The following is a 137283-nucleotide window of genomic DNA, read 5'->3' as shown; positions in this document are numbered from 1 at the left end:
ATCGGTTCCCAGAGCCGCCTAATGAGAATACAAGCGGACACAGAAGAACACATAGCAAATGGACACAGAGAGCAGACAATGGAGGGAGCAGGCAGAAATAAGTAAAAATTTAAAAATCTTAAAAAAAAATAAAAGCAAATCTGTTAGACACACCACCTTAATTTCACTTTTGGAGGAATTTTAGAAGAGCAATTCTCAATCATGGTATGACCTGGGAGTTTTTTAAAAAATTCCAGTGCTGGGGCCGCACTCCCAGGGCCCCTGGTGTCGTTCGTCTGAGACGGGACGCAGGCCTAGAACCCCTGGTTTGGGAATAGTTTTCCTAGCCAGCAACTTAACCCAGGAGGTAGGTTAGTTATAACCGTCAAGTCCTAGAGAGTGGATTCGTTACCATGAGGTTGGTAAGCTAGTTCGATTTCCCAGGACAAACATACTTTTAAGGGAACAAACCCAACATCCTATAACAAACATTCTGACAAATGAAGTTTCCTGCAACAAGCATAAACAAGCTTGAGGTTACAAGTTACCGGTCATGGACAAAACCACAGCATCTTTGATTGCTCTGTCCTTAGCAAACAACGCTGGCCAGGGAGGAGGAGGCACAGGGTTCAAACCGGGTGCCACTGGCCCCAGGCCTTTCTTCATTCTGCTAACGGGCAAATAGCCTCCCCACGTCTTTATCTTTACACCAGAAAACACTGGCCAGCCAAGGCGTGGCCTTTTCAAAAGCCCGGTGACAACAGTCTTCCGAGCATCTCTAAATTTCTCATCAAGTCCAGCGGGCTTTGTGGCCATCGGGGGCCTTCTCCACCAACCCGCCCGGGGATCCATGGGGCCTGCCTGGGCCTGCCTCACGGGCGGCATGGCTAAGTTAAAGGCAGACGGTGTCCCAGGAACTGTGCCCCATGGACAGAGCTGCAGGCTGTGGTGCCTGCCCTGGAAAACACCTCCCAGAATGCATCTAGTTACATTTTCACAGATTCGTGGGCAGTGTGGCCCAGTGCCTGGCACAGGACAATGGAAGATGGCACAGGGCCTGCATCAACATGGAGGCCCATTGTAGCAGTTTGATATGGTTATGAATTCCAAAAATAGATACTGGATTATGTTTGTAATCTGTTCTGTACCTGGGCATGATTGAGTTATGACTGGGGCTTTGATTCGGCCGTGTCATTTGGGTATTGAGTCCCTGCCCCTTGGTGGGTGGGGACTCACAGATAAAAGGCATGGCAAAAGACAGAGTTGAGGGGTTTTGATGTTGGAGTTTGATGCTGAAGCCTTAAGCTGGAGCCCCGAGAAGTAAGCTCACAGAGGAAAGACAAGCCAGCCCCAGGAAGAGAGGAACCTGAGCCCAGGAAGAAGCAAGCCCTGGGAAGGAAGGAACCTTGAACCCAGAGAAAAGCAAGACCCTGGAAGGGAGGAACCCAGGAAGCCTGAACCCTCACAGCCATTGGCAGCCATCCTGCTCCAACACATGAAAATAGACTTTGGTGAGGGAAGTAACTTATGCTTTATGGCCTGGTATCTGTAAGCTCCTACCCCAAATAAATACCCTTTATAAAAACCAACCAATTTCTGGTATTTTGCATCAGGACCCCTTTGGCTGACTAATACACCCGTGGAAAAGGAGTCTCCAAGGATGAGCAGCAATGGGCTCCATTGGCTGATCAGCCCCACACAGCCAGCAGCAGGTGCCACCGAAAAGTGGAATGGACTTTGAAGGAGAAACTGAGCAGGTGAACTGGGCGGCCAGGCTTGGCACCCAGGGCCCGGCGCAGCACGTGCCTAAAGCCCGGGCTCTAACTGTGCCCACTGGAGGGTTCCGCCCATTTAAACAGACTTTAATTATGAGGTCAGGAGAAGGAAAGAGACCAAACCACCTAATTAACCCTTTTTTCTTCCCAGGCCTACTCCTGGGAAACCAGATGACTGGGATTAGTGAGTGGCAGTGAAGAGTCGGCAAAGACAGGGTATGTGGAGTGACTCTCACCTGGTGCTTGTTTTGCTGCTGGATTTGGGCTATTTTGGATGTTGAAGATAATGATCACGGTTATGCGATGACAATTCCTAGGGAGGGCCTGGAGTGCTCACGCATCAGGGGCTGAGAGATGTTCTGAGGTGGAACAAGGTGGATAAGGAAGAAACCTCTGGGCCACCCAGCAACGGGTCTGGACGGGTGGTGTGGCTAAGGCAAGGGGCGATCCGCTGGAAAAGGGCAAAGCGATTGCTGCAAGGACAGCTTCAGCAGACCACGGGCCTTGGATGGAGATCAAAGTGCCAGCTAGGGGGAAGGGGAGGCCTTCAACCTGAGAGGTGGAGGCAGGGACCACGAAGCTCTCGGCTCTTGTCCCCAGGGCACCTGGCTGCCACCACCATCCTCAACTTGACTGCTGATCAGTGAAGATTGAATCAGAAACCTCCAGCTACCAGCTCCAGGAGTGATGGCAGGGCAAGAGGAGCCTTCTGGACACTGGTTTGTCCTTTTAGCCTCATCCTGTTATTATTGGGTGAGTTTTGTACATATTTTCACAGACTGCGGGTTGTTCTAAACACACCGACGGGGTGGGAATGGCTGAAGGTACTGCCCTGGACTTCCTGCGGCCGGTCCAGGAGGGCCTGGGGTGCTGGTGCCTCTTGCTGTGCTGGATTCATCACATATTTCACTGGCCGGGCTCCAGTTGGGGAGCTGGTGGCTCTCACCAGATGAAACCTAAGATAAATGAGATGGATTTGGTCTACGCCCCCATCAGTACCATTAACTGGAGCATCTGCTTGGGTGGCCTGTGCTTCTGGACCCAGGAGAGGAAGGAGTTATAGGGCAACAGCCCGCCCAGACACCTGGGGACCCTACCTGAACCCAAGCCGGCCACGCGGGCCAAGGCACAAGCTCACCTGAGCCCTGGCCGGAAGCCTGATGACCCACCCTCCCAGAGCACGAGAGGATGGACGTCTGGAAGGAGGCTATGAGGCCAGCTCCCACTCACCCCCCTACCTCCCCTGGGAGCCTGTCATGGGGCAGTTTCCATGGCCTCTGGGTGGTGAGGGCCTTTCTGTCCTGCCCTCTTCAGAATAGAACTGTGGACTATAAAGCCACGTCCCTGCCTTCTAGAATTGGCTCGGTGGTTAAGGGACATGCTGTAACTCACTTTGCAGCCCTTAACCCCTTTCGTTTCTGTGTCCTTCTTTTTGGTGTGTGGGGACCACAGGGAGCTGGCACCTCTGGCTGCTCCTTTCTGCATCTATGTAAATAATAAACTCTAAACCTGAAAGTGGCGCCCTGGGTCCTTACCAGTCAAATCAGTCAGGCCTGGGCCTGGGCCTTGCCTTGCCGTGAGTGTGTGCTTGGCAGCCGCCCAGGGTTTCACCTCTCATTTTAATCAAGGCTGTATTGGAGAATCTGGAGGTATAATTGTGGGTTGCCACCCAGCCCTAATGAGCCAGAAAGGGATGATTAGTTTATAGTGTTACAGCAAAGCCAGGAGTTCTGAACCATAGCAACTCAACAACCGGCACTCCAGAAAGGTGGATGGACAGTTTTATTACGTGCAGGCCCAGGGGAGAGTCAATCTCCAAATTTGGAGCCCTGTTTTTCAGTTTCCATAGGTTTATATAGGATTTCAGGTGGGATTAGCATAACTTTTGTTCATTGGCTAATGCGTTGCTAGGTGAAATTTTGCAAACGGGGGTTACAGAGGCAGAATGCAGCTGCAAGGTTGCGGGCTGATTTACAGAAGCGGGGTGGGAGGTGAAGTCACTCGTTTGATATCTTCCTACTAGGCCATGTTTTCACAGGTTGATTTACAGAAACAGGCACAGGAGTTATTTGTTTGATGTTGTCCTGCAAGGCCGTACTCTCACAGGCTGATCCACAGAAGTGATGGCAGGAGTGACTTGTTAGATATTTTGCATGGTTATATGTTTTATTCCTCAACAATAGCTCCTCAATAAATATCGGCCCTTGACTTATAAAATTAAGACCCAGGGAACACACTGGAAGGCTTCCATTTAAATGGCCAACATGGGGAAGTGGATGTGGCTCGAGCGACTGGGTTCCCGTCTACCATGTAGGAGGCCCAGGGTTCAATTCCCCAGGCCTCCTGGTGAAGGCAAGCCGGCTGGCACAGAGTGCTGGTGCAGCAAGATGACACAACAAAAAGAGACACAGAGAAGAAACAAGAGACAGCAGACCAGGGAGCTGAAGCGGGACAAGAGATTGGGCATCTCTCTCCCACTCTGGAAGGTCCCAGGATCAGTTCCTGGTGCTGCCTAAAGAGAAGACAAGCAGACACAGAAGAACGCACCGCGAATGGGTACAGAAAGCAGACAGCGAGCACAAAAAAAACCAAACAAACCAATGGCGGGGCCGGGGGCCGGGGAGGAAGAAATAAATAAATAAATCTAAAGTAAATAAATGGCCCACATGAGAGGTTTTGTCCTTGGAGGAATAGTCATGTCCCAGCGACACCCCTTTCCTGATGCAGAGGTGTAATCCGACCGAGGCTCTGGAAGAACGAGGCAGGAGGGAGTATTTAAGAGATCAAGAGAACGTGGGTGGAGAGGCCTCTGTGGAGCGGCAGGAAGGGGGCAGGATGGGGTCCCGGGAGTTGCTCCACACCCCCGGGGCTCCGGGAGCTCCCAAACCCCCCAGCCCACGGCTCAGCTCTTCCCTGGGGCCTGTGGCAGCTCCCCGCAGAGCCGCGCTGCCGGGACCCCAGAGCATGGCTGCCAGCAGGCAGCTGGACCCACGTGTCCTGGGTCACAGGCGGTCTCAGGGATGGGGACCTGCCGACGGTCTTCACCCCGCGGGACAAGGTCGAGACGCCCGAGCCGTGCCGAGAGTCTCCTCCTCCTCCTCTTCCGGCCTGGACCCGGATGCCTGCCTTGGTGGGTGGATGTAAGAGCCGAGTGCTGTCGCCTCCCCAGTGGCACCTGAGGCGAGGCAAATAGAGCTAAGTGGTGACTCGTTGAAAGATTTTTCTCAATTCTCAATTTTACTGTCTTTTTTCTTTTTCAGGAGTCTCTGCGGATTGAACCCAGGACCTTGTACATGGTAAGCAGTGCTCAACCACTGAGCTACACCTGCTCCCCAATTCTCGATTTTAATTGAGCTACAACCTACATATATTCAGTGCTCAAAAAATTAAGTGTATGGCTTGATAAATTTTTGCATGTATATACACCCAAATATTCAGACCAAGATTGTTTCTGGCACCTCAGAAGCTCCCTGTACCCCTCCCAATGATTACTGGCCCCCAAAGAGAAGCACAATTCTAACCTCTATTGCCATCGATTGATTTTGTCAAATTTTGAATTTCAGATAAACGCAATAATATAGTGTGTGTTCTTTAGTATCTCGGGTTTTTTTTTTTTCTTCACTAAACTTAAGAGTTTTGGGATGACTCCCAAATGTGGATGTGTGTCCTGGGAGTTGGTCTTTTTTGGTGCTGTGGAGTATTCCATTGTATGAATACACCATCATCTTCTTATCCATGCTATCGTTGGAAGACATTTGCACTGCTTCCAGAACACTCGTGCACATGTCTTCTGGGAAACAAAGGCCTTCTTTCTTTCTTTTTTTCAAAGATTTATTTTTAAAATTAATTTCTCTCTCCTCCTCTCGCCCCCAGTTGTCTGTTTTCTGTGTCCATTCGCTGCGTGTTCTTCTGTGTCCACTGCTATTCTTGTCAGCGGCACCAGGAATCCGTGTTTCTTTTTGTTGCGTCATCTTGTGTCAGCTCTCGTGTGTGTGGCACCATTCCTGAGCAGGCTGGACTCTCTTTCACGCTGGGCGGCTCTCCTTACAGGGCGCACTCCTTGTGCGTGGGGCTCCCCTACGCGGGGGACACCCCTGCGTGGCAGGGCACTCCTTGCGCGCATCAGCACTGCGCATGGGCCAGCTCCACACAGGTCAAGGAGGCCCGGGGCTTGAACCACGGACCTCCCATGTGGTAGGCGGACGCCCTATCTGTTGGGCCAAGTCCGCTTCCCCAAAGGCCTTATGTCTGCTGGGCGTACACCCAGGGCTGGTCTTGCTGGGTCGTAGCGCGGCCCTGGCTTCTGCCCACCACCTCTCTAAAGGGGCTGTATCGATTTACACTCCTTTCAGCAACACGCCAGAGAAGCTCTGCATTCTCCTCCACATTTGGTCCAAAGCATTTTGTTTTACTTTCTTGTATCGATTTGCAAAACTGCCAGAAAATCAACATGACATCCGTGTTCTCATTACCCAAAATTTCTCAAACTCCTAAATAAAAGGAGGACAAAAAGAAGAAAAAATGGAGGCACTTCAAGCGAACCAGGGATAGGTTTATGTTGATGATTCATCTTTCAGTTTAGAGGTTCCCTAAGGCAGGGAGTGTCTGTTTTATAAAATATTGGGGATAATGTAATTTCTTCACAGTAACTTTACTAAGGCGGCATACGCCCTTTCAAGTAAACGGGCCAGTGCTCACGACGGCAGCCTTAGCTGAAGCTTCCTTCTCCTCTATTCCCACTCAGCTTTGGCCCCTTCTCCTCTTCATATTTGCTGAGTGCTTCTCTCGGCAGCTTCCGTATGTGGCCTGAAGGTCTTGGCCGAGGCAAGAAAGGCATAAAACACAGGGGGAAAATCATAAACATCTGAGTCTCCACTCAGAAGACAATTTCATTGCACAGGTTGTCAAAAATTCCGGTTGGGTTGCCAGCAATTTGATGGGTGAGAAATGGCATCTTCATGACTTACATTTGCATCTTTGGCTCACCTGAAGTTGAGGTTTCCTTTGTCACTCTGTGCTTTGCTCACTTGCTTCCTCCCAGTACAAGGAGGGTGGGGGCAGTTCTTACTCGTTGGTGAGAGGTTAAGCCTGAGTCATATTGGTCACGAGTACTCCATTCCATGTGGTTGCCTGCTTTTTATTTTTGCTTGCAAGGTTTTTTTGGCCTGACTGCAGTTTAACATTTGTAGGCAGTTTAAAGGCAGCTTTCTCCATGGGTTCTTGTTTGTGATTGCCTTCTAGAAGTCCTGGAAAATCACCAGTGGCTATCTTGGGGTTGTGGGAGTATGGGTAGGTTTTTTTCTCCTCTGAACTTTCCTGTGTATTCCCACGTTTTGTGGGCTGGAGAGCAAGCTGTGGTTCCACCAGCCTGCTCTGGGAAGGCGTGTAGGAGGTGACAAGGTGACTCAGTTTTCTACTGAAGCCACAACCACCAACAGACCTGCACGCTGTCGGCTCAGTGCCACCTGTCAGCGCCTGCTGATACCTGTTGACGGCTCCATCTCCTCCCCTCCAACAGGAACTGACTGTGGACACCAGTCACGGGGTCCCGCGGCCCAGTCCATGTACTTGACCGCAGCCAGGGGGGCTGCTGCCTCGGGCATCCTCCCCCGCCGGGGAGGGAAGGAGATCCCCAGAGGTCTTCAGAAGCTTCTGAACGGGTCGGGGCTCATGCCATCCATGCCTCCCAGGGGCTCAGAACTCCGCCAGAAGTCGCTGCCCCCATTTCCTTCTCCCTTCCCAGCCAGGCTGAGCCTCCTCCTGAAACGGAGGGGGAGCGGCACAGGCGCGTCCTTCGACACGTGGATGGTGATGACGCCTGGTCCGTGGCGACTTTTCTGCCGCCCCCACGACAGCCCCCTACAGTGCTGCCGCCACAATTTTCTCCCCACGGAAGCAGGAACGTCACTGCTGTCGATGGCAGCGTTGAGCACCTGCTGAGTGTCAGGTTCTCAGGTAAGCCTCCCAATAACCCCGTGGAGTTGTTGCCCATTTCCAGATAGGGACATGACGCTTAGCACCCGCAGTTACAGGAAGCTGATGGCATTGGGGACATCTGACGGATGTCCTTGGAAGCGACAGTGATTTTCCTGCGAGGAGGAAGTTCTGTGTTTGATGCCTCTAGAAAGATAATCCTGGTTAAAGCTGAGATGTTGGGAGCCTGCTGGGACCCAGAGGCAGATGTGCCCGGGAAGGCCAGTCCGGGGCACCATGACTTCTGCTTCTGCCTCTCCCCAGTTTTGCCGGCCTATAAGATGAGTCTGCCTGCCATGGCAGAAGGAGCTTTTGAGTGGGCGTCAGTGGAATGGCTTCTGGCCTCTGTGCTGCTGACCATCTGGGAAACCTTAGACAATGCCCTTGGCCTCCCTGGAGTGTGTCTGGAAAAAAAACTTTTTTTTCTTCTTTAGAGAAGGTGTGGGTTTACAGAACCATCATGCATAAAATACAGGATTCTCACATAAAACCTTTTATTAATAACGTGCACTGGTGTGGAATATTTTTTGCAATTGATGAAGGCACATTTTATGTCTGCAGAATTAGGGTGCTCCCCAGCAAGCCCAGCTGCCCCCGTGGTCCCTGCTTTCCTGAGGTCACTTGTCTGCGCTTCAGGAACCCTCTGCCTCCTGCCCATGGCGACCCTCAGCCTTGGCTCCGGGAAGAGGGGCGGGGAGAGCAGGGGCCTCAGGAAGGAGGTGGCCGCAGGACCCCAGACCACTCCCGCCCCTTCCTGCCCGGAGACGGAAGGAGGGGCTAACTCATTATTTCCACAGGGCCCCCGGAGCCCTGCAGCCTGGCCACCTGGATCCTTGTCGCCAGGAGCACCTCGGCGTGTCTGGGTGGAGCCCCAGGCTTGCGCAGCCATCCTCCAAGAGAGCCCGGGAGGGAGCGCGGCAGCCCCGAGCGCGGACACCCCCTCTTCCCGGCCCCCCCAGGCCCCCCTCACCTGCTTCCTCCTGAGGTGCCTTCCTTGCAGGCTTTCCTGCTTCTTTCTGCCCTCGCCCCCTTTTGTCACTCTCAAAACAAAAGACAGAGTGATCCTGTTAAAATAGCGGACAGGAGATGGTGGAGTAAGACCAGCCAGGGCTCCGCCGCCCCGGAGCTTTGAATACCCAGCAAGAACTGGCAGAAACATGTTTGGTAAAGCTCCAGACAACAGTGAAGGACGGAGCTCAGAAGTTGAGGGTCTGCTTCCCATGTGCAAGGTCCCTGGTTCAATCCCCAGTGCCTCCTAAAAATAGATAGGTAGAGAGACAGACAGACAGACAGATAGATAGTTGATAGATGGTATTTAATAGGTAGACAGACAGATAGACTGATGATAGATGACAGTGGCAGCCTCTCGTGGCGCGCTGGCAGGCCCCTCCCCACCCCACACTGACCTGGCACAGAGCCGGCGGGCTTCCAGTGTGGGTCCGGTCCTGGTCCCGGAGGGCGCAGAGTGGCGCTCGTGCACGTGCGAGCATGCGTGTCTGGTCCAGGCCGCCTGGTGGCACCTGTCACAAAGTCGCCACCCCAGAGCCCGCCCTGTGTGGAGGCAGCCGCCCACTGAGCTCAGTCAAGTCGAGAAGGGTCAAGTCGAGGCTGCTGGGGCGAGGGCTGGGCGGTAGGACAGGCAGCGCTGTACCCAGGACCGGAAGGAGACTATTTCTGGGGACATTTGTAGCCATGGAAATGGAGGAATTCCCAGGGCCACCCGTGCTAGCCCAGGGAAAGACACACACGCAGAAAGCTCGAGAGCGGCCCCTGTGCTTTGGCCGGGAACTCCTTGGTGAACTCACCTCTGAATTCATCTCTGAAGGAGAGCACTCACACAGGTCAATCTGCAAAGACTGGGAGAGGCATTTTCTTTTTTTTTCTTTAAAAAAAGTTTTTTTTTAATTTCCTCCTGGCATTCAAGGGAAGTTCTGTCATAACACTAGCAGGACCCAAGCTTAAGGAACAGACGCCTCAGAGTCTAAATTCCAGCAAGAACCCTCCAAAATATCAAAATGCCTGGGTTTCAACATAAGATCACAAAACATACCAAGAAACAGGAAGCAATGGCCCAGACAAAGAAGCAGATGAAAGCATTGGAAACCATCAGTGGGGAGGGCCAGACCTGGGACAGACCAAACAAAGATATTTTAAAAATGGTCCTAAATATGCTCAAAAATCTGAAAGAAGACATGGACAAAGAACAAAAGGAAATCAGGAAAATAACAGATGAACACAAAAGGAATATCGAGAGAGAGATGGAAAGGAACCAAACAGAGATGAAGGCTGCAGTAGCAGAAGTTAAAAAGTCCCCATCACCATTCCAGGTCCTCAGGAGGGAGGAATAAAACATGGATTAGAGTGGACTTACTGGTATTCTACCATAGAACTATTATGACTAGTAATGGAAGAAATTAGATCATTGATGTGGAGACAGTGGCCACAGGAGTTGCTGAGGGCAGGGAGAAGGAAGAAGAGATGTGATGTGGGGGCATTTTTGGGACTTGGAGTTGTCCTAAATGATACTGCAGGGACAGATGCAGGACATAATATATCCTGCCAAAACCCACTGAATGGACTGGGGAGAGTGTCAACTACAATGTAAACTACAATCCATGCAGTGCAGCAGTGCTCCAAAATGTGTTCTCCAAACGCAATGAATGTGCCACAGTGATGAAGGAGATTGTTGATGTGGGAGGAGTGGGGATGGCGGGGTTGAGGGGGTATATGGGACCCTCTTATTTTTTTAATGTAATAATTATTTGTGATCTATCTTTTTTAAAAAAGACAATTAAAAAATAATTTTAGGGAAGTGGACTTGGCCCAGTGGTCAGGGCGTCCGTCTACCACATGGGAGGTCTGCAGTTCAAACCCCGGGCCTCCTTGACCCGTGTGCAGCTGGCCCATGCGCAGTGCCGATGCGTGCACGGAGTGCCCTGCCATGCAGGGTGTCCCCCGCGTAGGGGAGCCCCACGCGCAAGGAGTGCGCCCCTTAAGGAGAGCCGCCCAGCGCGAAAGAAAGCGCAGCCTGCCCAGGAATGGCGCCGCCCACACGGAGAGCTGACACAAGATGACACAACACAGATTTCCGTGCCACTGACAACAGAAGCAGATAAAGAAGAAGACGCAGCAAATAGACACAGAGAACAGGCAACCGGGGCGGGGGGGGGCGGGGAGAGAGAGAGAAATAAATAAATAAATAAATAAATCTTTTAAAAAATAATAATAATTTTAAAAATGCAAAAAGAAAAAAAAGTCCCCAACAGCAGATTGGAGCAGGTAGAAGAAATGAAAGAGTGAATCTGAAGATAAGACAATTGAAATCATCCAGTGTGAGGAGCAGAAAGAAGGAAGAAAAGTGAGCAGAGCCTGAGGGCCCTGTGGGACAGCCTCGTGTGTCCCAATATACGCATTGCGGGAGTCCCAGAGGAGGAGAGGGAGGGGCAGAGAGAACATTTAAGGAAATAATGGCTGAACACTTCGCAAACGTAACAAAAGACACGAATGAACGCGCCCAAGCCACTGGCCACGCTGCCCGCTCGGCAGCCCACAGACCCGAGACCAGGCCTCCCCCCAGCAGAAAGCTTGCAACTCTCTGCAGGCTCAGATGACGGTTAGCATTTGTTTTAGCATGAATTATTTTTAAATAAGGTCTGTCCACTGTGTTTTAGACATAATGCTATGGCACACTCAGACTACAGTACAAGGTCAACGTAAGTGTTATATGCACTGGGAAACCAAAACCACCGTGTGACCCGCTGTACTGGACACTGGCTTTTCTGCGGTGGTCTGGGACAGAAGCCACCATGTCTCCGAGGTGTGCCTGTGACTCGGTGCCAGCCCGTGGGAGGACGAACGGTGAGGCCCTTCCCTCCGGCGTCTCCACTGCGGTCTCCTCCTGCCGGGTGGTGAGCTCCCACGAGCAGGAGCCCCATTGCCCCTGGATCTCTCCGGCACCTGCCGCATCACCCTGGGATGGAGAGCGGGGCTCACTCTCGTTGTTCTGTATTTGTGCTAGAACAGCAGACGCTGCTCCAGAGCGACCCTGCGCCTCCCGCCTGACACCTGCTCCCGAAGTGTCGTTCCGAAGGGCCGCAGCTCAAGACAGAGATTCAGGCAACGGATTGCAGCTAAGCCACCCAACGAGAAGGGGCACGCTCTGGGCCTGAGAGTGATCTGGTTATAGGATAGGATCGTGTCCCATCTCGGCCAAAAAGACTGGACGGAGAGGCTCCTGCCAACGGAAGGGAAAACGAACTGCCTCCTCTGTGTCTGGACTAGAACACTGGCTCTTCCTCTCTCGTGGGCTCTCCGCGGGCTTTTCCTTCTGCAGGCTGGCTTTGGGTCTGCAGGGATTTGGGCTCAGCATCTACAGGGTGCAAGGGCTTTGCCTGCCAAGTCACCGTCATCTCCCTGCCGACGGAGGGCCAGGCGAACCTGTATTCAAGTCATTTTCTAACCGTGATCTTGAACGCGCGGGTATGCCCTTACTGAGGAAGCGAGATGCCCTATTTAGTAGTCACAACATGCCAGCACTTTACAGACACTGATGCATTTCCTCCTCACAACATTATCCACGAGATAATTTTACAGCTGATGCACAGAGAGACTGAGGGACTTACCTAAGGTCACACAGTGACAAAATGCTAACAGGGTTTAAAACCGTTTGATGGGAAACGGACTTTGGCCCAGTGGTTAGGGCGTCCGTCTACCATATGGGAGGTCCGCGGTTCAAACCCCGGGCCTCCTTGACCCGTGTGGAGCTGGCCATGCGCAGTGCTGATGCGCGCAAGGAGTGCCTTGCCACGCAAGGGTGTCCCCCGCGTGGGGGAGCCCCACGCGCAAGGAGTGCGCCCGTGAGGAAAGCCGCCCAGCGTGAAAAGAAAGAGCAGCCTGCCCAGGAATGGCGCCGCCCACACTTCCCGTGCCGCTGACGACAACAGAAGCGGACAAAGAAACAAGATGCAGCAAATAGACACCAAGAACAGACAACCAGGGGAGGGGGGGAATTAAATAAATAAATAAATCTTTAAAAAAAAAAAAAAAACCGTTTGATGACTTCATGAAGGTTTCTGTTACATCCATCTCTGCCGTTGTCTGTAAGTTTGAGATCATTTTTAAAAAATAGTAAAAGATTGTGTGCAAGCGTAGTCATTCCTCTGCCTGGCTTGCAGTGAGCATTCAGTAAAGGCTAATTATTATCATCATGTGTTAAGAAGATTTAAATTCTGCCTTCTGAAATCTGGTAGGAGGGAGATATATTGATTTGGGATGATTCTAGGAATCAAAGGAGTCTGGGATACTGCAGGCGGGAGGCACCGGATACCTGTCACGCCTGCCGTGCTACTGCTGAGGACCCTGAGCATGTGGTCTAATCACCTGTAAGAAATGGAGGTTAGTTTAGTTTTCACATAAAGGAAGAAAATATTAATTAATGTAACCTGGCAGCCTACCGCCTCCGTCTCCCACTCCCGGGTTAAGCAGGAACAAAGGAATCCAACTTAAGCCAGTCCTATAGGCAGTAAAAAAAGATGCCCAAGGAAGAGCTCAGTCAATACCAATTCAGCACTAAATTCCATTCCTTATTTGGCAAAGGAGAGCAGGTAAAAACTAAAATGGTTAGAATGTGATGGGGGAAGCGGTTAATCAAAAACTTTTGTGCGGGAAAGTTAGATCTTCTCGGATAGGCTGTAACCTCTGAAGTATCCAATCTATGGGAAATAGAGGAAGGGCTTGCGTGCTAGGCTTAGGGTATAAATCGTGTCATTTTCCTTTGTTCGGGGCGCCAGCCACGTTTTCTGGTTGTGTGCCCCTTCTTGCAAGATTGAGAATAAATTCTTTTCTTCTCCACAATCGGGTGAGCCTTATTTTCTTCCGGAAGAAGATTTCTTTCTTACACACTCGGAACAGGACAGGTGCACAGTCCAATCCTCTCTCCCTCCCTCCTTCCTTCCTCTTAAAGTGTCCACCTTGCTTTTCCGTGATTCTGAGCTCTTTCTTGAGAGCCTGCCTGCCCTGGGCCGGGTGCCAGGACGCAGCAGGGGAGATGCAGACAGGCGCTGGCCGGAGAAGGTGATCACACCACTGCGTTCACTGCAGCTGTGATCAGTGCCTCTGAGACGAGGAGGCAGGGAGCCCGGGTGTGTACAGCAGGGGGGCTCAGCCCAGGGCAGCGGTCGGGAAGGCCGTCCTGCAGAAGTAGGAACTGAGAGCTGAAGATGGAGAAGAGCTAAGCAGGTGAAGAGTGGGGGGCAGGCGCTCTGAGGAGGGGCAGCGGCCTGTGCAAAGGCCCTGAGGCAGGGACGAGCGACTGCATTGACAGGAGATTGGCACTGACACTTAAGGAACTGCCCGTTCTCCACCCCCTCCCCCACTTCCTTCTCGAAGGCCTGAGTGGCTTCCAGCTGATAATCCCCTGGCTGGCGGGGGATTCGTGCCTCTACCTACACGCAATGGAGCTCTTCCCAAGTGAAGGCAGGTAGGGTCATGGCCAGAGCCTCAGGACCGAGCGGGCAGCCTCTGTGCCTCGGAGCTCGGAGTCGGGCCACCAGGGCAAACCAGGCTCCCTCAGGAGACGGCTTCGGGAAGGTCCCATGTCGAAGGAGCAGGTTCATGCCACTGTTTTGTTATGATTTTGATAGGACCATACTTCTCTGGAGCCCCAGCTCTTAGCATCGTGACTGGAGCACGGCAGGCACTCCATAAATACTTAACCAACAGGCTCATTTCTTTAGCTACAGAAAAATGTAGGGGCCCTGGATCTAGGCAGGTTGAGCTCCAATTTCATTCCACCCAGTAGCCGCTGTGTGCCCTGGAAATTTCTCAAACCTCTCTGAGCCTCCATTTCCTCCCCTGCAAATGGGGATGAGGTGGTGGTGATGAGAAATTAAGGAGCCAGGGGATGTCAAGTGCCTGGGAACAATGCAGCCTGCAGGCCCGTGGGGGCTGCTCCCCCATCTCTCATGCCCCTTCTAGGACCAGAAGCCACCCCTCTTCTCATGACACTCACTGAGGCCCAGGGGCACCCCCATCTCTGAAATGTTCACTCTTTGACCGCTATGGCTGAGCCTGTTTTTCTTTACTTCTCTCTGCCCCAGACAAAGAGTGCTCCTGGCTAGAGAAAAAGCGTCAGTGAAAAGGATCTCGTGAAAACTGGATTGGTCTCACGTCTCCCAGAAATGACAAAAGGAGAATGCAGGTGTGATGGCGTCGGAACCCACCTCTAGATTGCAAAGGCGCCAGCCTCCTTTCACAGCTTTCTCACGTTGAAGCGTGAAGGATCCTGTCAAGGCCATGCGGTGGCAGCTGCAGGCCTTAGGGCGAGCCTGCTGGGGAGACACAGCACCACCGTCAGAGGGCTCGGAAGGCTAACAGGTACTTCACTTATAAACCAACAGGGAAAAGACATTGGTTAGACTGTTGGGGGCATTCGAATACGTGGAATGAGTTTTAAATAATATTAAAGACTTGCTGTTAATTTTATGTTTGACAATGGCATTGGGTTATATAAACAATGTCTTCCTCTCTTTAAAAAAAAAATACTGAGTGCACAGAGTTAAGTGACAGGAGGTTGTGAAGCACAGTTTTTTTTTAAGAACTTTTTTTATTTATTTCTCTCCCCCTGCTCCCTCCCCCCCACCCCAGTTGTCTGTTCTCTGTGTCTGTTTGCTGAGTGTTCTTTGTCCAATTCTGTTGTTGTCAGTGGCACGGGAAACTGTGTCTTTTTTTGTTTGTTGCGTCATCTTGCTGCATCAGCTCTCCTTGTGTGCGGCGCCATTCCTGGGCAGGCTGCGCTTTCTTTCGCGCTGGGCGGCTCTCCTTACGGGGTGCACTCCTTGCGCGTGGGGCTCCCCTATGCGGGGGCACCCTTGTGTGGCACAGCACTTCTTGCGCTCATCAGCACTGCACATGGGCCAGCTCCACACGGGTCAAGGAGGCCCGGGGTTTGAACAGCGGACCTCCCATGTGGTAGGCAGATGCCCTATCCATTGGGCCAAGTCCGCCTCCCCTGAGTTCATTTTACTTCCTACTTTTTTTTTTTTAAGATTTATTTAATTTCTCCCCTCTCCCTCCATTGTCTGCTCTCTGTGTCCATTTGTCATGTGTTCTTCTGTGTCTGCTCGTATTCTCAACAGGCGGCTTTGGGAACTGATCCTGGAACCTTCTGGAGTGGGGGAGAGGCAATCATTCTCCTGCACCACCTCAGCTCCCTGGTCTGTTGTGCCTCCTATTGTCTCTCCTCTGTGTCTCTTTTTGTTGTATCATCTTGCTGAGTCGGCTCTCCACGTGGGCCAGCACTCCTGCATGGGGCAGCACTCCACGTGGGCTAGCTCACCACACGGGCCAGCTTGCCTTCACCAGGAGGCCCTGGGTATCGAACCCTGGAACTCCTGTATGGTAGACCGGAGCACAATTGCTTGAGCCCCCTCCATTTCCCTACTTTCTACTTTTGAACACTTGTTTGAAAATTTTTATAATGAAAGTTTTTGTTTTTTTTAAAGCCCTGTGGTTTTTTCCCATGATTAATCTAGAATGATGCCTTCTCTGCCAAATAATTGTCCCCGTGATGCCTCCCTGGGCCCTTGCCTCCTCTGCAGTGGCTGTCATCAGACCATGTGGCCTCTGCACCATGTCCCAGCTGCCCCAGCCCCTCTGCTGGCAGAGGGTCCAGCCAGCACCCCACAGGCAGCCTGGAGTCAGCTGCATCCACCCACCCAGATTGCTGGGCGGACGCTGAGGGCTGCAGTGGGCCGTGGAGGGAGCAGAGATTCTCAGTGGGAGTGGTGGACAGGCCACAGGTGTGTCTGGGATAGCGATGGCAACGGGCAGTTACACATGAACACTAGCAATCTCGCTCCCTGGGGTAGCCTGAAGCCTGCCCCCCACGTAGACATGTTCCAGTCCTAACCCCCTTTTGTAAAAGGGCCTTTGCAGGTGTTCTTAGGTAAGGCGAGGCCAACCTGAATGCAGGCGTGTCTTCACCCAATATGCTGAAGTCCTTCAAAGCAAAGGAAACTGGATGTGGAAATAGAAGCCAGAAATCAGAAGAAGCCAGGAAAGCAAGCAGATCGCCACGTGACAGACACGGAGCTGCAACTGACCTGCCCCAAGGACCACAGCAAGCCTGCAGGGAACACAACAGGCTCCAGAAGGCGGGGCCTGCCCAGACCTTGATTTTGAGCTTCCAGTCTCCCAAACCTTAAGACAATACGTTCCTGTTGTATAAGCCAACCAGTGTGTGCTATTTATCATAGTGGCTCTAGCAAACTAAGACACTCTCCTTGGTAGTTTTTGGTATAGCTTCTAAATTTAGTAGTTATTATTTTTATGTATAAGGATATAAACATATCTGGCAATGTGGACAGCATGGAAAACGGCCTCCTGAATTTCCTTGAAATCACAGCATCAGTCATGGTTTGTTATCACTGAGGTTCTCTGTCTTGTGTGGGCAAGTAAAATGTATATATTTTTCTAGTTAAGTTTTTCTAATATAGAAGGTAGGTTCTTGTGACTATAGTTACTACTATCTGACTTCAGAAGTTGTTTTTTTTTTAAGATTTATTTTATTTATTCCCCCCTCCGTTGTTTGTGCTCACTGTCTGCTCTCTATGTCCATTCGTTGTGTATTCTCTTGTGTTTGCTTGTCTTCTCGTTAGGAGGCACCAGGAACCAAACCTGGGACCTCTCATGTGGGAGAGAGGTGCTCAGTCACTTGAGCCACTGTGTCTTTCATTGTCTTTCCTCTTTCGTGTCTCCTTATTGCATCATCCTGTTGTGTCAGCTTGCCATGCCTGCCCATCCCGCCAGTTTGCTGTCTTGTTCCTCTTCTCCAGGGGGCACCAGGAACTGAACCCTGGACCTCCCATGTGGTAGGTGGGAGTGCAATCACTTGGCCACATCCACTTGCCAGAAGTTCTTAAACAGAACATAATTTCACTAAGGATCTCAATTGTGAGTTCACGATTTGCTTAATTTGTTTGGTCATTTATTGTTTGTGTATTTATTCATCAGCCTTAGATATTAAAAATTAGCCAGTATCTGCTTCTTATTTGGATTAATGAGTTATTATTTGTTTTCAGAAATAAAAATTCCTTTCTCTGGAAACAAATAATAATTGAACATAATTTAATTAAAATAGTACATTAAAGTGAACTGTAGGTCTTGATTACTTCAGAAAATCAAATCTTAAAATATTTTTACCAGGCCTATCCAGAGCAATTCATCAAGAAAAAGAAATTAAAGGCATCTAAATTGAAAAAGAAGAAGTGAAACTATCTTTATTTGTAGATCACATGGGTGTTTATATAAAAAATCCCATAGAACACACACACTTATACAAACCCTACAGAGCTAATAAAGGGATTCGGCAAAGTTGAAGGGTACTAGATCAAAAACAATAAAAAAATCACTTGTGCTTCTATACACCAGCAATAAACACTCTGAAAAGGAATTTATGAAATCTTGTAACATTTACAAGAGCACCTAAAAGAATAGAATATCTAGAAATACATTTAACCAAGGAGGTGAAAGACTTGTGCACTGAAGCCTCAAAACAATTCTGAAAGAAATTAAAGACCTAAATAAATGGAAAGATATCCTATGTTCATGGATTGGAAGACTTAATAATGTTAGCATGGCAATACTCCTCAAAACGATCTATAGGTTCAATGCAATCCTAAACAAAATTCCAAAGGTCTTTTTTCCAGAAATCAGAAAGTAGATCTCAAATTCATATGGAACTAAAAAAGGGTCCTGAATAGTCAAAACAATCTTGAAAAAAGAGAACAAAGTTGGGGGACTAAAATTCTCAATTTCAAAACTTACTTAAACAAAGTGGTATGGTACCAGCATAAGAATAGACATATAAACAAATGGAATAGAATTGAGAATCCAGAAGTAAACCCAGACATCAATGGCTAACTGATTTTTGACAAAGATGCTCAGACCATTCAATGGGGAAAGAATAGTCTTTTCAATAAATGGTGCTAGGATAACTGGACACCCACATGCAAAAGAATTAATTTTAACTCCTACTTCAAAGCATATGCAAAAAAATATATTATATGCAAAAATTAACTCAAGGATCGAAAACCTAAATGTAAGAGCTAAAATTATAAAACTCTTAGAAGAAAACATAGTGGTAAATCTTCATTACCTCATATTTGGCAATGGGTTCTTACATTTGACACCAAAAGCATGAACAACAAAAGGAAAATCAATAAATTGAACTTTATTAAAAAAACTAAAATTTTTGTGCATCAAAGAACATTATAAAAAATATGAGGAAGAGGAAGTGGCTTAACTGATAGAGTGTCCATCTACCATATGGAGGGTCAAGGATTCAATCCCCAGGGCCTCCTAACCTGTGAGGTAAGCTGTCCTACACACACTGCGGATGCACACAAGGAGTGCCGTGCCATGCAGGGGTGTCCCCGCATAGGGGTGCCCCATACGCAAGGAGTGCGCCCCGCAAGGAGAGCCGCCCCGCGTGAAAAAAGTGCAACCCACCCAGGAGTGATGCCGCACACATGGAGAGCTGACGCAGCAAGATGACACAACAAAAAAGAGACACAGTTTCCCAGTGCCGCTGGATAATGCAAGAGGACACAGAAGAACACACAGTGAATGGACACAGAGAGAAACGGGGCAGGGGGCGGGGGAGGAGAGAGAAATAAATAAAAATTAAATCTTAAAAAAAAAGGACTATGAAAAGACAATCTAAAGAATGGGAGAAAATACTTGCAAATCATATATCTGAGAATAATTAAATATCCAGAATATATAAAGAACTCTTACAACTCAACAGCTAAAAGACAAGCAACCCAATTTAAAAATGGACAAAAGGCGGCAGACTTGGCCCAGTGGTTAGGGCGTCCGTCTACCATATGGGAGGTCCGCGGTTCAAACCCCGGGCCTCCTTGACCCGTGTGGAGCTGGCCCACGTGCAGCACTGACGCGTGCAAAGAGTGCCTTGCCATGCAGGGGTGTCCCCACGTAGGGGAGCCCCACGCGCAAGAAGTGCACCCCATAAGGAGAGCCACCCAGTGTGAACGAAAGTGCAGCCTGCCCAGGAATGGTGCCGCACACCCGGAGAACTGTCACAACAAGATAACGCAACAAAAAGAAACACAGATTCCCATGCTGCTGACAACAACAGAAGCAGACAAAGAAGACACAGCAAATAGACACAGAAAACAGACAACGGGGGGGGGGGGCAGGAGAAATAAATAAATAATCTTTAAAAAAAAGAGAGAAAGAAAAAAAAAATGGACAAAGGACTTGAATAGACATTTCCCCCAAAAAAAGATATCAAATGGCCAACAAGCACATGGAAGGAAACTCAACATCATTAGTCATTAGGGAAGTGCAAATCAAAACCACAATGAGACACAACTTCATACCCACTAGGATGATTTTCATCAAGAACACAAAAAATAACAATTGTTGTGAATGTGGAGAAATAAGCCCTCATACTTTGCTGGTGGGAATGTAAAATAGTGTAGCCGCCAAGAAGAAAATCTGATGGTTCCTCAAAAAGTTCCTCAAAAATCTGGACTCAGATGGGATCTCCCTTCATAAGACTTTCATGCTAATGTGCTGGAGGTGCAGTTAATGTTGGGGTTTAAGATATATTTAGGGGATTTGAATCTCTGGACTGACAATGTGATAGCCAGATCCTGAGCCTCAACAGACTCCAGCACCTACAATCTGATTTATTGGACTTACCACACTCAGGTAAGATGGAGGTGAAGAAGGACAACCACCACACCATGGAGCCTAGAGTGATTACAACTGAAAATGGGAGGATTGCATCCAGCATCCAGGTGGAATCTGAGCCTCCTCTTGACATAAAGGTGCAATGGACACAACCAATCCAGTGTCCACATAGAAGAGGTGGCATTGGATTGGGAAAAGTGGACATAATGGACAAAGGGTATGGGGAAAGGCAGGAAGAGATGAGAGGTGGAGGCGTCTTCGGGACATGGAGCTGCCCTGGATGGTGCTTCAGAGGTAATCACCGGACATTGTAAATCCTCACAGGGCCTACATGATGGAATAGAGGAGAGTATGGGCCATGATGTGAACCAATGTATATGAGGTGCAGAGGTGCCCAAAGATGTACTTACCAAATCCAATGGATGTGTCATGATGATGGGAACGAGTGTTGTTGGGGGGGGGGAGAGGGGGGGTGGGGGGGTGGGGTTGAATGGGACCTCACATATATATTTTTAATGTAATATTATTACAAAGTCAATAAAAAATAAAAAAATTAAAAAAAATTAAAAAAAAAAAAAAAAAAAGTTCCTCAAAAAAGAATTTAAGAAGAAAATCTGATGGTTCCTCAAAAAGTTAAACATGCGATTACCATTTGACCCAGCAATTCTAATCCTAGAGAAAGGAAATCATATGTCCACGCAGACCTGTACATGAAGTTGGCAGCAGCACTATTTGAAAGAGCCAAGAGGTGCAAACAACCCAAAGTCTGTCAGTGGAGGAATGGATTAACAGATTGTGGTACATGCATATAATGGAATATTATTCTGCCCTAAAAAAGGAAGACGTTTCGATGCATGCTCTAACTTGGATGAACCTTGAAAACATTATGTTAAGTGAAGAAGTTAGGCACAAAAGGTCACATTGAATGATTCCTTAGGTTACCAGGAGGTGGGGGAGGGGGCAATGGGGAGTGATTACTTGCTTAGTCTAAGATGTTTTTATGGGTGATGAAAAAGTTTTGGGAAAAAAAAGGTTTTGAAGCTAGGTAGAGGTGGTAGTTGCACAACACTGTGAATACACCAAATACCACTGAATTGTACACTTTAAAGTGGTTAATTGCATGTTATCTGAATTTCACCTCACAACCACAACAAAAAAAGTGACAATAAATTCCCTTTTATTTGTTAAAAGAATCTTTCATACCTAAGAATGAGTAATATATATACATTATATGGTACATATTTCAGAATATTTGTTATTAAATTAATTTCAATCTATTTAGCTTATTGCATGCTTTAAATTTTTAAAAGATGTTTGTTTTAAATAAATTTTACGAATGTAGAGCACACTTTAAAAAGCATGTTGCAATTTTTATTTTCTTCAGTCATAAATGTCTCTGATCCCCTTAAGGAGATACGCAGATTTAAATTTTACAGATATTTATTTTCCTACCATAGTGGAAAACTGTTTAATTAAACTGGAAAATTTATCAAATTTCCAAGAAAAATATACAGTTTAAAAAAAAACAGCTTAAGTCACTAATGAAGCACTATAAGGAGAATTTGCCCAAATTTGGGTTTGTGTATCCTGATAATTCTCTCCCTTGGCCAAAATGTCATAAAATACCCGGAAAAGATAAAGGAACAAGATCAAGCAAAGGAGACTGGCCTTTGTTCCAAAAATTTACACAGGAAATATTTTTAAATTTTTAATATTTTTATTTTAATTCACCCCCTCCCCTTCACCCTGGAGAGGACTCCCTCGTCTGTCTGCTTGTCTTCTTCTTTAGGGACCAGGAACCAAACCCAGGACCCCCCACGTGGGAGGCAAGTGCCCAACCACTTAAGCCACTTCCGCTCCCTACTGGTCTCAGAGCCTGCTGGTTGTGGAGTCTGCTGGTTGCAACATCTGCTTGTTTTCTTTAGGAGGCACCGGGAACCGAACCTAGGACCTCCCATGTGGGAGGCGGGTGCCCAATTGCTTGGAGCCACATCCACTCCCCCACAGAAAAACATTTTAATTTTTAAAAATGTCTTCTGCATGACAGCTGTAAGAAGAAATGAAGTTGTAAAGCATACGACAACACAGATGAACCTGGCAGACATTATGTTGAGCAAAGCAAGCCAGACACAAAAGGACAAATCCTGTATGATTGTGTTACTATGAACCAAACATATTACGTAACATAATGTATGATTCAAAAAAAAATTGTGTGTGTATCCAGTACCTCTAATTGAGAAATATGTTTTTATTATTCAATTGTGTTTTCTTTTTAGTTTTTAATTGTTTTTATTTTCAATTATTAAATGTACAAAATAAAGTTTAAAAATTAAATTAAATTTTAAAAACGTCTGCGTGAGATCAAGCTCAAAAAAGCCAGTTACAGGGTTCTGCTTTAATAGTCAAAGTCCAAATAAATAAATACAAGTCACCCATTTTAGCAGTTAACAAATACAAATTGTGAAGACTATATTTGGGACCATGGAAGCAAAGGAAATATAAGAGATGGTACTTGTTAAAAATCGCTACTAGTAGATGCAGCGACCAGGCTCATTTTTAAAGTCTGTGCTGTAGACAACAGGGCTGGGCGGTTTAACCAATCAGCCTCTCCTGTTCTGAGTCTAGATTCTAGATGAGTCTGTCCTGTCCAATCCGGTTGCCCCTAGCCACAGGCAAGTTTAAGTTCATTAAATTTAAATACATTTTAAAATTCAGTTCCTCTGCTAGTGGAACGCTCTGGGTTCTTGGCTATGTCATGGAAAAGAATTTAAGGACACACCATAGGGTGGGCAAGGGATTAAAGAGTTTATTCAGAAACGAGAACAGAGTTAGGTGCACAACCCGAGACACGGGAGCGTGTGTGCTGCAGGGTGAGACGCGCACGCGGGACCCCAGGTCGAGCCTTTTTAGAGCTTCTCCCCCCTTTCCTAATGTGGGGAGGGGCCCCAGCTATTTGCCATTCTGCTTCGTTGCCCCACTTGTTAGCTCCCGGGGGCCAGTGGGGAGGCCGGTTTGCAGTTACCTGGGGCCTCCCCTTGACCTTGGGAAGAGTTCCAAGGGGGACCTCCTGGCCACAGCCTGGCGGGGTCTTTCCGGCTTTGTCCTTTGGCAGCAGCCTTCCCTCAGGGGGTTTCCGGGCGGGGTCCTGCTCTCTGCCCTCGGGCTTCCCCTGTACTAACCGCCTCCCCTTGAGGTCACTAGCCACGTCCCCTGCAGGGCTGGTAGCAGCCTTGGAACCTTCCATCAGAGAGCTGCTCTAGCTGCCTCCTCTCCAGCGTCTCTGGGAACAGGGATTTTACGATCAGATCGTGAAGAGACACTGGGATTAAGTCTCCTTCATTTGGAAGAGGAGCCCCTCTCCTCATGGGCCCTAATTTCTTTTTGCACATGGGGAATATGAATTCCAGGTGATTTCCTTCCACTTCTTGCCAGAAGTTGCAAAAGCATTTCCGTGCAAGAACAGATGACTGCAAAACAGCAAGCACGAGCTGGAAGAAAGCTTCCCTGGGCTCTTCAGGGCGGCCTTTCGTCAGACTCCGAAGCCCACCCACCCCCATCCCTCTTTAGCACACACCCGCTCAAGGGCAACCCAAGGTCAATTGTCAGATAATCGTAGTCCATACCTGTCCCTACCTGGGGCGGGAGCCCCACCCAGAAGGTGGTCCCCAGCCAGGACTGTTCCTAGCATGACCCCCCACCCCAGGCAGGCCGCGGTCTCAGCAGGACACAGTGGCGATGGGATGGCAACGATAGAAACCCACTCTGCAGAGGCCCAGGCCCGAGGAGGGCACCAGCTGGAGGGGTCCTGGCCCACTGCTGGCTGGGAGCGAGGGGACCCTCTGGCATGAGCTCAGCCAAAATGCCTGCAGCCGCGTGGCGCCTCGAGCTCGGTTTGGTTTAATGCTCTTCTGTTGTCGTCTTGAAATTCGTTGTTGAGCCAGCGCCTGCCCTTTCATTTCGCACTGGGGCCCTCAAATAATGCAGCCGTCCTAACCGGGAAGGGTCATTCCTTTCCCATCTGATGCACCAGGAATCCGAAGTGCTGAGGGTGGGTGATTCGCCCAAGGTCACACAGGGCTCAAGGTCACAAAGGGCTCTAAGTCGCCTTGAGTGGACAGAGTGCGAATCCGCACCCAAATCCAGGCCGGGGTCTCCCTCTGACCCTCAGCTCCCTCCTTCATTCCTTCGGCCAATAAGCATTTATTGAGAGCCTGACACATGGCAGACATCGGGATAGAAACCAGACTTGGGTCTGCTCCCAGGAGCTTACAGGAAAAGGGTGGTGAGAGGTTCCTCCAAGAATGACAGAAGTCCATGGGAAATTACAGCTGAGAGCAGGGCTTTGAGGGAGAGACCCCCGGGTGAGCGAAGGCACCCTGGAAAAGTGCCGCGGACCTGAAACAGGCAGAAGCTTTGGCGTTGGCTGAGCCAAGGGGAAGGAGCCTTCCGGGCGGGGAGCACCGCCGGCCAGGGCTCTGCGCAGAGGGACATGCGGGAGCAGGAACACGGCTGAGTCAAGTCCGCGCCCGCCCGCGGGGCCTCCCAGGTGGGGCCGAGCAGCTTTGTCTTCTTCCTAAAAGATAAAGGAAAACCCTGGAAGGGCTCTAAGCGGGGGCGGGCAAGTTGACACGATCGTATTTGGGCTTCAAAGAGATCACAGTGGCCCCAATAGGGACACTGGGGGAGGGGGGTGGGCGACAGTGACTAAGCCCCCGTGATTTAAAGACCCACAGCCACGCAGGGGGAAAGGAACAAAGAGCATTCAGGCGAGGCCCCCGCCTGGCGTGGGGAGTCCGCGGTGGGGCCCCTGGGCCATTTCCATTCCTCCTCCCTCCGCAGGGACTGTCTTTGTCACCCACCTCCTGCCCACGACCTCCCGGCCCGCCACAGGCCAAGCCCAGGGCCTTGCACAAAAAACCCAACAGTTTATTGGTGCAAGTTTCTAAAAAATCTTGCCTCCCTCCACCCCCAAAAATGCGCCTTAATTTCACAGAAACAACGTGAGTGGAACTCGGGATGAAGGACAGGGTTTGAACAACATGAAATTCCAGGAGACACTCAGACCCCGGGGTCGTGCCACACTGGTGCCACCTACTGGCAACAGACCTACAGCGCAGGGTAGTGCCTCCCGCGGCCTTAGCGTGAGGGGGAAGCGGGGGCGGGACTAAAAGGATAAAATAAGTGAAATAAAAACAAAAAATAAGTCCTCTTCTGTCCAATATAATGTTGCTTGTCTTGGGACCTTCATCAAATAACTTAACCCTCTCTGAATTTATGGAATCCCCGTCAGGAAAATGGGATTAATAATGTCATTCTCACAGGGATGCGGTAAAGATGGAAAGACAAAGTACAATAAAAGCCTTATAAATTATAAAGTACTACGCAAATATTTTTAAGATGCCTTGCCTTGCCTTGCTTTTCCTTGCCTTTCCTTTCTCCTCTCCTCTCCCCTCCCCTCCTCTCCTTCCTCTTTTCTCCTTTTCCTTCACCACAACAAAAATATGGACTTGAACTTGAGACCTGGGCTGGCTCTCCCTCTGTCATGTAGCGGACATATCACGCTGCTATCCGAGCTCCCACATTGGGGTTTGGGAAGAGGAGGCGACAGTGCCATTTTCTCGGGGGTTACCTCAATCGTTACATGACAGCAGAGGTCAACGGGCTGTCGCAGAGCACGTGCACAGCACACGGTCCCAAATGGAGGGGTCCCGCACACGGAGCCGGGAGCCTCCCCAGGGAGCCTCGCGCAGCCCTGCCCTGACCCCACTTGGCCAGGCCCCGTCCCCTCCCCTCAGCACCGGCGGCCTGGACTGCCAGGCCAAGACTGTGCTAATGCTGGGAAAACAGCGTGTCACTGTACGGATTTTATGCCTTGACCAAATAGGTCCTTCCAGGTCACAGTCAACAAAAAATCATGACAAATCTACCCACCCCTTATAGGATAATAAGGGTATTTGCTGCTTAGCGGGAATTATATTATTTGTATTAATTAATTAATTACAGTATCTCAAACTAAAGAAAAATAATCAACATTGTATAGTACTATTTTGCTTTCAAAACACAACTACAGGGAAGTGGACTTGGCCCAGTGGTTAGGGCGTCCGTCTACCACATGGGAGGTCCGCGGTTCAAACCCTGGGCCTCCTTGACCCGTGTGGAGCTGGCCATGCACAGTGCTGATGGGTGCAAGGAGTGCCCTGCCACACAGGGGTGCCCCCCCATAGGGGAGCCCCACGCGCAAGGAGTGCGCCCCGTAAGGAGAGCGGCCCAGCACCAAAGAAAGTGCAGCCTGCCCAGGAATGGTGCCGCATACATGGAGAGCTGACGCAGCAAGATGACGCAACAAAAAGAAACACAGATTCCCATGCTGCTGACAGCAAGAGAAGCGGACAAAGAAGAACACGCAGCAAATGGACACAGAGAACAGACAACAGGAGTGGGGGGGGAGGGAGAAGAAAGAAAGAAAGAACTATTAAAAAAAAAAAAGAAACCCCACACCTGTTAACTGCCACTCCCCATTCCCCCTAATCCTGGTCCCTGGCAACTACTAATCTACTTTCCGTCTCTATGAATTTGCCTTTTCTGGACTTTTCATAGAAATGGAATCGCTTAATAAGGGGCCTCTTGCGTTTGGTTGGTTTCACTTAGCATAATATTTTCAAGGTTCATCCGTGTTGTAGCATGTACCATTACTTCATTTCTTTTTTGTGACTGAATAATGGTCCACTGTGGATATTCCACATTTTGTTTATCCATATTTCATTAATAGACAAGCACATTGTCTCCAATCTTTGGCTCTTATGAATAGTGCTTCTATGAACATCTTACAGAATTTTTTTGTGTAAGCATATGTGTTGAAATCTCTTGGCTATATTTCTAGGAGTGGAATTGCAGGTCATCTGATAATTCTGTGCTTAGCTTTTTGAGAAATGACCAAACAGCTCTCCACAGCAGTCATACTACTTTACATTCCCACCAGCAATATTTGAGGGTTCCAATTTCTATGCAACATAGCCAACACTTGTAATTGTTCATCTTTTCATTCTAGCAGGAAATGGACTGATATCTCACTACGGTTTTGATTTGCATGTCTCTAAATGACTGATGAAGTTGAGCATCTTTTCACGTACACTTTGGCTCTTGGTATATCTTGTTTGGAGGACTGTCTATTCATGGCCTTCGCCTGTTTTGTAATTGAGTTGTTGATATTTATGTTGTTGAGTTTTAAGAGTTCTTTGTATATTCTGAATACTAGACCCTTATCAGATATATGATTTGCAAACATTTTCTCCCATTTGTTGGTTTGAGTTTTTACTTTGACAGTGCCTTTTTTTTTTTAAGATTTATTTTATTTAATTTTCTCCTCTTCCTGCCATTGTCTGCTCTCTGCGTCCATTTGCTGTGTGTTCTTCTGTGTCTGCTTGCATTCTTGTCATGCGGCACCAGGAAACTGTGGCACAAATGGGGTAGTGCTTTTGCAATTACCAAAATGCTGGAACGGTTTTATAAATGGGTGAGGGGTATTTTTTTGGAGGAATTGTGAGATGCTTGATGGAAAAGTCCTAGAATGCTCTGAAGAGACTGTTGATAGCAATAAGGATGCTAAAGACACTTTTTATGATGCCTTAAAAGTAAATGATGGAACTCTTACTGGAAACTGGAGGAAAGGCAATCTGTGTTTTAAAGTTGCAGAGAACTCAGCAAGGTTAACTCCTGGTGTTTTATGGACGGTAGAATTTGAAAATGGTGAGCTTGGGCATTTAGCTGAAGAAATTCCCAAAGTAAACCTGGAGAATGCAGCTTGGCTTCTGCTTGCAGCTTATAGCAAAATGCTAGGTGAGAGAGAGAAGCTGAGGACTAAACTGACAGAAAGAAAACAGAAACAGATTCTGGAAATTCCACGCCTTTGGAAATCAGGCTCCCAGATGAAAGTGCCCCATTTGAGAGCTTAACTAAACTTGGAACTGGTCAATCAAGATTAAAGATGCAGTTATCTAGGAAAGATTTGTGGAAAGTCTCACTGTCTGAAGGCTTGGACCCCTACTTCCTACGTGCTAAACCAACAGACTTTTTGAGAGAGCTGTATGAACAAAACCACTGCCAACCTGGAATAAAAGGACATGGAAAGCAGACGTTGAAGGAAAAACAGCTTTAAGAAGAAAACCATTGGAAGCTGAGATTTAGAATTAAGAATTCACCTTTGGCCAAGAGAGGAACCCCACCCATGTGTACAGAGAGGGTGAGTTTGTCCCAGCAGTTGAAGAGGGTAGATGTTCCTGTCCCATGTTATGGGAGAGTTTTGCTGCCCCAGGGTGCAGAGAGGGTGGGGCACATTCCCCAAGGATTAGGGTGGTTAAGGTCAGCTCCCCACAGGTTTGAGTGGGGTGAACCTGTTCCGCCAAAGGTTAGGGAAGGCCAGGTGGTCAACCTGTTGCTCTGAGAAGGCCAAGCCTGTATGCCAAAGGTTAGGGGGAATGCTGTCTTCACATCACTGAACTAGGGGGGTTAAGACTCTAACCCAATGATTGGGTGAGGTGTGGCAATCGCCCCAACACTCTTGGAGGGAGAGGTCTGGAGCTTGGTCCACACCCAGATGCTCGATGAGGGTGGAACCAAGAAAATGGCCGTTGGGCAAGACTGTGGAAAGGATAGGTCCCCATATGGTCCCAGGGAGAAGAAACCATCTTCTTAACAATGACTCTCAGACTTTGAAATCGATGGGAGGATGCCTTGCAGGTTTACTGAACTGTAGAGGACTGGTGACTCATGTTTCCCTCCCAATTTCTCCTTATCATAATGAAAACATTTATCCTTTGTCTGTCCATTTGACTATCGGAAACAGATAAATTGTTTTCTAAATTTCAGAGGTCTATAGCAAACAGGACTTTGCCCCAAGACAAACTGTATTTCTTTAAATTGTAATATGATTTAGTACTTGCATTGTCACTGATTTAAGGTTTTTTCAGATATTGTAATGTCTTTTTGGAATTCAGAGGGTGGAGTGTAGCAGTTTAATATAATTGATGAATTCCAAAAAGAAATATTCGATTATGCTTGTAATCTGATCTGTACCTGGGCATGACTGAGTTATGATTAGGGTGTTCAGTCCCCACCCACCAAGATAAAAGGCATGGCAAAGAACAGAGGTGAGGACTTTTAATGTTGGAGTTTTGATGTTGGCATTTGATGCTGAAGTCTTAAGCAGCAGCCCCGGGGAAAGAAACAGAGCTGTTCGCCTGATGGTCCACAGCTGACCTTGTGGAGAGAGGCAAAGCCTAGAGAGCCTCATAGTCTACAGCTGACCTTGTGGAGGACCCAGAGGAGCTGAGCCCAGAGGAACCCAGAAAGCCTGAACCTCACAGACATCGGCAGCCATCTTGCTCAAACACATGGAAATAGACTTTGGTGAGGGAAGTAACTCACACTTTATGGCCTGGTAACTGTAAGCTCCTACCCCAAGTAAATACCCTTTTAATGCCCAGCAGATTTCTGGTATTTTGCATCAGCACCCCTTTGGCTGACTAATACAGAATCTGGCACCAGGAGTAAACAAATATTTTCTCCCATTTGGTGTGTTGTCTTTTCACTTTCTTGACAGTGTCTTTTTTTTTTTTTTAAGACTTATTTTATTTGATTTTCTCCCCTTCCCCCCCATTGTCTGCTCTCTGTGTCCGTTCACTGGATGTTCTTCTGTGTCTGCTTGCATTCTTGTCATGTGGCACTGGGAAAGTGTGTTGCTTTTTTTGTTGTGTCATCTTGCTGCATCAACTCTCTGTGTGTGCAGCACCTGTCCTGGGCGGGCTGCACTTTTGTCGCAAGGGGCAGCTCTCTTTGTGGGGTGCACTCTTTGTGCTTGGGGTACCCCTACACGGGGGCGCCCCTACGTGGCACAGCACTCCTTGCACACGTGGGCCAGCTCACCACACAGGTCACGAGGACCTGGGTATCAAACCCTGGGCCCTCCATATGGTAGGCAGACACTCTATCAGTTGAGCCACATCCGCTTCCCTACAATTTTTCCATAAATCTAAAATTGTCCTCAAATAGAAAGTTAATCTCCAGGCTCTGCTTTTAGGATACTCAGGCTAGGACACATCTACTGAAAGACAGTTTTTAAAAAGAGATGACCTATCACATGGTGGACAGTCTCTTGGGGATTGAACCATGTCCCCCACAAAACCTGCTCAAGGTCACACCCCCTGGTCCTGCAGGGGTGAACTCATTTGAGAATAAGATGTTCAAAGATTCTATTAAGATGAGGCCAAATTAAATCAGAGTGGGACTTAATCCTATATGTCTGGAGTCCTTACAAACAAAGGAAATGTGGACATGACAATAGAAGCCCCAGTAGGAGACCAAAGAAGACAGATCACCATGTCACAGAATCATGCGTGCCACAATCAGAGAACTACAGGCTTCTGGGAGCAGATGTGGCTCAAGCAGTTGAGTGCCCACCTCCCACGTGGGAGGTCCGGGGGAGGTTCCCAGTGCTCCCTAAAGAAAAAACAAACAGACAAAGAGCAGACATCAAGCAAACAACGAGTAGACAATGAACAAAAACAAATGAACAGGGAAGAGGATGTGGCTCAAGAGATTAGGCTTCCGTCTACCATGTGGGAGGACCCGGGTTTGATCCCCAGGGCCTCCTGGTAAGGGTGTGCCAGGCCCGTGTGGGGAAACAGGCCCACACGGGGAGCGATGCAGCAAGATGATGACACAGCAAAAGAGAGATGCAAGGGAGAGTCAAGGCAAGACACAACAGAACTGAGGTGGCGCAAGCAACAGGGAACCTCTCTCCCACATCAGAGGTCCCTGGGATCGAATCCCAGTGAAGCCTAGAGGAGAAAATGAGAAGACAAAAAGAAATAGATACAAAGATCATACAGTGAATGGGCACAGACAACAAAAACAGCAGAATAGGGGGAAGGCAAGGAGAAATGAACAGGGAGTGGATGTGGCTCAAGCCACAGTTGAGTGCCTGCCTCCCACATGGGAAGTCCCAGGTTTGTTTCCCAGTGCTTCCGAAAGAAAAAACAGACAATGAGCAGACAATGAGCAAACAACGACAGCCAAACGGATGAGGGAGCCATCTCGGGGTGGGGTAGGTAAGGGGGAACGAAAGGCTTCTGAGAAAGCATGACCTGCCAGTACCTTGATTTTGATCTTCTAGCCTCCAGAACTGCGAGACAATAAATTCTTGCTGTTTAAGACCAAAAAAAAAAAAAAATTCTGAAGGACATAAAACGAGACCTGGGGGGAAAAAAGTGAAGTTATACCAGGATCCTATTTGGAATGTTTAATATCATAAAAATATCTGTTTTTCCCAAAATGAAATATAAATTCAAATTACTTCCTATCAGGATGTAGCAGAGTGGACTGGAAAAAATTATTTTCAAATTTAAAAATACCTTAAAAGAAATTTGTTTAAAAAATTGCAAAACCTGGGAAGCAGATGTGGCTCAACTGATGGAGTGTCCACCTACCACATGGGCAGTCCAGGGTTCAAACCCAGGGCCTCCTGACCCATGCGGTGAGCTGGCCCATGTGCAGTGCTGATGTGCACAAGGAGTGCCATGCCATGCAGGGGTGTCCCCCACGTAGGGGAGCCCCACACACAAGGAGTGCACCCCATAAGGAGAGCCACCCTGCATGAAAATAGCGCAGCCTGCCCAGGAGTGGGGCTGCACACACGGAGAGCTGACGCAGCAAGATGACACAACAAAAAGAGATACAGATTCCCAGTGCCGCTGACAAGAATCCAAGCGGACACAGAAGAACACACAGCGAATGGACACAGAGAGCAGACAACTGGAGGGGGGGAATAAAAAAATAAAATAAAATCTTTTTTAAAAATTGCAAAACGTTTCACCAGTTTTTTGTTTGCTTTGTTTTGATTTTTACTATGGTAACACACATACAACATAAAATTTCCCATTTTTTTTTTACCAGTTTTCAAAAGTTGCTATTAAGCCACTTGACTGGTAAGTACCTGACCAGTACTAACTCTCCCCTTTCTTTCTTCCTAACAAAACTTGTATATTATTTGGGGCAACAATTTGTCTCCTCAGTAATATCACATTATAACTTATAAACTTACATTTTCCAGACAATCTTTCAGATATGGCTAAGTTACTAAAATCTAAGCAAACATTGTTGGAATGGACTTCTAGAAAGACTCCTTCAAAGAAGGATAGACAAAGCTTGGAAAGCCTTTTGTCCCCCCTTTCCTTTCCTCCCTTCTAAGGCCTGGAATGTGAATGTGATGGCTGGAGTTCCAGAAGCAATTTTGGACCATGAGGAGACCCTAAGGATGGACACTAAATGCAAGAATAATGGAGCAGAAATAGGATGAAGCCACCATATCAGCCCTGGGCTGCCTACCACATGATAAGATCATAGTTCATTTCAGTAGGAAAAGACTGTATTTACTAAGAGTAACTGACATACTAGCTGTTTATCTGGAACAAAGCCTAATCCCTTGTCACATCAGAAAGAAGGTTAATGCCAGGTGGATTAGCAAGTTAAAGTCAAAATATAAAGCACCTAAACTAATAAAAGGGAAATTAGAAGAATATTTGCATAAACTTAGGTCAGGGAGACCTTATTAAGCAAAACAGGAAAACTAAAAGCCATAAAGGAAAAGACAGACTTTTTTTTTTTTTTAATTTAGGTGGTAGAAAAACCACAAAGTTAAAAGATAGGTTGGGAAAAAACAGATGTTTAACTCAATTTGAAGGTGGCTATCGTCCCTGGCAGAGGTCAGCAAATGTTTTCTATAAAGGGCCAGATAGTCATTTTTTTTAATTTAAATTTTATTTTTTTAAAGCCATTCTGGGTATATAGAAAAAGCAAGGGAGATTGTAAGTACATGAGGCTTTGCAAGCTGTCTGAGCTCCGCCACGGTTCCGCAACTCTGTCCCTGAAGCACAAAAGATGCTAGAGAGAATATATAAATGAATATAAACTTCATGGACACAAATTTGAATGTCATATAATTTTCAAACATCACAAAATATTATTATTCTGATTATTTCCAACCATTTAAAATGTAAACTTAGGGTGGTATGTGGGAATCCTGTATTTTATGCATAATTGTTCTGTAAACCCACAAACCTCTCTAATTTTAAAAAAAATGTAAATATAGTTCACAAGCCCCACAGGAACAGGCAAAAAGCCAAATTTGGCCATTGGGCTGTTGTTTACAGACCCTTGGTCTTTGATATACAAAGAGCTCCTGCTACTTGGTGAGCAAAGGAATAAAACAAAGGCTGTGAACATGCAAAATTCAGAAGAGGAAATCCAAATGGTCAGAAGGCATTTGTAATGGGATATGTTACTAATTTTTCCTGTTGTCTGAGTACAATAAATGACAAATAATTCCACATTCTAAAAAGAGGTTTTGACACCTTTTTTTTAAAGATTTGGCTTATTTATTTCTCCCCACCCCCTCATTGTTTGTATTTGTGTCTGCTTGTGTTCTTGTTTGGAAGCACCAGGAATTGAACCCAGGACCTCCACTGTGGGAGGGAGGCACCTAATTGCTTGAGCCACCTCTGCTCCCTGCTTTGTCTTTCATTATGTTTTCCTCCTTGTGTCTCTTGTTCATATTTTGTTGCATCAGTTTGACGTACCTGCCCACTGCACCAGTTTGCTGTCTTGCTTGTCTTCTTTAGGAAGTACTGGGAACCAAAACCAAGATCTCCATATGGTAGGTGGGAGCTCCATCACTTGAGCCACACTTTTTTTATTTTTTTAATGTTTTTTATTTTGATTTGTTTAGGGGTTTTTTTGTCGTTATTTTTGTTAGTTTTCTTCCCACACTCTTGAAGACTTTCTTTTTTTTCAATTTTATTTTGTACATTTAATAATTGAAAATATATACAATTAAAAACTACACTGAAGAATACATTTTCAATGTATGGCTCACTGATGATGCACTTGGTCACCCAAGATCTCTGATGGAGAAATACAGTGAGATTAACATTGTTTTCATGCCTGCTAACACAACATCCATTCTGTAGCCCATGGATCAAGGAGTAATTTTAACTTTCAAGTCTTATTATTTAAGGAATACATTCAGGGAGCAGAGGTGATTCAAGCCATTAGTGCCTCCCTCCCACATATGAGGTGCCGGGTTTGGTTCCCGGTGCCTCCTAAAAAGAAGACGAGCACACAATGAACAGACACAGAGAGCAGACAGCAAGCTCAAAATGAGGGGGGTGGGGGAAATAAATAAAATCTGTGGGGAAAAAAAAAGAAATACTGTACATTTCATAAGGCTAGGGCAGCCATAGATAGTGATTCCTCTCGTGGACCTGGGCAAAGTCAATTGAAACCTTCTGAAAATGTGACACCATTCTAGACCCCATTAAGAGCATTCATGATTCGTGGGAGAAGGTCAAAATATCAACATTAACAAGAGTTTGGGGAAGTGGACTTGGCCCAATGGATAGGGTATCCACCTACCAGATGGGAGGTCCGTGGTTCAGGCCCCGGGCCTTCTTGACCCATGTGGAGCTGGCCCATGTGCAGGGGTGTCCCCCATGTAGGGGAGCCCCACACGCAAGGAGTGCACCCCGTAAGGAGAGCCACCCAGTGCAAAGGAAAGTGCAGCCTGCCCAAGAATGGCGCCGCATACACGGAGAGCTGACACAATGAGATGATGCAACAAAAAAGAAACACAGATTCCCAGTGCCGCTGATAAGGATAGACGCAATCACAGAAGAACATACAGCGAGTGGACACAGAGAGCAGACAACTGGGGTGGGGGGGCGAGAAATAAATAAATAAATCTTTTAAAAGAAACCCAAGAGTTTGGATGACGTTGATTCCAACTCTCATGGATGACTCTGAGAAGTTCAAGACTACAGTGGAAGAAGTAACTGCAGATGTGGTGGAAATAGCAAGAGAACTAGAATTATAAGAGGAGCCTGAAGATGTGACTGAATTGCTGCAATCTTATAGTAAAATTGGAACAGATGAGTTGCTTGTGGATGAGCAAAGAAAGTGGTTTCTTGAGATGGAATCTACATCTGGTGAAGATGCTGTGAATATTGTGGAATGACAACAAAGGATTTAGAATATGACATCACCTTAGCTGATAAAGCAGCTTCAGGGGACAGGGTTTGAGAGGATTGATTCCAGTTTTGAAAGTTCTCCTGTGGGTAAAATGCTATCAAACAGCATTTCATGCTACTGAGAAACTTTCCACGAAAGGAAGAGTCACTCGATGTGGCAAACCTCACCATTGCTTTAAGAAATTGCCACAGCCACCCTACCCTTCAGCGGCCACCACCCTGATCAGTCAGCAGCCATCAACATTAAGGCAAGACCCTCCACCAGCAAAAAGATTATGATTCTTTGAAGGCTCAGATGATGGTTAGCATTTTTTAGCCATAAAATATTTTAAATTAAGGTCTGTACATTGTTTTTTAGACATATGCTATTGCATATAACAGACTACAGTGTAGTGTCGACATAACTTTTTTTTTTTTTAAGATTTATTTTTATTTTTATTTAATTCCCCTCCCCTCCCCCGGTTGTCTGTTTTCTGTGTCTTTTTGCTGCGTCTTGTTTCTTTGTCCGCTTCTGTTGTCATCAGCGGCACAGGAAGTGTGGGCGGCGCCATTCCTCGGCAGGCTGCTCCCTCCTTCGCACTGGGCGGCTCTCCTTATGGGTGCACTCCTTGCGCGTGGGGCTCCCCTACGCGGGGGACACCCCTGTGTGGCACGGCACTCCTTGCGCGCATCAGCACTGTGCACGGGCCAGCTCCACACGGGTCAAGGAGGCCCGGGGCTTGAACCGCGGACCTCCCATGTGGTAGACAGACGCCCCATCCACTGGGCCAAAGTCCGTTTCCGACATAACTTTTATATGCACTGGAAAACCAAAAAATTTGTACGACTCACTTTACTGAGATATATGCTTTATTGCGATGGTCTGGAATTGAACCCTCAATATCCCTGAAGTTTGGCTGTAATAATTCAGAAAAGGGTTGAGCAGAGAGAGGGAGGGACATTGTCATACCTAGCACACTTGACACCCAAAGCACATCATTTGTTAACTTCCCTTCCTCTATACATTATTTTCAGTAATTATCACAAAACAAAACTCTAACCTCCTCTTTTGCATTTTAATTTTGTTGTGCTCCACTGGATTGATGTCTTTTCGTGTTAGGCCCATGTCACCTTCACGTTCACCTAGGCACGCCAGGGAAAGGATTCTGCAGATGTCATGACGTTTCCAAATCAGCTGACCTTAAAATAAGAAAGGGAGATGATCTGGGGAGACCTGACCTAGTAACATGAGCCCCTTCAAAGTGAGGAGTTTCTCTGCCTAGTGGCAGAAGAGGGAGTCAGAGATTCGAAGCACTAGGGGGAATCTACGCTTGAAGATGGAAGGGGCCACGGGGCAAAGAATGAGGGTAGACTCTAGGAGCTAAAAGTGGCCCCCTGGCCCAAAGTACACTGGCAACAGTTTGAATGAGCCTGGAAGTGAATTCTTCCCCCAAACCTCCAGAAAGGAATGCAGCCTGGCCAACACTTTAATTTCAACCTGGTAAGACACTGAGCAAACAGCCTAGAACTACAAATGAATGAATGGGTGGTGTTTTAAGTCGCTCAGATTGTGATCATTTGTTATGTAGCAACAGAAAATCAAAAACCCCCTACTGCCTCCACCCACAGCAGACTGCTCCCATCCGCCACCCTCCGCACCGCAGGCAGCTAGGAAGAGGCCCCAGGGGAGAATAAGGTGTTTTTGCCTTCCCATCCTTCCTCCTACCTGAGGTAAATAAGCAGACCATATCCTGCTCCATGCTGCCCGACTGAGGCCAATTTGAGAGCTCCCACTCTGCCCAGCCCCCTGTCCCTCCTCTTATCCCAAGGTGCCCCCTAGAAATCTTTGTTCTCCTTGGTGCACAGACTGAGAATCACTGCTCTGGGGAGACCCTTACTTTTCCTAATCACTTCCCTAAGTTTGGATGTTCAGACTTTTTCCAGTTTTTGATATTGTAAATAGGCTATGATGACAATCTTTGTGTATAAAGCTTTCTCTGCATTTTGGATGGCTTCCTGAGTCAAGAAGGATGGATATGTTTAAGGTTCCCGTATGAACTGTCAAACTGTCCTCTTCTCACTATGACCCTAACTCTCCCTTAGCGATCTAAGGGTATAAGTGGATGGTTATGCGGCTCCTTCCCAGCCCTGACTATATTACAGCTGTGGGACTGCAGAGAAAAAACAACTCGACTGCAGCGGGGGAAGGGAGTGGGGGAGAACACTTTTGGATACTAGCTATTCCAGCCTCCCCCCACCTCCTCCTCTTTCCTTCTTTCTTTTTTTTTTTTTAAGATTTTATTTATTTATTTAATTCCCCCCCCTCCCCTGGTTGTCTGTTCTTGGTGTCTATTTGCTGCGTCTTGTTTCTTTGTCCGCTTCTGTTGTCATCAGCAGCACGGGAAGTGTGGGCGGCACCATTCCTGGGCAGGCTGCTCTTTCTTTTCACGCTGGGCGGCTTTTCCTTGCGCGTGGGGCTCCCCCACGCGGGGGACACCCTTGCGTGGCACGGCACTCCTTGCGCGCATCAGCGCTGCGCATGGCCAGCTCCACACGGGTCAAGGAGGCCCGGGGTTTGAACCGCGGACCTCCCATATGGTAGACGGCCGCCCTAACCACTGGGCCAAAGTCCGTTTCCCCTCCTCCTCTTTCTTTTGCCTAATGGCTGACTGCTACTTTCCACTACCCTTACCCTCACCAGAAAATTCAACCAATTCCCTGCCTTCCTCAGAGCTGAGTTCGAGCTCTCTCTCTCCCCTACCATGGCAGGGATAGTCATCCCTGCCTGTTTAACATTATCCAGTAAAGCTTTTCTCCGACAGGTGTCAGATCCACATGGCCATAGCCACTCTCCCTGCTAGCCTCCACTGGGAAATCCCAAAGGCATCTCAAACCTAACGTGTCCAAAATGGAATCATTTCTGTAACCTTCCCAGACGCCAGACCCAGAAAAGAGAATGACCACTGGGGCAGGGGATCACGGTGATAACCATGGCAATCGGATCCCGGATCCAAGCCACCCTTTGAAGTTGAAGCAGCGCAACAAGGGCAGAGATGACAAGGTGGCACAGGAGGTAAAATGTACTGCAGGGACGTAAACGCCTTCGAACGCATGTTCACCACAGCGCCTGCGCATCCAGGTATAGGATAAAAAGGTGACAAACTTCGCCGGGCGGACGATGACCGGAAAACAGGTACTCGCGGCTGGCACAGAAACGTAGCTTTGGAGTTGGGGAGCCAGGACGTCGACCCTGGAGCCCAGTTTTCCCAACCCCGCGAGAAACAAACTGCGCAGACACCACCAAGCCCGCCGACTACCAGGCGCCGGCGCGCTAGCGGGCGTGTCGGCGTTTGTGCGCACGCGCCCTCCCACGCGCTTGCGCGCGCGGACCCCGAGAAGAAGGGATGGGAAATGGAGAGGGGGTAGGGGTTGGGCCAGGGCTTTGCGCATGCGCGCGCCGCACAAACCATTTGGCGGGACTCTGCTGGCTTCTAGGTACTGCTCGAGTCCCTGCGGGGCTCCGCGGAAGCTTTCGGGAAGCCGAGCGTCCTCCTCAGGAGAGCGACTTCTCCAGTTTCTGCTCACTCCCTTTGGGATGTTTGGGGGCTTTCCCCCACATTTTAAAAAGTGTTTTCCTGTGGCTGACGGCTCGGGTCCCTTGCGGTTTGGGACCATCTAGCCACCTCCCGGCTTGGACCCCCAGAGAGTGAAAGGGAAAGAGGGACCTTGTCCGGCTCGTCGATCTCCACGCCTGTGGGTTTCCTGGGCCCGGAGGTCGGAGCTGGGAGGGCCCGGCTCCCCGGCCAACCCCCCGGGTCACCATGTCAGTGTCTGCCCAGCACCTGGAGGAGGAGTTGCAGATGTTCGGCCTCGACTTCGAGGAAGCTCTGATTGGGAAATGTGAGTCCTCGCCCCCTCCCCGGGCCCCAGCCTGGGTCCCCCTTCCCCAGGTACCCAGTCGCCTGGAAGAGAAAAGGGAGCGCTTCCAGGTTCACCTCCCGTAGATCGGAGTTCTCGGGCGGGGGGGGGGGGGGGGGGTGAGAGGCAGAATTAAACTGCGTTTTGAGATTTGGGATGGGGAGACCTCGAAATGTTGACGGGGTACAGCTTGGATCCCCCCAAATAAGAATACGAAACACGATTTTAAATCAAGGCCGAGATTCAGAATTGTGGAACTGGAAAGCGCCGACTAGGTGGGAAGGGCATCCCTGAGAGCAAAGCTGACAGGGCACTTTTTAAATGTAGCCTTTTATTCCTGGCTCCCCTCTTTCCAGCCTACACCTTAAATTCTTGCTAATTCGTTGCGTTTCTCATCAGAGCTGTTGGTGGTCTGTGCAAGTATGACTCCCCTGTGGGGAGTCCTAAAATTGAGTTTTCACTTTGGAAGGAATTTTGGGAGCTCGTCAGCTCCTTTTGTTAACAGGTGGAGTCACAGGCTGGGAGAGTTAAGTGCCAGAGCTGGTGAGTGAACCCAGGTCTCCTGCTCCAGTCCAGTGCTCTTTCCCTCGTATGTGAAAGGCTCTGGGGCAGTGTACGGAGCTGTTGGAAGCAGACCCAGATGTCATGGGAAATGTGGAAGGTCTCAATCTCAGAATCAGGATGAATGTGCACCTGCCTTAACCAGTCATCAACACTTTTGACTTCTTGGTCTATGCATAAAACCAGAAGGTATTAATGTACAAGAAATTTCTTTTTCAGATGCCAGAATTCTCCCAAGTTTAAGTGCATTCTCTTCCTAAAAGGAGATGTAAATGTGAAACCCAGTCATAGCCAGAAGTTTATTTGATAAACATGAAATCAAAACAAAAGAAATTAGTTATGTGACCCAAATTTGTAAAGACTTCAGCCCAGAACCGTGGCAGTGGCATCGAAATGATCAACTTTGAATTAATAATCACTAACCCCAAGTGGGACTTTGATGTTGGCTGACAGTCATGCCATATCGCCTGTCTATTCACTCTGAGTCTTATAGATGACACTTTTCCACCTTCTTAAACAGCCTCCTCCCCAACCCTCACTGTCAGGTGAGGATCTTCCTGTTTCATTGAGAAAATGGAATCAATTAGAAAACTTCCATAAGCCACCACCATTACTTCTTAGCCACCCGCCTCCCTCTGTGCTATGTACCTATTCCTAGCAAAAGCCAAACACGCCACTGAATCCTAAATCTTCATTCCTTCTTACTACTTAAGAATATCACCCCAGAAATTCTCCCTTCATACCTATTTTGTCTTTTTCTCGCTACAAGATTTTTTTCATATTAACATGGAAAGATGGTTCTTACTTGTGTCTTTAAAACCCTCTGTTGAGCCTCTTGCCAGCCCTAATTCTCTCCAATTGCAGCATACATCCTCAAGACAGTTGCCTGTTCTCACTGTCTTCAGGTTTTTCCTCCTCTCACTCTCTTAAACCCATTTTCGTAAGCTGTTTCACCCCCACCACTTAACCAGAATTGCTTTTCTTTTAATGTAATTTTTTAAAAAATTTCTCTCCTCTTTCCCCCCACCCCCAGTTGTCTGCTCTCTGTGTCCATCCACTGTGTGTTCTTCTATCCTTATCAGCAGCACTGGGAATCTGTTTCTTTTTGTTGCATCTTCTTGCAGTGTCAACTCTCCGTGTGTACGGTGCCATTCTTGGGCAGCCTGCACTTTCTTTCACGCTGGGCGGCTGTCCTTATGGGGCGCACTCCTTGCGCGTGGGGCTCCCCTACGTGGGGGACACCCCTGCATGGCAGGGCACTCCTTGCGCGCATCAGCACTGCGCGTGGGCCAGCTCCACACCGGTCAAGGAGGCCCGGGGTTTGAACCGCGGACCTCCCATGTGGTAGGTGGATGCCCTAACCACTGGGCCAAGTCTTCTTCCCCCGACATGCTCTTGCTATATTCCCAGTGCCTGGTACTAGTAGGTGCTAAATAAGTATTGATTGAATAACAGAGAATTGTTTTTTACTTGTCCAGGTGAAGGTTGCAAGAAATGAATTTCCTTCTTTGTCTGCTTTTCCTTCCTACAGTGGTAGAACTGTGCCTTCTGTATGGACAGAATGAGGAGGAAATGGCAGGCGAGCTTATAGCTTTCTGCACCAGCACACACAAAGTTTCCCTTACTTCAGAGATCCTGAACTCTTTTGAGCATGAGGTGAGAACAATATGGAAACAAATTAATACTATAATTCTCCATTTCTGCTCTAGAGGGAAGACATTGGGATATACTGAGAACATTTGGGCTTTGCAATAACACAGACCTGGATTCCAGGCCCATGTGAGCTTAGGCCAACTGACTGTCTCTGAGCCTCAGTTTCCCCTTCTATCAAATGGTGCTCATAATCCTTCTGTTTTATGGTTGTTTTAGGATTAAATGGTTAAATATAAACCACCTAAACTTGTGTTCAGCAGGTGATAGGTTGTAAACACATAGTTGGTGTTATTATTAGAATTGTTATATGTCTAGAGAAGCAGTCACAAGATGAGTATTTTTAGTCTGACATCTTAAGATGTAGTTTATGGAATTTTATGTCTTTGATTGTTTTTTTGAATACCTCTTATTACCTCAAGGCTATAGAAGATGTCTTCCCTCTTATTCTACTTTGGGGTAATACATTCACTATCTTTTATTCCTCAGTTTCTGAGCAGAAGATTGTCCAAAGCCCGGCACAGTGCATCCAAGGACAGCGGCCATGCGGGACCTAGAGACATTATTTCCATTCAAGAGCTGTATCCTTTGCTGCTGAAGGACATTGCATGGAGCCACATGTTTTATTTTATATTTTGTCTGCAGTTGTGCATGTAATTTAAAAACAAATAATAATAATCACCTAATATTCAGTTTCTTATCTAATTAGCCTTGTCTTAGATTGTGGGTGGAGGAAGACTGGCATTCTGGGGCTGGCTGCTGGCAATCCTCAGTCCTTGGCTTTTCCATCACGTGGCAGCGCACGTGGCAGTGGCATCTCCTTTTCTCCTCTGGCTTCCTTTGACTTCCAGCGTCTCCTCCCGTGGCTTTCCCTCACAATTCCTGAATGTCTTCTTGTAAAGGCCTCCAGTGATCCGACTGAGGCCCTACTACATTCAGCTGGGCCACACCTCACCTAAAAACAGCATCATGGAAAGGTCCTGTTTACAATGGGGCCACACCCACAAGAATGGATTACAATTAAGAACGTGGTTTTTTTCTGGGGTATGTAATTCAACCTACCACGTTTTCCTTAGCGATCATCTTTAGAATTGAAGTGGAGGAAGAAGAGGAGACCCTCTTAAACTCTTACACCACACCCTCTAAGGTGAGTGCAGGGTGAGGAACTTGAATTTTACAAGTCGCATTTTTCCTTTATTCTGAAAGCATTATCACAACACTGAAGGGCTGAGGGAGAAAATGAGCCACTCTCAGTCCCTACAGCAGGGGTTCTGAACAAGGGATCCATGAGGTTGAGCTGAGATTCAAAAAAACATTATTCTTGGGAGCAGATGCAGCTCAAGCAGTGTAAGTCCCAGGTTTGGTTCCCAGTGCCTCCTGAGAAGACAAAAACAAATAACAAGCAAAACAAATGAACTCAGGGAAGCCAATGTGGCTCAGTGGTTGAGTGCTGGCTTCCCACATACAAGGTCCCAGTTTCAATCTCTGGCTCCCAGTACCAGGAAAAAGAAAAACAAACCCCATGTCATACCTGTGGGGATGTGTTGGTGCAGGTGTGATCTGTTTATTAAGTAATACACAGTAGAGTGTGGACTCAGTAAGGGGTCCATGGTTTTCACCTGACTAGCAAAGGGGTCATGGAACAAAAAAGGTTAAGAACCCCTGTCCTATAGTGTTTCCACTTGGGCATCTTCCTTTCCAATCATATGCAGAGATGTTCTGACATAATGAGAGTCCTTGTAAACACAGCTATCCCATTTTTTTCAATTAGTATATCATAATCACTTCCATAATACAATTTCCCCCTAATTGTCCTTTTAAATGGCTGCCTACCTTAGAATCAAATGGGGGTACTATAATTGAATAATCTACTTCTGTGCTGCTGGACCCCAGTAGGTAAAGAGTGGGGTAGTGGAAATGTACCACGTTCAAAGTCTGAGCCAAAGTGACCTTGGATGGAGGTTTGATCTTGCTGAGCTACAGTTCCTCACCTATAAAACCAGGAGTCATTCATTCACACAGTGAGCCGCTCCTATGAGCCAGGCACTGTCCTAGACACCAGGTAAAACGGTGTGAAGGAGGGAAACAGGCAGGGATGCCCTCTGCCCTCAAGAAGCTCATGGCCAGGGGAGACTACGCCTCTTATGGGGCTTGAGGATAAAATGAATAAGTAAAGTGCCAGAACCAAAGTGAAATGTTCAACAATAGTAGTTACTTTTATTTGTTTGAAGTTTTTTATCTTTTTTTTTAAAGATACATAGATCTCACAATATGTTACATTAAAAAATATAACAGTTTTTTGTGGTGTATATACCTTCAAAAAAATACAATTTACAAAAATGGGGGTGGGGGTGTGGGAGTGGGTTATATGGGAACCTCTTATGTTTTTGTTTTTTAAAGATTTATTTTATTTATTTCTCTCCCCTTCCCCCCTGTTGTCTGCTCTCTGTGTCCATTCGCTGTGAGTTCTTCTGTGTCCACTGGTAGTCCTGTCATGCAGCACTGGGAAACTGTCTCTTTTGTTGTTGCGTCATCTTGCTGTGTCAGCTCTCCGTGTGTGCAGCACTACTCCTGGGCGGGCTGCGCTTTTTTTGTGCGGAGTGGCTCTCCTTACAGGGTGCACTCCTTGCACATGGCGTCCCCTACACGAGGGACATCCCTACGCAGGGGGCACCCCTGCATGGCACGGCACTCCTTGCGTGCATCAGCACTGCGCATGGGCCAGCTCACCACACGGGTCAGGAGGTCCTGGGTTTGAACCTTGGACCTCCCATGTGGTAGGCAGATGTTCTATCCATTGCGCCAAATCCGCTTCCCCCTTATGTTTTTTAATCTAACTTTCTTTGTGGTCTATTAACTTTAATTTTAAAAAGTGTAAAAAAAAAAAATATATATATATATATGAGGTTCCTATATGCCCCCACTCCCCACCGCACCCCAAGTAGTTAATTTTTATACTAAATAAATTTGTAGAAATCCATAAACAAGGGGTAAGCCTTAATTTTTCAAGCTAAATTATAATCATAAGAAAGAAGATAATTTAGATAGGTCTCTGGAGATCAAGAAAGCAAAAAAGTGTCCCCAGTGAAGTTGCCGAGATAAAACCAGGAGCATATAGTATCATTAAAGGAATCAGTGAGATTTAAAGTCTGCCTCTTAGTCGAGAGCACCTCCATCCTTCCATTTGCTCAGGCCCAGAACTCTGGAGACCTTGCGTCTTTGTCTCACAGCCCACGTCCAGTTCCCTGCCAGTCCCGTCAGCCCTCCTTTGGGATCTGGCCGCCTCTCACCATCTCCACTACTACCACCAGATTCCTGGCCCCATTGGCTCTTGCGGAACGACTCTGGTGGCCTCCTGCCTGATCTTGCTTCTTTCTGCCTTGTCCGCCTCCCGCGGTTCTCTGCACAGCAGCCAGAGAGGGCCTTTCCAGTGAAAGTCAGGTCCTGTGTACCTTTCTCACAGCTCTCCACTGGTTTTCCATCTTACCCAGATCAGGGTACGTAAGATCTGGATGCGCTGCTCCCTGCTCCCTCTCTGTCCCCTTCTCTTCCCATGCTCCCCCTCACTCACTCTATTTCTGCCACGCTGGTTTCTGGCTCTTCTTCCAACACACCAAATGTGTGTCCCCCTCAGTGCCTTTGCCCTGCCTCTTCCCCTGGACATCTGCATGGCTTGTTCCTTCATTTCCTTCACTCCCTGATAAGTCCCCTTGTCAGAGGGAACAAAACTGCTTACAAGAGCGGGTTTGATATTTAAAACACAACCTTCCCCTTCCCCTTGTTTATTTTATTTTTACTTTACTCTTCTTCATAGGACTTATTACCACCAGATATGTTCTGTATTTATTTCTACTTCTTAGGTTTTAGTGTTCCATTAGAATGGAAACTCCCTGAGTTTTATTTGCTGCTGTTTTCCCAGAACCTGGCCCTTAGGAGCCATTCGTTAATAGTTGCTGAAAGACAGACCCGAATAAGGGAGGTTGGTTAGCTGTGTAGATAGCAGCTCACAGAACTGCAATACCTGGTGGGCCCTCCACAATTTTGATCTTGTTGACAGCCTCACATGGCCAGAAAATTGTAATTAACTATTGTGGAATATACCCTTCCGGGGACTGAAATACCTTATTTAGGACATCCCATTCCTGCTATGAAAGTACTGAGGAAGTGAAATTATGAATCCAAACTTGTGACCGTGGAATCAGAATTAAGTGAGTTGGATGGAAATGTTGAGCAGACTATTTAAAATATGTGTCTGACGCTCAGGGGAGATATACCATGTCTGGGCTAGACATGTACCAAATGCTTATGACAAGACCTAGCACACAGAAGCTGCTCAGTCGTCATGAGACCTGGGGAAACTGGCCCAGAATCTTAATGCAGATTTTGTAGTACGTGTAAAGAAAGTGCCGTGTATCGGCGGCAGCGTGGTTAAAGAGTCACTGGACCAAGTGCTGGCCTTCCCCACACAAACAGTGCCAGGGTGGGGTTGCCCTGGCACTTTCCAGGTCCTGCGGGCAGACGTGCCTCTCCTGTAGAGGGGAAGGCGTCCATGGGCTTAGCTTCGCTTCTTTAATATTTGACTGCATGATTGACAGGCCGCCTTGTACATCCATGTTCACGATAGGTCTTCCAGTAACAATGTGGCTTTCCATGGGTAAGTTTAAAAGGAGAGGCAGTATTGGTCTGAGGATTTGGATTTCCTATACCCTCAGCAATTATATTTCTAGTAAATTAATAAACAGGCATCCTTGATGATAATTTGGTTTCCTGTGTGTTGTGAAGATGCGCTCACCCCAGGATGTGAGAGTACAGTACCCTTGGTAACTGAATTTCTCATAATCAAGACTGATGAGCTTGGTTAAAGTGAGCACATGCCTGCGAGCTGTCATGGGGTTGGCACGTTGACACAGCAGGTCTCCCCGTAAGGCCGAGGACAAGAACTGCTGGACGATGGTGGATGTTTCACCTAAGTGCCATCACCCTGCCATGTCCTGGGAGACACAGCGTCTTTCTTTTGAATTTACCCTGTATCGCAGCATGGCCTTATGTTTTGTTTTGTTGTTTCCTTTGAATGTTTTAGCCCATTGTATATAGGAAGAGTCTTTTGGGAAAATAGCTTGAGAAAATGTATCAAAACCATAAAATCTCTGTCCTCTGACCCAGTCATTCCCCTGACTAAGAATTTCTTCTAAGGAAATAATCCAAAGTATGGGAAGAAACTATAGGTATGAAGATGTGTGTCTCAGCATTATTTATAATCACCAAAAATTACAAGTAATCTATACATCCAGAGATAGAGAAATAGTTATATAAGCTACTATGTATCAACTCAACCAAAAAACATAGCTGCTAAAAAAATAAGTGTAACATTATGGGGAAATGCTCACAGTTTAAATAAAGAATAAGAAAACCAGTATAAAAAATATTTTAAGATTATAACTGTTTAAATTTATATATGTTTAAAGTAGGAAAAATATTAAAATACTAGAAAAAATATTCAAAAATGGTTATTGTATTGGGTGGTAACATTAGGGTGTTTTTAAAATCTCATTTCCTTTACAGCTACTTAATGATGGTTTGAATCCATTCCCTCATCCTTCCTGCTGTCGTCACCAGGAGGCAGCTTGGTGGCGTGCCTGAAATAAGCAGCCAGGAGGAGCCCAAGGGCAGGACAAGCCTCTGCAGATGGGCTGTCCTCCTGGTCATGGTCCAGCAAGGATTTTGTCTGTCCTCTGTCACAGTTACCCTAGACTCTTGGAAATGATGGCTGTCTTGACTATGGCTTTTATAAACTCCGTTCTGGGGATTCTTGTTAATGCGCAAAATACAAACAAAAAACAGAAGTGACCTCCAAGGAGGTGTTTGCTAAAAAAATACTCACCAAGTGTGAGCCCAACCGTGTTACCTGCCTAGAGAAACTCCCTTCTTTAATTTTGGAAAGGTGTGGCAGACTTTGTTAAAATGAGTAATGTGGCCCCATCCCTTCTCAGGAAAATGTGTGTTAAGATGAAAACCATATGACTTACAAAACTCAGATCTGGTCTAAAGCCAAGAGGGGCAGGGAAGGAAGGTGAATGCATGAGCTATTCGACAGGACGGGCTGCCTGCAGGGCAGTCCTGGTTGGGAAATGTTTGTACTTTGCTGTGTTGCCTTCCAAGTGTGGGTCGTCTTCTGACGGGGCTGGTTACAGTGTGGGATAGGTAGGCCTGAGAGCCAACCCTAGCCTACCTCCCGCCCTTCATGTACACGCCATCCCTAGCCCTTTGCTTCCCAGGGAGCTCTACGCCGCATTTGCAACAGGGGTCGAGGAGTGACTGGGATTTTATTTTCTGTTTTGTTTCTAGGGTTCTCAGAAGCGACCTATCACCACCCCAGAAACCCCCCTAACAAAAAGGAATGTGGCTACTCGGAGCCCCCATCAGCTCCTCTCCCTATCGAGTTTCTCTCCAAGGTATGGATCATCGTTAATCTAACCATCAAAAAGTAGGCCTGCCCCCCTTTCACTCTAGTTGTCTGATGGAGGCTGACTGCGCCGTAACTCATTCAATGTGGGTGGATGTGACCCCTGCAGTGAATAGCTGCAAAGCCTGTTGATCTCTGCCCTCCCTGCTTTCTCTTCCTTCATGGAAAATTACTGTTTCTTACAGTAATTAAGGAAACTCACTTTCCACCTACTTTTCTAGGGCTCATTTCCTTAGATCGGGAACTGATATCTTCTGTTGAAAACAACCTGTCTACTTAGAAGCCGAGGAGTCTTACCAGTCTTGCCAGTAGAGGCAAAAGGCTGTTCTGTTCATTTGTGTGCTGTTGGGTTTCTTTCTTTCTTTTTTGAATCTAGAGTATTTATTTTTTTAAAAGAAAAGCACATATCTTTGTTCGTAATGTTGCATAACCTGTTGTTGTTTCCTCACTCAGGTTACAGCTAGTTTCTAAGAGTTTTCTTGTCACTGTGAGCCCATACTTACTTAATTGGTATTTTTATCCTGCTGCACACAAATCCACAAAGATCCTATGTGATTTTTAAAAATCCATAAATAATATGTCTTACGTTACAGAATCCCATAGGTAAGTGCTCTGCTGAGTGGAAGGAGGGTTTTGGGGTGCTGCCACATCACAGTGAGGCTGAGAAGCAGTAGCGTTAACCATTTAGGGAAATGGTCACTTCTGGGGTCACTGCCTCCACTGCAATCGCTTCTCCTAAGCCAACCAGAGCTTAAGATTTTTCAGCTCTACCATTTTAGAAAGAAAGAGTTGGAAGCTCTGCAGTCATTCAAGAGAAGTGGTCATTGGCTGTTGTTTACTCATTTATTTTGTACTGTGGTAACATAAATAACATAACGTGCCATTTTAACCATTTGAAGTGTACAATTCAGTGTTAAGTACTTTTACATTGTTGCACTGCCATCACACTGTCCATTACAGAACTTGTACATCACTCAGAACAGAAACTCTGTACTCATTAAATAATTCCCTTCCCCCCTCCCCTCAGCCCCTGGTGTCTGCTAAGTTACTTTCCGTCTCTATGAATTTTCCTATTTTCTAATCGTCATATAAATGGAGTCTATACAATATCTGTCCTTTGTTTCTGACTTACCTCAGCATGATGGCTTCAGGTTCATCCACGTCGTAGCATAGGTCAGAACTCCATTCCTTTTTATGGCTGAGTAATATTTCATTGTAGGGTTATACCATGTTTTGTTTATCTATTCCTCTTCCGTGGACATTGGGCTTTTTCTGCCTTCGGCTATTATGATTAATGCTGCTAAGAACACTGGTGTACAAGTGGTCATCAGATTTTTTTAAAATATGAAAACTATACATTTGGGTACAAAAATGCAATATATAAGCAGAAGCCATTATTCTATCAATAATGCTATTATCTCAACTAAGAACACAGAAATTAAATTATTAAGGAAAGTTAAGAAGGAAGCATTTTTTAAAATCCTATTCAGTTTACTGTTAGGGAAAACATTTATTTGGCCCTGGCCACGGTTCCATTGTGTCCCACTTTCTTTGTAAGTTCAGCTTCAGTGGTATCTAGTTCTTCCTCTGCTTCTTCAGTTTTCCCTTGAGCAAGAGATACGACACTTGAGCAAGAGATACGGCATTAAATCTAAGTAGGACTCCCAAGTGTTTTCTTCAAGGCTACAGTCTGTCGTTTGTTTCTGGCAGTTTCTCTGCTGCTAGTGACTGACGAGACAGAGAAGCATCCATGCCTCTGGCTGAAAGGTGCTCCTCTGTAACTTTGGTTCCAAATTTCAGCTCTGATTTTGCTTTTGGGAAGTCTGTATTCAAAAACGATTGTCAGTTTTGTCCCTTTTTTTGAAGAGATGCTCTGCCTTCTTGAGTCCTCTCCTAGACATTTTTCTAATACTGAAGTTGCAGGGAAGCGGATGTGGCTCAAGCATTTTAGGTGCCTGCCTACCACATGGAAGGTCCTCGGTTCAGTTCCTAGTCCTCCTAAAGAAGACAAACAAGATAGCAAGATGGCACAGGAAGCTGATGCAACAAGGAGATACAAAGAGAAAACACAATGAGAGGCATAGCAAAGCAGGAGAGGAGGTGGCTCAAGCAATTGAGCACCTCTCTCCCATATGACAGGTCCCAGGTTCAGTTCCTGGTGCCTCCTAAAAAGAAGACAAGCAGCCACAAAGAAGAGATAGCAAGCGCAAACAATAAGGCATAAAAAAATAAAATAAGTCTTCTTTTAAAATACAGTTGCAGTTAGTTTTTTTTTTTTTTCAAGATTTGTCAATTCAAGCTTGATGTCTTCATTTTTGATTTGGTATAAAAAAGATTAAGGTTGGGAAACGGACTTTGGCCCAGTGGTTAGGGCGTCCGTCTACCATATGGGAGGTCCGCAGTTCAAGCCCCGGGCCTCCTTGACCCGTGTGGAGCTGGCCCATGCGCAGTGCTGATGCGCGCAAGGAGTGCCGTGCTACACAGGGGTGTCCCCCGCGTAGGGGAGCCCCACGCGCAAGGAGTGCACCCATAAGGAGAGCCGCCCAGCGCAAAGGAGGGAGCAGCCTGCCGAGGAATGGCGCCGCCCACACTTCCCGTGCCGCTGACGACAACAGAAGCGGACAAAGAAACAAGACGCAGCAAAAAGACATAGAAAACAGACAACCGGGGGAGGGGAGGGGAATTAAATAAATAAAAATAAATCTTTAAAAAAAAAAAAAAAAGATTAAGGTTAAATCATTCTCTGCAGGGATAAAGCCAGCTAGTGAGGTATCCTCTGTTTCAAGCACCATTGTGCTATCAGCCAAAGCATTCAGATATTGGGAACTAGTGTTAGATTGGCGAGGGGAAATCTTTAAGACCTTCTTCATGGTCTGAAGATACCTGGTTTCTGACTCATTCACCTGCTATCTGCTTTTTGTTTCAATTATTTTATTATTACCAGGGAGACATCCTCGATCCTGGCCTTGTTGTGTTCTGAAAAGTTATAGAAAATCACTTTGTCCTTGGATTTGCCTTATAATGTAGAATGGGATGATCTCCAAATATTTTTTTCAACCAGGCAGCACCGTCAAGCCTGCTTTGCCCCCAGACAGGGTGATGCCACCATCACCTCCACCCTACAAGGGGTCCCACAAACTGCTCTTGTGATCATTGGAATTGGATTTCGAAGGACAATTTGACTTTACTATTGTCCACCACTGCTTCTGGGAGTTCTCAGTTGTTTCAGAAGTGAGCTTTCTAGAGAAACGGATGTTTCTCAAGAGATTGGGCTCCTATCTACCATATGGGAGGTCCAGGGTTTGATTCCTGATGAAGGCAAGCTGGCCCACATGACGAGCTGGCCTGCTCAGAGTGTGACCTACACGGAAAGCTGGCGCAGCAAGATGATGCAAGAAAAAGAGACACAGAGGGAAGTGGATTTGGCCCAACGGATAGGGCGTCCACCTACCACATGGGAGGTCCGAGGTTCAAACCTAGGGCCTCCCGATCTGTGTGGTGAGCTGGCTCATGCACAGTGCTGATGCACGCAAGGAGTGCCCTGCCACTCAGGGGTGTCCCCTGCGTTGGGGAGCCCCACGTACAAGGAGTGCGCCCCTCAAGGAGAGCCGCCCAGTGCGAAAAAAGTGAAGCCTGCCCAGGAATGGCACCGCACACACGGAGAGCTGACACAGCAAGATGACGCAACAAAAACGAGGCACAGATTCTGGGTGCCACTGACACAAGCAGACACAGAAGAACATACAGCAAATGGACACAGAAAGCAGACAGCTGGGGGTGGGGAAGGGAAGAGAAATTTTTTTAAAAAGAGAGAGACACAGAGGAGAGACAATAAGAGACACGGCATCCCAGGGAGCTGAGGTGGCGCAAGAGATTGAGCACCTCTGTCCCACTCCAGAAGGTCCCAGGATCTGTTCCCAGTGCCGCCTAAAGAGAAGACAAGCAGTCACAGAAGAATGCACAGCAAACAGACACAGAAAGCAGACAGCGAACCCGAAACAAGGGTGGGGGGGATAAATAATCTTTTTTAAAAAAGTGGGCTTTCTAGACTTAGGACATCTCGGAACCTGGTGTACAGGGATCATTCTCACTGGTATGGCGGTCCTAAAGCCGCAAGCCTTTGAAACCCGTGCGTCTGTGTTCAAGCGGCGGAGCATCTCCACTGTGTTCGAGGGCCTGCCAGAAGGCCTTCCCACAGAGCTTCGCAGGGAAGAGCACAGAGAAGTCAGTGACATGCTCCTACTCATTTTTTTAAAAGCATGCTAGTAAAACTGACATCAGAAATTGGGTGTGTAATTCATGAAAGTAACACTGGGGAGAGAGAATGAACTGAGCTCATTTTTTGCAGCCTGTCTATGAAAAGAGGGAGGACGGTACCAGGCGCAGTAGCACCCCCAGCACACTGGTTCCTGGAGAGTTGCGGTGCGTTTATGGGCCTGTTTTAAATAGACCTCCCTGCAAGTTAACGTCCACTAGCAGAGGATTAGAAGACCTTACTCCTAGAGCGATGCTGGCACACGAGCAGATGGGCAACCTCCACGTGTTCTCGGCAGTGAGCACTGACCAGTCTCACCTACTCGGGGAGGACAGGCATGCTTGCTCGCCAGCAGACTGTTGATTCATTACCTCTCCACCTGAGCAGACCCTGGGGAATGTTGATTGATTTCATTTCACTTCTTTTTATTCTTGTTTCTACCCTGCATACATTATGAAATTTTTAAAATGCTCAGCAACTTTTGGCCTACCCACAGTTCCAGTCTCAGATGATGTTCTAATAAATGCCAAAAATTCATGAGTAGAAAGAGGAGAAAATGATACTTTAAACTTGCTTTTTAATCAATTCAGACAGTTTGGGTTTTATTTTACTTTGTTTTTTTTTAATGCTAGGGGAAAACTTTTTTTTTTTTCTGAAATGCCAACCTTTTAAAATATGTTTCTGTCTCTAAACATGCTTGGTATTCCTTAGCCTGGCGTTCCTTGTTCCTTAGCCTCTCATTCCTGAAATTCCTTCGAAGGCCGGGTATGTCTGACCCCATTAAGTTGATTCGATTTATAAAATGTGCCGCCAAGTTGCCTTTTCTCCGATCCCCATTTCCAAAAACTAACCTCATTTTATTCCTCTTTCCTTTAGATGTAAACACAGTAACATTCTTCTAATTTGTCTCCAATCAGTGCTACTCCTTCTCAGAAATACAACTTGAGAAAAAACCGAGGAGAAGTGGTTACCTCCTTCGGCGCAGCCCAGGGGGCTTCCTGGTCGGGGAGAGGAGGAGCTGGTAACGTCAGCCTGAAGGTCTTGGGGTGTCCAGAGCCACTAACCAAGAGCTACAAGTCTATGTTTCAGAAGCTCCCAGACATCCGAGAAGGTGATTGTTCTTCCTCCCTTTGAAAATTCTGGTGGCTTTGAAACCACCTGGAAGGGTTTGGAGTGAGCAACAGAGCTTCATCTCTGCTGGTGGAATAAGTTCTCATATATGCCTTTAATACATATGTTGGTAGTTGTACTCCTGGATGTCCCTATTGCTAAAGGGACATGAAGTGACACTACTGGTAATTCCTCCAGTTTACATCACTTTGCAATACATTGCTAAAGAAAACACATAGAACCATTTCCGAGTAACAACAACTTGGACTATGTAAAGGGATCCTGTTTGAAACTAAAGACACTTATGGCTTCTTCCTTGTGGAGATGGAAGCCCTTCTCCAGGTGGTGCTTGACGTCCCTTAAGGCTCAGCGAGGCCAGAGTGAAGGGGAGCCTGGGGTGGGACACATGCTCATTCTCTGAGACTGTGCCATGTGGTCTCCAGTGGCCAAATGGAGGGCCAGGTTCAGCAACGAGATTGGAAGGTTGGCCAGGCCTTGAGAAAGTTTCTAAACGCCTCCTGCTGTAAGGTGACTGACTTTAATGTTTTACAGTGTGCTGTATTTCCTCTTGGCACATTAAATGTCTTAAACACACCACTTTTTGATCTCTGGGATTTCAGTTCTGACCTGTAAGATAGAAGAACTTGGCACTGAACTCAAGGAACATTACAAGATTGAGGCTTTTACTCCTGTTCTAGTCTCAACACAAGTAAGAGTTGTTTTAATAATGTTACTAACTGCTATTGTATTTCTGAATTGATGATGGTGAAAGGCATTCTTCTTGCTTCTTTTTTTACTTCTTGTGTGCATTCTGGTTAGAACATTTACCTTGAATTTGGTAGAATGGGTCCTTCTGAAGAAAGATGAGTGAGTGCTCTCTGCTTTTGGGACGCTTGGCTTGGACTGGGGTCTTACACATAAGCAAAGACTGAAGGCTTCATTTCCCCTCACTTATTCCTGTGGCACAGAAGGTAGCCACCTGGAGATTTCCCAGAAAGAGAAACCTTCAAATATTAGAGCATGAGAACAATAGCAAGGGCAGGATTTCTAGTCTTGTTACTTAGAGACTCGAGTCTCTCCCCGAGTTAGGTCCTTCTCCTTACAGACCCAATGCTGCCAATGGTGTGTTTACGCCATGGTTTAATCTGGCGTATGCACCAGTGCTTTCTCTCTGGGACATTTTTTAAGCCAAGGGGAGACATGTTACAGAAGATTCTTTAAGGTACCTCTGTCATATGTCTGCAGTCAGAGAAGAATGCCCATTTGAGGAAGATACGCCAAAGCGTGTCATCTGAGGGCGGCTGGAGGAAGTGGGAGGAAGTAGTGGAGGGAAGGAGGGATGCCAGTCGTGTAGAGGAAGATTAGACTTCTTCAGTTTGCCCCAAGAGTAGCAACAGGATAGAGGAAGCCATGAGGAGAGAGATTTTGGCTCAATTTAATGAAGCGCTTCCTGTTGAGAGGCAATATAATATGTGGTCAAGGATGTGGCTCTGGAGCCAGACTTCCGGGCTTTACGCCCACACTTGCCCCACTGTGGGACCTTTACTAAGCTCTCTCGCCTCTTGGCTCCTCGTTTTCCTCATCTGTAACATGGGCACAATGACAGTATCCCCCTCAGGGTGGTGAGGCGTGAGTGAACACTTGTCAGCACGTAGAGCAGTGCCTGGTGTTTAGTAAGCTGGACCTCTTCACTCCTATCTCCAGTTAGAGCTGTCCAGAGGTGCTGGGGGCGGGGCAGCTTCCTCTCCCACCCGAGGTGCTCCAGCTTCCGCAGCCAAATGACGGGACCTCGAGCCCTGGGCGGGTCTGGATTCGCTGCCCTCACTGTGTCCCTTCAACCCCGAGAGCTGATGATGATGTTTGTGGTCATCTCACGGCCAAACGGTGCCCCAAAGGGTGTGTGGTTTGGGGTTTGCCTTGCTGTTTGCCCTGTTGACTTCACGTTTTGAACTCTTTATGTCATGACCTTCCTTCGCTAGGAGCCCGTCGCTCTGCTGGGCCAGATCGGCTGTGACAGCAACGGGAAACTGAACAATAAGTCAGTGATTCTTGAAGGAGACCAAGAACATTCCTCAGGTGCTCAGATTCCAGTGGATTTATCTGAACTCAAAGAATACTCTCTGTTTCCTGGCCAGGTGAGCTGTGCGGTGTCTCTGCGGGGATGAGGGCAGCCCATTTACGTTCACAACCTGTGTGGGGTGGCGTGGTGCTGGGAAGAAGCATTTCGTCACTAGGTAGCTACTCTTCGGTTTCGTGTGACGCCGTGAGGTGGGGCGGCTGGAGCATAAGGCCAAGAGCAAGCACTATGGCCGGAATCAGCTTTTCCCCTGTATGCCCTCAACCTGCCTGGGTTCGAATCCCAGCTTCGCCCTCCAGGCTGTGCGGTCGTGAGCTAGTCACTTAACCCCTCCCAGCCACTGCGTCCTCATCTGTAAAATGGGAACAGTACCTCACAGGATCGTTGTGAAAATTAGATCATTCACATAGGGCCTTAATTATTACTAGCTTAACTCCCTTTATTTGTTTCCTAGAAATATGCTCTTGAGTTTACTATTACAAAATAAGAGTAGCTGGACAATTCTTTTAACTATGGCATAATAATTTATGCCAGACCTCTCATTTCTCTCTCCTCTTTAGCAATCCTGTTTTGCTTCTCGTCTTTCAGGTCGTAATTATGGAAGGAATCAACAGCACGGGCAGAAAACTTGCCGCCACCAAACTCTACGAGGTAGCTCCCTGGTCCCCTCCCCGCTCCAGGTTTGCTCCGGGCATGGCGTACACAGTCCTGCCTGTCCTAGAAACAGGTCCTTCTTGAGCCATTAATTTGTTTCCCGACTCCTTGTCTGTAGGATAGGGACAAGGTATGACTGGACCTCTAGGCCAGGGGCTAGCAACATTTTTTCTGTAAAGGGTCAGGCAGTAAATATTTTAGACTTCGCAGGCCGTACAGTCTGTCACAGTGACTCAACTCTGCCGTTGTAGCCCGAGAGAGAACCCATCAACAGACGCCTGTGCTGTGTGCCATCAAACTTTGTTTACAAAACAACCTGCAGCCACATTGGGCCCGCAGGACTTGGTCTCTCTATCCCTGTTCTAGGCAGTAGTCCTCCACAGGGCCTCATAGAGGACTAGGAGAGGCCGGAGACTCCCTTTTCTCCCAACCTTGCCTGGACACTTACTGGTATTTTAGGCACCGGGTTTTTCATACACGTATAGCCGTAACTGCCCATGACCTGTATTTATTTGCTGCCCTGAGCAGTGTAGAAAGGTGGCAGGTACCATCCACGCTGTAGGCGCTTAGCTCCAAGGAGCAGGAGGAGCTGCTTTCCTCCCTCCTGTCCCACCACCCTCTTCCACACACCTGCACACATGCCGCCTTCCAGGGCCTGCCCCTCCTTACAAGGGTGCTGTGTGCACCGGGACCTTGCTTTAGCTTTTCTTCTGTTTTCAAGGGGCTGCCGCTTCCTTTCCACCAGCCCACTGAAGAGGATGGAGGTGAGTTTTGGTCCAGAATGTGTTTTGCCAACCTTGAGGGTAGAGGCCGAGGGGCCCAGGACTGTGGTTCCTTGAGTTCTACGGAAGCTGCGAAAGCCATTGGAGAGCAAATGGCTTGACATTTTGAAAAGGAAAATATAAGCAGTTTAAACAATAGCTTCTCTAAGTGCAGTGTGACATCCTAGATTGGATCCTAGAAGAGAAAAAGGACAGCAGTGGGAAGTGTGCTGTCTGAGTTACGTCAAGGGTTTTGTTTATGGTATTGACCAGCGCCAGTTCCTCCACCTTGACCGGTGAGCCACGTCACAGAAGGTGTGAATACTGGGGGACACTGAGAGGCGGGTGTAAGTCTGTATTTCCAAAATAAAAGCTGATTAGAAAAAAAGAATTTCTAAGAATGCCTAGAGTTATTTGGTAGCTAATCAAGATAAAGAAAAGGCAAAAAGAAATTTTAACAAACTTCAGAGTATTTCAAAGCATTTTTATAAGCAAAGCAGACCGGTGGAAAGGACTGAGCCGACACCAGCACTTTGTCCACATCCCATACTCCTTAAGGGTGTGTGGGGTCACTCTCAGAGATGCCTTAGAACCAGGAATGAAATTTAGGTATTTATGGCATTTCATGTTCTGCCAGAAAATGTATGTTTATGGGGGCAATGGTGGCATGGTGGTGTTAGATTGGCTTCTGGTAATGAAAATAAATTGACACGGCTGAGAAGCCAGGAGCCCGTGCCGTGTGCTGGGGAAGACTTTGGGATGCAGTTTTTTAGGCTGTTCACATTTTGTGTACAAGGTATGAAGCTAGGCACACACGGGGATTCAGACTAAGACATGGACCTGCCCCCATTTATCATGGCGATTGCATCTCCCAGAGGCACCTCTAGGGGCATCTGTCTCTGTCCCCTGCCCCACCTCCGCAGGAAACCTACTCTTGAGTTCTCTCTTGGTTAATGGTATTGCCACTGTTGTAGGCTGAATAAAGCCCCCTGATGGCCAGAACCTAGGAATATGTCCCTTCTCTGGCAGGTGTGGTTAAGTTAAGGCTCCTGAGATGGAGGGGGCACCCTGCTTATCCAGGCAGGCCCAGTGTGTTCACAAGGGTCCTCGAAGAGGGCAGCAGGGGAGCCAGAGTCAGGGAGACAGGGAGGCCACGCTGCTGGCCACAAGCCAGCCAAGGAATGCGGGCAGCCTCTCCAAGCTGCAGAAAGCAAGGAGACAGATCCTCCCCACGGGCCTCCAGCAGGAACGTAGCCTCCAGAACTGTAAGGTAATAAATTGGTGTGGTTTTCATCCACTAAGTTTGTTACAGCAGCAACGGGAAACTAAGATGACTGCATGTCAAGATATCAGGGATCTTTGGTTTTTCTTATTATTATTTTTAGCTATAGAATCTGGCTCGGGCTAACTTAAGAAAAAGGGAATTTGTTGGGGAAAGTCCAAGTAGCTCACAAACCGACAGGCAGCTAGCAATCTAGGCTAGGCACCTTGTGACCTAGGCATCCAGGTAGCTCCTGGAATAGGTCATCCCAGCCTTTTTCTGTCGTTGGATGGTTTGCTTCAAGATTCTAGGTCCCGGGGGGAGAACAGTAGGTCAGAGAGGCCTCTCCTTGGCCGGGGGAGGGTGGCATCCACTGGCACCTATACTGCCAATGGAGAGAGGGCTGGTCTCTAGCAGGAAAGCAGACTGCTGGTAGGAAAAGGTTCATGGATCGTGGGCGGCCAGAAAACAACAAATGTCCCCTCCACCCAGTTACCCAGTAGTCTCCTTTTCCCAGCCTTCACCCAGCCCGTCTCTCTGGAGCCTTCACAACACCATATCCTGCAGCCACACTCGACTCCAGCCATCCCCTGACTCCAGCACACTTGAGCTCAGAGCTCTCCGGTCCCCTTGCTGGGCTGCCTTTCCCTTGCCCCTCGAAGAGCCTATTCAAAAGGGTGAAGCAAACCTCCCCTGGTAAATTCCTTCCTGGCTAGCGCTTTCCCCAAATCCTTCACCTGTGTGCTAGTCGAGGCCCTTTCCCTTTGGCGTCCCTGTCCTGTCTGCCCCCGATGGAGTATTCTCTGAGGCTGGGGTAAGGTCTTAGTCATCTGCGATTCCCAGAGTTGCATACTCGGGGAGGCTCTCGGTACATTGACTTTCAGTGGCATTTCCCCCTAATTGTCCTCTCTCCTCCCACCGTCCCACATCAGTAACTCCTAACCAAGACCTTCTAACCCTTTCTGCCTCAGATTTTGAACAGCTGATGGTCCTGGTGGCCTGCGGGCCCTACACCACCTCCGACAGCATCACGTACGACCCCCTGCTCGACCTGATCGCCGTCATCAACCACGATCGGCCAGACGTCTGCATTCTGGTAGGGGCCCCCTGGACCCCCTATGCCCAGCGAGGCCCCCATGAGAGAACTGGGGGATCCACCTCGGAAAAATGTCTCATGTAGTTCTAAAGTTTTAGGATGTCTGTCTTCCCTCCTTTTTAAAAACATTTTTCAGTTCTTAGTCTACATCTTTGGAGAGGTACACCTCATCAACAGGCCTTCTAATTCTAAAAGCCCAACATTTTTGGCCACCCTTCACTAATTGTACAGTATTCTTACCACTTTCTCATTACACACACCAACTTCTGAACTGCTCTCTCATTCTTTAAAATTCTAAAATACAACTGTGAGCATAGTGGTCAGTTCCCTTGCTAGGTTTACAGGGTCAGGAAAAGTCCCAGCGTTGAAGAGGACGGTCACAGCACTTGTTAGGGGACCCTGGTGACCCCCTCCCTCCAGTTTGTGTCCCTCTGCCCCTGAAGTCAGCTCACTGCAAGCAGCCCTGGTCGGCAGGTGGGCCCTGCGCGGGAACTGCTGGGCCAGGGCCACAGGCACATGCGATTCTGATTGGTTTTGTTTTGTTTTGTTTTGGGGCACCTTTGCTTCTTCGCCTCCGTCTTATTTGCAGTTTGGACCTTTCCTGGATGCTAAGCATGAACAGGTTGAGGTAGGTGACTCGGTTGAATGAGGGCGCCAGGCAGGGGGCTGCTTAACACTTGCATTCAGTTGAGCTCTTGCCGCTATTTTCATCTTCTGGAGTTTATCCCCGTGTCCCTGTGGCTAATCAGAAACCACTGTATGGCATTTTAAAAATAAAGATATTGAATTTGAGGGGGAGGGGGTACATTTCCCCAGAATACATGGTTGTTGGGAAGCTGGGGTTTGAGGGGTGGGGGTAAATATAAATGTGTCAGTCTTGGTGTGCCTTGGTGACGCTCCTGTCCTTCAACTTCCAACGAGAAGACTTTAAGGCACTCTTGCTTGCAGCCTGTCTCTCAACTTACATTCCAGATGATTGATTCTTTCCCATCTGCTGCGCCCAACACCCTGCTCCTTGAGGAGAGAGACCACGTCTTTTTCATCCTCGTAGCTCCTGCTCCCAGCCCAACAGCGAGCACCTCAGAGTCACTTAGCAAGCATCAAGCAAGTAGATACATGCTGAAGGTCTGCCCTCTAAATGCATCTCCTTTCCTTTCTTGCAGAACTGTCTACTAACAAGTCCATTTGAAGATGTTTTCAAGCAATGCCTACGAACAGTTATTGAAGGGACAAGAAGGTCAGAATCCCAAATTCTAGACAGAACCTTAAACTTCACTGGTTTTCTCAGGACTTCCCATTAAGAAACTGAAATGTTCAAAAGTAATGATGATTACTATCCTTTTCACCCTTTTGAACTGCAGAAATCAGATAGAACTCTTACACTTCAAGTTCACACACACTGGGTTCAAGAGGCAGCTTGTAAAACACAAAGATAAACATACTTGAAAGGGAAAGGCTCTTGGCTCGCTTGCTCTTTCTCTTTCCTTCCTTCCTCTTCTCACTCTTTTGTATAAACTGATATTCCGTGGGAATCTTCCCAGGATGAATCTGAGAAGTGTTTGATGACTTACACACCAGGGTCCTACAAGGACATGAACCCCTTGTGTGAGTTTTGGGAGCCCCTCTCTTCCCCTTCGTCCCACCTCACTGTGACACGGGGGGTGCCCTGATGGCCAGCACAAGCAGTGGTCAGAGCAAGGTCCTCAAGTCCTTGCCGTCCACCGAACGGAAGGAACTGGCAGTGGCCGCATCAGAGATGAGAGACACACGGTTCTAATTGGAGAGAAAAGATGCCATTCCAGGAAGAGTCTAAACCTAGAAGTAGAAAGCTCCGGAAGCTGACATCCTCACCTGCTCTCCCTTTTCCTCCACTACCAGAGTTTGAAGGAAACTGTTATAGCTGATAGATCCTTTCCTCACAGGATTTGCTCCCTGTCGCCACGCTTATAAAAAAACAGCCATTCTTGAGGCTTTTAAAAACAAGTGTAACAGAGGTGGTTTTTCAGACAAGATGTAGACCCTTCCACCTTCTGCCCGCGAGAACCCATCCCCGAGTTGATGAGTCGTAATACCACCTTCTGGTCCCCAGCACGGGGGCAGCCGCCTCTGGTTAAGAGCACGCCCTGGAGTCAGGGGCTCAAGTTTTGCCGTGGCCGAGCTGTCCCCTCCTCCTGCCCCCATCCTCAGATGAAGATCACGCCTTCCCTCTTGCTTCCCAGATTTGCCCTGACCCTGGACGAGCCCATCCTGCCCGGGGAGCGCCTAGTGCTCTTCAGGAGAGCGCCCCTCGAGAGCCAGCCGGGCCGGTGTTCCCAGTTTTGCCAGCCCGCTGCTCTCCCGGGGCCAGGCAGGGATTGTGCCGCTTTCGCCGTGAGGTCGGTTCTGTGTTCTGGTCCCTCGCCCCACGTGCTGTTGACAGCAGTGGTACAAACAAAGAACAACCGGACATTGTTGCGCCGGGGTGAGGCCCAGCACCACCAGGCACCTTCATGGCAGCCAGTGGGCGCCCCGGAGGCGAGCTGCTGCACTCTTCCCCAAAAAGCAGAGGAGCGGGCGGGTGGGGGATTGATTGTCACTTCTGAGAGGTCAGAAATCCAGCACACGAGCTGATTTACCAGTGAAGGTCAGAACCAGGGAGGAAAGCCTCCTCCCTCGAGGAGCCTGGCCCAGCCGCCCGAGTTCCCATCCTGCTTCCCCGTGGCCCCTCCCGCCGTGATGTGTGAAATTATGCAATGCGGCAGCATAGTTGGAATTTTCTTTCCAATCTCTCCCCCGACAGCCAGTTTATAAGCACAAGCAGGGAGGCTGCTTCCTCCTTAACCATTGCTCTCCCAGCTCTTAGACTGAAACCCGGCCGGTCCCTTGACGGCTGCGCCTCAGCCCTGGGCATCTGTTGCAGGCTGTGAGTCCTCAGGGGCGGGGGCGCAGACTGCCCCTCACAAGGCCCCGCACCTGTTCACCACGCTCTAGCCCCCGAACTGGCGGGCGTGGATAATTAGGGAGAGCTTTTCACTGCCAAAAGGATTATGACTGAAATACAAATTACAGATTCTGCTTTTCTGTTGCAGAAGTCTCGATGCACACTTTCAGCCAGCATGGCAAAGCAGTGAATAAGGGAGAGGACAATCCCAACGTCTTTCTCAGATACGAAGAGCAGCTACTACCTGGGTCTGGGGAGGGCACAGCATTTTAAGCCATAGAGGGGGCTGGAAGTGAGAAGTCTTGGTGGATTGTCAACATGGCCCCCAAGTAACACTTCACGCCTATTTGGTTTATAGTAGGCCCCTCTGCCAAGGACAGCAGAGGGAACCAAGGAAACGAGATTTTTTTCCCTTTTTTCTCTTGTGTTGCTGGGCAAGATAAGCAGTTGGCCCCTCAAATTAGAGCTTTTTTCTTCACTTACATGGTGTAACCACAAGAGATTCTCCCTCTGCCTCCATCAAAGGAAACATCTGCTCTCCTCTGTGCTTTTACTATTGCTGCTAAATAATTCTTTCATTTCCACAAGACAGTCGGTTGCAGAGTAAGAACTGAGTGTGTTATTTGCCTCCATAAGAGGGGAGGGGTGTGTTGACTCGGAAGAAGCTGCTGGTATTTTCCCCATTCCTCTGAAAATGCTTGTGCTTTCATTGTCCAGTAACTATGGCCTGGTATTTGTTTATCCAGCAGGCTCCAGTCTGATCTTCTGAACACTAAAGCAGTCTCAGGGTCGGATGGGCGTGCCTGATCTCTCCCTGGGAAGGAGTCCCTCGCTTCCTCTGGCTTTAAGTGTGTCAGGAAGACTAAGCATGCCCGTCAGCTCTACCTCAGACGGTGTGGAGAGGCTGAACTTGGCTTTCCAATCTGGCTCTGAGGCTGTGGTGTTTTCATTCAAATTCCTTTCTTTCTCTACCTCAGTTTCTTCTCCCCTTTAGTGGACCAACCAAGAAAAGTCATCCCCCTGCCCTCCTCTGGTGGCATGGCACACCACGCAACGAGAAAGTGTGTCTCAGGCAATCTGAGCCTCGTCAGGACCAATGTGAAAGAACAAACTGTCTTTCATTCTCTGTGTCCCATGAGAGACAGCATCTCTCTTCACAGAATAGTTCAATTCTGGAATTTTCCCCTGGAAGTCAGGTCTTGTTTTGTGACGCTCTTGACATTTTAAATCTGTTGCCCAGCTGTCCTAACCCATCGGCACTCATTTTTCTCTTTCCTTTGTTTATTTATTTTTTTGATGAAATAGCTCTGGGTCCCACCTTGTATTTGTTCCCTCGCTGAGAGATGTGCACCACGAGCCTGTGTACCCACAGCCGCCTTTCAGCCACCCTGATCTGCCTCGAGAGGACAAAGAGGTACCAGAGTCAGAACGTGCCCCGGGTAATCCAGCTCTGTCCCTGACGTGGAGTGGAGCTGCCGTCTGGCAGCGTGCATGGCCTGCAGCTGACCTGTTTATCGGTGGTCCTCCCCAGCCCTGGGAAAGCCCCCACTTTCATGGGGAAGATGTTTCTGGGTTTGGTGTACAAATGTTTGCTTCATCCCTCTCGTGTTAGCGAGTTCGGTTCGTGTCGGAGCCCTGCACCCTCTCCGTGAGCGGAGTGATCTTTGGCTTGACGTCCACAGATCTGCTGTTCCACATGGGGGCCGAGGAGATCAACAGGTAAGACGCGCCTCTCAGGCCGGCCAGCAAGCTGTTTCTCCGTATCCCGGTTCTTTTCTCAGCCAAGGAAATCAAGGTAGCGCCTCACAGTCTTGACCAGCAAGTCCTAGCGGCTTTTTCTGCCAAATCCGCTGGCCATCTGAGTTTCCCTGTGCCTGTGGCCAGTGCTGGGATGCATTCGTTTCTGTTTCTGCTCGTCTACAGTGTTTGAGACCCCAAAGAACCACATCTGGTCTATCTTTGCACTCAATTTATAGCCAGAGAAGTTCCCCTGCTTTTCTGCTATATGACTTTTCTTTACCCCCCACACTATGAGGCATGTTGCTGTTGGTGGACGATAAAGTGTGAATTTGCTTTGAAAGGTTTTCTCCCCTACCAGAACAGGGCACAGCTCTGCAGAGACTCACACCCAGCCATATCCGTTGAGTGTAGACAGGCAGCTGGGTTCTTCCCCGTCGGTGGTGGGAAAGCATGTTTGCAGCCGTCCACGTGTTGAGCGCGCTGGGCGCACGCTTGTGGCGTAGGTTTGAGATGTGGTACCCCAGCTGCACGCTTGCCTTCTGACGGTGCAGCTCTCGCGTATTACAGTGCTGGCTGGCGGGCCTCCTCGATCGCAGCCCAGTGGGTGCAGATGGCTGCCGTGGGTGGGTCTTCAAACTTCCCCAGGGGGCTGTATGCCTCTGGTTACTGGGCCTTGGCTATTTAGCGTCTCTCCAGTCTTAAATCCTTCCATCTTCCCTGAAGAGAAGCGAGAACTGGAAAAGAAGGCTCAGTGTTCTATTTCTTGCTTTTGTTCCTTCTCCAGTTCTTCTGGAACTTCAGACAGATTCAGCCGAATACTCAAGCACATCCTGACCCAGAGGAGGTGAGCTCACTCTGTGGAATTGTGAAGAGAGTTCCTCGGGGTCACAGCACTTTGACAGAACTGGCTGAGAGAGCTTTCTCGAGGCCAGTCCTGGGGAGCGTCACCCTGTGCTGATAAGCTGGAGTTCCATCCCCCAAATACAGAAAGAGGAAAAAAAGAGTCGGTGACTGCAGGCTGCGTGGAAATAAGTGACAGAGGGAAGGGGGGTGAGCTGCTGCTGACTGTTCTCCTCTGTCCTCTCCGCAGCTACTACCCGCTGTACCCACCCCAGGAGGACATGGCCATCGACTATGAGCATTTCTTGGCCTACGCACAGCTGCCTGTCACCCCAGACATCTTCATCGTCCCATCAGAGCTGAGATATTTTGTGAAGGTAGGTTTAAACTGTCCGTTCTTTCAGAAGTCGGGGAACGTGCCCTTCTAGGTCAGCCGGCGCTCACCCTTCGTGGGACTCCTGCTGGAGCAGTGGCCTCCGCAACCCAGCACTGGGGCCCTCTTCCTTTCGGGGAGGTGGTAAGACTAGAAAACAAATATGCCAGTAAAAGCCTTGAGCAAACAGTACCCCTTCCCGCTGCCCCCGGGCCCCGAGGACGGTGCTGGGCCAGCTCAGGGCACAGGGAAGCCCTCCGCAATGGTCTCACCCCCAGCCCTGGTAGGGGGCCTGGGAACTCCGCAGCTGCGCGCTTGCCCATGCCCACTGAATTCTGATGACCCCGGGGCGGGCTCGATGGTGAAGACTTGGCAGAAGCTGTGCGGTCCTCCTGATCCCCCAGCCGCTCGCTTCTACTCTGAGGCCCGGCTGCCTCGCCTGGGTGCCTCGCCAGGATTCCTCCCAGCCTGGGCCTTCTGGCTGAGCCAGAGCCAGTTCCACCTCAGGGGCAATTCTTTTCCACCACTGGAAAAAATAAACAGCTAGATCAGATTTGTCTCCCAGTTTGGACGAATCCTGCCAAATCATCTCATTCTTTGTTCTGTTTTAGAGACTCAAGTTGGCATATTTGACTTAAAATGTATTTGATTGTCTGTGTTTCCATTTTAGAAAACACTCTTTGGGGTCCAACTGTTAGACAATTCCTGTATTTTCATGGAGGGAGATCAGTCTCCTGCTGATGTAGGGCCTCTCCAAACCCACAGTCTCCTTCTCTCTCCCCAGGACGTCCTTGGCTGCGTCTGCGTGAACCCCGGGCGCCTCACCAAAGGGCAGGTGGGAGGCACCTTTGGCCTTCTCTACCTCAGGAGGCCGGCCGTGCTCACAGAGGGCAGGCAGAGTCCATGTGTGGCTGCCCAGGTGGTCCGGATCTGAGAGTCTGTCCTTCCACGCTCCCCTTCGGGCCAGGCCCTTGCGGATGTCCAAGGCCCCAGGATAGTCCTCTGACAAGATCGGAGCCAGGGAGAGGGAGACGGCAGCTGGTGCCGGCTGCTGGGGTGCCGGCTGTCAAGACCGTGTGCAGCTGGACTCAGAGGCTGAGCTGAGTTTCTCCCTGGTTCCTTAACCGACGCCTGGGCGCAGAAGTGAACTGGCCATGTCACGCCACACTCAGAAAAGGCCAGATTTTCTACCGGAATCAAATACAGAAACAGCTTTTGGAGAAATAAAACTAAATTCTAAGTGTAATCTTTCTTCCTCCTTTATTTTTCCTAGTAGTGGACAAACAGTGCCTCCTACCTGACCTGTGCCCCAAGAAGGCAGCACATCAGTCTGTCTAGGCCCTCGGAGCTCCCTGTTGCTCCTAAGGCCGCTTGCCCGGCCCCGATGGCATCTCCGCTGAGGAGGCGTGCGGGGCCCGCGGGCCCTAGAGCTCGGGCTGCGGGGTGAGCAGCAGCCGCGGGCCAGGCCTCCCCTGTGCTGGGCCCCAGCCTGCCCTCTCCATCTGGAGGGGGCGGCCCCATGGAGCTGTTCTGAAACTCAATTCCCTGGTCATGTCCACACCGCCAACTTGCCCAGCAGCCTTGGACAAGGACGGGGTCCCGACATGTCCCCATGCCTGCACGTCCTAGCATCTTGGGTCTCTGCCCTAAGCCAGCAGGCTGTCCTGTCACACGCACCAGAGCCAAGACCAGAAAACCCCAGCTGTTGGCACAAGAGATGGGCGCGAGGGAGGGCCGAGTTCTTGATACTTGCGCCTTGACTCAGAGATAAGTAGGTAAGCCGACAGAGGCCAGCCTTTGCCTCCCCACCTCCTCTGACACTGAAATGGAATCAGACCGTCAGAGCTGACTGGTCTCCACTGAAAACCATAAGGAGTTTTGTTTTGTTTTATTGACACTTCTTATCAAGTCGAGAATGAAAAACAAGCCCCCACATGGACAGCAGATTTTCCTTCAAGACCTGTCAGCCTCCGGATGTAGCATTTCTAGAGCCCACGCCCCTTCCACAGCCGGATGTTGCCCCAGTTCAAGAATCATTTCTGTTTCTGTCCAGCTGAATATCAGCTAGAAACTAGCCCCTCCCCACCTTGGAGAGCCCCAGCCCGGAAGATTAGCAGGCCGCAGTCCCGGAGGAGACCGTGAGCCCCAGCTCCCAGCTCTTATCGTGGGGCCCACATGTGGCTCTCTGGGGGAGCCACAGCACTTGGCAGTTATTTTCATGTTGCTTCCAGAGAAGAGTGGTGAACTCTACTGTCTTGGTTTTTCCCCGCAAGGCACAGAGCCCCCTTTCCCCTGGGCAGATGAGGAGGCCGAGTGGGATGGGAGCCGGTGACAGGAAGAAGATTCCAGGTCGGGGCGAGTGGTACAGGCCTGGAGCGTGGACGGTGGCTGGAGCCTCGGCCGGACCGGGAGCCACGCTGCTCGGCGAGCGTGAGAGCAAGAGCCCCATTGCCTGGATACAGGTCGTGTGGCTTGGAAACGAGCCGGGAGGGCCAGAAGAGGCCTCTAGCCCTCCAACAGAAAGAAAGCAGGATGTGAGGCGCACCCCAGGGAGCAGGCGGCTCCGGCAGGCGCGAGTCTCTCTGCCACCAGACAGTTCCCTTTCGGTCCTGGCAGGAAACCAGGGCCAAGCCCTCACCGCTGACGGTGCCTAGACGCCCTTCAGCTGTGCCCCCTGCTTCCTGGAGTGTCACCCCTTAGCTCCCAGGGGCCTCTTGCTCCTGCTGGCCCTGGGGCCACGTCTTTTGAACTGAGGCTCTTGGCAATGAAGGGGGGTGGGTGTGGAGGAGGCTGGGCTGCACCTGGAAGCCGGGACCCACCTGCCTCAGGTGCTACCTCCAGGCCCCTTGGGTAAGCCCCTTCCCCGCACCCCACCAGGTCCTTGAGACGTGAGCCCAAGGGCGAGTAGGTGGTGCTGAAGGAAACAGTCCCTGCGCTCCCGCTGCGCCACCCCAGCCACCCTCACTCCACCCGCGCTGTCCTAGCACGGCTGCCCTTTCGGCCTCGAGCTTCGTCCCTGGGAAGGTCTGGGGGTGCTGCCGAGGGGAACAAAAGCCCCTCTCAGCTCCCATGCGTGGGAACCCCAGGGACGCCAGGAACGGAATTGGGCAGTGGGGGGCCCCCGGGGGTGGAGGGCGGGCAGGGCCGTGACGTCAAGCTCGAGCCTCTCCCCTGCTCAGCCTTCTGCAGCCACTTCGGCTCGGCGTTTCCTTTCCCTTGACCTCCCCGAGGGTCGCCCAGCCCAGCCCTTCCCCTGAAGCGGGGACCGGCCATTTGGGCTGACTTTTTCATTCCTTTGTTTGGTACAAATTTCCTCTCCCTTGACCCTGGGCCCTGTGACCCGGCCACCTGAGAGCCTGGCCTGGTTTGGCGCCCAGCGGCCTCCCTGGCCCTCTGCCCCGGGTCTGCAGCATCTGGGCTCGAAGGGCCTTGACCGATGGGCGCAGGGGAGGGGAGGGGGCATTGGCGTGGCGGGCTTCCGTGGTTTTGTAAGGAGTATTCTTACCATTATTGAGCTATGATGCACACAGCATAAACGTCACCCCTTTAAAGCACGTTTCAGTGGCTTTTAGTACATTCACTATTGTGCAAACAGCACGACTCATTCCCGAACATTTGCAATCATCCCAACAAAAAAACATTTTACCCATTAGCAGTGGCTCCCCCTGCCCCCGCCCCCCACCTCCCAGCCTTCCCACCCCCAACCACCAATCTGCTCTCTGTGGATTTGCCTGTCCTGGACATGTCACGTTAATCAAGTCATCCAATACTGCCCTTTGGGCCGGGTTTCTTTCACTTCGCATGATGTTTTCACGTCCGTCCTGGGTGTAGCCCGTATCAGGTGTACCAGGTGCAGCCTGTAGCAGCTCTTCTGTCCTTTTTTGGCTGTATGGCTAGAGCACCTTGTGTTTATTCCTTCATCAGATGAGGAGCATCTGAGTGGCATCTGCTTTGGGCTCTTGTGAACACTCAGGTACAAGTTTTTCTGGGAACATATATTTCCAGTTTTCTTGGGTATATGCCTGGGAGTGGGGGGTGGGGGCTTTAGATTTATGGAGGAAGGGAGGGGCAGGGGAGGGAATGAGAGAGGGAGGGAGGGAAAGACGTGATGGACCTGGAATGTCGTGCTTTGGAGCCAGATTGTGGAGGATTAGAAAGCGCTGCCGAGGAGCCGAGGAGCCAGGCCCTGCTCTGTAAACCCCAGGCGCTCACTGAAGGCCTTGAGTCGGGAGGGAACAAGATTTAGCCCGCAGCCTGGGAAGTGGACGGGCTGGGCTGCGAAGGGCAGAGCGAAGCTGCGAGAGGCTGGGGACCAGAGAACTGTGGGGCCATCAGAGGACAAGGGCACCCAGCACCCACGCCCGTCCCGTAGAAGCAGTACCCCTTTTTCCTGTGGGGTACCACCCTCACCATGCCCCTCCCTTGCCTAAGCTGAGCAGCACATTGCACCTTGCTGTCCTCAGCCATGGGTCAGGGACGGACACGACCTGAGACTGTGCAAACAGGGACTCCAAGGCTTCTGCTGGAACTGGTAGAAAAGACACAGCCACGAGGACGGAACTGCAGCAGCCATCTTTGCACCATGAGGGGGAAACTGCCTTGATGAGCTTGGGGCTAAACCAGAGGACGCAGAGCCAGGAGATGGAGAGGGGAGAAGCCAGCACCACGTGGCACTGTTTGTGCTCCGGCATCAAGCCGGTCTGAGGCTGCCCTCCCGCCTGAATTGAGCCACAAGTATCTGCTCACACACATACTTTTATCCTATTTTTTCCCCCCTTAAACCAGTTTGAATTGAGTTTTCCTTCACTTGCAACCAAAATGACGAGGGTCTGAAGCAGGACAGCCTCCCTGGCTGGAGGCAGGGGACCCAGCCCAGGGAGGGGGGGAGGGCACCCCCGGGGCCTGCCGTGTGCACTTTCATGGGTGAGATCCTCTCCAGCGCTCCCGAGAAGCCCCGCTCACCCGCTCCAGGGGGCCCAGTCACTGTCTAAGGAAGAAGGGAGCTGGGATTTGAACTGCAGACTCTGCACCCTGCCGCGCCGTCACACTCGGCCACCAGCGAGGAGGACGGTCCTCCAGGGGAGCACTCGGGGGGCAGGGAGGGTGACCGGGTCTGTTGGGATAACAGAAGCAGGACCCTGGCGAGAGGCAGGGACAGGAGAGGCTGACCTGGGCGTCTCCGCGTGAAGCTCCCGCCGTCGTGGCTGCAGGACAGGGAGGTGGTGGCAGGCTGGTCGTCGGGTGCATCGGGGGCCATGGAGAAAACTTTGGGCAACGCTTGTGCTTGGAGGTCAAAGATATTCAGAGCAGAATCAATGGGGTGATGGGTGGGACTGGCTGGTTTGGGGGTGGGGGAGGAAGAGGAAGGAGAAGTGGGTGGCGCTGACACCCGCTGGGCGTGGGAAGCCACCATCCCCGCCCTCGGCTTATGTGCCCGAATGGCAGGATGCGTCCCTGCTCCCTCTGCCCGGGCCCCAGGTGCTGGGCTGCCCCCCGACCTCCCACCCGGACCCACCCTCCTGCTCAGCTCCCGCCTAATGGCTGGGCCCTGCAGCTTCCCGGCCTAGGGGCCCCCGGGAGGTCTCAGGGACAGCTGCCGCCCGGTGACCTCGCTGGCCCTGACCCCTGCATCCGGCTCCCTCGCTCCCAGATCTTCCCAGGGTCTGAGCAGGGAGCTGGAGCCCCCCAGGGCTGAGTCAGCAGGCCTCACCCTTGCTGGGCCTCCGTGGAGCTGAGGGGGAAGCGGGCAGCTGGCGGCAGCGGCTCTCCCACTCAGCAGGGACCGGGCCCCGCCTTCCTGGCTTCCTTGGTGAGCGGAGGAGCACTGGGCGAGGAGTCCACACCCACGCCGTCAGCACTGGGCCCTGCTCACTGGGGGAGCGTGGGCAGAGGGGCTGGGGAGGCCTCAGGACGTCAGAGCCCCAGGCTGGTTGCAGCAGGCGCCCCACGGGCCTCTCCCCTGAAGACTGCAGCCCCTTCAGGGTTTCTGCCCCTTAGAACACTTCTGGTAGCAGCGGCTGCCTCTGCCGATGCAAAGGACTCGGGGAATCATGGCTTATCTGCCTGTGCACCCGGCTTGAAATCGTTCACCATGTGTATAGACTGCTTTATAAGAAAGGGGAAGGGAAGAGGACTTGGCCCAGTGGTTAGGGCGTCCATCTACCACATGGGAGGTCCGTGGTTCAAACCCCGGGCCTCCTTGACCCGTGTGCAGCTGGCCCATGTGCAGTGCTGATGCGCGCAAGAAGTGCCGTGCCATGCAGGGGTACCCCAATGCAGGGGAGCCCCACGCACAAAGAGTGCTCCCCGTAAGGAGAGCTGCCCAGAGTGAAAGAAAGTGCAGCCTGCCCAGGAACGGTGCCGCCCACACGGAGAGCTGACACAGCAAGATGACTTAACGAAAAGAGACACAGATTCCCATGCCATTGACTACAGAAGCAGACAAAGAAGAACACACAGCAAATAGACACAGAGAACAGACAACCGGGGTGGGGGAGGAGGGGAGAGAAATAAATAAATAAATCTTAAAAAAAAAAAAAAAGAAAGAAAGGGCAAGCGCGTTTAAACCCGCTTATAGATGCGGAGAGCACCTTCCCGCCCTCCGGCCGGCGGCTCCGCAGGGCCAGCGTCCTCCCTGGGAGCCGGTCTCTCAGAACGTCCCCGGGGACAGGGCCTCGGTGGGGCCCACTGCTGCCTCCCAGGCCCTCTGGAGTGCTTGGCACCTAGTAGGGCAGCACTGTGGAACACGACTGGGCCTTCTCCCGAGAGAGGGAGGCAGGAGCCCCTCAGCTCGGAGGCTTGTGGGGGGGATGTAGAGGTGAACAAACTAGACCAAACCCTGCCAGTTTCCACGCCAGGGCGAGACGACAGAGCAACCATGAACCAGTGAACATTCTAGAAAGCCAGACGGAGAGAAATGCTGAGGACGGAACCAAGCTGGAGGAGAGAGGAGCACCGGGGAGGCCGCAAGGGGCTGCTGCGGTGTGTGTCACGGTGGTGGCCCGCTCCCGGCTCTTTTACTTCTTAACTCCTCTCTCCTACGTGTCCCCTTCTGAGGTCCTGCTGTCCATTCATCTGTTCATTCACTGGAAGCCGCTGGCCGTCTCCTGGGTGCCACGCACGCCAGGGAGGCAACGGTGGTGACAAGGCGCCCATGACCCTGCGACAGAGAGGACCGTGCTGCGGAGCTTCTCAGAGGGTGTCACAGGGGGAGTTGAGGTGGCTGGAGAGGCCAGCGGGGCCCTGCCCAGGCCTCGTGGCCCCAGAAACGAGTGAGCAGGGGCCTGTCACGATCAGATTGGCATTTTTCACCATGGATGAGGGGTGGGTGGGCACCTGGGGTGACACCCCCAGAATCCTCCATCTCGCCTGGTGCCCCCATCGTCCTCGTAAACCTGGAGCTGGGCCTGGTGGCCCGCCCTTCACAAACCCCAGCCTTGCACCCTCAGTACCTCCAGCTCCGGCCTTTACTGGCTGGTCTCGCCGCCACAGCTCAGAGCCGCGTTCTATCTCTCCTGAACCTACAGTCCCCAAAGTAGCCCCAGCCACTGGTCTGGTCTCCCCCCAGCCCCCTCCTCTCCGAAGTTGCCGGAGTGACCTTCCTGGGCACCTTTGGCAGATTCGAAGAAAAGGAAATAGACCTGGCTCTCAAGCTTGGGAGAAGATGTCCGGCCTGACTTACCATTCAAGAAAGACAAATTGAGACTTCACCGTGGTTTTCCTTTCAGACCGACGGAAATCAAGAGGGTGGAGAACCAGGGCTGGGGAGGCCCACGAGAAGCAGGCCTGCCGCGCGCGCGCAAGCTGGTACCTGGCGCATCGGAGAAGGGCAAGCCGGCAAGAGCTGACAAAACGACGGCTGGCACGCCCTTTGGCCCCAGAGCCACAGCTAGGAATCTATGTCCCAGCTGTGTCCACACACGCGGGAAGGAGGGAACATCTAGACATCCATCTGCCAGACCTGCGTGGGAACGACTGCACCCTCATGCTGGAATCCGATGCAGCTGCAGAGGCACGAAAGCCAGGACAGACTCAAGACCCTGACCCGGAGGGCCCTCCAAAATATGTCCACTGAGAAAATCAAAATGCAAAGCAGCCTGAATCGTCTCCATAAAGGAGGTTTCTCGGGGCCCCTGCAGAGCTGCCCCCCCTGCACAGCGACGCGGCCAGTCTCCCCCCCATACCCTCCCGAGGGCCTGTGGTGCTTTGGCACTGTACTTGTCTAAATATCGCCATTTGTGCAAACAGGCAGGAAGGGTTTCGCTTATACATGCAAAGAACATCTCTGGCAGTGTTTATAAGAAACTGATAACACTGGTTGTCTAGGGGGAGGAGAAAGAGGCCAGAGAGCAACTTTTTGCCTCTGATTAATTTTTAATTTTGAACCACACAAAAGCATTACCTCATCAAAAAAGAAATTTAAACAACCAAAAACTGCAATTCAGGTCATGTTGCACCCCTTTGGACAGAGCCTTGAGTCATGGGCTGCCTCCTGCTTGCAACTCTGTAATGGGCAAGATTCTCAGGGGTAAGTGACAGAAAGTCAACCCCAATGAGATTAAGGAAAAACAGGAATTTGCTGGCTCATATAATGGGTGTCTGCTTCAGGCATGGCTGGATCCAGGAGCACCAGCAGTGTCACTGAGATTCCTTCTTTCAGCTCTGATTTCTCTGCCTTGGCTTTATCCTTAGGCAGGCTCTTCCTCCAGGGGGAACAGCTGATCAGCAGCAGCCCTGGGCTGGGTTTTGGAATCTGTAAACTAAGGTGGTTCTGCGTTTCTGGGCTTCTGGGTTTTGGCTTATGTGGCATAAAAGAATTTAAGGACATGCCATAGGATAGGCAAGGGAGTAAAGAGCTTATTAAGAAACAAAACGAGAAAAGTCCACGGTCTGAGGCCTGGCCGTGGGCAACTGCAGGATGAGTGGTTCGCACAGGGTCCTGGGTGAGGCCTTTTAAAGCCCTTCCTTCTCCCCTTCCAAAATGTTGGGGGCGGGGCCCCAGCTGCTTGCTGTTCTGATTGGTTGCCCCACCTGTCAGTTCTCAGGGGCCAATGGAGAGGCCTTTTGAGTGTAGCTGGAGCTTTCCCTCTCCTTCCAAATGAGATTCTCAAGGCCAGGGTCTTGCAGCTCCCTGAGCAGGTTTCCAGGCAGGGTCTCCCAGCCATGTGGCCTGCCCGCCATGTGGCCTGCCCGCCATGTGGCCTGCCCGCCGTGCGGCCTGCCGGCCTCAGCCGCCTTCCCCTTTCACTACACTAACAACAGTCCCAGCAAGTCTCAGGACTGAGACTCACTAGCATCACATGCCTGTCCTAAACCATCCCGGTGACTTCTGTTGGCTAGACCACATCCAGATCTGAGGGGGGAGGTCACACGCAGTAGAGACTCTAGAAAATGGAGGGGCTGTCAGCAGAATCAGAGGGATGGAGGCAGGGCAGGGGAAACAGGGCCCGTCCACTGCCCTTTTGGACTTTCTCATCTCCCTGTGCCCTGGCATAGGGACATCTCGTTTCCTGGTCACACTATGAACCCACTCTCAGTCCTCCTGGCCTTGACCTTTGCCAGGCCTCTACCTGCTCTCCCTGGCATGTCCTTCTTCTTCTCTGCCTGGCAAACTCCTACTCATCCATTAATATCCCGCTCAAACATTGCCTCTTCCTGGAAGCCTTCCGAACTCTCCCTCTGTCTCCCTACCCCCCGCAGAGCAAAGTCCCCTCTCTTCAGTTTTCAGTTCTTCATTCAATCCACAGCCCCTGAGCCTCCCCAAGCTGGTCTGGGGTCTGCGGAGGTGAGTCAGAGCCTCTGCCCTCAAATACACATTGCGCTGTTTTAGGATCTGTCGCGTCACCCTCCTTGGGGTTCTGTGAGTCCCGAGAGCTGAGGCCGGGTCCTGGTCATCTGTGCCTTCTCACAGCCTTAGGCACAGGGGAAATGCAACCAGGGGCTTCAGAATGAGTCACGAGTGACAAGGTGCCTTGAAGGAGTGGGAAATGGTGACAGTGTCTCTGCTGACTCTGCAGTGTGACAGTGTGTACCCTAGGCCAAAGGACCGCTTGGGACTTAGATGTTCCCAGAGGTCCCCAGGAGGAAGTGCCTGGGCCAGTCCCTGCTAGGACGGGGATGTCACCACTCTGGAAACCCCCGAGGTCCGAACCCAGGGCCAAAATCCAAACCTAAAGGAAAGTCCCCCCAGCCAAGGGCTGCCTCCCCACGCCCAGGAAGGGTCCAGGGCAGGGGCGTCGGCTGGGGGTAACCCCACGAGTCACTGCCCTGTGGCCGCTCCGGGTCCTTGGACGTTCTCTCAAGGAGCGGGAGGAGCCCACTGGGGTTGGCAGGAGCCCAGGGGAGGAAGGAAACCAGAAACCATCACGGAAGAATCCAGCCCGCAGGGCCCTGGAGGGTGAGCCCAGGCCGGGGCCGGGAGGCTTCCCAGGGGTGGCTGGAGCGCCCACCCCACCGCCTGCTGCCCGGGGGCCCAGGGAGGGGGCAGCTGGGTGCCCTCAGAGAACGGGTCTCCTCTCAGCGCCTCCCCTGGCCGCCCCCCCGAGACATCACGGCCCTTCCCTGGGATTCTCGGTCCCCAGACCTGCTCCGGGCCCTCCTCAGCCCACCTGCTTCCCAGGGCGCGTGGGCCCATAGAGTCGGGGGTGGGGCGGCCTGGGGTCCTCCATCCTCCCCGCCAGCCTAGGGGAGGGGGCTTCCACCTCCAGCCCCGCGGGCCTCTGGGGGCTGGGATTACTGGCAAGGCGGATTTCCAGGAAGAAGAGGCCAGGAGGGGAAGGAAGGGCTGAGTCAGAGGAAGGTGGTGGCGGTGGGGGGAGGCAGACGCGGGGCGGAGAGGGCCCGGCTGGGGTCAGGGCAGGTCCTGGGAGAGCTCCAGGCTGAGGAGGAGGCTGAGGAACCCGTGCCGGGTGTTTCGCCTTCGTCGCCTGCCCTGCCCCAAACCCTTCCCAAGTGCCCTTCCAAGTCTGCGCCCTCAGCCATCAGCCTGTCCGGGAACCGCTTCCAGTGGACAGTGAGGGCCCGTCGGGGGCAGGGGGGCACCCAGCCTGGGTGGTGGGTGCTGGACCTGAGGGTCTCTTGGGTCACGCTGGGCAGAGGAAGTAGGCACCGTCAGAAGCGCAGGACACGCTGCCCATTCCCGCAGCTGGGACCCCAGCCTCGTGCCCACCCCCAGACCTTGCGCACTGCCTGAGAAGTTGCCCAAAAAAGTCCATTTTAGGGAGTTATTGTTATGGCTACAACAGAGTTGGAGCTGATGACAAAGTTGGTAATAGATGGTGGTGACGGTATCACAATATTGTAGACGATACTGAAGAGTATCGTTGACAGCCATTAAAAAGGGAAACGTTATATTGGCTATGTTACCACTATAAAAAAAATTTTAAAGCAGCCAAATCTAGTAAATGAACTCCTGTTAGATAAAGGCTCAGGAACCGCGGGGCTCCCGCGGCCCGGCGTGTGAGCGGGGACTCCGTCCATTGCACAGCCCCGCGAGGAGCCTGCGCGCCGAGCAGGCCTCCCCCACGTCCGTGTGGCCTCCCCAGCCAAGCGGCATGACTTCACCTGCAAACGGGGGGGCATGCACGGCCCCGTCCCCCCCCCAGGTTCACAGAGACGGGGCTGGGCAAGCGCAGACCCCATGGCCTGGCACAAATTCCTCCTTCTCTGCAGGTTTTTTAAGTGCCCCAAGCTCTGGACGATGGCAGGTGAGCTTAAAACAGTACCCTGAGAGACTCAAATGGCTTTGTCATTAGGGTCCTCCAGGACAGGTGGCCGTCCCCAAAGCCCCTTTGTAATGTTCCCATGAAATCCTGGGCTGCCGGCCGGTTGTGTATTCCCTTTAACAAAACACAAGTCCCTTGTCTTGTTTGGGCCTCGGGTGACCTGGTGAGGAAGGAGCTATTAACCCAGTTTACAGGCAAGGAGGCTCGGGAAGGGACTGCCCTTTGCCTGTGGCCACAGAGCTGTCAGCCGGGGGGATTACTCACGGTTAAAACCTGAAACCGTCCTGTATTAGTTTCCTGTTGCTGCTATAACAAATTACCACAACCTTGGTGGCATAGAACAGCACAAATCTATTATCTCACAGTCTGTAAGTTAGAAGTTAGACACAAGTTTCACTGGGCTAAAATCGAGGTGTCAGCACGGCCGCATCCCCTTCTGGAGGCTCAGTGGAGAAGCCATGTGCTGGCCCTTTCCGGCTTCTAGAGGCCGCCTGCATTGCTCGGCCCGTGGCCCCTTCTCCATCTTCAAAGTCAGCCACACACCATCTCTCTGGCCATTCTGCCACCATCCACTTTCATCTCTTTCTCCGCCTCTCTTCTGCCTCCCTCGTCTATTTTTCAGACCCTTGTGATGTCATTGCGCCCACTCGGATAACCCAGGATGACTTCCTTGTTTTTAAGGCCAGCTGATTAGCAACCTTAATTCCCCTTTGCCACGGTTAAGATGTGGATGTGCGAGGGTGGCGGGCATGCCTCTGCCCCCCTCGAGCCTCCTCTCCCCACCCTGCCCTCCCTCCTGGCTTGGCTCACCCCCTCCCCCAGCATCCTTCCTGCCCAGCTGGTTCAGGACACCTTCCTGCTCCCCGGCCCGGTCTGTCACCATCCTGGTCACACTGTACTGTCACAGCTGTGGGTCTGGAAAGCGAGCCCCGCCCCCTCACTATCCAGGTCCTTCCTCTGCCTCACTTTTGGGACTGACCCACCGGCAAGGCGTCACAGGTGGAGTTGGGGTCTCGGGTGCCCTCCATCTCCCTTCACTGGACTGTCGACCCCAATCCAGAGGGGGCTGAATCTCCAGGGACAAGAATGGCACCTGGCACCTAGTGGGTGCTCAACAAATAGCTGTTGAATCAAAGAACGGGGCGAAGGCGCGCTTCCTCCGTCCATCCGGGGCACCACGCACAGCCGCCCTCCATCCGGGGCACCACGCACAGCCGCCCTCCATCCGGGGCACCACGCACAGCCGCCCGTCAGAGCAGGCTTCCAGAAAACTTTCTTCTGGTGAATGAATCAAGGCCAGGGGCCCACCCCGCCCCGGAAGCCTTCTAGCCCGACAGCAAATATTGGGGCGCCGGGGCCACGCAGCCCGCGCACTCCGCCAGGTTCACTCTCCCCGACCCCTTCTCTAGGGGCGGGAAAGTCCTCAGTGCTCTCGGAAGTTGGCGATGGATTAGCCGGGACGCCTCCGAGGCCTCATTCATGCCGTCAGGAATGTCCGAGCGCACTTTCGCCCGAGCCTCCCCCGCACCCGGCCCTCGCGGGAGGAAACGCGTCCAAGATCTCTGGGCGAATTCCGCCGCCGCTCCCCGCCCCGGCCTTCTGGAACCGAAGGTTTGGGCTCAGACGGGCACAGCCGGGGTCTGCGGAGTCTGGCCCCGGCCCCCGACGCCGCCCCTCCCGCAGCCCCTCGAGCCCGGCGGGGACCCCCGGGAAGGCGCGTGTGCAGAGGGGGAGCCCGGGGCGGGGCCCGGGGCGGGGCCGGGGCGGGGCCTGGCCCGCGCGGCGTCGGCATTGGCCCCGGGGGCCGGGGGCGGGGCCTCGAGGGCGAGTCCGCCGCCCGGGTGGGTCCCGCCGCGCCGCGGTCCAGGCCCGCAGCTCCTGCGCCCGCCGCCGCCCGCGCGCCTCTCGGTGAGTCCGGGCCGGGCTCCGGGGCCCCCGCGGGACCCGTCCCCCCGCGCCGCGCCCAGCTGGTCGCCGTCTCACCTCCGCCCAGGTCCCTTCGCGGGCGCCCCCCGCGCTCCCCCGGCTCCGCGCCCCCCAGGCCCGACTCCCTGGCCCCGGGCCCCCTTCCCCGCTGGGCCCCCTCCCCCGCTGGGCCCCGGAGCGCCCCCCGCCGCCCTGCGCCGCTGCCTGGGTGGGGGCTGTATTTTTAGCCGACGACTGAGCTGTCCTCCTATCTTTAGCCGCGGCCGCCCAGTGCCCCGAATCGGATCCGGGCTGGGCAGGCGGCACCCAGGCAGGGGGCGGGGAGGGGTGGGCGCCGGCACCCAGCCGGGCCGGAGGAGCCGCACCGAGGGAGCGGCGGGGGCCCGCCAGCCCGAGCGCTGGCTCCGCGCCCAGCGGACACTCGGACCTCGCCCAGGCGGGAAAGCTCGGGGAGGCGCCTCCCAGAGCCAGGAGAGGGGCAGGGACCCCCAACCGCCCCCTGTGCCACCCCCCCATTATCTGATTGCGAGGCCAGACCCCGCCCCCCCAAAGAGAAGAAGTTGCTGCAGACCGTCCCCAGCTGGTCCTCGAACGCGCAGCATCTCGGGGGCGCCTGCTGGAGTCCGAGGCGCGCTGGGGACCCCCGTGCGCCCTGGACGCGCGGCGATGGCGGGAGCGCGCGCCACCTAGCGGCCCCCGAGCCCCGCGCCGCTCAGCCCCGCGGCCCGCAAGGGGTCTCGGTGCGGGCGACGTTGGGGCGGGCGGGACGAGGCAGGCAGGCCCCCCGGCGTCAGGGGCCGTTCGTTTTCCGTCTTGTTCGGGGGCACTGCCCCGGGAGAAGCACAGTATTTGAGAAGAGCCTACGGTTTTTGCCAGGCCGAGCTGACGGTGACTCGCTGACCCCTTCCCTTCCACCGCGGCGCTCACTTTGCCATGTGGCCGTGGGGTTCCCAGCAGCGCGCTGGCGGTGGCTTGACTGTCAGCCCCATTTATAGAGGGAGGCAAGGTGAGGCCAAGACCGGAGGGATGTCTTGTCCAAGGTCACAGAATGAGTCCCCAGTGGAGCTGGATTCAAGGTGTGTCGCCTGATCAACGCTCCTGGAGGTGATGGCCTAATATTCCTCCAGGCAGGACGGCTCTGCCTCCGGGAAGTCAGTTTCTCTGAGGAAGGCCCAGGGCTCCCTTCCCGGGCAAGCCGGGAGAGTTGCAGTGGCTGCCAGCAGCTCCTCCCACCGGCTCCCCAAACTTGTCCCGACGGAGGACCCATTCTCCTAGCTGCAGACACTTGCAGGCGGTGGGGGGGACAAGGGCTAGGATTTGGATGGAGGTGGGAGCCGGGGCAACCAGGCTGGGAACCAGTGCCCACGCTTCCACATGTTAATTGGGTGACCTCAGCCAAGTTACCCAAGGCTCCCGAGGTCGGTGCTGCGCTGCTGCTGTGAACTTTAGAATGGGAAACCGCCTGTGTGGGGTTTTGAGGTTGCCAAATCTGAATACTTGGGGCTTGATAGTTACACCACCCAGCTTTCCCCCAGGGGCTGATGCAGGCCTCGCCCTCCCCCCCCCCCCCCCCCATGCTCCCAGCATCTGGAATTGGGCGGGTGCATCTGGCTCAAAGGAGACAGCTGTCAGGGACGCCCGATCTGCTGTGGAAACGCTCAGCCTATCCTGGCGCCCCTGCGTGATGAGTGGGGGGGTGTGCCTGGCCCAGGCTTCTGGACAAATCCCACTGGTCAGCCCCCCTCTCCAGGAGTGGAAAGGCAGAAAGTGCCACCCCAGGACTTCTCGCCTGACCAGGGGACAGGTTTGAGGATTGTTAGCATGCCCCAGGGCTGGCAGGGTGGGCACAGGTGAATGTCTGCAAGAGGAGTGAATGGTGCAATTCCAAGCCCTCAGGTCACCCCCCCCTCCTTCCAAGCTTTAGCTGGAATTCTTCCCCAGGAGAGTCATTCCTTTGTTTCCAGTTAAGCTGCAGGTGCCCTGGGAGGGGCACAATGACCGGCCTTTGTGGCTCAGTGTGACTGACCTCCAGTGTCCGGTCCTGGGGTGGGGCTTCCTGATGGGGGCCTGGGTTGGAGGGGGGGGGAGCGCTGCTCCTCCTGCCTCCTCCCTGCTCCTCTGGCCTCAGTCCCCGGATCCCCTTCCGTTGGGTACCGGCACCCTCACCCTGCCCAGGGTAGAGAAGCAGGGCAGACACCTTCCTGCCGGCTGTGCAGGCCTCTCCTGGGCCAGTTCCCACCTGCTCGGCCCTGTGCGGCCTGTGGGGCGGTGGGAGGGGTGGGCTCACCTGGCTTGAGTCCCAGCCCCGCCCTTACCCACTGGGTAGTGTCAGAAGAGTTTCCTTCTTGGCCTTTTTTTTTAGACCAGTAAAAAGAATTTATTGGGAAATCAGGAAAAGAACAGAGCTTGCTGAGAAATGGGAGAGGATGGAAATAACACTCCAAGATTTGGTGCGGGCTCCTCTGGGCAGAGAGAGCCTCTTGCTTGGCCCTTTTGGTTTTTGATGTGCTCTCATTCTCCATCTGGGCTCACAGGTGTGGGGCTCCAGAACTGGTGGGAGTCCTTGATCTGTTCGCTTTTTTCCCTGTCAAACCAGCATTACACCCCTCCGTGTTGTATTTATTTTTCCCACATTGAAAGTCGCTCTGTTTTCCCCGATTACATAAATAACAGCTGTGCATAAACAATATGAGCTTGTAAAAGTCACCACTTGGAGACAACCATTGTCAACAGTTGGGTGACTGTCCTTTCATATTTATATGTGTCATACTCACATGCAGTTTTATAGTATTGGGACCAAATATTGCAGGTGGGTTTTATCCAGGTCCCAAACCCCATCCCTGCCCCCACCCAGTCCAGGTAGCCCAGATGGCCCCCTGGTGCTCACCTGCCATCTTCTCCTATAGGCACCTGTGTGTGTGTGTAAGTAGATACACATGTATACACGGGGAAGGGGCGCGAGGCGGCTAATCAATGCTTTAAATAAATTGGATCACTTCGATGATTTTGAACTTTGCCTCTCTCCAACTACAGTATCTTTTGGGAATTCTTCCAAAATTTTTATCACTCTATTAAAAAAAAAAACTTAGAGATGAGTCACATAAAATTCACCATTTAAAGTGAACAATTCAGGATTACTTTATACGTTCAGAATGTGTTCAACTAACGCTTCAGTCTAGTTCCCAAACGTTTCCAACACTCCAAAGTCAAACCCCTTTGCCATTAGCAATTTTTCCTCCTGCCCTCCTCCCTGAAGCCCCCATCAACCACCAGTCTGCATCCAAGGTTCCCGCACACTGTAGCAGGTACTGGGACTTCATTCCTTTTCATTACTGTGTGCATGTACCACCTTGTGCGGATCCCGTCATCTGCGGGTGGCCTTTCGGCTGTTGTGAATATGGCTGTTGTGCCCCTGCGTGCCCTGTACCCGAGCCCCCGCTCTCAGTTCTTTGGGCATATACCTTGGAGGAGAATCACAGAGCCACGTGGTCATTCTGTGTGTAACGTTTTGAGGACCCGCCACACCGTTTTCCACAGTGGCTGCACCATTCTGAAGTTGGTTCTGAAGTTAAAATGGGGCTAATAGCAGGAGGGGGTGGGGGGGGGAGGGGGATGAAATGAGATGGGTCTTCAAAGGGCCAGGCCCAGAGCAGCACCCCCAAAGACATCTGTACTCCCCACTCCACCATCCCCTTGGGGGCTGGGGCAGGGAGGAGGGAGAGAAATGGGATTAGACTCTGCCCACCAGGAACTCATGACCCAGAGGAGAAAAAGGAACTCTGAGAAAGTGAGCCTCACTTCCAGGTAGGGTGTGATTGGGCCAAACAGGAGGTGCCATCATTTGGCTCAGTTTACCCACCCCCTGCTGTGGGTCTGGTCTGCGCCAGGCCTGGCGGGAGCAAGGTTATGAGATCGCTGTCATCAGTCAAAGGAACTGAGACAAATATATGAGACTCCCTCCCCATCCTCGATTTAGCACTTGCCATGTCGTGGGGCCCAGTGGATGTGCATTGGAGGTCAGGGTGGGGGGAGCCCCTGGGCAACAGTGAGGAGCAGACAAGGGCAGAGTCCTGAGCAAGGACTTTGTGTGTGACTTTGGGCCTTGCACGCAGGTTCCCTGGCCTCAGTTTCCCCACACCAAGGGAGGAGGTTGGTGCTGGTGGTCCAGGCTCCCTGATGCAGTGAGTCTGTAAGTAAGGAGCAGGGCTCCCCCAAAGGATGGCGGCCCGGCTTGGACATGGGGGCCCAGAAATGAGATGGAGGCTTCTAACCTATCCTGCAGTCCCTGACTTTGACCCTTTATGTTTCAGAGTACAGCAGCTGCAGCCCCTGACTGGGGAAAAACTGGAAAGAACTTGCTGCTACCAGAGCCCCACCTTTCTGCTTCCAGTTTCCAGAAACAAGTTTTCAAGGCTTTGAAAGAAAGTGACCTTATCTCACTCCTCTGACTTCCCTGTTGATCTTTGATCATTCTTTTTCTAAGTCACACCCTGCACTCTAATCTTTAGACCTTTGGCAAGTTCTGGAGCCTGACTCTCCCCGGTGGCCGGTGTTGCTGGTGAGGGGGTGAGGGCTCGTGGCGGGGAGCTGAGGTCACCATGTCCACCAAGGTGCCCATCTACCTGAAGCGCGGCAGCCGCAAGGGCAAGAAGGAGAAGCTGCGGGACCTGCTGTCCTCTGACATGATCAGCCCGCCGCTGGGCGACTTCCGCCATACCATTCACATCGGCAGCGGCGGCGGCGGTGACATGTTCGGCGACATCTCCTTCCTGCAGGGCAAGTTCCACCTGCTGCCGGGGACGGCGGAACAGGGGCCCGAGGAGGACGGCGCCTTCGAGCTCCCCTTCGAGTTCACCCGCATGGCCACGGTGTGTGGGCGGGAGCTCCCTGATGGGCTGTCCCCTCTGCTCAAGAATGCCATCTCCCTCCCGGTCATCGGGGGGCCCCAGGCCCTCACCCTGCCCACTGCCCAGGCCCCACCCAAGCCCCCTCGCCTGCACCTGGAGACCCCTCAGCCCTCGCCACAGCCCTCCCCGCAGGAGGCAGGGAGTGTGGACATCTGGAGGACTCCGGAGCCTGCCTTGGCCCACCATGGGCTGACCCCCGAGTCGGAGGCCGAGGAGCCCTTCCTGTCCCACGCCAGCTCCCTGCTCTCCCTGCACGTGGACCTGGGGCCTTCCATCCTGGATGACGTCCTGCAGATCATGGACCAGGACCTGGCCCGCGTGCAGATCCCCACATAGGGCCGTGGCTGGCCGGCTGGGCCTGCAGGCCCAGGTGCATGTTGGCAGCAGCGCGCGGGCACAGCCCTGTCCTGGGAGTCGGGACCCCAGAGTCTACCTGCGTGGTCGCTGCTGGTGATTTCTCATTCTGAGCCCTGGTTTCCCTCCCTCCTATCCTTAGCCCATGGGCAAAGGACGCCTCATTGCTTCCCCCTAAGAACTCACCAAGGACACGTGCAGGAGGGGTGGGCCCCTCAGGACCCGTGGACCCCACCGCCAGCTGCTGCTCCTTCCCTCGGACCCCTTGGATGAAGGCTCTGCTGAAACGAGCCCTCCTCTCCTCCCTTCTGCCCCAGCCCCATGGGGTGCCCTGACGGGAGTGAGGGGAGAGGCAGAGCACAGCCAGCCAGAGGGCTTGGGCTGCGCAGGTTGTTCCCGACCTTGGACCCCTGTCCTGGATGGTGGGTGTGGCACCGGTAGTGGGGTGTCCTGCCTCGGTCTCTTCCCATCCGTCTGGGGATTCTGACTGCAATAAAGCTTGCTGCTGCTGGTGGCCCTGCTCACTGTGCGCTTGTCCCAGCTTCCTCCGGAAGCTCGGCCGGTCTCTGCCAGCCGTGGGCTTGCCCTGGGGGAGACCCCGGCCCAGAGGCCCCTGTGGCCCTTAGGAAGATTCTTCCAGATTCTGAGCTCGTGGTGAGAACAAAGCAGGAACCAACCACACACCCAGCTCTGGCTGCTCACACAAATCGGTCCAATCCGGAGCTGAAGGCGGGAGGGGCAGGTCCATCCCTGCGCAGGCAGCGGCGGGGGTTAGCTGGGAGAGACCCAGGGGTAACGATGTACCCTGCAGCTTCTCCGACTCAGAGGGCTCAGGGAGCACAGGAGGGACGCGTGTGGCTGGGGGGTCTGACGTTGACCAGAGGTGCCAGGCAGTCAGCAGCTGCTTGTTGAACATCCACAGTGTCCTCGGCTGGGCGCCGGGTGCTGGGGACACAAGACAGACCTGGCCCCAGCTCTCTCAGGGCTCAACACTCCAGTGGGGCAGGAGGAGGGGAAATCTGTATAAACAAGATGGTTTTCAACAGTGGGGTCCACCGTGGAGAAAGCGCTGTGATCAGGAGGGCCGGAGCAGGGCCAGCGCCTTAGGCATCAGACGTGATCTGGGGTCAGGCCTGAGGGTGCTGCACTGAGGCTCACGCTTAGGCAGAGGCACGGGGTGAACGACAGGAGGCGCCATGCAGCAAAAAGATGGACCTCTGAGTGCCACCTGGCATCTGGCCCAGCCTGTGTGAGACTCAGTTTCCCCATCTGTGAAATGAAGCCCATGATACCCACCTCACAGGGTCGTTAGGAAAAGTAGAAATGATGTTTAGTAATTGCCCCAGGAGGTATTCGAAAATGGTTTGTGGGTGTGACAAAAGAACCTGGGGCTCAGGAAAGGCAGGACTTTGAAGGTGGAGAGACAGGTTGGCGTCAGCTTACAGGAGTATGGCTTGGGAGTATGGCTTGCGAGGCTGCAGCTGAGGCACTGGGGAGCTGCAGAAGGATTTTAAGCAGGAGAGAGGTGCTAGGTTTCAGGTCACCATGCAGGCCGCGTGTAGGAGGAACCAAAGAGCAGGGAGGAGGAAGCCGCTGCAGACATGCCGGGGAGGGCTGGGCCATGGGGACGTGTACGGCGCGGCTTCGTGTTCAGGGGCCAGGGTAGGTCTCTGTGGTCCCCCTCTTGACCCCTCCCAGGCTGTTCTCTCCATCCTGTGGCCCTGCAAATCCCAGACTCCCCACGCACCCCAGCCTTTGTGGTCTCCAGTCCCTGTGGCAGAGACACACTGTTGACGATGCATTTGACCAGGAGCTGTCTTGCTTAGCCCACGGAACTTTTTGTTTTTAATCTCAACCCCCCCCACCCCCCGAGATGCTCCCTTGTCTTTTCGTTATCTGCTCATTGTCTGTTTCTTTCTTTCTTTAGGAGGCACTGGGCACCAAACCCAGGACCTCCTGTGTGGGAGGTGGGTGCCCAACTGCTTGAGCCACATCTGCTCCCAGCTCTTTTTTTCATATATGGTGATTCCACTTACATAAATTATAGAAAATATACATGAATTTATAGTGACATAAAGATTCATGGTTGCCTGGAATAGGTGGGGCATTGGGAGGAGCAGGAAGGAATGATTACAAAGGAGCATAAGAAAACTCTGCTGAATGATGGATATATTCACTTCTTAATGTGGCAGTGAAGTCACAGATATAGTGGTTTAAAAAAATATGTCCACTGATTATTTTATACTCCTCCCTTCAAGAGGTGGAGCCAGCTCATTTGGCTTTGCTCACTGCTAATTTTTTCTCATTGTCTGCTCATTGTTTGTTTGTCTTCTTTAGGAGGCACTGGGAACAGAACCTGGGGCCTCCCAGGTGGGCGGGGGGGCACCCAACTGCCTGAGCCACACTGCCTCCCTAATGTGAATTTTTTCCCATCATTTAGAGACTGGAAGTAGCACAGAACTACCTGGAGTGGGATTTGAATGCAGGTCTGTAAGACCCTGTATTAGTGTGTCACAGGGCTCCATCACAAATTGCCACAAACTGGATGGTTTAGAACAGCAGAAATTTACTCTCCTACAGTGTTGGAGGTCAGAAGTCTGCAGTCAAGCTGCCAGAAGGCCAGGCTCCCCTGAAGGTTCCTTCCTCACTCTTCCAGCCTCGGGCAGTTCCTGGCAATCCTGTGTCCCTTGGCTCGTAGATGTGTCCCTCCAGTCTTGCCTGCGTCTTCACATGGTGTTCTCCCTGTGCACCTGTAACTGCATCTTTCTCCTCTAAGGTCAACTGGATTAGGGCCCATCCTACTTCCATATGACTTCATCTTAACTTGATTACATCTGCAAAGACCCCATTTCCAAATAATGTCACATTCACAGGTGCTGGGGGACAGGGCTTCAACATATCATCTGGGGGGACACAATCCAATGTGTCTATCCTCTCATATCTTGCGAGGGGAAGACAAGCAAAAAGGACACCTTTCCTCGAGCTTCACCCAGCTGGACGGCAGTACCGCACCCAGGACCTAAGCTGTGACCCACGTGGTCATGGAAAGGGCTCGGTCTTGTCCAGGATCCCCTGGCCACCAAGTGTCAGGCACCAGCCCAAACCACTTGGGGTTGCCCTATCGGGGTGGAGAAGGGGAACTAGGTAGGGGGCCTGCAGCATCTGATGAACTGAAGGGATGCTTGCTTATACCAAGGAACCCAGGGAGAGGGAGAACAAGGCCCTTCCCTCTTCAGCTTATCTAGTACATTCAGGCACCATGTTCCACAAATACCACATGCAAAAGGAATTTCCAGAACTAAGTAGAGAACGTGTTGAACAGCTAGGAAAAGAGAAAGAGGGAAGGGGACTTGGCCCAGTGGTTAGGGCGTCCGTCTACCACATGGGAGGTCCACGGTTCAAACCCCGGGCCTCCTTGACCCGTGTGATGAGCTGGCCCATGCGCAGTGCTGATGAGCAAAAGGAGTACCATGCCACGCAGGGGTGTTCCCCGCACAGGGGAGCCCCATGCGCAAGGAGTGCACCCTGTAAGGAGAGCCGCCTAGCGCGAAAGAAAGTGCAGCCTGCCCAGGAATGGCGCTGCACCCAGGAGAGCTGATACAACAAGATGACGTAACAAAAAAAAAACAGATTCCCATGCCGCTGACAACAACAGAAGCCGACGAAAAAAAGAACATGCAGCAAATGGACACAGAGAACAGACAACTAGGGTGGCGGGGGAAGGGGAGAGAAATAAATAAAATAAAATAAAAATAAGAGAGAGAGAGAGAAATGCCCCTACAATCTATTGTTTTGAAAGTTCAATGTGTCCTTTTTCTAATATTTACCCTTCAAAAAAATAACATTTCTCACCTACCTAGTATAATGCAGTTATCCTTATAAGTTCTGTAAAAAATACATTCATTCATTTTTTACTTGGATATGGAGGGTTTGAAAATAAAATTAATTTTTAAAAATGTATTCACTCTTTCCAAAGGGAGATTACTCAAAAACTTGTCAATTATCACAGCCACTTCCAAGTCCAGGATTTCTAGATGATGTGCATTCCTTCCTTACTGGTCCATCTCAATATTTTGCAGCCTGTGAACTACACTGTAAGGTGAATTAACACCATAACACCCAGTATATGGGAGTGGACGTAACTCAGCAGTTGCGCCTGCTTCCCACACACAAGGTCCTAAAAACAAAACAAACGAGAAAACCAACTTGGGGGAGCTGCTGTAGCTCAGTGGCTGAGCACCACCTTCCCACATGGGACGTTCCAGGTTCAATTCCTGGCCCCAGTGCCCCTCAAAAAAAAGAAAGAAACCAATATACAAGAGTGGGAGAAAGGAAGAAAAATGTGGAATTAAAATATGTTTCAGCTGAACGCAAGAGGATTGCATCCCGCATCCATGTGGAATCTAAGCCGCCTCTTGACATAGATGTGGAATGGACACAACCAAGCCAAGGTCCACAGGATGGAAGAATAGAGTATGGATTAGAGTGGACTTACTGATATTCTTTTTTTTTTTTTTTAAAGATTTATTTATTTTTATTTATTTATTTCTCTCCCCTCCCCCCGCCCCAGTTGTCTGTTCTCTGTGTCTGTTTTGCTGCGTGTTCTTTGTCTGCTTCTGTTGTTGTCAGTGGCACGGGAATCTGTGTTTCTTTTTGTTGCATCATCTTGCCGTGTCAGCTCTCCATGTGGGCGGCGCCATTCCTGGGCAGGCTGCTCTTTCCTTCGCGCTGGGCGTCTCTCCTTATGGGGCTCCCCGACGCGGGGGACACCCTGCATGGCACGGCACTCCTTGCACACATCAGAACTGCACATGGGCCAGCTCCACGCGGGTCAGGGAGGCCCGGGGTCTGAACCGTGGACCTCCCATGTGGTAGACGGACGCCCTAACCACTGGGCCAAGTCCGCTTCCCTTACTGATATTCTATTCATGAACTATTGTGGTTAGTAATCGAAGAAAATGTGGCACTGATGTGGAGAAAGTGGCCATGGTGGCTGCTGGGTGTGGGGAATGGGAGGAAGAGATGAGATGTGGAGGCATTTTCAGGACTTGGAGTTGTCCTGGGTGGTGCTGCAGGGACAATTACCAGACATTGTAGGTCCTCCCATGGCCCACTGGATGGAACGTGGGAGAGTGTGGGCTACGATGTGGACCACTGACCATGAGGTGCAGCGATGTTCAGAGATGTATTCACCAAATGCAATGAATGTCTCATGATGATGGAAGAGAATGTTGCTATGGGGAGAGTAGTGGGGTAAGGAAGGGGGTTGGGGGGTATATGGGGACCTCATATTTTTTAATGTAATATTAAAAAAATGAATAAAGACAAAAAAATAGAAAAAAAATAAAATAAAATATGTTTAGGGGTAAGTGGACTTGGCCCAGTGGTTAGGGCGTCCGTCTACCACATGGGAGGTCCGCGGTTCAAACCCCGGGCCTCCTTGACCCGTGTGGAGCTGGCCATGCGCAGTGCTGATGCGCGCAAGGAGTGCCGTGCCACACAGGGGTGTCCCCCGCGTAGTGGAGCACCACGCGCAAGGAGAGCTGCCCAGCGTGAAAGAAAGTGCAGCCTGCCCAGAAATGGCGCCGCCCGCACTTCCCGTGCCGCTGACGACAACAGAAGTGGACAAAGAAACAAGACGCAGCAAACAGACACAGAGAACAGACAACGGGGGCGGGGGGGGGGGATTAAATAAATAAATAAATCTTTAAAATATATATATATGTTTAGGGAAGCAGTTGTGGCTCAACTGATAGAGCGTCTGCCTACCACATAGGAGGTCCAGGGTTTGGTACCCAGGGCCTCCTGACCCATGTGGTGAGCTGGCCCACGCGCAGTGCTGCGCGTGCAAAGAATGCCTTGCCACACAGGGGTGCCCCCCACATAGGGGTGCCCCACACACAGGGAATGCACCCTTCAAGGAGAGCCGCCCCATGGGGGAAAAACACAGCCCACCCAGGAGTGGTGCCACACACACGGAGAGCTGATGTAGCAAGGTGATGCAACAAAAAGAGACACAGATTCCCAGTGCCGGCTGACAAGAATGCAAGTGAACACAGAAGAACACACAGCAAATGGACAAGAGAGCAGACAACGGGGGTGGGGGTGGGGGCGGGAGAGGGAGAGAAATAAATCTTAAAAAATAATAACAAAATAAAATGTTTAATGAAAATACTTGTCACATCAAGAGAAGAAATACATATAGAAGCTATGGGCTTTTTCTACCACAAAGTTGTGGCTGGTATGAATACTCAACTACCTTCCTCCATGACTCAGCCTATAATCCCCCTCCCTTCAGTCAGCATCTTGGCTGGTAGGGTCCTTTACCAGGTGATGTGTCTCAGAACTTCATTCCCCCAAACCACAGTTCCCTCATCTGTTTGCTCATTGTTTTTGCTCATTACTGCTCGTTGTTTTGTGTGTGTGTATGCTCGTTGTCTGCTCTGTCTTCTTTAGGAGACGCTGGGAACCAAACCCAAGACCTCCCATGTGGGAGGTGGGCACTCAACTGCTTGAGCCACATCCACTCCCTCAGAACTTCATTTTGAAGGACTCTGAGCCCTCGGTGGAATTCCCAGTATAGTGCTGACTTTTCCCCAAAACTTTAAATTTTGAAACATTGAAAGAATAGTACAGCGAACATTCATCTACCTTAATCTAGAGTTGCCAGTTATTACCATTTTCCTACATTTGCTTTAACACTTCAGCCAGCTGTGGGACCCTCTTCACTTTCTTGCCCTGTGGCACTGCGAGCACAAAATGATCCATTGACAGGAAAACGGACTTTGGCCCAGTGGTTAGGGCGTCCGTCTACCATATGGGAGGTCTGCGGTTCAAACCCGTGTGGAGCTGGCCATGCGCAGTGCTGATGCGTGCAAGGAGTGCTGTGCCACGCAGAGGTGTCCCCTGCGTGCGGGAGCCCCACGCGCAAGGAGTGCGCCCGTGAGGAAAGCCGCCCAGCGTGAAAAGAAAGAGCAGCCTGCCCAGGAATGGCGCCACCCACACTTCAGGTGCCGCTGACGACAACAGAAGCGGACAAAAGAAACAAGACGCAGCAAATAGACACCAAGAACAGACAACCAGGGGAAGGGGGGAAATTAAATAAATAAATAAATAATCTTAAAAAAAAAAAAAAATGATCCATTGACAGTCTCAGTTTCTAGCTTAGAAAAATCCGTAATTGTGCCCTCTGGTGGAAGCATTCCTCTCTTGGGTCAAAACGTTCCAAACAGAGCCCAAAGTTGGAGGAATAGTAAACATTTTGCAAAAATGTCATTAGTTGACATTGCAAGAGGCTTAACTCCCACTTCCTCTCAGTGGTTCCCATACCCACATATTCTGTCTGTAGGAGAAGCACTAGATATATTGGTTACTGGTTCAGAACAGGTGGAGTATCTGTTGTTCAGAGCTGCAACATTCTTCAAAAGAATCCCAAAAGAACTGAAAGCCACTGATGCTAGGCTCGTAAACCGGCCTTCAATTATATGAAACTAACCTACTAATTATTACTTACATATATATACATGTTTTTAGGAGGTACCGGGATGAACCCAGGGCCTCACACATCCAAAGCAGGTATTCAACCACTGAGCTACACCCACTCTGCTCTTTTTTATTTTAAGATTTACTTATTCCCTCCCCGCACCCCCCCCCCCCCCCGGTTGTCTGCTCTGAGTCCATTTGCTGCGTGTTCTGTGTCTGTTTGTCACTGGGAACCAATCCTGGGACCCTCTGGAGTGGCAGAGAGGCGCTTACTCTCCTGCACCACCTCAGCTCCCTGGTGTACTGCATCTCTCATTGTCTCTCCACTGTGTCTCCTTTTTTTGTTGCATCATCTTGCCACATCAGCTCTCCACGCAGGCCAGCACTCCTGCATGGGGCAGCACTCCACGTGGGCCAGCTCTCCGCACCGGCCAGCTTGCCTTCACCAGGAGGCCCCGGGAATCGAACCCTGGACCTCCCATATGTAGATGGGAACCCAATTGCTTGAGCCACATCCGCCTCCTCATATTTTTAATTTAACCTTTTAACTGAAACGTACATAGAGAAAAGTGCACACATCTTGTGTAGCTCAATGATTCTTTGCAAAGTCAACAAACCTACAGAACCACTACCTGGATCAAGAAAAACCGTCCCCTGGCAGCCACCTCGGGCCAACTCCCAGTTACTATCCCTCCAAGAACAACCACTCTTCTGACTTCTGTCCCCATAGATTGGTTTGTCTGTGTAATGGTATGTAAATGGAATCATACAGTATGTCTCCTTTTGAATCTGGCTTATTTTGTTCAATTAAGTTTTTGAGACTCATCCATGTTGTATAGCAGAAGTTTGTTCTTTCCTCTGCTGTATAATCCATTCTACTATTGATGGATATTTTAGGTTGTTACCAGTTTGGGGCTACTACAAATAAAGCTGCTGTGAGCATTCTTTTACATGTCTTTGGCGTACATATCTGGGAATGGAATTGCTGGATTGTTGTAGCATATGTCTATGTTCTGCTTTAGTGTCAGCATAATTTTTTCTCCCGCTTTGGAGTCACAATAGCCCTTGTTCCCACAATCCTTTGGTTCCCCAGGATAAAAGAGTGCACCAGTATTGTCTCTGGGTGTTTCTTCCAGGCTGTGATATCCATTCTGCAAGTTCTGATGCTGGTGCAGGGTACAAAATGACAAATGCCTCACAGCTGTCATCTGGCTAAATACAATTTTAAGGTACAGTGATGGTAGTATGCTGCCTGATTCTTTTTTTTTTTTTTTTAGGAGGTAGTGGGAAATGAACCCAGGACCTCTTACATGGAAAGATGGGAAGCAGGTGCTCAACCCCTTGAGCTACATCCACTCCCTAATGAGAGTTGTTTTTTTTCATGTTTGTTTTTAGGAGGTACTAGGGATTGAATCTGGGACCTCATACATGGGAAGAAGGTGCTCAACCACTTGAGCTACACCTGCTTCCCAGGAGACTGATTCTGCTATATTAAAATGGGGGGGGGGGAGGGAAGATAAATGCATCTTGGAATTGATAAAATAAGGTATATTAGAAAAGTGATGAGGAAGTGGATGTGGCTCAAGCAGTTGGGTGCCCGCCTACCACACGGGAGGTCCCCGGTTTGGTTCCAGGTGCTTCCTAAAGAAGAAAAGCAAGACAGCAAGCTGACAAGATGGGCTGGTGCAGTGAGCTGACGCAACAAGATGATGCAATGAAGAGATACAACAGGGAGACACAAAAGGCAGGGAGCAGAGGTGGCTCTAGCCAATGGGTGCCTCCCTCTCACATGGGAGGTCCGAGATTCGGTTCCCAAAGCCTCCTAAAAAGAAGATCAGCACACAACAAATAACACAGAGAGCAGAGAGTGAGTGCAAACAATGAGGTGGGGGATAAATAAATAAAGAAAATACATCTTTGGGGAAAAAAAAAGGTGATGAGGACCAAGGAGCAAGCCCTGGGGCCTCTGACTGTTATAGGTGGAACAGAGTCGGCAAAAGAGGTCAAAGGGATTGCCAATGCAGGAGGGCAGTCAAGTGTGACATCTCAGAGACTGAAGAAGCCTTTAAAAAAGCAGGTGGTCAATGGCATCAGGAGGCTGCTAGGGTGATGAGGACAGACAACAGTCCTCTAAATCTGTCGGACCAGGCGGTGGACTTGGCCCAGTGGTTAGGGCGTCCGTCTACCATGTGGGAGGTCCGTGGTTCAAACCCCCGGCCTCCTTGACCCGTGTTGGAGCTGGCCCATGAGCAGGGCTGATGTGCGCAAGGAGTGCCTTGCCACGCAGGGGAGCCCCAAGCGCAAGGAGTGCACCCCGTAAGGAGAGCCGCCCAGCGCAAAAGAAAGTGCAACCTGCCCAAGAATGGCTCCGCACACATGGAGAGCTGACACAAGATGACTCAACAAAAAGAGACACAGATTCCCGTGCAACAACAACAAAAGCGGACAAAGATGTAGCAAATAGACACAGAGAACAGATAACCAGGGTGGGGGGGAAGGGGAGAGAAATAAATAAATAAATAAATAAATAAATAAATCTTTTTGAAAATTAAATAAATAAATAAATCTGTCGGACCAGATGTTGCAATGACTTTGTTAAGAGCTGCTGCAGGGGACTAGTGGGAACAAAATCCCCACTAATCTGGCCAGAAGAGAAATATGGAAATGAAGTAAAAGATAGGGAATATAACAGTATTTGCGGGCAATGGATGTGGCTCAAGCAATTGGGCTCCCATCTATCATATGGGAGGTCCAGGGTTTGATGCCCAGGGCCTCCTGGTGAGGGCAAGCTGGCCCACATGGCGAACTGACCCACAAAGAGTGCCGGCTCACACAGGAATGCGGCCCCATGCAGGAGTATCACCCTGCGTGGGAGAGCTGCCCCACGCAGAAGTGCCAGCCAGTGTGGAGGGCTGGCACAGCAAGATGATGCAACAAGAGACACAGAGGAGAGAAAATAAGACAACGTAGCAGAACACGGAGATGAGGTGATGCAATAGAGAAACTGCCTCTCTCCCCCTCCCGAAGCTTCCAGGATCGCTTCCGGAGCTGCCTAATGAGAATATATGCAGACACAGAGAGCAGAAAACGGGGGTGGGAGGAGGGGGAATAAAATAAATCTTTTTAAAAAACCATTCAGCCCTACGTGAAAATGGCAGTATTTATAAAATACAACAACAGTATTTGCTTTGAAGGGATGAAAAGAAATGGAGTGATAATGGAAGCCAAGAGTGGGCTTAAAGAAGGGCTTTTGGTTATTTTAAAATATAAATAAATAAATATATATATGGGGATGAAGAAATGAAGGGTACAAAAGAGAAGGATTGTTGCAGAAGGGAAGTTCTTCAGTCTTTGTGGAGGGAAGTCCATGTGGAGAGGAGTAAGAAGCAGGGACAGATGGACCTCCATTAGCAGGTGGGCACCAGTGACGTTCGGTGGGTGGGTCTGGTGGCAGGAAGATGAGGTAACTTTTGTCAGACCCCAATACCCAGCTCTTTCTTCTCCCTAAAATGGACCCACCTTTGTGGGCACTAGTGGACCGTGTGAGCTCTTACCTTCCGTTGCCCACCAAGCCGCCATCTGTGCGTGAGGGCAAAGGGTTAACCGCGAGGTTAAAGGTCGGCTTGGTAGCAGGACGCAGACGCTCCGTGTAGCCCATCTCCGGGCCTCTTCGGACTTCCCATTTCTGGACCAGCCCAGACTTCCCGCAGGAGCCGCAGGGCGCGCGCCCGTCTCCTGTCGCGCCTGCGCAGCGGGCTGCCCTCCGCTCCCTCCCATTTTTCCTTCCCCCTCCTAGGCGAAGCTCATTCTCGCTGGTTCGTTCTCGGGCGCGCGCCTCCGCGCGCCTGCGCAAAAGGACGACGAAACTCGCTCTCCCGAGCGGACCCGGCGCCTGCGCGCTGCGGGCCCCGGGGCCTCCCCGTCTGAAGGAGAGGAGCAGGGAAGATGGCGGCTGTGGTGGAAAATGTAGTGAAGCTGTGAGTGGTCGTTTCTTTCTCTCCTAGACGGGGAGGTCTTGTCAGGGGCCTGGGAGTGGAGGCGGTGTGGGGAGGCGACGAGGCTGAGTGCGGTGTATGCCTGGGAAAGCCATGTTGCGACTCCCAGTGAGGAGGGCAACTGGAGACTCCGGAGAAGACGTTGCGCTTCTTTGGAAACTTGTGGAGGCCCGGAGGGGGGCACACGGGAACCCCTTACGGCAGCATCCCTGCGGGCCTGTGTGGCCTGAGCGCTCCCTCAGGGCTGACGGGTCCAGAGTATGGCGCCTTTGCTGCCTTCGAAAGGCTCAAGGTCCCGGACTTCCCCGAGACGCCTCAGTCGGGAGGGGCCGGGCCGAGCCCCGGGCAGCCCCGGGCGAGTCCGCAGTCCCGGGGCCGACCCGTTTCCCCGCGACTCCCGGCCACTGTCCGAGGCCGGCCCTGGAGCAGCGGGCTCGGGAGGCTTTGAGCGGGGACAGGGCTGCGGGTCTGTTTTGTTCTAACAGCCCCGTGACGTTCGGGGGTCTTGGGTGTCAGCTGCCCAAGACTTCACATGTTCTTGGGAAGAATTAGTTGAAATCAGATAGAAGAGAAGGAACTCCGGAGGAGCGGGCCTTTGTGCTGGCCCATCTCAGCCACCGAACGACAACAACAAAACCGTAAACAAAACGGGAACTAGACAGGAGCAGTCGGACGACTTCGTAGCCCGAAAGGGCATCTAGGTCGGCATTCTTCCTTCTGTGTAGTACCCCTGTACTGGTCAGTTTCCGAACATGGTTAAAAAGTTAATGATTTGGGGGAAATGGAGAATGGCCCGTTAGCCGCTTCCTGTGAGTAAAAGATGTTTTGGGGCTTGATTAACCCCGCCTCTTCCCAGATAAAGGATCCCGAAAGAGTTTTGAAATGCCTTAATGCCCCTTAGGCCGTTAATAGAGCAAGCTCCTTTCATTGGGTTCCTTGTACTTGGTGAAGGAGTTGGGAAATTGAGAGGTGTCTACCTGTCCAGCCTAGGTTTTTTGGATTTTGACTGGATGAATGGTAAAGGTTGGGAACTACTCTAAGGACTCACAGCTTCTCGTCTTTCTTTGCGGTGGGCTGAGCCCCACTCTTCCCAGGAGTCTTTTTAAAGGGTACTGTTACTTCTCCCCCTGCCTGGAGCCTTTCTTTGAGAATGCTTTCACACTTCCATTAGGCTAAGTGCTGCTGTCCCTTCGGTTTTTTCAACCCCCCTCTTCCCTCCTCCCAACACCATTATCTTTCTCTTTGATCTGCCCACTCCAATTTCCCCACTCTCTCTTCGGGATGACATTTTCCTCAATTTAGCAATGATGATGTTGATCTGCCATTTATGTAGTTATCCTTCCTGACTCAGATGTTCTGTCTTTGTTTCTCTGCCCTTCCTGTTGTTGACTCCCCCAATCCCATTCTTTTTTTTTGTCTTTATTTATTTTTTTAATGTTACATTAAAAAAATATGAGGTCCCCATATAGCAATCCCATTCTAAGGGAAGATTTTTACACAGGTTTTGTGCTTCCCAAGAAGAATCAAATCGGCTACCTTGGAAATCTTACTGTACTGGGGGAATGACAGACTGGCCTAGGTTTTGAGAGGTGTGGGTAATGAGCTTCTTTGTGTTGGGAGACTTTCTTCAGGGAGACAGGGTTGCAAACCCTTTCCTGTGGTGTTAGAAGCTAGGAGTAAAGGGTGCTTTGCCCATTTCAAATAGAGCATGGCTTCTTATTTCTTCTTTAAAGAACTAGAGAGATTGTGAGAGTCACCAACCATTTGTTCTTGAGTACTAATAATGAGAAACAAACTTTCTCTTTACGAAGAGGCTTCCATTCTGCCTGTACCATTCTTACCCTGGAAAGAGCTGCTCTTCTGGCACTTCTCTTGATTCTGTATGCCCTGTTTTCTGACAGCTGAGGTTATACATTTATCCAGGACTACTGGTTTATCTTATTTTCTGCCTTGCATCTTGTCTGTGAGAGAGAATTTTACTATTTGTAAATTCTCTGTCCTTAATAGAGACCAGATTGAAACTGTCTCTAAGGGGTCTTACTAAGGAGAAGCCAAGGTAAAACAATAGTATAAAATTGCTGTAGCTGCTGACTGGTTTTGAAACCTTCCAAATTAAGTAACAAGTTCTGGGGAGTAATGTTTGCTTGATTTCTTGCTACAGGAGCCCTGAGTTCTTAAGAACTCTCTCTCCCCCTTTCTTGGTCACTCCTCACTAGAGCCTCTCTGCCCCTTAAATGTTTCATTTTCAGCCTTCAGATCCACCTTGATGGTTTGCTCCACCTTTTAAAAATGCCACTTAGTTCAGAAGAGATTTTACAGAACATCTCTCATCTATTCCTCAGACCATTTCCAGCCTCCTTACTCTGACTTCAGCCCGTCTGGCCCTTCCTTCCTTTTGGCTTCCAAGTGTCAGTTTCAATTCCCATCAGCAGAAACAAAGGAGCTGCTGCGCTTAGCCTTGTTTATCCAATTTTCCTCTGTGGCGAGGACGTGGCTGCTTCCTAAAGGCGAGCAAATGTGGGCCTGCTCCTTCTCAGTATTCTCCCACACAAGATTTGTGCCTACTTCAAATTATAGTAATTATAGCTCATTGAATCAAGCCAGGCTGTACTTCTGGTGTTGCCATCTCTGTGCGTGGTGTGTGTCTTTTTCAGTTGCTGGGAATATGCTTGTTGTTGTGCCATGCTCAGGAAGAGCGCCCATCATATGCCAGAGCAGAATTTGTTGGGGTAGTTCAACTTATAAATGTAAGCAATAGAGACTTACTGTCAGGCTTCTCATGCCAGGAGTCCCCCTCTCACAGAATCCTGATATGACAGAGCTTATCTAGTCCACACTCCCCTGGCTGTAGAAGAGGAACATGAGGCCCACATGTGTTGACTAAATTGTCATGCTTATGTGGAGATTTACAGCCAAACCTGGTCTTTTTACTCCCAAGTCAGGTCTGACTACGTACTAGACACCTTGATGGGTACTTAGAATACAATTGGGAAAGAAATCACCTCTTTTCTTAGTTTATTTTGAAGTTGATCATTTATAAATGAATTGTTACAGTTAGGTTAAGCTCCCGCACCAGAGTGTTTATTAAACCCTGAAGGGTGAGAACAAGTGTGGTTCCATGTGTATGCTTCTTGTAACCACATAATGCCTTGTCTTGTGCAGTTTATAGCTTTTTAAAGTACTTAAATGTTTATACTTGATTTGGATTTCAAGTTAATCATTTTGAGTTAAGATTCTTTCCAATATTGGGAAGCGGACTTGGCCCAGTGGTTAGGGCGTCCGTCTACCACATGGGAGGTCCACGGTTCAAACCCCGGGCCTCCTTGACCCGTGTGCAGCTGGCCCATGCGCAGTGCTGATGCGCGCAAGGAGTGCCATGCCATGCTGGGGTGTCCCCCGCATAGGGGAGCCCCACGCACAAGGAGTGCGCCCCGTAAGGAGAGCCGCCCAGCGCGAAAGAAAGTGCAGCCTGCCCAGGAATGGCGCCGCACACACAGAGAGCTGACACAACAAGATGACCCAACAAAAAGAAACAGATTCCCGTGCCGCTGAGAACAACAGAAGCGGACAAGGAAGACGCAGCAAATACAGAGAACAGACAACCGGGGTGGGAGGGAGGGGAGAGAAATAAATAAATAAATAAATCTTTTTTTTAAAAAAAAGATTCTTTCCAATATAATTTGATGATGTGGAAATGTGGAAGAGCCTAGGATAGCCCTTGAAACATGTAGATTTTATATCAGCATGGCGCTCCATCAGTAGGCTTCCAGGAAAGTTCAGGTACTTGAGGATATCTTCCATTGACTGTAAATTTAATATATAGTTATAATTCGTTTGCTGAGTACCTAGTTTGGAATTCAAAAGATATAAAAAAGCATATAAGGAAAAATCTAATCACTTAGTTTTTCTTTCTGGAAACCTGAAGTTTGTTTTTCTCCCTTTTTGGTACACGAATGGTAACAGCCTGTAATATTTCTCAGCCCTTTTCCTAGCCTTTTTCCCTTATCCTGGGGATCATTCAATATCTGTACATGAAGGGCTGCTTTTTTTTTTTTTTTAATGACTGGACTAGAATTTCATTGTATGGGAATACTGTAATTTTTTTTTTTTTTAAGATTTATTTTTATTTATTTCTCCTTTCCTCCCCCCATTCCCTGTTCTCTCTGTCCATTCGTTGTGTGCTCTTCTGTGTCTGCTTGTATTCTCATGAGGTGGCTCTGGGAACCAATCCTGGGACCTTCCAGAGTGGGAGAGAGGCAATTACTCTCTTGCTCAACCTTAACTCTCCGTTCTGCTACGTCTTATTTTCTCTTATCTTTGTCTCTTGTTGTATCATCTTGCTGCACCAGCTCTCCGCATTGGCCAGCACTCCTGCACAGGAGTGTGAGCCAGCACTCCTGCACAGGAGTGTGAGCCAGCACTCCATGTGGGCCAGCTTGCTCTCACCAGGAGGTCCTGGGCATCAAACCCTGGACCTATATGGTAGACGGGATCCCAATTGGCTAAGCCACATCCATTTCCCAATACTGTAATTTGTTAAATGTGTTTTAATAAGTCACCCAGACCTTGTTGAACTTTTTCCATAATTGTAAGAAGGAATGTGATTCTCACAGTCGTTGGGGATTCAGAGACTTAATATCATAACTAGCATGGGGCTGGACTCAGAAACATGGAGTGAATGTTAGCTTCTTTTCCTCTTTATGGATTAGACTTCAGTCCTATTAGACACTTGATGAAATCATGGATTCCTGACTAATTTATTTATAGAGTGCCTTTTCTCATGATGGGTTGGTGAAGGGGCTTGGTGTCCCATGAGGCAGAGATAGGGGCACATAGAACTGAAGAGACATGGTCTCCCAGTCCCTTGAGCCTTCTAGAGAAACAGATGGCGTGGGAGGGGGATAGCTCAGCACCCCCCTCCTACCCTCACCTTCCTGATTTTTCACCTTTCCTGCAGCCTTGGGGAACAATACTATAAAGATGCCATGGAGCAGTGCCACAATTACAACGCCCGCCTCTGTGCTGAGCGCAGCGTGCGCCTGCCCTTCTTGGACTCGCAGACTGGAGTAGCCCAGAGCAACTGTTACATCTGGATGGAAAAGCGGCACCGGGGTCCAGGTGAGGATCCAGACCTGGGAGAAAGGGACTGAGGAGCACAAGGGGGGGAAGCTTCCTCAGCTCAGCTGACAAAACAGCTGAGGGGGTTTCCCAGCTGCTTTCCATCTTTTTGTGAATATGATTAGAAATCCAGGGAGGATGAGGCATACCAGCGTCTTTGTTTTCTGCCTTGCTAAGGCCTTTTGGGGGCTTCTGGAGAGGCAGGTGTTTGCTGAAGTCCTTAAGCTTATGTCTATTTTTCTTTCCCACAAACTACCCTATTCTCCAGGTACTTGGTGTCCATGTTCCTCCCTCACTTGAGAACTGAAGGGGTGGGGGTAGGGGCACTCATCTAAAAGTGTTTTGGTGTTATTTTGTAGGACTGGGTTAGGGCTTGACTCCTCTCTCTCTCTTCCTCCCATAGGATTGGCCTCTGGGCAGCTGTACTCCTACCCTGCCCGGCGCTGGCGGAAAAAGCGGCGAGCCCACCCCCCTGAGGATCCACGACTTTCCTTCCCATCTATTAAACCAGGTAAGACACACCCCTCCCTGAGCAGGGGCATGGCCTGCTCTAGGGCAGAAGGTCTGCTGATCACCTTTTATGCGCCAGGCCCAGTGCTAGGTCCCGACGATACTAAAATGAAAAATATGTGATTCCTCCCTGAAAGAACTAATAGGGGAGACAGACAGGTACACAGATTGATTATGGCGCCATGTGAACTAGGATGTCTTGGGGACAGTCATAGGACAGAAGACAGTGACTGACCTTTGGTTAGTCCAGCCATGTGTCGATAAAGAGCAGTCTGCTTTCAGTCCTTCTGTGCCTCACTTTCTCCTGACTTTGTTTGCAGATACAGACCAGACCCTGAAGAAGGAGGGACTGATCTCTCAGGATGGCAGCAGTTTAGAGGCTCTGCTGCGCACTGACCCTCTGGAGAAACGTGGTGCCCCAGATCCCCGAGTTGATGACGATAGCTTGGGCGAGTTTCCTGTGACCAACAGTCGAGCACGGAAGGTATAAGATTAACCCTTTTGGCTCAGGGAGCTTTGATGGAAACCATCCTCTTCAGTGGGGCTACCTGGTAATCAGCTGAAGCAGAAGCTGTGGGCCAGGAGGCAGGGCTGGCGTTCTGTTCCTCCTTCCTCCCGTAATGGATGCTGGCTCCACCTGGCTTCTCTGTTGCCACGGTCTTTCCTGCTCTTTTCCTCCTAAGGACAGACTCACATTCATCGTCTTCACCGCAGGTTTTTTGATGCCTGGGGTTACATGGGTGAAGCAAGCAGATCTGGTCCCTGCCAAAAGGAAAAGTAAACCTAGACATAAAAGTAAGAACTAAAAAGAGCTAAAAATGTGTCAGGCAGTATGTTAACTAAGTGCTTTTCCTGCATCTTCTTTGTACCGCAGTCTTAAGAGGTAGGTGCTGTGGTCCTCATTTCACAGACAGGCTGAAGCAGAGCAGTTACCAGACTTGCCCCAAGCTCACACAAGTGTGCCACAAAGCTCTAATTTAAATTGAGGTGAGATGTCGGGAAGGAACCACCAGATGTGCTGTGGCAATTCAGAGGTCTGTGCAGGTTGTCAGAGAAAGCTTACCAAAACACGGCATTTGATTTGACCACTTGGAGGTGGTGGGAAGGGCATTCTAGGCTAAGGGAACAGCATGAAAAGAGGCACAGAGAAAGGAAAGCCCAAAGCATTGAAGGGATGAGGAATGGGGTTGTAGGGTGTTTGAAGGGTGAGGAATGAGGCTGGAGTGGGTGGGGCCTGCTCACTGAGCCAATTCTGGGCAGCCTTGGCCAAGCCCACCGGGGGAGAGCTTTCCCGTGGACATTATTCCTGCCCACCCTAACCTTCCCGCCCACTCAGCGGATCCTAGAGCCGGATGACTTCCTCGATGATCTCGATGACGAGGACTATGAAGAAGATACCCCCAAGCGTCGGGGCAAGGGGAAAGCTAAGGTGAGGGGCCAGGGGGCTGCCTCTGTCCTGGGGCAGGGGTGTCCTACCATTTTATTTCTTGTGGTTGCCTTTTCTCCTCTTGAGTAAGATTAGCAGCCACCTCCAGGAAGGAGTGACTCCTTAGGCCGAGGTCCCTTAGTAAGGGCCTCTCTCTGCTCTTCTTGTCAGGGTAAAAGTGTGAGCAGTGCCCGGAAGAAGCTGGATGCTTCCATCCTGGAGGATCGGGACAAGCCCTATGCCTGTGACAGTGAGTGCCTTGCGAGTGGGGGGTGGTCCTTGCCTTGGACCCAGCTCCCGCTCAGGATATGAGAGGAAGGCGGGCTGTGTTCTTGCCAGGGTGGTGAAACAAGCCCGACTCTGTCCTGCCTGCTTGCTGGTTTCCTCTGAGACCCCTGGGAGGCCCTGGCCTCTGCTACACACTGGGTGGGAACGCATGCTCCGGGAGAGGGGATGCGCGGGGTGCTGTGGGGGTGGGTCCCGCAGCAGGTGGGTTTGACCTCGTCAGTAGATGGCATCCAGGTCTGCTGGCCCCAATCAAACCAGGGCCCCAGGGGTCCAACACTGAGTTTATCAGTGTCTGTTCTCTCTCTCCCTTTCTCTCTGGCTCGCCCCACTTCTGTCCCTCCACCCTGGGAGCACCATCGCCGCTGGGGTTTCTCTCTTGTTTGCTTCGCTTTCCTGTTACTGACGCTCCTGTCTTAAGTATACCAAGACCTTCCTCTCATGACTTTTTCTGTCTTTCAGATAGTTTCAAACAAAAGCATACCTCGAAAGCGCCCCAGAGAGGTAGCTTTCTCAACTTTTCAGACTTTTGGTTTTCCTATCCCTTTTTCCCTTCTCCCTTGTTCCTCCTGCTTTTCTCATACCCTGTGATGCTAGTTTAAAAATTTCTGAAATGGCATGGGGGTAGGAGTGATGGAATTTGTTATGCTCCACACCTCAGAGTCCTGAAAGCTGCCTTTACCACTGCTTGTTTCCCACAAATTTGCTCCTAGGGCAGCTCAGCCCACTGCATGGGATGGCTTCCAGAGCATTATAAGGAGCCTGGTACGAACAGATCCTTTTGCGCTCCTTTCCCCAGAACAGACACTTGGTGATCAGCTAATGTTCCCCACCATCCTGCCATCCCCTGCTTCCTCCCATTCGCTCCCTATTCCATTCCTGCTGGTTTCCTTGCCTTCCTGGTTGCTGCTCAAGATTACAAGATGCCTTGTGGGGATCTGCTTTCCTTGCTGGTTGGCAGGAGCAGGGCAGTGAAGTACGAGTGTGAGAGTGTCTTTGGGGGCTAATTGCCCTGGCAGACACAGTGGATGGGATATTTCCAAGAGAACCACCTTTATCCACATGTGACAAAAATGGGCTTTGTGGCACATACAGGGTAGCATGAGCCTCCCACGTTTACTGAGGGGTAAAGAAGTTTGGAGTTGCTTCCTTACCTTTCTTCCTTCCTCCCATATTACAAGACTATAGACCTTCCCCTCCCTGACCTGAAGTACCCCAGACTATTCCCAGGGCAAGTGGTTATGGGACAAGAGCTAAGCCTCCCAAAATGCCAGTGTGGAAGAAGTAGTGCCCATGGGGTTGGGGTTTAGGAGGAAGAAGGGCCACAGAAGCTGAACAGCCTCAGGGCCAGATGTTCCTGGTAGAGGGACAGAGGCCGTCACAGAAAGCTTGACCCAGGACAGAGTCAGTAGGGGAGGTTGTGGTTGCCCTCTGCCTCAGTGAGCCACAGTACGCAGCAGTAGGAAATGGCACTCTCAGATTCGAACACCTTTTTCTGCTTCTCCCCGCTCAGTCTGTGGAAAACGTTACAAGAACCGACCAGGCCTCAGTTACCACTATGCCCACTCCCACTTGGCTGAGGAGGAGGGTGAGGACAAAGATGATTCCCAGCCACCCACTCCTGTTTCACAGAGGTCCGAGGAGCAGAAATGTAAGCTGAGGTGCTGGAGGGGGTGGGCAGGCAGTTGATCTGCTTATGAAAACCTGAAAAACGCCCTCCCTATGGGGAAGTTGTGTAGGCCCAGAGGCTCCTGTGGTATCACCCAAACTCCTCTTTTCTCCTGTAGCCAAGAAGGGTCCTGATGGGTTGGCACTGCCTAACAACTACTGCGACTTCTGCCTGGGGGACTCGAAGATCAATAAGAAGACAGGACAACCAGAGGAGCTGGTATCCTGTTCTGACTGTGGCCGCTCAGGTACCTCCACCCAGGGAGAGGGGTGCCCCAGCACTCAGCGCCCCAGGACTCTTCACTTGCCAGGGCCTTCCAGAGAGTGATACAGTCAGCCAGTTTACCTTGCTGCTCCTGGATGAGAGAAGATGGAGCTACAGATGTGGGCTCCTCCCTTCTCCCCCGTTTCCAGCTGCTCATCTCACTCTTTCACCCCACAGGGCACCCCTCTTGCCTTCAGTTCACCCCCGTGATGATGGCAGCAGTGAAGACCTACCGCTGGCAGTGCATTGAGTGCAAGTGCTGCAATATCTGTGGCACCTCCGAGAATGACGTGCGTACCCTGTGCTCTCTGCAGCTTGGCACTGCCTCAGCCTTTTCTATCATATTTTCTCGCAGTTCCCTCTGCAGTGAGTTTTCTTTTCCAAGGGAGCCAGGTCCCTCCTCCATGTTCCCACCCCCAGTCACAGGAGAACTCTGATTTGTTTGGCAAAGTTTGTTAAGTGATGTGTCAGACACCCAAGGAACTAAGATACAAAAGACAAACAAGATCCCTCCTTTCATGAAACTTGAATTTTTATGGGAACAAGCAATAACCAAAGAAATGAGGGAGGTTTTTGTGAAGTGCTATAAAGAAAAAGAAAATGAAACCAGTAATGTGGTAAAGAGTAGGTGAATACCATTAAGATTTGATAGAGGTGTATTTCCTGAGGAGGTGATATTGGTGGTGTTTTGGATGGTACAGAGGAGTCAGTCCAAGAAGATTAGGAGGTAGAGCATTACCACGAAAAGAGCACCAAGGGCAGAGGCCATAAGGTAGACAAGCTGGTGTGCTGAGAAGGCCAGTGTGGGTGGCTGGAATGTGTGGCAAGCAATGTGATTAGCAAGTGGGCACCATCAGATCCTCCCAGGGGCCTTGGAGCTTATTCTAAGCACAGTGAGAAGCTGTTGGAGGCTTTAGTCAGGATTTTAAGGTAGCTGTGGCTGCTCTCTAGACGCTAGATCATCATGGCAAGGGTGGGAGCCGTGCGATCACTCAGGAGCTATTGCAGGGTCCAGGTAAGATGACCTTGGGCTTGGGTAGAGATAGACAGAAGTGGCCACCCAACCCATTCCCTCATCTAGCACGACTTTCCACCTTCTTTGCCCCTCTTGGAAGAGTATCAGTGTCTACAGAAGACCATGTTTTTTTAATACTCAAAACATTTTACTCCACCTTGTTCTTTTTATCCCTTCCTCAGATTCAAGCCCTAGCCCAGCTCCGGGGGAGGGGCGGGGGGCGGGGAATCAGTCCTCCAGAGTCCAGGAATCAAGGCTCAAAAGAGGCATGGCGGCCAATAGGGGCAAGACTGGGGCCTTTTCTGTCCTTAAAAACAAGCTACCTAGAGGCAACCCAAGCCCAGAAGACCGGAAAAGGGAGACTTGGGGGGCTCATCGGGCAGGGTGGTTGGGGCACTGGAGCCAGCCCTTTAGCCACATCAGCCAGGCTGCTGCCCAGGCTTCTAGAAACTGCTCCTGAGGGAGAAGACCTCATTTTTACCCACCTCAAGTGGCCTGAGACGACGTCAGTTATCCAAACCCCCTCTCCTCCCCACCCTTCCTCTTCCATCTTGCCTTGCCTAGGACCAGCTGCTTTTCTGTGACGACTGTGATCGGGGCTACCACATGTACTGTCTCACCCCATCCATGTCTGAGCCTCCTGAAGGTAAGTTGTCCAGTTCTCTTGCTCAGGAGGATTTTATTAGTAACTTGGAAAGTCACCCATACCATACATATTGAGTTCTGTGTTCTTATTCTTCCAAATTAGGAAGTAGACACTTTGCTTTGGCTCTGTTTAAAAAACTTTCTCAGCATTTCATCATAAAGGGTTTAGTTTGCACATTATCACCCGATGAATTTACAACAAAATTGACACCCCAAGAGAAAACAGACATTGAACAGAGAACAGTCATCCAAAAGTGATTGTTTTGCTTCAGAACAATTCAGGAAGCTTACTTAGTACCTTGATTGATGAGAAACTTCGGTGTCATCTCTCCGAACCATACAGATTTGTGTTCGTTTCCTCTCCCTTTCCCTATCTAGCCCAGAAAGGAATAGAACCTGGAGCCTGAGTGGATCACTCCTCCTCTCCAGTAGTTTGCTTTAATAATGCCCCAAAGTTATAAAAGCTCTTTGACAAAGCCAAAGGTGGCACCAAGAAGTGATTGCCTCTCCAGAAGTCCCCTTCCAACCAAATTTCTATGCCTAAACCCATCTCATAGAAATTCTGGAGCTTACCCATGAGAAAGGAAGCCCAGTGGCTGTTACTGAGCACAAAGGACATAGGCCAGCGTTACAGGCCAGAGAATGGTGAATTGTAATATAGGTTTAACTGTTGTCACTCCCCAGCGAACAGGCCACCAACAAAGTCTGAGAGTTCTTTAGCAGCTGCAGGGGAGCTTCTGTCATGCCCAATCTATAAATCTATGGGGGGAATGTTTGTTTTACTCCCCCACCCCCACCCGGGATGGCTCCCTCATCTGGTTGCGCTCATTGTCCGTTTTTTCTTTGGGAGGTTTGAGCCACATCTGCTCCCTGTTTAATTTTTTTTAACTATAAAATAAAATGTACAAACAAACTCTGGAGGTTTCCTATTGAAGACTTGTTGGGCACTGAGGTGATGGAGAGCTACATGCCCTCTTTGTATCATTGAGACAATTGAAAGGCAACCCCTTAGCAGACATCATGGACTAGATTCTAGATCTGCAGTCAGCAGACTGTCACATAGGCCGGATCTAGCCCATGGTCAGTTATTGTATGGCCTACAAGCTAAGACTGCTTTTTACATATTTAAAGGATTGTGTTTTTGTTTTGTTTTTGTTTGTTTTAAAAAGGAAGATGTGACCAAGACTGTATGTGGCCCACAAAGCTTAAAATATTTATATCTGGCCCTTTACAGAAAGAGCTTGCCAAACTCTCCTTGTTGACTTTTGGGTTAGAAAGGAAGCTCCTCTTCTACTTTTGGGGGGAGTCACCTATCTCTGAAAATCTGATAAAATCTGTCACTCCTTTCCCCGAGAATAAAGTACACATATCCACATATACAATAATGCTTGTAACTCTAAGGCATTAAAGGTTAATTTTGTTCCTCAAAAAAAAAAAAAAAGAATCCAGCTATAGTAAATGTGTTTTTTTTTACAGATTCGTTTATTTATTTCTCTCCCCTTCCCCCCTGCCCCAGTTGTCTGTTCTCTGTGTCTTTTTGCTGTGTGTTCTTCTTTGTCTGCTTCTGTTGTTGTCAGCAGCACGGGAATCTGTGTTTCTTTTTTGTTGCATCATCTTGCTGTGTCAGTTTTCCGTGTGTGCGGCGCCACTCCTGGGCAGGCTGCACTTTCTTTTGCGCTGGGCAGCTCTCCTTACGGGGCGCACTCCTTGCATGTGGGGCTCCCCTGCGTGGGGGCACCCCTGCATGTCAGAGCACTCCTTTTGAGCATCAGCACTGCGCATGGGCCAGCTCCACACAGGTCAAGGAGGCCCGGGGTTTGAACCGTGGACCTCCCATGTGGTAGACGGACACCCTAACCACTGGGCCAAGTCCGCTTCCAGTAAATGTTAATAGTACCAGAAGTCTGCTGGCTTTTGTAAAGGGTATTTACTTGGGGTAGAAGCTTATAGTTACCAGGCCATAAAGCGTAAATTACTTCTCTCACCAAAGTCTGTTGCCACGTGTTGGCGCAAGATGGCTTCTGACGTATACAAGGGTTCAGCCTTCCTTCTCCCTCTTAAGGCCTTGTGGGCCCAGCTTCTTCCAAAGTATGAGCCAGTTATTTTTCTTGTATGGGACAATTATTTCCTGTTTTTTAATGAAACTAGACTTGTGTCATGTTGGGTTGGATTATCAATAGCTCCCCTTTTCCTGTGATCAGTTCTGCAGCTTCTGCTCAGACACCTAGTGATGATGGGAGCCCATCTCATCTTCCAGTGGTTTAGAGAAGTGGGTTTACAGAACAAACATGCGTAAAATACAGAATTCCCATATACCACCCTATTTTTAACACCTTGCATAGAAAGCGCCATCTCAGAGGGAATGAAAATTAGTTTCTCTGGAGCCTCCATTCATGGTCATTATTTTAACCTTTAAGACCATGAGCCCTGGTCCAGTCCTTCTGTAATCATGAGTCTAAAGCTGGGGCACTTGAAAAAAATTACATCTGCCCGGGCGATCTATCTGCTCCCAGAGATTGTCATTTCATCAGGTTGAGATGGCTTGAGAATCTATGTAAGTAGTCTTCGAGGTGACTGTTTCTTTCATTCCTATTGAGAATTATTTTTAAGTTTCTTGAAGACCTAGAGGATCCTCCCAGTGAAGCTACCAGTGTTACCTAGCTTACTGCGGACCGTCTCCCATCCTTCCTGTGGCTGAGCCTGCTGTTTGAGGTCGGGTGGAGGGAGTGGAGGAGTAGCAGGAGTAGCAGGGTAGGACTGCATGGACCATCCTGATAACCACGTTATGCTTCTCTGCAGGAAGTTGGAGCTGCCATTTGTGTCTGGACCTTTTGAAGGAGAAAGCTTCCATCTACCAGAACCAGAATTCCTCTTGATGTGGCTACCACCCCAGACCCCTTGTCTCTGTCCCCTCCTTCCATAAATGGCTCTTTCTTTCCTCCTCTCTTGTTTTCCCTCTCCCACCCCCTGCCCCTTCTCTTCCACAAGTCCAGAGAACTCGGGATGGATGTGCCAACCTGTCTTTGGCAGCAGCAAGCTGAGGTGGCAGTTCTTGTCTCTGGCCCCAGGCCCTCAGGGAGAAAGGAGCAGCACACCGCCCCAAGACGCACCTGGGCCTGGCTCGCTCTGCTCTCCATGAAGTGCATTCACTCTGCTTGCCTTGGGCCCAGGCCCTGGTGGTCACAGGGTTCAAACTGTCCTCCAAGAAAGAGCGGGAAAGCAGCTTACTCCTCTCTCAGCTCTGCCTCCACTCTGGTCTCCAGGGTTTTCCTGTCCAGAGGTGAGCCAGGCCAGGGACTCTGCCAGAAGTGGCTGGGAATAAGTGACTGAGCAAGGTAAGGCAGCACTCACAAGGAGCTTTCCATGCCCTTTGTGCTGCTTGGCCTCACCGCCTCCTTCCTCCAGAATGGCTCTCCGTGGCCCTCCCTTCCTGCTACAGAAGATCCTTTGCCCAGGCCAGGACACTCTTGGTCACCCTCCTGGCACAGCCCACCCCACCCCAGGGAGAGTAGCACCTTCACCCAGATTTTCTCCTGGGCTCGCCTGGCTCACTATTACAAACCATCTTTAGTGACCGAAGCATTTCCCACCCTCGGAATTTCCTAACTTCTGCCTCCCGTCCTTATTCCCTTTGGTTTTGTGGGGAGAGGGAAGTGTTGGGAGCCAGGTCAGCAGCTTGGGGGCCACAGGGAGATGTTGGATAATGTGCCTGTTTTTTAACTCGACATAAAAGCCTACCTCCAAAATCCCCTTTTTGTTCTTCCTGGACCCAGGCATTCAGCCTCCTGCCCTTAACTGAATTGGGAGCCTCTGCCCCCTGTCCTGTGTGTCCAGTTGCTGGGACACAGGAAGCCACGTAGATGTCCCTTCATTCCCTTGCACGCTCGCTGGCAGCTGTGCAGGTCTTCACGCCCTGCTTCCTCAGTTTTCCGCCTGGTGGCACTTAGACGCTGAGCAGTGGGAGACAGCCCGGGCCAGGGTCCCCCGCGGCGGCCTTCCCCTTGGCTGTGGCCGGCCCTGATTCACTGTTGCTTTGGAGTTGGGGTTCCTTTTTTTTTTGCTGTACTCTAAACATTAGGACAAATAAACATTTTTACATGAATCCCTCGGATGGATGGATGTTTTATCTCTTGACCCCTCTCACAATTGAAAGCCACATCATCCTAAAACTTCCATAGGACAGTGGTTTTTAAATGTTTTGAAATAATAGTTTTTTCTCCCCAAAATTAATTTTTTTGGTTGAACCTAATATGTAAAGCATTTATAAAATTGGTTATTTTGTTAGCTTTAATTTGCTGTGTAATTTCAAGTTTATAATAATTGCAAAGAACAAGCTCTTTTGAGTAATACAAAATTTGGGTTAAATCAACTTTAGCATCCTATTTTTCTGTTTTGGTTGGTTTGAGAGGAGAAAATCCTACTAGCCTGGATAAGTAGATACAAGTGGTGACAGGTTTATACAGTTGACCTTGCAGTTTCAGATACTCACATGGATCCAGAAGCTTGATTATTGTCATGTAAGTACAAGGCGGAAAGTTTAAAAAAGGAAAAGCACCTAGAATAAAGGACATGAGTGTCGCCTGAGGACAGAGATTCCGAGGCCAGTGCAGGTGCCACAGCTTTCCTCAGGGTGTGTTGATGGCACAAAAAAGATTCCCTGCAGCCAAAGTGAACATTTTGACAACTTCCATAGTGGATTTTGTGTTACAGTAGCTCACTGGAGTGTGTGTTAAAATTCTTAAAAACTTATTTTTTTTTTCTTTAAATAAAGATTTGAATCAAACAGTTATGGGCCTTTGAAGTCTCTTTAGGGTTTTCTGGAAGTTGGAAAGCTGTTGCTAATCTGCTGGAAGGCCCCGGCCTGGGTGGTTGACTTCGCCTGAGCAAGTGCCTGCCCTGGGCTGGGGCTGGAGGGAGGAGCAGCGCGTGGCCTCTTCCTGCTTTGAGGGGGAAGCAGGGCAGAGCAGAGGGGGCGCAGTACACGATCTTCCTGGGCCAGAAGAATGTGGAAAGGGGGGAAAAGCTGTAGCAGGGCAAAGGTGAAGTTTGCGAAGAGTTTGGAAGTGTGGGTCTTGGAAGGATGGGCAGTGCAGCCCGAAGAATGGGAAGGTGGGAAGGGAAGGAAGGCTGGGGGAGGAGGCGCCCTTGGATCTGGGCTCAGCCTCCAACGGGCTGAACGAGGAGCGGGGAGGCGAGGCCTGAGAACCGTGTCCAGGTGCGGGCCAGACAGGTGAGCCAGGAAGGGGAGGGCGTTCGTCCTTGTTTAGGAACCGGAGGCTAGTCAAAGGCGCCAGAACGAATGAACATCTGTCTTGCCCTAAATAGGAACTGGCCCCAGGCAAGTTTTTCTCCCGGGAGCCGGCCCGGGCTGAGGCCAGCGCTGTCCATGGTAACGGGTGACCATTTCCTCCTCGCAGCCTCGTCGCACAAGCCCGTGGGGGTGTCGGCCCTGCTTGGGAGCTGAGGCCGGTGAGGCCGCCCGGGCTCACGGCCAGGAAGGCCTTGGGACGCAGTCAGCTCTGCGGCTCCCACGCTGCCCCGAGGGCTCGTCGGCCGCGAAGGCCGGTCCCCAGCGGCCGGTGGCGCCTCGGAGACTCCCGCCCACTGGGGTCGGGCTCCGCCTCGCCGCCCCCCGCGCCGAAAGCCCCGCCCCCGGGCCCGGCGAACCGCCACTTCCGCGCTGCCCAATGAGACTTAGCCAGGGGCGGGACGGGGCAGCATTGAGAGCCAATCGGGACGGGGCGGGGCGGAGCTGCGGCGGGTCGCGGTTGAGGTCCTCCTCGCGGTCCCGCAGCCTGGAGAGAGGCCGGGCGGGCGGCGCGCGCCGGGCGCTGGTGTGCGCGCGCCCGCCGCCGCGCAGCCCCGCCGCCGCCCCGCCGCCGCCCCGCCCTCCGGGTCGTGGCGCCGGTCCCGCCCCCTGCTCTCCCGGGGCGGCGGGAGCAGGCTCGCTAGTCGGGCCGAGGCAGGGGCGGGAGTCGGCGAGCGCAGGAGGTGGGTGCGGAGCGGGGGCCGGCGGGGGCGGGGGGCGCCTGGGTCCTCCCCGCCGGGGGCCCAGCGGGGAGAGGCCGGCCGCCGCGCCGCCCCGCTCGCGGCCTGCCTGGGTCCCGCGCGTGTGAGCCCGCGCCCCGCTCCCGCTCCCAGGCCACCGCTCGCCCCGCCCGCGACACCCCCCGCCCCCGCTGCCCGCCGCCTCCTCGCCCCTCTTGCCCTTTGTCGCCCGCGCACCTGCCCTCTCCCCCTCCAGACCGGACCCCTAGCCCAGCCTCACCCCCTGAAGACCCTGCACCAAATTAGGCTCCTTCAGCCCCATCCGTCCCCCTTTGTGGCCTGTGCACCTGTCACCTCAACTCTTTCCATTCACTTCCCGCTCACCCCCACATCTTCATCTAAATCCGGTCCAGGCCATCATCCCCTTCTCCCACCCAGGGGTGTCTTGCCCAGGCCGATTATCCCCCTCCACCTGCCCCCTCAGCCCCGGCCCCAGCCCCCCTCCACACTCCTTTGTCTCTACAGCTGTCCCCTGTTCATCCTGCCCCATTAGGCCAAACTCTGACCAGAGAGACACCCCCGCCCCAGCTCTGCTCTGGCAGTCCTCGGGATTGGTGCCCAGCCCAGGCCCCTGCCTCCTGCCCGGGGTAACCCTCTCCCCCTTCCCCAGCTCGTCCATTCTTCCCTGGCGCTCCCCCACACCAGCCTGTCCCCCTGTCCCACCCCTCCTGGCCTCAGCTCTCTGTCTCCTCGCGCCACAGGTGCTGTGGAGAAACCATGGAGCTGAGCAGCAAGAAGAAGCTTCATGCCCTGTCCCTGGCCGAGAAGATCCAGGTGCTGGAACTGCTGGACGAGTCCAAGATGTCCCAGTCGGAAGTGGCCCGGCGCTTCCAGGTCTCCCAGCCCCAGATCTCGCGCATCTGCAAGAACAAGGAGAAGCTGCTGGCCGACTGGTGCAGCGGCACCGCCAACCGCGAGCGCAAGCGCAAGCGCGAGTCCAAGTACAGCGGGATCGACGAGGCCCTGCTCTGCTGGTACCACATTGCCCGGGCCAAGGCCTGGGACGTGACGGGGCCCATGCTGCTCCACAAAGCCAAGGAGCTGGCCGACATCATGGGCCAGGACTTCGTGCCCAGCATCGGCTGGCTGGTCCGCTGGAAACGCCGGAACAACGTAGGCCTCGGGGCCCGCCATATACTCCCGCCTCCGTTCCCCCCTGAGCCGCCTCCTCCAGGGCCCACGTCCCCGTCCCAGCCGCCTCTTTCCCTTAAAGACTTCTCCCCCGAGGATGTTTTTGGCTGTGCTGAAGTGCCCTTGCTCTACCGGGCAGTGCCCGGCAGAGTGGGCGCCTGTGACCGGGTACAGGTGCTGCTGTGTGCCAACAGCCGGGGCACAGAGAAGAGGCGGGTGTTGGTGGGTGGGCCCCAGGCGGCCCCCCGCTGCTTCTTTGGGGTTAGCAGTGAGGCGCTGCCCGCCTCCTACCACCCCGCCCCGGGCATCCCCTGGACAGAGTGGCTGGCACGGTTTGACCTGGACATGGGGCGGCAGGGCCGACAAGTGGCCTTGCTGCTGGCCGCCCGCGTGGTGGAGGCGTTGGCGGGCCTGCCTGGGCTCTGCCACGTGCGGCTCTTGCCCCTGGCCACCACCGGCGCCACGCCGCCCCTGCCCGGCCCAGTGGTCCGGGCCTTCAAGGCCCATTACCGGCACCGCCTGCTGGGCAAGCTGGCCGCTGCCCAGAGCCAGAGGGACGGCGCCTCTCGGGCCGAGGCTGCGGTGGGCATCACAGTGCTGGACGCGCTGCACCTGGCGGCGGCGGCCTGGGCCAAGGTGCCCCCGCAGCTCATTCTCAGCAGCTTCGTGCGGGAAGGGCTGGCTCCCGGCAAAACGCCCTCGTGCCCAGACGGTGCCTCCGAGATGCCACCGGTCCCCAGAGGACTGAGCCTGGAGGAGTTCGCCCGCTTTGTGGACCTGGAGGGCGAGGAGGTGCCCACCCCCGGCGTGTGCAAGGAGGAGCCGGGCCCCGAGGACGAGGCGCGCGGCGAAGCCCTGCCCACCGCCGCCGATGCCCTGCGCGCCCTGGGCACGCTGAGGAGGTGGCTCGAGTGCCGCGGGGCCACGCCCGAGCTGTTCGAAAAGTTCTACGACTGCGAGGAGGGGGTGGAGCGGCTGTGCTGCCCGTGAGGGCCCCCGCGGCCCGCCAGGGCCCCCTCCTCTCCTGTTTCCCATGGAAACGCCCCCGGAGCGCTGGGGGCTGTTCTCTTTCCCGTGGAAATACGGCTCTTGCCCAAAGGGTGGAAGGGAGAGAAGTTGGGATGCCAGGTCTAGGCTCTGAAAGAAAGCTGGTCACACCCTGAGAAGAGGGGGGAGACGGGGTCTAGAAACGGGGCTTTAGAGGCAGTGGGTTGAGAGTTGTAGTTTCTAATCCCTCCTCAAAGGCTCTAGAGCCTTCCTTAGTCTAGGGAGGCTGGGCCGGGGAAGGTGGAATTGGGGCTTTTCAGACAGGCGGATCCCCCAAACTCTGTTCAAACCAGTTCTGCTTCTGGAAATAAAGTTTTTTCATCATAGAAGAGGCCAGGGTGTTATTTTCATGGGAAAAGGGTGACCAGGAGGGACCCTCTTCCCGAATTCTGGCAGGAAGGACTCTCAGGGAAGGGGACCCCTCGCTGGCTCCCTCAAAATGAGAAGGGAGCTGGGGGGGCACGCAGGCCCCGCGAACTGCGCGGGCACAGTCTGCTGAGCTGATCTTTTCGCTCTCCGGTTTGTGGTGGCAGGAAGAGGGGCGGCGCCCACGGGATGTTGGGGAAGCAGGCGTTCGCTATTTTTTCTCCCATTCCCTCGTTCGCCTCGCCGCGCCTCGGCAGCAGGTCCCCTGTGTTGAGGTTTCACAGATGGTGTCCGCTGCACAGGAGCTCGCAGGCCCGTGGAGAGCGGTGGAGGCCCCATGGCGCCTGGGGACGCTCCCGGAGGAGGTGACCTTTGAGCTGCAGTTGAACGATCGGGAGGCCGGAGGCTGGGAGGGAGTGGGAAGGAGACGCCAGGCCAGGGGACAGCCGGGGCCAGGGGACAGCCGGGGCAGGGACCACCCGGACACGAAGGAGCAGAGGGCGGCCTGGGGGGCGGGGGGCGGTCCCAGCGGATCACCGCGGGCTCAGGAATGGGGAGGCTTAGGTGTGGGCGCTGCGCAGGGCTTCGGTCAGGGCAGGAGGGGTTGTTCTTGGGCTTCTAGAATGAGGAAACAGCGGAGAGCGGTCAAAGAAGTGAGGCCTGCGGGCAGAGAGACCCTCACACGGGTGCAGGTGAGAGCTGGGGACCCCTGAGCCGGGTGGGGGGCTCAGGACGGGGAGAATGGTTCCACCCGGGGAGGACGTGGGCTGCCACACCCAGGCCCGGTCCTCCACGAGGGGTGGTTCGGGCCCGGCCGTGGGCAAGGGGCTCGGCCTGGCAGGCCTCGCGGGGGAGCTGCCCTCTCCACCGGGCTGGGCGCCTTGCTGTTTCCTGGAAGGAGTTAACGGTCAAGGGCGCAGGGCCCCTGCGCCAGCCAGGCTCCCGCATTCCCGGCCCAGGGCCTGCCTCATCTTGGAGGCCGCGGGGGTGGCGGTGAGGGTGGGGGCCCTGGGCCCAGACACTGCCCTCCACTGTGACCCAGGGCCTTGCCAGAACTAGCACGCCCCCTCCTGCCCCCGGGGTGAAGAGCCAGCGGCCTTTGTTCAGAGCCCCGTGGCAGTGAGAAGTCCCCCGCAATGGCACTGCCAGCCGTCTGACCCTGGACGCAAAGGGAGGCTTAGGGCGGCGGCTGCTTTCCCTTTTTGCCTCCTGCTTGCACTGCTGTGATAGGTGCGTGAAGACTTGACTGATGCTTTGGTTTAGCTCCTGGACCTAATGACCAGCTGACCATGTGGCCCCTCACTAGCAACTCGCTCTCTTTTTAAAAATAATTAATTAATTTATTTATTTTTAGGAGGTACCCAGGATTGAACCCAGGACCTCATACATGGGAAGCAGGTGTTCAGCCACTGAGCTACGGCTGCTCCCCAACAGCTCTCTTTTTATTTTTTTCAAAGATTTTATTTATTTCTTCCCACCGCCTTATTGTTTGCTCTTCCTGTGTCTGTTCATCTTCCTTGTTTCTTTAGGAGGCACCAGGAACTGAACCCAGGACCTCCAATGTGGGAGGGAGGCACTTAATCACTTGAGCCACTTCTGCCCCCTGCTCTTTGTTGTTATTGTTGTGTATGTTTTTTTTTCCTTCTTGTGTCTCTTATTGTGTCATCTTGTTCCGTCATCTCACCACACCTGCCCATCGCATCACCTCGCTGTCTTACACGTCCTCTTTAGGAGGCATCGGGAACCTCTGCTCCCTGCTTTGTTGTGTCTTTCATTATGTTTTTCTTCTTGTGTCTCTTGTGTCAGCTTGCTGTGCCTGTCCATCACATCAGCTCGCTGTCTTCTTTAAGAGACATGGATGGAAACGGACTTTGGCCCAGTGGTTAGGGCGTCCGTCTACCACATGGGAGGTCCGCGGTTCAAGCCCCGGGCCTCCTTGATCCGTGTGGAGCTGGCCCATGCGCAGTGCTGATGCGCGCAAGGAGTGCCCTGCTACACAGGGGTGTCCCCCGCGTAGGGGAGCCCCATGTGCAAGGAGTGCACCAATAAGGAGAGAGAGCGCAGCCTGCCGAGGAATGGCGCCGCCCACACTTCCCGTGCCGCTGACGACAACAGAAGCGGACAAAGAAACAAGACGCAGCAAAAAGACACAGAAAACAGACAACCAGGGGAGGGGAAGGGAATTAAATAAATAAAAAATAAATCTTAAAAAAAAAAAAGAGAGAGACATGGAAACTGAACCACAGACCTCCCATGTGGTAGGTGGGAACTCATTCATTTGAGCCACATCCACTCCCAACAACTCTCAAAGTTATGACACTGCCTGCCTGGCTTTGCATTTTCAAGCCTAAGACCCAAAATCATTTAGCCTTTCCTCACAGATTTTATTTTTCCTACCTTGTCATCTTTTAAATTGTTCTTTCGTGAAATCATTCCAGTTCTGGCATCTCTTTAGAACTGCTGAACGGTAAGTACACAGCCTCTAAGAACCAAAGCAACAAAGAGTGGACAAATTCGCTCCCTGCCCTTAGATGTCACGTTGCTGTAAGAGTGACTCAGCAGTGCTTTCCTGCCAGCTCCCTCCCAGGGCTGTTTTTTTTAAGGCACAGTGTGTCCCTCCTTTCCCCGTGTTGTCATGGTGCTGGCTCGTTGGTGACTTCATTTCTTCGTGCTTGGCTGGCACGGCAGGCCCTGCACGGGGTCCGTGGAGCTAGTGGTGACAGAGAGCATCCCTGCCCTTCACTTTCTAGGAAAGAACCTTTCATTCCAGTAGAGAAACAAATGAGATAATTTTACATAGCGAGAAGTGCCAAGCTGAAAATAAAATAATAGTGTCGTGGAGGGACGAGGGCAGTGAGATGGCGTTGGAGTTGAGTCCTGAGCGATAAGGAGGAAGGAGCCAAGCTTACAAAGGAAGTGTTCTCTGCGGAGGGAGCAGTAGGTACAAGGACTGTATCTGAGGTGCCATACGGCTTGACAGGTTTAAGAAACGGAGAGCAGTCCTCGAGAGAGCACCGAGGAGGCAGCGGGGGCAGAGGCCTGTGAAGTTCAGGACAAGTGTGAGAGGACGTTTCAAGGTTTAGACAAAGGAGGCCCAAGATCTGTTTTTACTTTTTTTTTCTTTTTTTCTTTTTTGGAGGTATTGGGGATTGAACCCAGGACCTCATACATGTGAAGCAGGTGCTCAACCACTGAGCTACAGCTGTTCCGCTGTTTTTATTTTATTTTTAAAATTTTTTTATCCCCACCCACTCCTTTGCAGCTTGCTTGCTGTCTGCTCTCTGTGTCCATTTGCTGTGCATTCTTCTGTGTTTTTACTTGTCTCCCTTTTTGTTGTGTCACCTTGCTGAGTTGCTTGCGGGCCAGGTGGCACTCCATGGCGCTTGCAGGCCGGGTGGCGCTCTGCAGCTTGTGGGCGAGCCGGCCTTCACAAGGAGGCCCCTGGACGTGAACCCAGGGCCCCCCATACGGTAGACGGGAGCCCAACTGATTGAGCCTCAGCCACTTCCCTGTTTTTACATTTTAAAAAAATGAAATTCTCATTGCTGTGTGGGTAACAGGGGAGCTGGAGAGCAAAGTGGGAACAGGAAGACCAAGCGGAGGTGTGCAGGCCTCCCCAGCGGGTAGGCAGTAAGGGATGAAGGAAAAAGGGAGCAGATGATGTCTACATTTCCAAGAGGGCTCAAATTTAAAAATCAAGGTCAGGAAGTCCTATCCTATTTTGCTGGTGTTCCCAGGTACATAGGAATGGGGAACCAAAGAAATGTATGTGTACAATTTCCATTTGTTTATGAACCCATGATCAGCCCCTCTGCTCAGAAGGCACACAGGGCTCCAGGAAATCGAGGAATAAGATACAGCCCCTGTTCCTCAGGTACCCACAAACTGGAGGGAGAAATGGGCAGTTACCTCTAATACAGGTCAGTTGTGAGGATTAAATTAATATTTACAAAGTGTTTACTACTTGTCAGGCGCTATTTTAAACACTATGTGTTAGAATTATTATTATTACTCTTGTCATTGTTGTTTGTCCTGAGAAGAAGATGGACCAGATGCAGAGAGCCCCAAACCAGAAAGAGCAGCTTTCCATCTCGTGTCTGCCCTGCATTCTGAGAAATTTCTTCCCATCTCTGACTCCTCTTCAGCCCTGAGCATTCTTTTGGGTTCTTTTTCAGATATCCCTAATCGGTTTTTGTTGTTGTTATTGTTTTTGTGGTTTTTTTTCAAAGATTTATTTTTTTTAATTCCCCCCCCCCTTGTTTGTGCTTGCTGTCTGTGCTCTGTGCCCATTTGTTATGTGTTTGTCTTCTTTTTAGGAGGCACTGGGAACCGAACCTGTGACCTTCCATGTGAGAGGGAAGCACCCAATCACTTGAACCACTGCCGCTCCTCCTAGTAATTTTTTACAGTCTCTTGTCTCTTCTCTTTTAATTCGTTTATATCTTTAAATACTTCATGCAAGGTAATTTTGCATTCTGTATCTGATAAATCTGGAATCCTTGGAGGGCTAAATCTGTTGTTTTGTTTGTATTGGTGCTTTTACTCATGGTGCTTTGTTTCCTTGTGTGTTTGGTAATTTTTTATTGTGGGACTTTCTTTTTTATGGTTGGACTTAACCTAAAGAAAACCTGAAAATCCTGACTTGGGGTAGCTCCTTCAGAAAAGTGTGTAGTTTCTTCAACAAGGCACAAGGGGGCGCTACCAACATGTTTTTGTTTTAAATATATTTCACATTTAAATATAATAGATACATATAAAAATTTTTAATCATACAATATATTTGGTTCATAGTAATGCAATCATACAGTATTTGTCCTTTTGTGTCTGGCTTGCTTTGCTCAACATAATGTCTTCCAGGGTCATCCATGTTGTCATATGTTTTATGACTTCATTTCTTCTTCTAGCTGCATAATATTCCATTGTACAACATGATATTAATAATTTAGTTTCTCGGAGAAAGGTGCCCCAGGCCTGAAGGGTAGCATGGTGAGTAGGCAGTTGGTTCCTAGTTCACAGGGGAGACAGATTGTATTTTTGATTTATTTTTTTAAGATTTTTTATTTATTTCTCTCCCTTTCTCCCCCAGTTGTCTGCTCTCTGTGTCCATTTGCTGTGTGTTCTTCTGTGACCGCGTCTCTCCTGATCAGTAGTTCTGGGAATCTGTGTTTCTTTTGGTTGCGTCATCTTGTTGTGTCAGCTCTCTGTGTGTGCAGCGCCATTCCTAGGCAGGCTGAACTTTCTTTCGCGCTAGGTGGCTCTCCTTACAGGGCGCACTCCTTGCATGTGGCACGGCACTCCTTGCGCGCATCAGCACTGCACGTGGGCCAGCTCATCACTCGGGTCAGGAGGCCCTGGGTTTGAACTCTGGACCTCCTATATGGTAGGCGGACGCTCCATCCGTTGAGACGCATCTTCTTCCCTAATGAGGCTTTTTGTTGTTGGAATTTTGATGTTTGGAGTTTGATGCTGAAGCCTTGAACTGGAGCCCCAGGACTAAGCTCACAGAGGAAAGAGAACCAAGCCCCAGGAAGAGAGGATCCCTGAGCCCAGGAAGAAACAAACCCTGGGAAGAGAGAAACCCTGAACCCAGAGAGAAGCAAGACCCTGGAAGGGAGGAACCCAGGAAGTCTGAACCCTCCAGACGTCGGCAGCCATCTTGCTCCAAATAGACTTTGGTGAGGGAAGTAACTTATGCTTATGGCCTGGTATCTGTAAGCGCCTACCCCAAATAAATACCCTTTATAAAAACCAACCAATATCTAGTATTTTGCATCAGCACCCCTTTGGCTGACTAAGACACCCCGGAACTGGAATGGGCCCTTAGAACAACTACGGGAGTGCAGAAGATGCAAGAGGCTGCCGGGAGTTCAGCTTTCATAAGTGAGAGCACAAACCAGTGACCAGCGCCATTGCTCAGCCCTGCGCCGTGGCTGCTGAAAGGGCTGCAGCTGCCGAAAGCAGTCCAAATTCCCAGGGCGGCTGGCAGAAGAAAGCTCCTCCTCTAAAAGCTGGGGTCGAGGGTTGAGATCAGTCTGGGGGACACGTGAGGGACCAGTACAGAAGTTGGCCTCGGTTTCGGCCCTCTGGGCAGCAGCCCTCCCCAGCCTCCCACCAGCATCCACCTGGACACAACGAGCTCATGTTTTCTCCTCGTTTCCCCCTTCTGTGTGTGGGCATTGCCTGGTTTGGCAGATGCTGAGGGCACAGCAGAATCTCTGGTCTTGGTTCTAGCCCTGTCTGCAGCAGTGGCTTCTGGGGCCTCATGCCAGCATCTCCCAGGACGGAAAGACTCAGTGCAATTTTCATGGGTTGGATTTCTTCTTTCTCTTTCTTTTGTTGTTTAGTCTGGCAGATCCCTGAGGGCCCAGCGCAGATGCTGGCCTCAGTTTATCTCAGAAGCAGCATTTTCTGGCCTTATACCAGCATCTATGGGGACATAAAGAGCCAGTGCACCTCTTTTTTTTTTTTTTCCTTTCTTTTTTTTTTGACTGGCTGACTTTTTTCTTTCTCTGTTTTATAACTTTGGGTCTGGTGCATTCCTGAGGGACCAGCAGGGATGCTGGCCTAGGTTCCAGCCTCAAAAGCAGCATCTTCTGGCTTCCTGCTGGCACATAGCAAGAGACTGGAGAGGTAGTGCACTTAATTATTTTTTCCCTTGTTTTATTTTGTCTTGTGTATGTGTGTGTGTGGGGGTGTTTTGTCCATTTCTTACTTTTCTTTCCTTTCTCTCTTTCCTTCCCCCCCCCTTTTTTTTTAATTTTTATTCTTGGGAGGATTAAAGGTGGGAGAACTAGATTTCCAGAATGACCACAACATAATATTCAGAATGTCCAGTTCTAAAAAAAAAAAAAAAAAAAAAATTACAAAATATACAAGACAGGAAAATATGGACCAGTCATAGGAAAAAAGAATTCAATAGAAAATATTCTGGAGCAAGTACAGTCCCTGGGATTACTAACCACAGATCTTAGGACAACTCTAATAAGTAAGATCAATGAATTAAAAGAAAACATGAGGGAGTGGATGTAGCTCAAGTGGTTGAGCACTTGCTTCCCATGTATGAGGTACTGGGTTCAATCCCTGGTACTCCTAAAAAAAAAATTCCAATACTGAGAAAAAAAGTATAAAGGAGAATCAAATGGAAATTCTAGAATTCAAAAGTACAATAACTGAAGTGAAAACTTCATTATAGGGGTTCAAGAGCAGATTGGAGGGAAGCGGACTTGGCTCAACTGATTGAGCATCCACATATCACATGGGAGGTCCAGGGTTCAAACGCCGGGCCTCCTGACCCATGTGGTGAACTGGCCTATGCACAGTGCTGATGCGCACAAGGAATGCTGTGCTACGCAGGGGTGTCCCTGTGTAGGGGAGCCCCATGCGCAAGGAGTGCACCCTGTAAAGGAGAGCCGCCCAGTGTGAAAGAAAGTTCAGCCTGCCCAGGAGTGGCGGCCACACACGGAGGGCTGATGCAGCAAGATGATGCAACAAAAAGAGACACAGATTCCCGGTGCCACTGACAAGAATACAAGTGGACACAGAAGAACACACAATGAATGGACACAGAGAGGGGACAAAGGGGGGAGGGGAGAGAAATAAATAAAAAATAAATCTTTTTAAAAAACACACAAACTAGGTAGGGAAGTGGACGTAGCTCAGCTGATAGAGCATCCACCTACCATATGGGAGGGCCCAGGGTTCAATCTCCAGGCCCACCTGACATATGTGGTGAGCTGGGCCATGTGCAGAGCTGCGGTGCGCAAGGAGTGCCATGCCACTCAGGGGCGCCCCCATGTGGGTGTGCCCCACATGCAAGGAGTGTGCCCTGCAAGAACTGCCCCGCATGAAAAAAGCACAGCCTACCCAGGAGTGGTGCCACATGAGCGCTGACACAGCAAGATGATGCCACAAAAAAGAGATGCAGTTTCCCAGTGCCACCAAGGGTGCAAGTGGGCACTGAAGAACAGCAAGTTGACACAGAGAGCAGACAAGGGGTCGGGGGAAGGGGAGAGAAATAAATAAAATTAAAAATTAAAAAAAAAAAAATATATATATATAGCAGCATCCATTTAAAAAAACACATTAGATATAGGTTATTAGGAGATAAGAGGAGGGTTGAGAAGAACTACTGATGCTTAATGTATGCAGAAGTCTTAGTTAACTTGACTATAAAAGTGTGGAAATGGATAGAGTTGATGGTAACACATTATAGTGAGTAGCAGCTGATTTATAAATGGGATTGTGGCTAAAAGAGTAGTCTAAGGATGTAATTGTCAATTGAAAGAAAGCTAGAGAATAACCTAGGGACTGAATAACACAGGGAACCCAGAGGTGGATGAGAATTGGTTGATGGTACAGATGCAAGAGTGTCATTCTGTGAGCTAGAGCAGATCTATGTCATTACTGACACACATTAGAGTGTGTGCTGGTGGGAATGTGGAGAAGCATGGGAAAATACAACTGGTGTGACCTATGGACTGTGATTAATAGCAATACTGTAACATTCTTTCATCAATGCCAAAAATATACTGTGTTGATAATGGGGGGTATGGAAAAAGTGGGCCAAATATATTCTATAGACCATGGTTGGTGGTAATAACCTGAAGATATAATCTCATAATCTGTAACAAATATACCACCATGGTGTGGTATGTTAGTGAAGGGTGTTGTATGGGAAATCTGCACACATGTAGAGAAAACCAACAAAACCAAAGGCTGGTTTTTCGGGAAGGTCAATAATATTAACAAAACCCTAGCTAGATTAACAAAGAAAAAAAGAGAAGATACTAATAAATACAATCAGGAATGAAAGGGGAGAAGTTATGACTGACCTCACAGAAATAAAAAGTATCCTAAGAGGATATTATGAGAAACTATATGCCGACAAATTAGACAACCTAAATGAAATAGACAAATTCCTAGAAATGCACAAACAACCTACACTGACACTACAAGAAATACAAGAGCTTAACAAACCAATCACATTTTTTTAAAGATTTATTTATTTATTTTATTTCTGTCCCCTTTATCCCCCACCCCCTCCCCGGTTGTCTGTTCTCTGTGTTTATTTGCTGCCTCTTCTTTGTCCGCTTCTGTTGTTGTCAGAGGCATGGGAATCTGTGTCCCTTTTTGTTGCATCATCTTGTTGTGTCAGCTCTCCGTGTGTGGGGTGCCATTCCTGGGCAGGCTGTGCTTTCTTTCACACTGGGCGGCTCTCCTTACGGGGCGCAGTCCTTGCGCGTGGGGCTCCCCTATGCGGGGGACACCCCTGCGTGGCAGGGCACTCCTTGCGCACATCAGCACTGCACATGGGCCAGCTCCACACGGGTCAAGGAGGCCCAGGGTTTGAATCGCGGACCTTTCATGTGGTAGACGGACACCCTAACCACTGGGCCAAGTCCGCTGCCCACCAATCACATTTAAGGAGATTGAATCTGTCATCAAAAATCTCCCAGCAAAGTCCAGGACCAGATGGCTTCACAGGTGGATTCTACCAAGCATTTTGAAAAGAGGAAGTTTGCAGATGACATGATTCTGTATTTAGAAAATTCTGAAATGTCTACAACAAAGCTACTTGAGCTAACAAATGAGTTCTGCAAAGTGACAGAATACAAGATCAACATGCAAAAATCAGTAATGTTTTTGTACACTAGGACTGAACAATCTGAGTAGGAAATTAGGGGGAAAATTCTATTTACAATAGCAAAAAAAGACTCAAATACTAGGAATCAGTTTAACCAAAAAAGTACAGGAAACTTCAGAAAACACAAAAAATGCTAAATGAAATTGAAGACCTAAACAAATAGAATGATATTCCATGTTCATGGATTGGGAGACTAAATAGCTTGAAGATGTCAATCCTACTCAAACTGATTTAGAGATTCAAGGGAACAACAAACAACATTCCAATAGCCTTTAAACAAAAATAGAAAAGGTAATTACCAAATTTATTTGGTAAGAGAATAGCCTGAATAGCCAAAATCATTCTAATAAAGAAGAGCAATGTGGGAGGAATCTCATGGCCTGAACTTGAAACATATAACAAAGCTACAGTGGTGAAAACAGCATGGTACTGGCATGAAGATAGACACATCAATCAGTGGAATAGAATTGAGAGCCCAGAAATAAACTCTCACCTCTATGGACAACTGTTTTTTGACAAACCTACCAAATCCATGTTAATGGGACACAACAGTCTCTTCAACAAATTGTGCTGGGAGAACTGGATATCCATAACCAAAAGAATGAAAGAGGACCGCTATCTCATTCCTATATGAGAATCAACTCAAAATGGATCATACACCTAAATGAAAGAGCCAGGACCTTATTAACTACTAGAAGAAAATGTAGGGGGGAGTGGGTGTGGCTTAGTGGTTGAGTGCCTGCTTCACAAGTACAAGGTCCTGGGTTCAATCTCCAGTATGAAAGAAAGAGAAAGGAAGAAAGAAAGAGCTAGAGGGAAAGAGGGAGAGAGGGAGGGAGAAAGGAAGGAAGAAAGAAAGAAAATGTAGGGAAACATCTTTCTTTTTTTTCATTCTTTTGTTTTGTTTTTGTTATTTTTTTATTTCCCTGCCCCGCCCCACCCACCCCAGTTGTCTGTTCTCTGTGTCTATTTGCTGCCTGTTCTTCTTTGTCTGCTTCTGTTGTCAGCGGCACGGGAATCTGTGTTTCTTTCTGTTGCATCATCTTGTTGCATCAGCTCTCCATGTATGCGGCGTCATTCTTAGGCAGGCTGCACTTTCTTTCGCCCTGGGCGGCTCTCCTTACGGGGCGCACTCCTTGCGCGTGGGGCTCCCCTATGCAGGGACACCCCTGCGTGGCACGGCACTCCTTGCGTGCATCAGCGCTGCGCGTGGGCCAGCTCCACACGGGTCAAGGAGGCCCGGGGTTTGAACCGCGGACCTCCCATGTGGTAGACAGACGCCCTAACCACTGGGCCAAGTCCGCTTCCCCAGGGGAACATCTTAAAGACCTTGTGGTAGGTGGTGGTTTCTTGGGCCTTATACCCAAAGCACGAACAACAAAAGAAAACATAGATAAATGGTACCTCCTCAAAATTAAATACTTTTTCATCTCAAAGGTCTTTGTCAAAAGGATGAAAAGGCAGCTGACTCCATGGGAGAAAATATTTGGAAGTCACATACCTGATAAGGGATTAATGTCCAGGATATATAAAGAGGCTACGCCTCAACAATAAAAAGACAAATGACCTGGTTGAAAAAAAGGGCAAAAGACTTGACTAGACATTTGTCCAAAGAAGAAATACGAATGGCAAAAAAATACATGAAAAAACTGTTGGACTTTACTAGCGATTATGGAGATGCAAATCAAAACAACAATGAGATATCATGTCACACCTATTAGAACGGCCACTGTTAAAAAGAGAACTACGTAGGCGCGCCATGGCTTTGGTAGCATAGGCAGCTCTCGCCAGGCGTGAGCCCCGCTGGCCCCTCCGCAAGAGACCGTTGCAGTTGGCCTTCCCTACTCCTCCATAGCCATGTGTGATGGAAAGGCTAGGATCAAAAAGGCAGACATGTCAGAGGAGATGCAACAGGACTGGGCAGAGTGCACTCCTCAGGCATTGGAGAAATGTAACACAGAGAAGGACATATCAAGAAGGAGTTTGATAAGAAGTACAACCCCCCTGGCACTGCATCGTGGGGAGGAACTTCTGTAGTTGTGACACATGAAACCAAGCACTTCTTCTACTTCTGCCTGGGCCAAGAGGCCATTCTTCTGTTCAAATCTGGTTAAAGCCTGGACTGTGACACCCACCCAGTGATCCATCCAAAAACAAGGACTGCAGTCTAAATTACAAACACCAGAGCCTGAAATCCTCAGCCTCGCTAAGGGAACACCTCGATCTCTGAACCTTCATTGTGTTGTTTTGTACAGGGCATATTCTGTACTAGTTTGATGTGGTTATACAACAATTAGCAAAAAAATAAAAAAGAGCGAGAACTACAAGTGTTGGAGAGGATGTGGAGAGATAGGAACACTTATTCCTTGTTGGTGGGAATGCAGAATGGTACGGCCACTGTAAGGACTGTTTGGCAGTTCCTAAAGAAGTAGAATATAGATTTACCATGTGACCCTGCAATACCACTGCTGCGTGTATACCCAGAAGAACTGAGAGCAGTGACACGAACAGACATCTGCACACTGATGTTCATAGTGGCATTATTCACAATTGCCAAAAGATGGAAACAACCCCGGTGTCCATCAACCGATGAATGGATAAACAACCGTGGTGTATTCACATGATGGAATACTATGCAGCTGTAAGTAGAAATGAAGTTGTAAATCATATGACAACGTGGATGCACCTGGAGGACATTATGTTGAGTGAAGCAAGCCAGACACAAAAGGACAAATACTGTATGATTGTGCTATTATGAACTAAATAAATTGTGTAATCTCATGGTGTTAAATAACTTGAATATGGGTCACCAATAAATAGAAGGAGGTTAGAGAACGGAAAACTGAGGGTTAACTTGTGCAGAATTGGTAAAAAGTATGTATGGTAATCTTTGGAAATAAATAGAAAAGGTGAAAGACCAATATAATGTTTATAACCAGCAGTGCTATTATATGGGTATGACAGTGGTTTAAAGGGAAAATCTAAGGCAATGTGTGTTACTAAGCATAAAGCTAGGGAAGCAGACTTGGCCCAATGGATAGGGCATGCGCCTACCACATGGGAGGTCTGCGGTTCAAACCCCGGGCCTCCTTGACCCGTGTGCAGCTGGCCCATGTGCAGTGCTGATGTGCGTAAGGAGTGCCCTGCCACGCAGGGGTGTCCCCCGCGTAGGGGAGCCCCACGTGCAAGGAGTGCACCCCATAAGAAGAGCCGCCCAGCACAAAAGAAAGTGTAGCCTGCCCAGGAATGATGCCACACACACGGAGAGCTGACACAACAAGATGACGCAACAAAAAGAAACACAGATTCCCGGTGCCGCTGATAAGGATAGAAGCAGTCACAGAAGAACACAGCAAGCAGACAACTGTGGGAAGAGGGAAAAGGAGAGAAATAAATAAATAATTCTTTAAAAAAAAAAAGAGTAAAGCTAAAAAGCGTAGCATGGTAGTGTATAGCATAGTAAAACCTCATGTGAAATATGAGTGAGTAATATTGCAAATACAAGATCGTTTTACTTTGAAACTGATCAAATGTACATTACTATTACAAAATGTTAATATCTGGCAAAAAAAACCCACATTATGCTAAGTGAAAGAAACCAGACACAAAGTACTACATATTGTATGATTCCATTTATATAAAAGATAAATATAAATCAATTTATAAAGATGAAATTAAATTAGTGGTTATGTAGGGCTGGGGAAGGACTGCTAAAGGGTGTGGAGTTTTTCTTTTTTGGAGTAATGAAATTTTCTAAAACCTTTTGTTGTGATGAATGCACACCATTGTGATTATACTAAAAGTCACTTATTACACACTTTGGAAAAAAGAAACAAGAATGAAAAAAATAATCGGGCCCTAAGGAACCTTTTGGACACCATCAAACTTACCAATAAATGCATCTTAGGAGTCCCAGAAGGATAAGAGACTTACAAAGGGCCAGAAAAAATATGTGAAGAGATAATGGCAGAAAATTTTGCAAATATGATATGAATATAGAAATCCAGATGCTTAGCAAACACCAAGGCACTTTGTGATCAAACTGTCCAATGCAAAGGACAAAGAATCTCAAAGACCCATGGCAGCCAGAAGCAGTGGGAGAACATAAAGTGCTGAAATTTAAAAAAACCTGTTAAGAAATACTAAAGCATGTTGAAAGGAAAGAACACTAGATAATATCTCAATGCCAGAAGAAAAAATAAAGACCTCCAGTGTAGGAACAATATGGATAAATACCCACACACTAGGATAAATGAATAGGTAAACAATAGATAGGTAAACAATAGGATAAATGAATATTATTTCATTTTTCATTTGTAATGCTATATTTTACCTCTTATATAGCTGAGAGTTCAAATGCATAAAAAAGTGTAAATCTTTGTTACTGGGCACACAATGCATAAAAATGTAATTTGTGTCAGGAACAACATAAAAGGGGGGATGAAGGAATATACGTACTATGTATTTGTAGACTATAGAAGTCAAGTTAGAACCAACACAAACTAAATAGTAAGAGATTTAGTATGCTAAATATAATTCCCATGGTAATCAGAAAATATCTAAAAAATCCACACAAAAGGAAAGGATAAGTGAGTCAAAGGGCTCGTTATAAAAGATCATCTAAACAAAAAGGAAAGCAGTAATGAGGAAAGGAGGGACAAAAAGGTATAAGGCTTACAAAAAAGGATCAGCAAAATGACAGAAGTAAATCTTGCCTCATCAGTAGCAATTTCCCCAAATGGAAATGGATTAAAACCTCCAATCTAAAGGCAGAGACTGGAGGAATGAAGAAAGAAACATGACTCAGTATATATTGTTTACAAGCAACCCATCTTAGGTTCATAGATACAAATGGGCTAAAAGTAAAAAGATCGAGAAAATATTTTATGCAAATATTAATCAAAAGAGAGCAAGGATGGCATTATTACTATCAGATGAAATAGACTTTAAGTTAAAAACTGTTACAAAGAGACCAAGAAGGATGTTATATATGAATAAAAGGGTTAATTCAATGAGAAGTTTAACAATTATAAATATACATATAACTAACAGCAGAGTACCAAAATATATGAGGCAAACATTGCAAGAACTGAAGGGAGAAGTATTTCCATGAGAACAGTTGGAGACTTCAGTCCACCACTTTCAACGCTGGACAGGACATCTACACAGAAGATATGTAAGGAAAGAGAGAACCTGAGCAACACTATAAAACCAACTAGACCTAACTAACATATATGCAACACTTCACCCAACAATGGCAGAACACACATTCTTTTCAAGTGCACACAGATCATTCTCTAGGACAGACCATATGGGAGGATAAATGAGAAGTTTAAATAATTTTTAAGTATTGAAATAATAAAAAGTAGCTTCTCTGACCACAATGGAATGTAACTAGATATCAATAACAGAAGGAAAGCTGGAAAATTTATAAATAAGTGAAAATTAAACAGCACACTCCTAAACAACAAAAGGGCAAAATAAGAAATTACAAAGGAAATTAGAAAATACTTAGAGTCAAATGAAAACAAAGACACAACATACCAAAACTTATAGGGTGTGACAAAGGCAGTGCTTGGGGAAATGTGTTGCTATGAATATCTATATTCAAAAAATGAAGAAAGATCTCATATTAATAACCTAACTTTACATCTTGAAGAAATAGATGTAAAGAGCAAAGTAAACCCAATGTTAACAGAATGAAAGAAATAATTAAGATTAGAGCAAAGACAAATAAAGAATAGAAAAGCAATTGAGAGAAAAGACAAATAAAGAATAGAAAAGCAATTGAGAGAATAAAAAACCCCAAAATAGGTTTTTTGGAAAAAAGACAATAAAATGGACAAACTTTTAGCTGGTCTGATAAAGAAAAACAGAGAAAAGATGCAAATAACTAAAATCAGTAAGGAAAATGGTGACATCACTTCTGACCTTACAGAAATAAAACGATCTTAAGAGGATATTATGAACAATTGTAAGCCAACAAACAAGATAATCTAGAAAAAGTAGAAAATCTAGAAACACATCACAATTACCCACACTGAAGAAGAAATAGAAGGCATTGGCAAACCTATAACAAGTACAGAGATTAAATCAATAATCTAAAACCTCTCACCAAAAAAAAGCCCAGGACCAGATGACTTTACTGATGAATCCTACCAAACAATTAAAGAAGAATTAATACCAGTCCTTCTCAAACTCTTCCAAAGAATTTGAGAGTTGGGAAAACCTCCTGATTATTCTATGAGGTCAGCATTTACTCTGATCCATACAAAAGTCTGAAAAAGACATCACAAAAAAAGAAAATTACAGACCAATTTCCCTTATGAATACAGAAGCAAAACTCCTCAGCAAAATACTAGCAAATTGAATCCAATAGCATATTTAAAAGATTACATACCATGATCCTAGGAATGCAAAGGCTGTTCAGCATATGAAAATCAATCAATGTAATACAATACATAAACAGAACGAAGGGGGAAAAACGTGATTATCTCAATAGATGCAGAAAAGGCAGCTAAAAAAATCCAGCACCTTTCTTGATAAAGGCACTCAGAAAAGGAGGAATAGAAGGGAACTTTCTCAATACAATAAACACCATTTGTGAAAAACCCACAACTAACACCATACTCAATGGTGAAAGAATTAAAGCTTTTTCCTTGTGGCAGTTTGATATTATTTATTAATTCAAAAACGAGATACTGGGAAACGGACTTTGGCCCAGCGGTTGGGGCGTCCGTCTACCATATGGGAGGTCCGCGGTTCAAACCCCGGGCCTCCTTGACCCGTGTGGAGCTGGCCATGCGCAGTGCTGATGCGCGCAAGGAGTGCCGTGCCACGCAAGGGTGTCCCCCGTGTGGGGGAGCCCCACGCGCAAGGAGTGCGCCCGTGAGGAAAGCCGCCCAGCGTGAAAAGAAAGAGCAGGCTGCCCAGGAATGGCGCCGCCCACACTTCCCGTGCCGCTGACGACAACAGAAGCGGACAAAGAAACAAAAAGCAGACAAAGAAACAAGACGCAACAAATAGACACCAAGAACAGACAACCAGGGGAGGGGGGGAAATTAAATAAATACGTAAATCTTTAAAAAAAAAAAAAAAAAAAAAAAAAAAAAGTTAAAAATATTTAAAAACAAAAAAAACGAGATATTATGTTTGTAAACTGGTCTGTTCCTCTGGGTGTGATATCCCTTTGTACTAAATTCAGAGGTTTCACTTTTACTTTATTAAAAGTTATTAAGTCAAGTTTAGAGCTTTGATTTGACCACGTCATTAGGGCATGCAGGGTTTAGTCCCTCCTCCCTGGGTGGGCTACATAGATGGACGCTGAATCAAGAGCATGGAGAAAGATACACAGAGAAGAACACGGAGGAAGAGAGACATCTCCATAGACGCAGCAGAGGCCCTGGGAAGAAAGATGAGCCTGATAGTTGCAGCTGAAGAGAACAGAGCAGCTGGGAAGCCCTGAGAGATGAGCCTCATGCCAGCCTACAGCTGAGATCAGAACAAGCTGGGACCATGGTACCTTAAGAGGAAGGAGGAAGGATGAACCCTTAAAGACACTGCCCGCCATCTTGCTTCAAAACGTGGCAAATGACTGTGGATGAGAAAGTACCTCTTACGGTACCTCGAGTTGGACACTTTAGGGCCTTGTGACTGTAAGCTTCTACCCCAAATAAATACCCTTTACAAGGGCCAACAGATTCCTGACACTTTGCATCAGCACCCCTTTGGCTGACTAACACACCCCCTAAGATCAGGAACAAGACAAGGATGCCCACTTTCACCACTGCTATTCAATATTGTACTAGAAGTTCTTGCCAGAGATATTGGGCCAGAAAAAGAAATAAAAGGTATCCAAACTGGAAAGGAAGAAGTAAAGCTGTCTCTATTTGCAGATGACATGATCTTATATATAAAAAAACCCAAAAGAATCCACAAGAAAAACACAAGAGCTAATAAATGATTTCAGCAAAGTGGCAGGGTACAAGATCAACACACAAAAAACAATTGGGGGGAAACGGACTTTGGCCCAGCGGTTAGGGCGTCCGTCTACCATATGGGAGGTCCACGGTTCAAACCCCGGGCCTCCTTGACCCGTGTGGAGCTGGCCATGCGCAGCGCTGATGCGCGCAAGGAGTGCCGTGCCACGCAAGGGTGTCCCCCGCACGCAAGGAGTGCGCCCGTGAGGAAGGCAGCCCAGCGTGAAAAGAAAGAGCAGCCTGCCCAGGAATGGCGCCGCCCACACTTCCCGTGCCGCTGACGACAACAGAAGCGGACAAAGAAACAAGATGCAGCAAATAGACACCAAGAACAGACAAGGGGGGGGGGGAGGGAATAAAATAAAAATCTTTAAAAAAAAAAAAAAAACAATTGGGTTCCTGTGCATTAGCAATGAACAATTCAAAGAGGAAATCAAGAAAACAATTCCATTTACAATAGCATTTAAAAGAATAAAACATCTAGGAATAAACTGAAATAAGGAAACAAAAGATTTGTAAACTGAAAACTACAAAACACTGCTGAAAGAAATTAAAGACCTATGTAAATGGCCAGACATCCATGTGTTGGGAAAACCCTATATCCACATGCAGAAGAATGAAGTTAGACCCCCACCTCACACCAAATACAAAAATCAACTCAAAATCTTTCAAGGACCTTAATATAAGAGCTAAAACTGTAAAACTTTCAGTAGGTAACATGGGGGGACTCTTCATGACCTGGGATCCAACAATGCATTGCTAGATATGACACCAAACCTAAGCACAACAAAAAAAAAACTATAGATAAATTTGATTTCATTAAAATTAAAAAACATCTGTGCCTCAACAGAAATTATCCAGAAAGTGAAAAGACAACCCACAGTATGGGAAAAAAAGTTTCAAACCATACATCAGATAAGGGTATTGTGGGAAGCCCGGCAAAGCAGGCTCCAAGGTTCACAGTAAGAATATAGACAAAGTGCACCTGGAGAGTCTGGAGATAAAACAGGCCGTGCCCACTGGGCAAGGTCATGTGCTGAGGTGAATATGCTGAGTGTTGATAAGAAAGAAACAGTGTTATCTGTAGGCTTAGGAATAGAGGAATAACTTTTGTGTCTATAGTGACCTAGAAACGCAAACCTTCCGAATGTGCTGTTTTCCCTTATGATATAAAATAAAGCGTGTGTTCAAGCCAAGTGCCCGAGGTAGCTGCGAGCTCCTCACTGTCCACCTGGCCCCCGCTATTTTGTGTCTTTCATTTCTCAGCCTCACACTCCTCCCACTTCAGGAACCTGTTCAGCTGCGCCGGTCGCAGCAGGATATAATATCCAGAATATATAAAGAATTCCTACAACTCAACAACAAAAAGAAAAACAACCTATTTTTAAAAAGGGCAAAGGGCATCCAGTCAACCAAGATGGCAGCATAAGGTGGTCCAGGGTGCTGTTCCCCATAGAATCTTTGAGCAACTAGCAAAATCTGGCAGAGTCATCTTCCTGAAGAGTCCAGAAAACAGTTAAAGACTTGCAGTAACTGGGTGAGACCCAAATTAAGAAAACACAACTTTAAAAAGCGGTAGGAGAAAGTGGCCTCTCCCCAGCCATTCCCCAGGGCCATGAGAGCCATCACGCACTTGCATTGCCGGGCCCAGGCTTTGTTCTGGAAGGAGCAGAGCAAGCCCTGTGCACATAGGGAGTGACTGCAAGTTAGTGCCAATATATCGAGTGGCAGCTTGAAAGACTGAACCAGGAAACTCAGGTGTTTAGTGAGTTCCAGCAAAAGTGATGGAAGACAGAGTCACGCTCAGGTGTGTCATGACCCCTTTACTGCACCTGTGGCACTAGTGTTATACACCTGTTAGACTCCTGTACCTCCTTCTGCTACCTCACTTCCATAAAAGTATCGTGCTTGATGGCATGAGCCCAATGAGACGTGATTTAACATGTCTGCCCAAGTGACAAACGCTTTCCCTGTGTCCATCAAACACCTGCCCCACCTTTTTAACCTCAAAGCAACTCATTTCCTATATCCTAGTCCTCGGGGATTCCTTCTATCTAAGTGAGCTCTCAAAATTAATGGTGACCTCTAATAACACCTGCTAATTCCTTAAGGAACTTAACATGCGAATAACATGCTGACTTTAAAACATGTAGCTTTAAAAAACATATATCGTCAGCCTTTGTTGTCGCGTGTCCACCTGGGATCTCCGGGCAAGAGGAGTGGGGCTTTTTCAGTCTCTAATCGCTCCGGGTTTAGCCCTGGACTCCTGCGGCGTTTCTCTCCCCGCCTGGCTGGCAGCCCTGGAGCTGGTTTGGTGGAAGGAGCTGGCTCTGGGAGGCCCGCAACTGGGCGAGAGCTCCGGCCTTCTGGTTCTAAACAAGATGGTGGAGGGCTCCCGGGCCCCTAGGAGATGCCCCTGCTTAGAACCAGAGAGGGAACCCGGAAGCCCGTGCCCAGACAGCACCGTCAGACTTACAGGTGCAACCGCAACACCAGCGAGAAACGGATTTTTTGAGTTTACTGTTTTTGCTAACTGGTAATGTGGTGAGGTATGGCTAGCTACAGAGGCCACTCTGGCATGTGCCCCCCCTCCTTGCCCCGTTTCTAAGAGTCTCCTCCTCTTTCGCCTACATGCTGCTTGCTCCCAGCCGACGTCGATGGCAGATGGTGCCACCGCTGTGCTGGCAGGCCACTGGGTCACACAAACTATGCAGAAGAAACCCAGCCCGGAAAGGGCCACCACGGGCTCAAGTCACCTGTGTTTTGCATACCTTGCCACAGACTTCCTGAACGCGGGCCATGGTGGAGGCTGCTGGAAGCAGGCGTTTGTTGCCTGCACGCTACTCACAACTCTCTCAGTCAGGAAGGATGGCACCTTTCTGCCATTGGGAGTATCCAGAGCACTGTTTCCTTCCTTCCTCCCTCCTTGCATTCCTTCTCTCCCTCCTTCCTTCCCTCCTTCCCTTCCTGAGTTAAAATTCAGAGAACATAAAATGAACCATTTCAGGGGAGCAGATTTGGCTCAACTGATAGAGCATCTGCCCACCACATGGGAGGTCCAGGTTTTGAACCCAGGGCCTCCTGGCCCATGTGGTGAGCTGGCCCACGTGCAGTGCTGATGCATGCAAGGAGTGCCGTGCCACGCAGGAGTGTCCCCTACGTAGGGGAGCCCCATGCGCAAGGAATGTGCCCATAAGGAGAGCCACCCTGTGCAAAAAAAGCTCAGCCTGCCCAGGAGTGGCGCTGCGCACACCGAGAGCTGATGCAGCAAGATGATGCAACAAAAAGAGACACAGATTTCTGGTGCCACTGACAAGAATACAAGCAGACAAAGAAGAACACACAGCAAATGGACAGAGAGAGCAGACAATGGGGGGATGGGGGGAGAAAAATAAATAAAAAATGAATCTTAAAAAAAAACAACATTTCAATGTGAACAATTCCATGGCAAGTGCAACCAACAGCTCTACCTAGTTCCAAACCATTTTCCTTACCCCAAAGAAAGCCCTGTGCCCACTGAGCAGGGCATCTCCATTCGCCTTCCCACCACTGGCAACCACCAGTCTGCCTTCTGATTCTAAGGCCTCACCTAGTCTGGACATTTCCTGTAAGTGGAATCATAGGACATGTGACCTTTGATTCTTCCTTCCCTTAGCATCATGTTTTAGAGGTCTGTTCCCACTGTAGCTTGTATCAGGACATCCTTCCCTTTCATGGCTGAGTAATATTCCACCTTGTGGCTAGACTGCAATTTGTTTGCCTGTTCATCCATTGATGGGCATTTGGGTGCTTCCACCTTGTGGCTCTTGTGACTAGTGTTGCTGTGAACATATACATACGTGTACTTGTTTGAATCGCTACTTTCGGTTCTTTTGGTACCTATAAGAGGAATTGTGGAGCCATACAGTAATTATGCTTAATTTTGTTGAGGCAGAACACTGCTTTCTTAAGTTTTAGTGTGGAGGGGGAGAGGGGGGAAGAGAGAGAAATTAAAAAAAAAAAGTTTTAGTGTGCATATAAATCCCCAGGAGACCTGAGATTCTGATAGGGTAGGTCTGGGGCCCGAGATCCTGCAATTTCTAATCTCCTGATGCTGCTGGTCTGGAGCCCACACTTGGACTGTCCCTGGCCTCAAAGCTTGTAGATCCTTCCCCATTGCATTAGTTGGGGTGAAGACTGCATGGTAACAGACAGCTAAGAATGTGACATCCTTGGGCGGGCAGGTGGGCTGTGCCCCTGGGCCAGCAGGGGCCTCCTCCATCCCCAGCTGTGAATTCCAGGTTGCTCCAGTCACCACCACTTCCAGCCAACAGTCAGAAATTTCCTTTTAAGCAAGTGATGGGTGATTTGCAGGCATCACTTCTACTCACTTTTCTCTGGCAAGAACCTCCTCATGTGGCCCCACATAGCTGCAAGGGAGGTTGGGAAATGCAGCCTTGCTCAGCAGCCAAAGGCCAAGCTGCCAAGGGTGGCAATGGAAGAGGGAAGGCTTTTGGGTGGCTGCCAACCGTCTCTGGCACATGATCCAGTGCACGAGGGCTCAGGTGATGCGGACAGGAGCACACTCAGGG

At 50.0% G+C, this 137283-nt stretch overlaps 4 protein-coding genes, 3 long non-coding RNA genes and 1 pseudogene across 17 annotated transcripts; 5 read left to right on the top strand and 3 right to left on the bottom strand.

Annotated features, from left to right (window-relative positions):
* Nucleotides 1-38786: 38786 nt before the first annotated feature.
* Nucleotides 38787-69975, top strand: POLA2 (DNA polymerase alpha 2, accessory subunit). The gene is made up of 18 exons (XM_004478587.5): nucleotides 38787-39400; nucleotides 41511-41635; nucleotides 42119-42210; nucleotides 42719-42776; nucleotides 47975-48081; nucleotides 53265-53458; nucleotides 54078-54166; nucleotides 55437-55592; nucleotides 56123-56185; nucleotides 56910-56952; nucleotides 59182-59306; nucleotides 59896-59934; nucleotides 60470-60543; nucleotides 63532-63640; nucleotides 63839-63945; nucleotides 64751-64810; nucleotides 65057-65183; nucleotides 65964-69975. Exons 1-18 carry the CDS (start codon nucleotides 39322-39324, stop codon nucleotides 66111-66113), a joined length of 1797 nt encoding a protein of 598 aa, XP_004478644.2. The 5' UTR covers nucleotides 38787-39321; the 3' UTR covers nucleotides 66114-69975.
* LOC139439737 (HAUS augmin-like complex subunit 1) lies at nucleotides 49460-52686 on the bottom strand (annotated as a pseudogene).
* On the bottom strand, nucleotides 68732-73361 carry LOC101434459 (uncharacterized). Of its 7 annotated transcripts, XR_011649885.1 has the most exons (5): nucleotides 72861-73282; nucleotides 70890-72338; nucleotides 69629-70516; nucleotides 69294-69398; nucleotides 68732-69201 (listed from the first exon to the last, which is right to left on the bottom strand). It is a non-coding gene; the product is annotated as an uncharacterized lncRNA (long non-coding RNA). The 7 variants fall into 7 exon arrangements; XR_009187501.2 differs by having other exon boundaries at nucleotides 68732-69398; nucleotides 72861-73283; XR_011649883.1 differs by having other exon boundaries at nucleotides 68732-69793; nucleotides 70349-70516.
* Nucleotides 73362-78733: 5372 nt separating this feature from the next.
* CDC42EP2 (CDC42 effector protein 2) lies at nucleotides 78734-84603 on the top strand. Of its 2 annotated transcripts, XM_004478589.5 has the most exons (3): nucleotides 78756-78810; nucleotides 82941-83017; nucleotides 83139-84603. In XM_004478589.5, the coding sequence occupies exon 3, from the start codon at nucleotides 83427-83429 to the stop codon at nucleotides 84069-84071; it is 645 nt and encodes a 214-aa protein (XP_004478646.1). In that variant the 5' UTR covers nucleotides 78756-78810; nucleotides 82941-83017; nucleotides 83139-83426; the 3' UTR covers nucleotides 84072-84603. The 2 variants fall into 2 exon arrangements, with proteins under 2 accessions (XP_004478645.1, XP_004478646.1); XM_004478588.3 differs by lacking the exon at nucleotides 82941-83017 and having other exon boundaries at nucleotides 78734-78810.
* A 2032-nt stretch (nucleotides 84604-86635) lies between these two features.
* LOC139439785 (uncharacterized) lies at nucleotides 86636-95424 on the bottom strand. Its single transcript, XR_011649880.1, has 2 exons — nucleotides 95126-95424; nucleotides 86636-86923 (listed from the first exon to the last, which is right to left on the bottom strand). It is a non-coding gene; the product is annotated as an uncharacterized lncRNA (long non-coding RNA).
* Nucleotides 95377-111285, top strand: DPF2 (double PHD fingers 2). Of its 4 annotated transcripts, XM_071217955.1 has the most exons (13): nucleotides 95446-95548; nucleotides 96052-96267; nucleotides 100524-100684; nucleotides 101088-101195; nucleotides 101515-101678; nucleotides 102531-102623; nucleotides 102792-102870; nucleotides 103368-103409; nucleotides 104419-104556; nucleotides 104693-104821; nucleotides 105016-105128; nucleotides 106418-106499; nucleotides 109298-111285. In XM_071217955.1, the coding sequence occupies exons 3-13, from the start codon at nucleotides 100552-100554 to the stop codon at nucleotides 109372-109374; spliced, it is 1158 nt and encodes a 385-aa protein (XP_071074056.1). In that variant the 5' UTR covers nucleotides 95446-95548; nucleotides 96052-96267; nucleotides 100524-100551; the 3' UTR covers nucleotides 109375-111285. The 4 variants fall into 4 exon arrangements, with proteins under 4 accessions (XP_004478647.1, XP_004478648.1, XP_071074056.1 ...); XM_004478590.4 differs by lacking the exon at nucleotides 96052-96267 and having other exon boundaries at nucleotides 95377-95548; XM_071217956.1 differs by lacking the exon at nucleotides 103368-103409 and having other exon boundaries at nucleotides 95478-95548.
* A 1099-nt stretch (nucleotides 111286-112384) lies between these two features.
* On the top strand, nucleotides 112385-115053 carry TIGD3 (tigger transposable element derived 3). The gene is made up of 2 exons (XM_058305208.2): nucleotides 112385-112489; nucleotides 113248-115053. Exon 2 carries the CDS (start codon nucleotides 113264-113266, stop codon nucleotides 114665-114667), a length of 1404 nt encoding a protein of 467 aa, XP_058161191.1. The 5' UTR covers nucleotides 112385-112489; nucleotides 113248-113263; the 3' UTR covers nucleotides 114668-115053.
* A 202-nt stretch (nucleotides 115054-115255) lies between these two features.
* Nucleotides 115256-120143, top strand: LOC139439784 (uncharacterized). The gene is made up of 2 exons (XR_011649879.1): nucleotides 115256-115782; nucleotides 116897-120143. It is a non-coding gene; the product is annotated as an uncharacterized lncRNA (long non-coding RNA).
* The last annotated feature ends 17140 nt before the right edge of the window (nucleotides 120144-137283 follow it).

The sequence above is a fragment of the Dasypus novemcinctus genome, chromosome 10 (genome assembly GCF_030445035.2).
Source record: "Dasypus novemcinctus isolate mDasNov1 chromosome 10, mDasNov1.1.hap2, whole genome shotgun sequence".
Classification (NCBI taxonomy): Eukaryota; Metazoa; Chordata; class Mammalia; order Cingulata; family Dasypodidae; genus Dasypus; species Dasypus novemcinctus.
Note: the sequence above shows the minus strand (reverse complement) of the source record. Positions and strands in the feature narration are given on the sequence as shown.

Bases quoted from the DNA above. Each gene is read 5' to 3' on its own strand.
- POLA2 (XM_004478587.5), top strand. From the start codon at position 39,322: ATGTCAGTGTCTGCCCAGCACCTGGAGGAGGAGTTGCAGATGTTCGGC. The intron at 56,953-59,181 runs GTGAGTTTTGGT...TTTCTGCCTCAG, and splicing joins GCCCACTGAAGAGGATGGAG to ATTTTGAACAGCTGATGGTC. The intron at 59,307-59,895 runs GTAGGGGCCCCC...TCTTATTTGCAG, and splicing joins GGCCAGACGTCTGCATTCTG to TTTGGACCTTTCCTGGATGC.
- CDC42EP2 (XM_004478588.3), top strand. From the start codon at position 83,427: ATGTCCACCAAGGTGCCCATCTACCTGAAGCGCGGCAGCCGCAAGGGC.
- DPF2 (XM_004478590.4), top strand. From the start codon at position 95,517: ATGGCGGCTGTGGTGGAAAATGTAGTGAAGCT. The intron at 101,196-101,514 runs GTAAGACACACC...CTTTGTTTGCAG, and splicing joins CTTCCCATCTATTAAACCAG to ATACAGACCAGACCCTGAAG. The intron at 104,557-104,692 runs GTAAGCTGAGGT...TTTCTCCTGTAG, and splicing joins GAGGTCCGAGGAGCAGAAAT to CCAAGAAGGGTCCTGATGGG.
- TIGD3 (XM_058305208.2), top strand. From the start codon at position 113,264: ATGGAGCTGAGCAGCAAGAAGAAGCTTCATGCCCTGTCCCTGGCCGAG.